The sequence below is a fragment of the Gopherus flavomarginatus genome, chromosome 20 (assembly GCF_025201925.1).
Source record: "Gopherus flavomarginatus isolate rGopFla2 chromosome 20, rGopFla2.mat.asm, whole genome shotgun sequence".
Classification (NCBI taxonomy): Eukaryota; Metazoa; Chordata; order Testudines; family Testudinidae; genus Gopherus; species Gopherus flavomarginatus.
Genome location: NC_066636.1, coordinates 3,826,391 through 3,968,522, shown reverse-complemented (window position 1 = coordinate 3,968,522; position 142,132 = coordinate 3,826,391). Strand labels below are relative to the sequence as shown.

At 49.3% G+C, this 142,132-nt stretch overlaps 6 protein-coding genes across 8 annotated transcripts in view; 2 read left to right on the top strand and 4 right to left on the bottom strand.

Annotated features, from left to right (window-relative positions):
• LOC127037953 (interferon-inducible GTPase 5-like) overlaps positions 1–6,440 on the top strand; it is an 8,879-nt gene extending 2,439 nt beyond the window's left edge. The window contains exons 3-4 of the mRNA XM_050930173.1: positions 1,631–1,741; positions 2,725–6,440. Of these exons, the coding sequence (XP_050786130.1) occupies positions 1,736–1,741; positions 2,725–3,990 (1,272 nt within the window). The 5' untranslated portion in view covers positions 1,631–1,735 and the 3' untranslated portion in view covers positions 3,991–6,440. The remainder of the gene's footprint in view (positions 1–1,630; positions 1,742–2,724) is intronic.
• Positions 1–8,424, bottom strand: part of LOC127037978 (tripartite motif-containing protein 15-like) — a 178,145-nt gene extending 169,721 nt beyond the window's left edge. For both annotated transcript variants that reach the window (XM_050930287.1, XM_050930290.1), the window contains exon 1: positions 8,413–8,424. The gene's annotated coding sequence lies outside the window, so the exon portion shown is untranslated. The remainder of the gene's footprint in view (positions 1–8,412) is intronic.
• The window catches only part of LOC127037954 (interferon-inducible GTPase 5-like), a 147,369-nt gene extending 92,582 nt beyond the window's left edge, over positions 1–54,787 (bottom strand). Inside the window, exon 1 of the mRNA XM_050930175.1 lies at positions 54,738–54,787. The gene's annotated coding sequence lies outside the window, so the exon portion shown is untranslated. The remainder of the gene's footprint in view (positions 1–54,737) is intronic.
• LOC127038369 (uncharacterized) lies at positions 16,821–48,656 on the bottom strand. Its single transcript, XM_050930946.1, is given in 3 exon segments — positions 16,821–19,897; positions 46,768–48,094; positions 48,457–48,656. Coding segments are annotated over 3 exon segments (2,790 nt in total). The 5' UTR covers positions 48,642–48,656; the 3' UTR covers positions 16,821–18,619.
• A 20,962-nt stretch (positions 54,788–75,749) lies between the features above and the next one.
• On the bottom strand, positions 75,750–111,515 carry LOC127038367 (uncharacterized). The gene is made up of 5 exons (XM_050930945.1): positions 111,393–111,515; positions 102,859–103,071; positions 90,328–90,447; positions 85,352–85,433; positions 75,750–77,112 (listed from the first exon to the last, which is right to left on the bottom strand). The coding sequence occupies exons 1-5, from the start codon at positions 111,513–111,515 to the stop codon at positions 76,682–76,684; spliced, it is 969 nt and encodes a 322-aa protein (XP_050786902.1). The 3' UTR covers positions 75,750–76,681.
• LOC127037946 (interferon-inducible GTPase 5-like) lies at positions 103,915–141,705 on the top strand. 2 transcript variants are annotated; one of them, XM_050930160.1, is made up of 4 exons: positions 103,915–104,244; positions 119,873–120,485; positions 125,934–125,974; positions 139,714–141,705. In XM_050930160.1, the coding sequence occupies exons 2-4, from the start codon at positions 119,913–119,915 to the stop codon at positions 140,891–140,893; spliced, it is 1,794 nt and encodes a 597-aa protein (XP_050786117.1). In that variant the 5' UTR covers positions 103,915–104,244; positions 119,873–119,912; the 3' UTR covers positions 140,894–141,705. The 2 variants fall into 2 exon arrangements, with proteins under 2 accessions (XP_050786117.1, XP_050786116.1); XM_050930159.1 differs by lacking the exons at positions 103,915–104,244; positions 119,873–120,485; positions 125,934–125,974 and adding an exon at positions 137,253–137,671.
• The last annotated feature ends 427 nt before the right edge of the window (positions 141,706–142,132 follow it).

The window sequence follows — 142,132 nt, the reverse complement described above, 5'->3', positions numbered from 1 at the left end:
ATTCTTGAGTGAAAGGTGCAAAGCTTAGAAGAAGCTAGAGCTAAGAGCTGCTGAAGCGAACTTAGAATTTAGTTAACTAACTTAAACTTAAACTTAAAACCTAATAAACAAAGTTAAGAATGAAAGCTTAGGGAAACCAAGCTTAGCCTAGTCCCCTTGGAACTCAGAAAGTTTAAGAAAAACAAGTACAGGCTTCTCTAGCAATGTGGGTCACCTCTTTTATAAGGCACAGATGCCTGGACCCTCCTTCTATGCCCCAACTTTATTTTTCACCCACAGAAACGTTAGGGTACACTTACTCCATAGGCTAGTATGTCTGTACGCATTGATGACATGTACATACATATTAATGACATTAGATCATACACAAGTGTTATTTTTGTTTTCCCAGTTATTTTATTTTTTTCCTTGCGGTGTACCTGTTAAGTTTGAGGGTACAGACTTGGAAACCCCCTATGCCATTCTACCGTTCTCTGTCAATCTGGGTGAAAGGTCTCAGACATATGTCTGGGTGTTGACTTGCTATCTGGGTGAAAGGTCTCAGACATGCTAACGTTGCCATAGCTCAACATACAGAATATGGCCAGTAGGTCCCTTGCATTACAGCCGTACTTACTTTGAAATAAATCTATAAACCTATTACAATAAACCAAATACTTAAACTATAAGAAAAGATATACAGATATATATGCAAGCAAGCAGGTAATCCTATAGCCAACAAGCTGCCGTAGGCGGCAGGTTATATATGTCTGCGGTGCTCAAGGACCAGCAATATTCAGGGCTGGGGCCCTGCTCCAGCAATATTTGGAGCTGGAACTCTCCCCTGGCCCTGCCTGGATAGGGCACTGGCCCCCGCGGGTCTCCCCCCGCCCCGCCACGTCCCTGCCTGGCAGAAAGCAGCGCGCTCCTGTCCCCTGCCTGCTTCTGCTGCCCGGATAGAACTGCTGTCTGCTGCCCCAGGGTCCTAGCGCCCGCCATCCACTACTGGCAAGGCAGGCTGCCCTTACCCTGCCCTTCTGCCCAACCCTGAGCCCTTCCAACGCCCCAAACCCCTTAGTCCCAGCCAAAGCACTCATCCCCCTGCACCCTGATCCTCAACCCCAGCCAGAGCCCTCATCCCCCCGCACCCTAATCCTCTGCCCCAGCCCTGAGCCCCCTCCTGCATCATGAATCCCTCACCCTCAGCCCCATAGCCCTCACCCCTGCACTCCCTCCTATCCCCAAACTCCCTCCCAGAGCATGCACCCCCTCCCAGAGCATGTACCACCTCCCTTTCCCACACACCCCTTCCCGCCCCCAAACTCCCTCCCAGAGCCTGCACCTCTCACCCCTTCCTACACCCCCACCCCAAGCTCAGAGCCTGCACCCAAACTCCATCCCAGAGCCTGCACCCCTCACTCCCTCCTGTACACCCACCCCCTTCCCCCAGCCCGGAGCCTGCACCCAGCACCCAAACTCCATCCCAAAGCCTGCACCCTGCATGCCTCCTGCACCCTAATCTCCAGCCCAGGACCTTTTGTGTGTGTTTGTCTGGATTTGCCTGAAACCAGACGGGGTCAGACTGTGACAGCATCAACAGCAGCAGCCGCTCCAGCTCGTCTAAACTAACTTTCCCTCTTTCCCCCCACAGGACAATTCATAGCATCTCTGACGCCATCCTACAGACCGGCAACCAGGGGGTTCTCCATAAATGACTCTCTACAGGCACAGGGAATGACTGAGGGAGATTGTGAAAATGAAAGTCCCACTTAATGCTTTTGTCTCTTGGGGCTATGGGGTTCACCTTTATTTACAGGGCTATTTGCATTAGGAGGAGAAATCGAAGACACAAGTCAGGTCTGGTCTTGGTGTGATTTTGTTTATTTACACAGAGCGCATACACAGTTGTGGTTTCTGAACACAGCAGAAAGAGTCACAGGCAGTTTCCCTGCTCCAAAATCCCCAGGCCTGCCCTCCAGTGGGTTCTGTGCCCAAGAAACTCTGTCCTTCTAAGAGATAGTCTACACTGCAGAGTTAGGTCAACCTAATTACATCATTCAGGGCTGTGAAAAATGTCACATCCTGTGTGATATGCTTACTCTGATCAAAGCCCCAGTGTAGACCCTGGTAGAACTAATGAGCCTGAGGCCCAGTGGGGGCTCTCCTATCATGCACACAGGGTCACAGGAAGGGAGGAATATGCCCCTGCCTTCTTCCAAGCACCTGATAGTCACCCAGTCCCCTCACCGCTCTGTCTCTCCTGGAAGCTCTAGGAAGAGACTCCTGCTCTAGATCAAAGGTGGGTAGAAGGGCTAGAGATTGTGTAGAGAGCAGAAGGCTTGAGGGGCCTGGGGTTCTTCCTCCCTTCCCTGTGGACTCACTGAGGTCTGCAGGGTGGGAGAAGCCCCAGCAGACCGATTGGGAGCCATTACCCATTCCAAGCACTTCATGGGAATCTTCTTTCTCTAAGGAAATTCTTTGCCTTCCTGTTGGAAAAATACTAATCCTTTCCTGGGATCTCATGCGTCACACATTGTGTGGGCCCTTCCATCCCCAGAAAAACAGAGGGGGTGTCTCTCCTGGCATTCCAGTGGGGCAGAATTAAAGTTATATGCTTGAGCTGAGTGAAAAGTGTCACCTTGACTCCACCTTTCCCACTTCCTGCCCAAACTCCCACTGGATCTTCACATGTGAGCTGTCTAAACTAACCGTATATGGAATATCTTATTGTGTCTTTGCAGGCAGGCTGAGCAGTGCACTGGAGCTGCCATGGCTGGGTTAGATGCTAACGAGCTTCCCAAGATACCTGAAGAGGATATGGAAGCACTGAAGGCTGCTGTTGGGGAAGGAAACCTCACTGAAGCAGCTGCTAAAGCGAAAGAGGCTCTGGAGATGGCTGATGAAATCCCTCTCAACATCGCTGTCACCGGGGAGTCAGGCTCTGGAAAATCGTCCTTTGTCAATGCCATCCGAGGCCTGGAGGATACAGATAAAGATGCTTCTGAGACGGGGGTGAATGAAATGACAATGGAGCCCACTGCTTACCCACATCCTACATACCCAAATGTAATCGTCTGGGATCTGCCAGGGATCGGGACCCCAAAGTTTAAATCAGACACGTACCTCAAGGACGTGAAGTTCAACCACTACGACTTTTTTATCATCATCTCCTGCACCCGCTTCACATCCCATGACATTCAACTTGCCCAGGAGATCCAGAGACAGGGGAAGAAGTTTTACTTTGTGCGCTCCAAGGTGGATGCGGATTTGACAAATGAAAAACGACACTATGACGAGGAGGGAATCCTGAAGCAAAGGGATGATCCCAAAAAAAGGCCATATCATTACAGTGAGAGTGTGATCCTCAATAACATCAGAGAGAAATCCATCAAAAGCCTGAAAACAGGAGGAGTGGCCTCCCCACAGGTTTTTCTTCTAAGTAGATGGGACTTAGGCAAATACGATTTTCCCAAATTGCAGGAAACGCTAGTGGATGAGCTCCCCAGTCACAAGAGACTCGCTCTTCTACGATCTCTGTCCAATGTTTCTAAAGAAACTTTGCAGAAGAAAAAAGAACAACTGAAAACACAGATATATCTGAAAAGTCTGGTGTCGTGCGGAGTCGCTGCTCTTCCTATCCCGGGTCTCTCCACTGTTTGTGATATCGCCATGCTGGTGACATCCCTGAAAGAGTACTGCAGGGACTTCGGTCTCAGTGAAAACGCTCTTGCTACACTTGCTAGACAGGCTAACAAGCCTATGGAAGAACTGAAGGCCGTTATAAAGTCCCCACTGAGTGAGGAAATAACAAAAGATCTTGCATTTAAGCTACTGACCAAGTACGCAACTGGGGCAGTGAAATATTCTACATATTTGTTTGGATTTGTACCTGTGGTAGGTTCTGTGGTATCTGCAGCAGGTTCTCTCTCTACCACATACTTCATGTTGAAGAATTTCCTGGATGATGTTGCTGCTGATGCTGTACGAGTTCTGGAGGTGACTATGAAGTGAGACGTTTCAAACTCAGAAAAACAGCACCAAAACACCCGCACCCCCTGAAAGGACGAAGCGTCAGCACGCGGCTGACAGGATCAAAGTAAAGACCCTGTCCCAGCTGGAGATCGCAGCTCAAAGCCGTGGGAAGTCTCATGAAAATGCTGCCTTTCTGCATCAGGTGTGAAACTTCACCATAACTGAGACCTGGTCCACACTACAGCGTTAAATCGATTTAAACAGAGTTAAATCGATTTAACACTGTATCTGTCCACACTACAAGGCACTTTAAATCGATTTTAAGGGCTCTTAAAATCGATTTCTGTACTCCTCCCCAACGAGAGGAGTAACCCTAAAATCGATATTACTATATCGATTTAGGGTTAGTGTGGACGGAAATCGAAGTTATTGGTCTCATTCTTTTACTGAGCTACCCAGAGTGCACTGCTCCAGAAATCGATGGTAGCCTAGGACCATGGACGCACACCACCGAATTAATGTGCCCTAGTGTGGACGAGTAAAATTGATTTTATAAAACCTGTTTTATAAAACCGATTTTAATAATTTTGATTTTATTCTGTAGTGTAGACGTGGCCTGAGCTCTGAGCTCTGTTTCCACTGAGATCTCCCACCCACCGTAACGTACTGAATTTAATTCAGCCATAAAAGGGGGGCGGGGGGATCCTGACTGACCCTGTTCGTTGTTTTTTCTTTATTTCACCAGGGAAAAAGGCCAAGTTGTGATTAAACTCCCCTGGGTCCCCAGTGTCTCATGCTCTCTGCAGGGAGCTCAGGGAATGGTTATTTCAGGCCCCAGCTGAGAGCAGGGCCATGGCAGAGCCCATCGAACTCTTCACTGGGAAATGACAGGGAGCGACACCAACAATGACTCGTTCTAGCCACAGATTTTCCACTTCTCATTTCCCGTTGCCTTGAAATTGCAGCCTTGGCAGGCGCCACGTTGGACATGTGGGTAAATTCACTCAAACACAATCGTAAAACCCCTAAATCCCGACATGACTTGGGTGATGACCCCCCGATGCCAACTCCTCCCTTATCAGTGCAGGGCCCAAGGCAAATGAAACAGGCTTTTGAGCACAGACGCTTTCGCACTTTCCCCCAGGCTGCCCCTGTCCAGGGAGGAGCTGCCTGTAACCTCCCACAGAGCCCCTGGACTGACCTCCTGCAAACGCCTCCTTCAGCCTCACCCCTGCCATGGACCCTCCGGATCCCTCGACAATGGCCCACAGCTGGAGCTCTGGAAGTGCTGTTCATTGTGTTATTTCAACCATCTACTGTTCCCTTGTGCTCCCCTTCTGCCTGGAGCACCCACCTGCTGGGTCTAGTCTTCGATTGTCGCTCTTGGGGGCAGGGCCCATTCTTTTGTTCTGTGTCTGTACAGCACCTAGCGCAACAGGGCCGCCTCCTGACAAGGGTCCTAGGTGTTACTCTGAGACAATAATAGATTAAGAAATGCTTAGACTGACATTGTAATTCTGTCTCTATGCTCATCGGTTTAACCAGCCCCTTAGGCAAAGGTAGATTTGTCCAGGGAAGCACCTGTGTCTGGCTGTGCTATTAATCCTGTGAATGGCCCTAGATTTAAATGGAGAAGGCTCAAGATGTGTCTGGCTGATAAACCCATATTGGATGCTTGACAATTACCTGGCTGATCGGCAGCTGTCACTCAGGGTACGTCTACACTACAGGATAAATTCGAATTAGCTTAAACCGATTTTATTAAACAGATATTATAAAGTCTATTGTGCGCGTCCACACTAGGCATATTAATTTGGTGGAGTGCGTCCATGGTCCGAGGCTAGCGTCGATTTCTGGAGCGGTGCACTGTGGGTAGCTACTGTAAAAGAATGAGGCCAATAACGTCGATTTGCGTCCACACTAACCCTAAATCGATATAGTAAAATAGATTTTAGTGTTACTCCTCTCGTTTTGTAGGACTACAGAAATCGATTTAAAGAGCCCTTTAAATCGAAATAAAGAGCAGTGTAATGTGGACGGGTGCAGCGTTAAATCGATTTAACGCTGTTAAAATCGGTTTAACAGTGTAGTGTGGACCAGGCCTTATACTCTGAGCTGTTCTCCCATTCACGGCTGGTGAGTTTGTGCGGAGAGAGGCTTTAGTGTTTAATGCTGAGTTTATTTACATCTATTGCTCTCCAATTTGCTGTTCTCAGTGGGAACCTATTCTGTAGTTTATTATAAGAGCCGATGATTAAACAATTCATTTGAGCAATTGGAGACTCCGATACATTGCAACTAGTTTGACTGTATGTATAGCCAGTGCCTCAGCCTCTGCTTTCCCTCAATAACCCATTGATTTGTAGCTTTTGTTTTCCTAATGATTAGCGGTCTGGTTCTGCAATCCTGTCACACCCCAGAATGGGCCCCTCTTGTCTTGTAGAAATGATTTAATGCTTCAATTATAATAAACTTGCATTTAATCTGGACTAAGAACCCATGTCTCTGAATTTCACCATTGCTAAAGGCCCAGGGATTAAGGGCATTGCTCTGAGTAGACAGGAGCTCTTCCGAGTGTCACTAATTGGGGGGTTTAACAAGGTGGGAGGAATGCATCCCTAGGGTGTTCGTGAGGAGAAGCAGCGAAACCCTGAAGCAGCAGCGTCACCAGCAACAAGGGTCGGTTCTTTACCTTAGGGGATTCTCTACAGTTCCTTAACTGTAACTCCAGCCCCCACCCAGTAATCTGGGAACCTGAACCCAGGCAAGGTTAGCTGCCGTGGTAGGGGGGGAGAGGGGGGAAGTCTCTCCAGGCAGGGTTAGCTGCTGTGGCGGGGGGGAGAGGGGGGACGTCTCCCCAGGCAGGGTTAGCTGCCGTGGCGGAGGGGGGAGGGGGGGAAGTCTCCCCAGGCAGGGTTAGCTGCTGTGGCAGTGGGGGAAGTCTCCCCAGACAGGGTTAGCTGCTGTGGGGGGAAAGGGGGAGTTTCCCTGAGTGGGGTTAGTTGCCGTGGGGAGATGGGGGGAGAGGGGTTAGCTGTCGCGATGGGGGGGTATCTGCTGCAGGGGGGCTCCCCGGGTGGGGGGCTGAGTTAGCTGCCGTGGGGGGCAGGGGTTAGCTGGGTGGGGGGTGCAAGGTGGAAGTTTCGCCTAGAGCGCGCGCGCGAAACTTTCTTGCACTGGCCCTGTAACGAGCTATTCCTGAGCCTTTCACCACAGACCTTTCTACATAGGAATTATCCCTGTCAGCCCTCTCTGGGCACAGCACTGCTCCCAGTGCAGCTACCGGGATTTGTGCCACAGATCTGAAAGGAGCAGGATTCCTCCGTTCACAAGGGGAAAAGTGCAGCACAGGGAAAATAAGCAACTTGCTCAAGATTGCACAGCAGCTATAGATATTGAGCTCACAATAGAAGCCAGGAGGCCTGGGTCTCAGGGCCGCAGCTCTAAATTCAGATTTTATTACTTAATGAAGCAGCAGTAACATGCAATGCACAATCACTGCTGTTCCACTTACAAACCACACTCTGTGCATTACCCTAATTAGCCAGCAGGAGTCACTGCTGTGCTAGTGAAGGAAACGTTACCCAGACTTGCCACCAGGTGCCACTATTGCACCACCAGAAATACCCACTGCCCCACCTCTTGGGGAAGGGCAGCCAATCAGAGCTGCTGCAGGTGATAGGCAGCTCTCTCCCCCTCCCCTCAGGGGACAGAGGAGTCTTTGGGTAGGGGAGGGGAAGCTGGGTGAAGACCCCCCCCAGAGCTGCAGGAGGAGCAGAAGTGGGACCTGGGGGGCAGAGCTGATGTAGGGCTGGGGGGGTGCAATTTATGGCTGGTCTGGGGGAGGGGCAGATGGGGGGCTGGGCAGGAGGGACAAATTAATTAATTATTATGTGGGGGTCTGGGGAGAAGCTAGAAGCTCTTTTATACTCAGCAGCCACAAGAGCCAGAATCACCTACGCTGTATTTGTGGGAGAGCTGGGCCCAGTGATCGTCTCTGACACACACACTGGGACAGGGGGAGTTCAGAAACCAGAACATCAAAGACCTCAGTGTCCTCCTTTCAAAAATATCTCATGATTTTTGGGCCAAACCTGTGTTTTTTGGAAAAAGTTTCTTGTTTTTTGGGTCTGACTTGCAATTTCTGAACATGGGGGGCTGGTATCCTGCTCCTAGCAGCTGGCATCCCCACACTATAGCTGTCACAGACTGGTCACAAGGATTTTTAGCGACACATGGATGGGATACAGAGCTGTGCCCTGTAAGCTGGTTCCTACGATGGGCGAGGAGCCACGGGCTGGGGGCAGGAATGGTTCAGCCCATCCTACTGACTGACTCCTTCCCATAATGCAGTGCTCTGCTCATGGGAATTACCCAAAAGCCCCAGCTCCCAGTGATGGTGCTGGGCTCTAAGAGATACATTTGTCCAGAGTCCCAGAATGCACTGGTTGTCTGGGGGACACTGTACTCCTGTGCCCGTGCTGCTGAGTGCAACCGTCCCTGCCTGAGTGTGCCTGTCATAGGATCATAGAATATCAGGGTTGGAAAAGACCTCAGGAGGTCACTAGTCCAACCCCCTGCTCAAAGCAGGATCAATTCCCAACTAAATCATCCCAGCCAGGGCTTTGTCAGGCCTGACCTTAAAAACCTCTAAGGATGGAGATTCCACCACCTCCCTAGGGAACCCAGTCCAGTGCTTCACCACCCTCCTAGTGAAAATGTTTTTCCTAATATTCAACCTAAACCTCCCTCACTGCAACTTGAGACCATTAGTCCTTGTTCTGTCATCTGGTACCACTGAGAACAGTCTAGATCCATCCTCTTTGGAACCCCCTTTAAGGTAGTTGAAAACAGCTATCAAATCCCCCCTCACTCTTCTCTTCTGCAAACTAAACAATCCCAGTTCCCTCAGTCTCTCCTCATAAGTCATGTGCTCCAGCCTCCTAATCATTTTTGTTCCCCTCTGCTGGACTCTTTCCAATTTTTCCGCATCCTTCTTGTAGTGTGGGGCCCAAAACTGGACACAGTACTCCAGATGAGGCCTCACCAATGTCAAATAGAGAAGAATGATCACATCCCTCGATCTGCTGGCAATGCCCCTATTTATACAGCCCAAAATGCCATTAGCCTTCTTGGCAACAAGGGCACACTGTTGACTCATATCCAGCTTCTCATCCACTGTAACCCCTAGGTCCTTTTCTGCAGAACTGCTGCCCAGCCATTCGGTCCCTAGTCTGTAGCAGTGAATGGGATTCTTCCATCCTAGGTGCAGGACTCTGCACTTGTCCTTGTTGAACATCATCAGGTTTCTTTTGGTCCAGTCCTCTAATTTGTCTAGGTCCCTCTGTATCCTGTCCCTAACCTCCAGTGTATCTACCACTCCTCCCAGTTTAGTGTCATCTGCAAACTTGCTGAGAGTGCAGTCCATGCCATCCTCTAGATCATTAATGAAGATTTGATCCAAGGAGGAATAGTGGAGTAGAAACCAGAGTAACGGATGATGCTGGTGGTAGAAAGTTTGTGCACGACGGGGGAAAGAATGTCACTGACGCCAAATGCCGAAAATTAAAAGGTTTGTACACTAATGCGAGGAGCCTAGGTAACAAGATGGAGGAACTGGAGTTACTCGTGCAGGAAGTGAAGCCGGATATTATAGGGATTACCGGAACCTGGTGGAATAGTACTCATGACTGGAGCACGGGTATTGAAGGCTATGTGCTGTTCAGAAAAGACAGGAAGAAAGGCAAAGGTGGGGGAGTAGCCTTGTACATCAATGATGAAATTAAATGTAGCGAAATAAGATGCGATGGAATGGATAAGACAGAGTCCGTCTGGGCAAAAACACGCTGGGTAAAAAAGCAACTAAAGCTTCCCCTGAGATAGTGCTTGGGGTGTGCTACAGACCGCCGGGATCGGATTGGGATATGGATAGAGACCTCTTTAATGTCTTTAATGAAGTAAACACAAAGGGGAAATGTGTGATTATGGGGGACTTCAACTTCCCGGATATAGACTGGAGGACGAGTACTTGCACGAATAATAGGGGTCAGATTTTTCTGGATGTGATAGCGGATGGATTTCTTCATCAAGTAGTTGAAGCACCTACAAGAGGGGATGCCATTTTAGACTTGGTGTTGGTGAGCAGTGAGGACCTCGTAGAAGAAATGGTGGTAGGGGACAACCTTGGTTCGAGTGATCATGAGCTGATTCAGTTCAAACTAGATGGAAGGATAAACAAATGTAGATCTGCGATTAGGGTTTTTGACTTCTCCAGGGCTAATTTTAAAGAGTTAAGGAAATTAGTTAGGGAAGTGGACTGGATGGAGGAATTAGTGGATTTAAATGTGGAGGAGGCCTGGAATTTCTTTAAGTCACAGCTGCGGAGACTGTCGGAAGCCTGCATCCCGAGAAAGGGGAAAAGAACCATGGGCAGGAGTTGTAGGCCAAACTGGATGAGCAAGCAACTCAGAGAGGGGATTAGACAAAAGCAGAAAGCTTACAGGGAGTGGAAGGAAGGCAGGATCAGTAAAGAAAGCTACCTTGCTGAGGTCAGAACATGTAGGGATAAAGTGAGGAAGGCTAAAAGCCGCATTGAACTGGACCTTGCAAAGGGAATCAAAACCAATAGTAAAAGGTTCTACAGCCACATAAATAAGAAGAAAACAAAGAAAGAAGAAGTGGGGCCGCTATACACTGAGGATGGAATGGAGGTTAAGGATAACCTAGGCATGGCCCAACATCTAAACAAGTACTTTGCCTCGGTTTTTAATAAGACTAGTGAGGAACCTTGCGATGATGGAGGGATGATAAACGGGAATGTGGATATGGAAGTGGATATTACTGCAACTGAGGTAGAGGCCGTACTTGAACAGCTCGATGGGACAAAGTCGGAGGGCCCGGACAATCTCCACCCGAGGATATTAAAGGAACTGGCGCGTGAAATTGCGAGCCCGTTAGTGAGAATTTTTAAGCAATCGATAAACTCGGGGGTTGTGCCGTATGACTGGAGGATTGCTAATGTAGTTCCTATTTTTAAGAAAGGGAATAAGAGTGATCCGGGTAATTATAGGCCTGTTAGCTTGACGTCTGTAGTATGTAAGGTCTTCGAAAAAATTTTAAGGGAGAAAGTAGTTAAGGACATAGAGGTCAATGGGAATTGTGACGAATTGCAACACGGATTTACTAAAGGTAGATCGTGCCAAACCAATCTGATCTCCTTCTTTGAGAAGGTGACGGATTACTTAGATAAAGGAAATGCGGTAGATATAATTTACCTAGATTTCAGTAAGGCGTTCGACACGGTTCCGCACACGGAGCTGTTAGTTAAATTGGAAAAGCTGGGAGTGAATATGAAAGTTGTAAGGTGGATAAGGAACTGGTTAAAGGGGAGACTCCAGAGGGTCGTATTGAAAGGTGAACTGTCGGACTGGAAGGAGGTCACCAGTGGAGTCCCTCAAGGATCGGTTTTGGGACCGATCTTATTTAACCTTTTTATTACTGACCTTGGCACAAAGAGCGGGAATGTGCTAATAAAGTTTGCGGATGACACGAAGCTGGGGGGTATTGCTAACACGGAGAAGGACAGGGATACTATTCAGGAAGATCTGAACCACCTTGTAAACTGGAGTAATAGAAATAGGATGAAATACAATAGTGAAAAGTGCAAGGTCATGCATTTAGGAATTAATAATAAGAATTTTGGATATACGTTGGGGGCACATCAGTTGGAAGCGACGGAGGAGGAGAAGGACCTTGGGGTACTGGTTGATAGCAGGATGACTATGAGTCGCCAATGTGATACGGCTGTTAAAAAAGCAAATGCGATTTTGGGATGCATCAGGCGGGGTATTTCCTGCAAGGATAAGGATGTGTTAGTACCGTTGTATACGGCGTTGGTGAGACCCCATCTGGAATACTGTGTGCAGTTCTGGTGTCCCATGTTCAAGAAGGATGAATTCAAACTGGAACAGGTTCAGAGACGGGCTACGAGGATGATCCGAGGAATGGAAAAACTGCCTTATGAAAGGAGACTCAAAGAGCTTGGCTTGTTTAGCCTGGCCAAAAGAAGGCTGAGGGGGGATATGCTCGCCCTATATAAATATATCAAGGGGGTTAACGTTAGGGAGGGAGAGGAATTATTTAAGTTTAGTACTAATGTAGCCACGAGGACGAATGGGTATAAACTGGATATTAGGAAGTTTAGACTTGAAATTAGACGAAGGTTTCTGACCATTAGGGGAGTGAAGTTCTGGAATAGCCTTCCGAGGGAAGTAGTAGGGGCAAAAGACTTTCCTGGCTTTAAGACAAAGCTTGATAAGTATATGGAGGGGATGTTATGATAGGATCGTTAATTTGGGCAATTGATCTTGAATTACCACCAGACAGGTCTGCTCAATGGTCTGCGGGGAGATGTTGCATGCGATGGGTACTGAGTTGCTGCAGAGAATTCCTTCTTGGGTGCTGGCTGGTGACTCTTGCCCACATGCTCAGGGTTTAGCTGATCGCCATATTTGGGGTCAGGAAGGAATTTTCCTCCAGGGCGGATTGGCAGGTGCCCTGGAGGTTTTTCGCCTTCCCCTGCAGCGTGGGGCACGGGTCGCTTGCTGGTGGTGTCTCTGCAGCTTGAGGTCTTCAAACCATTTTTGAGGATTTCAATAACTCGGTCCTGGGATAGGGGTTGTTATAAAATTGGATGGGTTGGGTTCTGTGGCCTGCCTTGTGCAGGAGGTCAGACTAGATGATCAGATTGGTCCCTTCTGACCTATGAGTCTATGAGTCTATGAGTCTATATTGAACAAAACCGGCCTCAGGACCGACCCTTGGGGCACTCCACTTGAAACCGGTTGCCAACTAAACATGGAGCCATCGAGCCATGGGATAGGGGAGGGATAGCTCAGTGGTTTGAGCATTGGTTTGCTAAACCCAGGGTTGTGAGTTCAATCCTTGAGGGGGGCCACTTTGGGATCTGGGGCAAAAATTGGTACTTGCTCCTGCTAGTGAAGGCAAGGGGCTGGATTCAATGACCCTTCAAGGTCCTTTCCAATTCTAGGAGATAGGTATATCTCCAATTATTATTACATTATGATCACTGCCCGTTGAGCCCGACAATGTAGCCAGCTTTCTATCCACCTTATAGTCTATTCATCCAGCCCATGTTGCTTTAACTTGCTGGCCAGCGTGCTGCTATGTGCTGCTGTGATTCTTGGACGTACCCTGGCTGGTCTATAGAATGAAATCTACAAGGAAGGGAGCATTGGAACAGCTTTAAATCTAAATTTGTTCATTTAGAAACATGACTATGAAAAACTCTCTTGGAACATAGCTTTTAGTTGGTATTATTATGCACCACAGGTTATCGTTATGCACTAGTTCATTATTTACATTTGACTATGTATAGCAGACAAAACAGGAACAAGAGTTCAGATGCAAAAACAATCTAAACATTTAATCTCTCTGCCTAAAGCGGTAGAAAAAATACTGAATTTGCTTTTATTCATTTATTATTAGTAATTTAAACAAGAGTCATATTGTGGTTGGGTCTCACTATATTTATCTGTCATATATACCTGCGCTGATGCTGGAGCACAAGGGTGAGGATTGCTACCCAGGTCCTGTTGTTCTACAAGCCCTCTGTGACAAAATTCAGGGAGAATCAATACACACCTATGACTAAGGCATTAGGGTCCATACAGCAATTCTAAGGGTCAGATTTCCAGTCATGTGCAGGGCACAGCAGCCCCCATCAGGAACAAAGAGGATTTCTCCATCCCCCCTGGGGAATTAAGGGAGCTGCTGGATGCTGGGTGGTTTGGAGAATCCGGTGAGAATCTTGCATCTTGTGAATATGGTGTGGCCACCCCAGTGGCTGAACGCCTTCCCTGCTGTGCACAGTGAAGCTGGGCTGAGTCCTCCCCTCTCAGAGCATCTAACCCAGCGAGGGACCAGTCTCAGCTCCTAGCTGGATGGACCAGCTAATTCCCTGCCTTCTGCCTCGGACAGGTCACACTCAGCAGCGGGGCCACAGAACTATAGTGTCCCTCTGACAACCAGTGCGTTCTCGGACTCTGGACGAATGTATCCCTGAGAGCCCAGCACCATCACTGGGAGCAGGGGCTTTTGGGTAATTCCCATGTGCAGAGCATTGCCTTGTCGGAAGGAGTCAGTCAGTAGGACGGGCTGAACCACGACTGCCCCAAAGCCGGTGACTCCTCGCCCATCCCGGGAACTAGCTTACAGGGCCCAGCATTGGGGGCGCTGGGCCTGCGCTGGAGACACCATCCCATGTGTCGCTACCAATCCTTGTGATCAGCCTGTGACAGCTGCAGTGTGGGGATGCCAGGTGCTGGGAGCAGGATACCAGCCCCCGATGTTCAGAAATTGTAAGTCAGACCCAAAAAAATCAAGAGACTTTTCCCAAAAAACACAGATTTGGCTCAAAAACAATGAGATGTTTTTGAAAAGATGATACTGCAGCTCTCTGGGGGTCTTTTCCCCTCTCCCCTACCCAAACACTCCTCTGCACCCTGAGGGGAGGGGGAGAGAGCTGCCTGTCTCCCGCAGCAGCTCTGATTGGCTGCCCTGCCCCAGGAGGTGGGGCAGTGAGTATTTCTGATGGTGCAACAATGACACCTGGTGGCCAATCTGGGTAACGTTTCCTTCATTAACACAGAAGTGGCACCCTATGGCTAATTAGGGTAATACACACAATGTATTTTGTAAGTGGAAAAGCAGTGACTGTGCATTGCATGTTACTGCTGCCTCATTAAGTTACAAAAGTTGAATTTAGAGCTGAGGTCCTGGGAGCCAGAACTCCTGGTTATTATTGTGAGCTGGATGTCTGTAATTGTGCAATCTTGAGCAAGTTGCTTATTTTCTCTGTGCTGCACGTTTCCCCCTGTGAAAGGGGGAATCCTGCTCCTTTGAGGTCTGTGGCACAAATCCCACTAGCTCCAATGGGAACAGCTCTGTGCCCAGAGAGGGATCACAGGGTTAATTCATATGTAGAAAACTGTATGGTGAAAGGCTCAGGAGAGAATAGTTCATTATTAGTCAGTAATTATGGGGCTGTGGGAGCAAGACAAACAGTTCATAAGACAGTGAGAAATCGTGTGTGAGGGGAGAGGGGACCTTAATTTTGTCTTCTGATTTAAGAACAAACCTGCGTACCTGACTCGGAGATTCTTCCCCTGAGACTCAGGCAGGTTTCTGTGATTCCCAAACCAGCCTGGACTCTCTTCAAGTTCTCATAGAATCATAGAATCTCAGGGTTGGAAGGAATCTCAGGAGGTATCTAGTCCAACCCCCTGCTCAAAGCAGGACCAATTCCCAGCTAAATCATCCCAGCCAGTCACTTTGTCAGGCCTGACCTTAAAAACCTCTAAGGAAGGAGATTCCACCATCTCCCTAGGTAACGCATTCCAGTGCTTCATCACCCTCCTAGGGAAAAAGACTTTCCTAATATCCAACCTAAACCTCCTCCACTGCAACTTGAGACCATTGCTCCTTGTTCTATCATCTGCTACCGCTGAGAAAAGTCTAGATCCATCCTCTTTGGAACCTCCTTTCAGGTAGTTCAAAGCAGCTATCAAGTCCCCCCCAGTCTGATCCTGACCTCATCCCCAGGGTATCCGAGCACTTTCCAGTCAGGTGTTATATGAGGTGACTGGCGTCTGTCATGTGTGATTCGGTGCCTCTCACCCTCGCTTTGCGCTGTGTGTGCAGTGGGTTTGTTCTGGGAGGTGTCACTGGCTGGCCGGCCCTTTAAGGCAAACCAAGCTCAGCCTGGCCTGTGAGCTAGCAGCGAGCCCCCCACTGGGGGTGACAGGGCAACTTACTGATAATTGGTGACCCCGGCTGGGTCGGGGCCAGGAAAAGACGATACAAGGGAGGGGGAACCCAGGTAGGGGCAGAGCCTGGAGAGAGGAGTGTGAGCCCTGGGCCCTGAAGTCCATCAGAGAGGGCAGGTACCGGAGGGAGCTCTCTGCTGGCATCTGCTGGAGGGCAGAGGGACTGAGTGAGGCCGTAGCTCATTTACATATCAACTGTGGGTGGCTTGGGGACACTGGGGTTAAATGTGATTAAGTTTCATTGTTGGGCTGCTACTCTGGAGAGTTCCCTGGTGGGAACCAGCTGGGCAAAGCCTGAACAGTGACTGGGCTCCGGGTCAACGTTCACCTAAAGACTCTGGTGCAGGCTACCTGTTCCAGCTGCTGAAATCACTGTAACAGCCCCAGAACCGCAAAGTGGTGGCGGCTTTAGGTTTAAGGTCCAATGGACGTGTCCCCGCACACGTTTAATCCCACTTCTGACATCATCCTAGCAGGACAGGGGGGTCAAGCCTCAAGGACCCTGATTCTCCTGCAGCCACAAACTGTGAGTGAGGGGCTGGGAGGCAAAACAAACTGAATCAGCCACTCGGGGGCCAATTGGTCTGGGCTGTGACAGATGCGCCCTGAGACAGTAGCTGGGGGAAGGTATTGAACTGTAAATGTCTGTCCCAGCTCACACCATCCTTCCTCTTTCCTCCGCCAGCAAAGTTCTTCTCTTTAACCCTCTGTTGACTGCTGTTGAGTGGGCACAGATTTGCCCAGCGAAGGTGCCCAGAGTGGATACGGGTTCCTAGGTTACTGGGTGGGGGCTCGAGTCACAATTAAGGAACTGCAGATAATCCCCTAAGGTAAAGACCCCATCCTTCTTGCTGGCGATGCTGCTGCTTCAGGGTTTTGTTTCTTTTCCTCACAAACACCCTATGACTGCATTCCTCCCCTCCTTATTACACTCCTCAATTAGTGATACTCGAGGGAAGAGCTCCTGTCTAGTCAGAGCAATGCCTTTAAGCAATGGTGAAATTCAGAGACACGGGCTCTTAGTCCAGATTAAATGCAAGTTTATTATAATTGAAATATTAAATCACTTCTACAAGACAAGAGAGGCCCATTCTGGGGGTGTGAAAGTATCGCAGAACCAGACCTCTAATCATTATGAAAAAAAAAGCTACAAATCAATGGGTTATTGAGGGAAAGCAGAGGCTGATGCACTGGCTATACATATGGCCAGACCAGCTGCAATGTATCGAAGTCTCCAATTGCTCAAATGAATTGTTCAATCATCGGCTCTTATAATAAACTACAGAATAGGCTCCCACTGAGAATGGCAAATCAAGGAGCAATAGATGTACATAAACTCAGCATCAAACACTAGAGCCTCTCTCCGCACAAACTCACCAGCTGTGAATGGGGGCACAGCCCAGAGCACAAGTGACAGCCACACTCAGCCAGGTAATTATCAAGCAGCCCATATGGGTTTATCAGCCAGACACATCTTGACCCTTCTCCATTTAAATCTAGGGCCACTCACAGGATTAATAGCACAGCCAGACCCAGGTGCTTCTCTGGACAAATCTACCTTTGCATAAGGGGCTGGTAAAACCTATGAGCATAGAGGCAGAATTACAAGGATCAGTCTAAGCATTTCTTAATCTATTATTGTCTCAGAGTAACATCTGTTGGGAGATGGCCCTGTTGCGCTAGGTGCTGTACAGACACAGAACAAAAGGATAGGCCCTGCCCCTGCCCCTGAGAGCGACAGTCTAAGACTAAATAGCAACAGAGAGTCCTGTGGCACCTTATAGACTAACAGACGTATCGGAGCATGAGTTTTCGTGGATGAATATCCACTTCATCAGGTGAGCGTTCTTGCATCTGACAAAGTGGATATTCGCCCACGAAAGCTCATGCTCCAATACGTCTGTTAGTCTACAAGGTGCCACAGGACTCTCTGTTGCTTTTTACAGATCCAGACTAACATGGCTACCCCTCTGATACTTGAATCTAAGACTAGACCAAGCAGGCAGGTGCTCCAGACAGATGGGGGAATACAAGGGAGCAGGGAGATGGTTGGGATAATGCAATGAGCAGCGCTCCCAGAGCTCCAGCTGCAGGCCATTGTCGAGGGATCCAGAGGGTCCATGGCGGGGGTGAGACTGAAGGAGGCGTTTGCAGGAGGTCAGTCAGGGGGCTCTGTGGGAGGTTACAGGCCGCTCCTCCCCAGACAGGGGCAGACTGGGGGAAAGTGTGAAAGCGTCTGTGCTCAAAAACCTGTTTTGTTGGCCTGGGGTCCTGCGGTGACGAGGAAGGAATTGGCACCAGGGAATCGTCACCCAAGCCAGGTCAGGATTTAGGGTTTTTACGATTGTGTCTGAGTGAATTTGCCCACATGCCCAACCCAGGCTGCAATTTCAGGGGAACGGGAACCAAGAAATGGAAAATCTGTGGCTAGAACAAGTCATCGTTGGTGTCGCTCCCTGTCATTTCCCAGTGAAGAGTTCGATGGGCTCTGCCATGGCCCTGCTCTCTGCTGGGGCCTGAAATAACCATTCCCTGAGGTCCCTGCGGAGAGCATGAGGCACTCGGGACCCTGTGGAGCTTTATCACAACTTGGCCTCTTTTGCTGGGGAAATGAAGACAAAGCAAAGAACAGGGTCAGTCAGGATCCCCCCTGTCCATTTTATGGCTGAATTAAATTCAATATGTCATGGTGGGTGAGATACCTCAGTGGAAATGGGGCTCAGAGCTCAGTTCTGGTGAAGTTTCCCACCTGATGCAGAAAGGCAGCAATTTTATGAGACTTTGAGCTCCGAGCTCCAGCCACGTGCTGATGTTTCTTCCTTTCAAGGGGTGCGGGTGTTTTTGTCCTTTTTCTCCAAGTTTGAAATGGCTTCGTCCATAACCACCTCCAGAACTCGTACAGCATCAGCAGCAACATCATCCAGGAAACTCTTCAACATTAAGTATGTGGTAGGGAGAGAAACTGCTGCAGCTGCCACAGAACCTACCACAGCACCTGCCACGGGTATAAATTTTAAAAACAATGTAGCATATTGCACTGCCCCAGCTGCGCACTTGGTTAGTATTTTAATTACAAGATCTTTTGTTATTTCCTCACACAGAGGGGACTTTATAACGGCCTTCAGCTCTGCAATGGGCTTGTTATTCTGTCTAGCAAGTGCAGCGAGAGCGTTTTCACTGAGACCGAAGTCCCTGCAGTACTCTTTCAGGGACGTCACCAGTATGGTAGCATCACAAGCAATGGAGAGACCCGGGAGAGGAATAGCAGCAACTGCGCATGATACCACACTTTTAAACCATATCTGTGTTTGCAGCTGTTGTTTTTTCTTCTCCAAGATTTCTTTAGAAGTATTGGACAGAGATCATAGAAGAGCGAGTCTCTTGTGACTGGGGAGCTCATCCACTAGCGTTTCCTGCAATTTGGGAAAATCGTACTTGCCTAAGTCCAATCTAGATACAAGAAAAACCCGTGGGGAGGCCCCCCCTCCTGTTTTCAGCCATTGGATGCAGTTCTCTCTGATGCCCTCGAGGATCGCACTCTCACTGTATTGAAGTGGCCTTTTCACAGAAGCATTGCTCTGCTTCAGTTTTCCCTCCGCGTCATAGTATCGGTTTTCATTTGTCAAATCCTGATCCACCTTGGAGCGCACAAAGTAAAACTTCTTCCCCAGTCTCTGGATCTCCTGGGTGAGTTGAATGTCGTGGGATGTGAAGCGGGTGCAGGAGATGATGATGAAAAAGTCGTAGCGGCTGAACTGCACCTGTTTGAGGTACGTGTCTGGTTCAAACTTTGGGGTCCCGATCCCTGGCAGATCCCAGATGGTTACATTTGGGTATGTAGGATGTGGGTAAGCAGTGGGCTCCATTGTCGTTTCATTCACCCCCGTCTCAGAAGCACCTTTATCTGTATCCTCCAGGCCCCGGATGGCATTGACAAAGGACGATTTTCCAGAGCCTGTCTTCCCCGTGACAGCGATGTTGACAGTGATTTTATCAGCCATCTCCAGAGCCTCTTTCGCATTAGCAGCTGCTTCATTGAGGTTTCCTTTCCCAACAGCAGCCTTCAGTGCTTTCATATCCTCTTCAGGTATCTTGGGAAGCTAGTTAGCATCTAATCCAGCCATGGCAGCTCCAGTGCACTGCTCAGCCTGCCTGCAAAGAGACAATGAGATATTCCATGTACGGTTAGTTTAGACAGCTCACATGTGAAGGTCCAGTGGGAGTTTGGGCAGGAAATGGGAAAGGTGGAGTTAAGGTGATACTTTTCACTCAGCTCAAGCACAAAACCTTAACTCTGCCCCCTTAGGAATGCCAGGAGAGATACCCCCTCTGTTTTTCTGGGGATGGAAGGGCCCACACAACATGTGACATGTGAGGAAAGGATTAGTATTTTCCCAACAGGAAGCCAAAGAATTTCCTTACAGAAAGAAGTAGTTTCCCACAAAGTGCTTGGGATGGGTAATGGCTCCCAATCAGCCTGCTGGGGCTTCTCCCACCTTGCAGATCTCAACGAGTCCAGAGGGAAGGGAGGAAGAACCTCAGACCCCTCAAGCCTTCTGTTCTCTACAAGAGCTCTAGCCCTTCATCCCACCTTGAATCTAGAGCAGGAGTCTCCTCCTAGAGCTTCCAGGAGAGCCAGAGTGTGTGGGAGAGGGGACTGGGTGACTATCAAGGGCTTGGACAAAGGCAGGGGCATTTTTCTCCCTTCCTGTGTGCATGAGAGGAGAACTCCCACTGGGCCTCAGGCTCATTAGTTCTACCAGTGTCTGCAATGGAGCTTCTGTCGGCTTAAGCATATCACACAGGATGTGAAATTTTTCACAGCCCTGAGCGATGTAATTAGGTCGACCTAATTCTGCAGTGTAGACCATCTCTTAGAGGAAGCAGAGGGACAGAGTTTCTTGGGCACAGAGCCCACTGAGGGCAGGCCTGGGGATTTTAGAGCGAGGAAACTGCCTGTGACTCTTTCTGCTGTGTTCAGAAACTACAACTGTGTGTGCGCTCTGTGCAAATAAACAAGATCACACCAAGACCAGACCTGACTTGTCTTTGATTTCTCCTCCTAATGCAACTAGCCCTGCAAATAATGGTGAACCCTATGGCCCCAAGGGACAAAAGCATTAAGTAGGACTTTCATTTTCACAATCTCCCTCAGTCATTCCCTGTGCCTGTAGAGAGTCATTTATGGAGAACCCCATGGTTGCCCAGTCTGTAGGATAGCGTCAGAGATGGTATGAATTGTCCTTTAGCAGGAAAGAGGGAAAGTTAGTTTAGACGAGCTGGAGCGGCTGCTGCTGTTGATGCTGTCACAGTCTGACCCCGCCGGGTTTAAGGCAAATCCAGACAAACACACACAAAAGGGGAGAGGAAAGAACAGCAAAGGGAGAAAATGCAGCTTCTGTCCCTGGGGCTGACTCTCACTTCCAGCCATGAGGCTGGAGAAACACAGGCCCAGCCCATGGTCTGACCAGCCTCTCCTGCACCTGGCAAACTCATGCTGGCACCTGGATGTTTAAGGCCTCGCTTTTAGCTGCACTATTGGTCACAGCCTCACAGCCCACGTTTTTATAAAACACTTTTATGCAAACTGTAACCCTAGGTGATATACAGCATTAAATAATATGAAACAGTAGACGAGAGACCTGAGACATTGTTGAAATCAGAGGGGCTATGATTAAGTCCTAATGCAGAGGGCCTTGGGGTGGAAAATGAAAAGGTACAGCCGAAGCGGAAGATGGTATGATTTAAGAGGGGTTTGGGGGTTGCTTTGCAACGGTCCATAGGGAGCCTATAACCCTCACGCACAAACACCAGGGCTGGGTGAGGTGGTTGGGCCTTTGTTAGAGGAACAGGCCGTTCATGTACCTTTTCTTGTTGTTGCTTTTGACAAACCCCACATCCCATGTGCTTACTAAACAGGTTTTGCTTCAGTCAATTCCCCTTTTAAACCTAGCTGTATTGTTTTTAATATTATTTAATAATATTAACAAGCTTTTTTTAACCTACACGGGTAGTCAATAGTTTTAATGCCTTTTTATTTACTTTTTTACCCTGGGCCTCCCAAACAGGCTTTGGCTTTGTCAATTTTTTTTAAACCTAGTTTTTAAGTATTTCTTTATAGTTTTTGGTTACGTGCTTACTAAACAGTTTTTGCTTCAGTTAATTATCCTTTTAAACTTAGTTTTTAATGTTCTTTTCTTAACCTACATTGATATTGACTAGTTTCAATGCCTTTTTATGCTGTGCTTACCAAACAGGTTTTGCCTTTCCCTTTATAGACCTAGCTTTCAATATTATTTAACTTTTTTCTTAATCCACCCTAATATTTAATACACTTTTTACGGTATTAAATACTTTTAATTGTATTTTTTAGCAAATTTCTTAACCTACACTGGTATTAAACAGTTTTAATATATTTTATCTACTTTTATTACACTGCCTTAGTACATTTTCTTTTAAACCCAGTTTTTAATGTTTTTTAAATGCCTTTTTTAGTACCCCTTTATAGTTTTTGGCCATGTGCTTACTAAACAGGTTTTGCCTTAGTAAATTTCCCCTTTTAAACCTAGTTTTTAATGTTTGTAATGCTTTTTGCTTAACCTATATTGGTATTCAATAGTTTCAATGCTCTTTTACCCTGGGCCTCCCAAACAGGTTTTGCCTCTCCCTTTTTCACCTAGTTGTCAATATTATTTAACTTTTTTCTTAAACTAGCCCTTCAAAAACAAATATTTCCTTTTTTAAAAAAGTTCTATCTTTCTATTCTTTCATAACCAGCCTCTTTTCTTCAATAACTTACCTCTCTTCTTTCAAATTTCCTTTTTTTCCTCTAAACCTTACTCAAACTTTCTTTTTTCCCGTTACACTCTTCTTTCAACCTTTTTCTCTTCATGTCACCAAGCACAAACATACACAACACTTCCCCTCGTCAAACACATATACACACACACACACATTTTTTCAAAATGGCCGACGGCGCCACACTTTGGCGCCAATGGAAACGGGGGGTGGGAAGGCGGGAGATAAGCCCTAAAAGGGGCGTGGAAACCTGTCAAAATTTGTATGGTGATGAATACTATCATAGACTCATAGACTCTAGGACTGGAAGGGACCTCGAGAGGTCATCGAGTCCAATCCCCTGCCCTCATGGCAGGACGAAATACTGTCTAGACCATCCCTAATAGACATTTATCTAACCTACTCTTAAATATCTCCAGAGATGGAGATTCCACAACCTCCCTAGGCAATTTATTCCAGTGTTTAACTACCCTGACAGTTAGGAACTTTTTCCTAATGTCCAACCTAAATCTCCCTTGCTGCAGTTTAAGCCCATTGCCTCTTGTTTTATCATTGGAGGCTAAGGTGAACAAGTTTTCTCCCTCCTCCTGATGACACCCTTTTAGATACCTGAAAACTGCTATCAGGTCCCCTCTCAGTCTTCTCTTTTCCAAACTAAACAAACCCAATTCCTTCAGCCTTCCTTCATAGGTCATGTTCTCAAGACCTTTAATCATTCTTGTTGCTCTTCTCTGGACCCTCTCCAATTTCTCCACATCTTTTTTGAAATGTGATGCCCAGAACTGGACACAATACTCCAGTTGAGGCCTAACCAGCGCAGAGTAAAGCGGAAGAATGACTTCTCGTGTCTTGTTTACAACACACCTGTTAATGCATCCCAGAATCATGTTTGCTTTTTTTGCAACAGTATCACACTGTTGACTCATATTTAGCTTGTGGTTCACTATGACCCCTAGATCTCTTTCTGCCATACTCCTTCCTAGACAGTCTCTTCCCATTCTGTATGTGTGAAACTGATTGTTCCTTCCTAAGTGGAGCACTTTGCATTTATCTTTATTGAACTTCATCCTGTTTACCTCAGACCATTTCTCCAATTTGTCCAGATCATTTTGAATTTTGACCCTGTCCTCCAAAGCAGTTGCAATCCCTCCCAGTTTGGTATCGTCCGCAAACTTAATAAGCGTGCCAACATCTAAATCGTTGATGAAGATATTGAACAGAACCGGTCCCAAAACAGACCCCTGCGGAACCCCACTTGTTATACCTTTCCAGCAGGATTGGGAGCCATTAACAACTACTCTCTGAGTACGGTTATCCAGCCAGTTATGCACCCACCTTATAGTAGCCCCATCTAAATTGTACTTTCCTAGTTTATCTATAAGAATATCATGCGAGACTGTATCAAATGCCTTACTAAAGTCTAGGTATATCACATCCACCGCTTCTCCCTTATCCACAAGGCTCGTTATCCTATCAAAGAACGCTATCAGATTAATTTGACACGATTTGTTCTTTACAAATCCATGCTGGCTATTCCCTATCACCTTACCACCTTCCAAGTGTTTGCAGATGATTTCTTTGATTACCTGCTCCATTATCTTCCCTGGCACAGAAGTTAAACTAACTGGTCTGTAGTTTCCTGGGTTGTTTTTATTTCCCTTTTTATAGATGGGCACTATATTTGCCCCCTTCCAGTCTTCTGGAATCTCCCCCATCTCCCATGATTTCCCAAAGATAATAGCTAGAGGCTCAGATACTTCTTCTATTAACTCCTTGAGTATTCTAGGATGCATTTCATCAGGCCCTGGTGACTTGCAGGCATCTAACTTTTCTAAGTGATTTTTTACTTGCTCTTTTCTTATTTTCTCTTCTAAACCTACCCTCTTCCCGTAAGCATTCACTATACTAGACATTCCTTCAGACTTCTCAGTGAAGACCGAAACAAAGAAGTCATTAAGCATCTCTGCCATTTCCAAGTCTCCCGTTACTGTTTCCCCCTCCTCATTGAGCAGTAGGCCTACCCTGTCCTTAGTCTTCCTCTTGCTTCTAATGTATTGATAAAAAGTCTTCTTGTTTCCCTTTATTCCCATAGCTAGTTTGAGTTCATTTTGTGCCTTTGCTTTTCTAATCTTGCCTCTGCATTCCTGTGTTATTTGCCTATATTCATCCTTCGTGATCTGCCCTAGTTTCCATTTTTTATATGACACCTTTTTATTTTGTAGGTCACGCAAGATCTCAAGGGTAAGCCAAGGTGGTCTTTTGCCACATTTTCTATCTTTCCTAACCATCGGAATAACTTGCTTTTGGGCCCTTAATAGCGTCCCTTTGAAAAACTGCCAACTTTCCTCAGTTGTTTTTCCCCTCAGTCTTAATTCCCATGGGACCTTGCCTATCAGCTCTCTGAGCTTACCAAAATCCACCTTCCTGAAATCCATTGTCTCTATTCTGCTGTACTCCCTTCTACCCTTCCTTAGAATTGCAAATTCTATGATTTCATGATCACTTTCACCCAAGCTTCCTTCTACTTTCAAATTCTCAACAAGTTCCTCCCTATTTGTTAAAATCAAGTCTAGAACAGCTTCCCCCCTAGTAGCTTTTTCAACTTTCTGAAATAAAAAGTTGTCTGCAATGCAGTCCAGGAACTTATTGGATAGTCTGTGCCTCGCGGTGTTATTTTCCCAACATATATCTGGATAGTGGAAGTCCCCCATCACCACCAAATCTTGGGCTTTGGAGGATTTTGTTAGTTGTTTGAAAAAAGCCTCATCCACCTCTTCCGCCTGATTAGGTGGCCTGTAGTAGACTCCCAGCACGACATCACCTGTGTTTTTTACCCCTTTTAGCCTAACCCAGAGACTCTCCACCCTTCCGTCTCCTATGTCCATCTCCACCTCAGTCCAAGTGTGTACATTTTTAATATATAAGGCAACACCTCCTCCCTTTTTCCCCTGTCTATCCTTCCTGAGCAAACTATACCCATCCACACCTACATTCCAGTCGTGTGTATTATCCCACCAAGTGTCAGTAAGGGAGGGGGAATTCGAGGTGTTGGGGCAGTAAAATCCCAAGCAAGCAGAATCTCTTACCTCCCCTCAGGCTGCTGGGCTGATCTCAGGTGGGGTTGATGGTCTCCGGGAAGGGGCAGCAATCTGTGGGCACAGCTCACCCCTGTCTCGCCCCAGTGTCTCAGCTGCTCTCTCACCGTCTGTGGGCTCCTCGCTCCCCCTCTTCCTGCCAGCCCCCCCCACCCCTTGCCAGGGCCTCCTCTGCCTGCCTTTGTCTGTGCCCCCGGCTCTCTCCTGTGGCCCTCGCTCCAGCGATGTCTCGAGCAAGGGAAAGTGAAAGCAGCAGCTGGCTGAGGCAGCATGGCAGGGCCTCACCCCGAGCAGGCTGTGGTGGGTAATAGGGGAGGGACAGAGCAGGGCCTAGATACGTGCCCCCCCTCAGCGTGTTTCCAGGTGGACACCCAGCCCTAAATGTCACCATGGAATCAGGAGGTGACAGTGTGGACATATAACACACACATACACCCCAGACCTGGCAGGGGACAGCAGCAAGACACACTCTCTGTCTCTCTCTCTCTCTCTCTCTCTCTCACACACACACACACACATACTCACACGCTAGTGCATGGCAGAGACAAACAGTGCAGAGACTAGACATGCTCAGGGCAGGGCCCAGCAACACAGTGCAGAGACCAGACACACTCGGGGCACAGCACGGACACAGTGCAGAGACCAGACACACTCGGGGCACGGCACGGACACACAGTGCAGAGACCAGACACGCTCGGGGCATGGCACGGACACACAGTGCAGAGACCAGACACGCTCGGGGCACGGCACGGACACACAGTGCAGAGACTAGATACACGGGGTCCACGGCACAGATTCACAGTGCACAGACCAGACACGCTTGGGGCAGGGCAAAGACACACGGCACAGAGACCAGACACACTCAGTGCCTGATACAGACACACAGTGCAGACCAGACACATTCGGTGCATGGCACAGACACATGGTGCAGTGATAAGACATGCTCAGGGAATGGCACAGACACACGGCACAGAGACCAGACATGCTCTGGGCATGGCACAGAAAAACAATGCACAGACCAGACACACCCGGTGCACTGCACAGAGCACACAGACTCAGGGCATGGCACAGACACAAGGAGGAGAGAGCAGAGGTGTTTGGAGCATGGTGCAGGCACATGATTCAGAGACTCGACATGCTTGGGGCATGGCACAGAAAGACAATGCACAGACCAGACACACTCGGTGCATTGCACAGATACAGTGCACAGGGCATACACACTCAGGGCATGGCACAGACACACAGTGCACAGACCAGACACACTCGGTGTATTGCACAGACACAGAGCACAGAGCACACACACTCGGGGCAGGGCACAGAGACACGGTGCACAGACCAGACACACTTGGTGTATTGCACAGACACAGTGCACAGGGCACACACACTCAGGGCATGGCACAGACATATGGAGGAGACACCAGAGATGTTCAGAGCATGGTGCAGGCACACGATACAGAGATGAGAAATGTTGGGCAGAGACACATAGTGTAGAGACCAGACTCGCTCAATGCAGGGCACAGACACACAGTTCATAAATCAGACGTGCTTGGGGTGCGGCACAGAAACACAATGCAGGGACTAAATATGCTCTGGGCATGACACAGACACACAGTGGAGAGACCGGACATGTTGGGTGCCTGGCACAGATCACAATGAAGAGAACAGACACACTCAGTGCATGGCACAGACACATCGTGCACAGACCAGACACACTTGGTGCGCAGCACAGACACCTGCTGTGCAGCAAAACAGGTTCCTGCTGTTACCAGCTCCTACTTGCTCCCTCGTGGAGACAGCTTCCAAGAGGATCCCAAGGAGCCAGAGGTTCGCAGGCCCAGGCAGTATTGCAGGCATGAAAGGAACCATGCTAAGCTGAATGACCAGCCAAGAACCAAAGCTGGATTCCTGTGTGAGTGACACAATTGTGAGGCATCGGTATTCACACCACAGCTCTGGCTGCAGCTGGGTTCTCCATAATTAACCAGATGTTCACCCCTGGAGAGAGAGAGAGAGAGAGAGAGAGAGAGAAAGAGACACACACACACACACACACACACACCCCTCTCTCCTGGGTCTGCCTCAACTGCGTTCCCCCTCCCATGTCTCTTTGTATCTTTGTGGTTTCCTGGCCCTGGCCTAGCTGGGGTCACAAAGTATCATTAAGTTGCCCTGTCACCCCCAGCTGGGGACTCGCTGCTAGCTCACAGGCCAGGCTGAGCTTGGCTTGCCCTAAAGGGCCGACAAGCCTGTGACACCTCCCACAACGAACCACCCCACTGCACACACAGTGCAAAGAGAGGGTGAGAGGCAGCGAATCACACGTTTGAGACGTCAGTCACCTCATATAACACCCAGCAGGAAAGTGAAGAGAGTCCAGGCTGGTCTGGGAATCCCAGAAACCTGCAGCCTGAGTCTCAGGGGAAGAATCTCCCAGTCACGTACTCAGGTTTGTTCTTAAATCATACGACAAAGTTAAGGTCCCCTCTCCCCTCACACAGGATGTCTCACTGTCTTGTGAACTATTTGTCTTGCTCCCACAGCCTCATAATTACTGCCCAATAACGAGCTATTCCTGAGCCTTTCACCACAGAGGTTTCTACATACGACTTAACCCCGTGATCCCTCTCTGGGCACAGCGCTGCTCCCATTGGAGCTGGTGGGATTTGTGCCACTGACCTCAAAGGCAGGTCAGGTTTGTAGAAATTCTGGTGGTGCCCAGAACCCGCCCCCCCAACTCTGGCCCCCCAAACTCCTCCCCTCACCTGCCTAAGGCTCTGGGAGGGAGTTTGGGTGGGGAAGGGGGTCTGAGGTGCAGGCTCTGGGATTGAGTTTGGGTGCTGGGTGCAGGCTCTGGGCTGGGGCAGGGGGTCGGTGTGCAGGGGATAGTGAGGGGTGCAAGCTCTGGGACAGAGTTTGGGTGCAGGTTTTGGGCTGGGGCTGGGGGCATAGAAGGGGGTGATGGGTGCAGGCTCTGGGAAGGAGTTTGGGGGGTGGGAGGAGATGCAGTCTCTGGAAGGGAGTTTGGGGGCAGGAGGGGGTATGTGGGAAGGAAGAGGGGGTGCACTCTCTGGGAGGGAGTTTGGGGATAGGAGGAGGTGCAGTGGTGAGGGCTGTGGGGCCAAGGGTGGGGGGTTCATGATGCAGGAGGGGGTTCAGGGCTGGGGCAGAGGATTTGGGTGCAGGGGGATAAGGCCTGGGTCTGAGGGGTTTGAGGTGTTGGAGAGTCTCAGGTCTAGGGTGGAAGGGCATGGTAAGGGCAGCCTGCACTGCCATTAGTGGATGGGGGGCACTGGAAGCATGGGGCAGCGCTACTCTGGCAGCATAAGCAGGCATGGGAGAGGCACCACATGCTGTTTTCTTTCGAACAGGGATGTGGCAGGGCGGGGGGAGACGCGGGGGGAGGAGTGGCAGACGGGAGCTGGGGCCTGCTCCAGGCAGGGCTAGGGTGGGGTGGGGAGACCCAGCTCCAAATATCGATGGAGCTGAGCCCCTGGCCCTGACTATTCCTGGAGCCCGGGCACCACAAAAGGATATAACTCGCCACCTAGGCTCAAAGGATCAGGATTCCCCCTTTCACAGGGGGAAAGTGACTTGCTCAAGATTGCACAACAGCTATAGACATCGAGCTCATAACAGCAACCAGGACTCCTGGCTCCCAGTGCCCAGCTCTACGTTCAGATTTTATTCCTTAGTGAAGCAGCAGCCACAGGCAATGCACAGTCCCTGCTGTTCCACTGACAAACCACACTCTGTGCACTACCCTAATTAGCCAGCAGGTGTCACTGCTGTGCTCACGAAGGAAACATTACCCAGACTGTCCACCAGGTGTCACTGTTGCACCATCAGAATTACCAGCTGCCCCACCTTCTGCGGAAGGGCAGCCAATCAGAGCTGCTGTAGGTGACAGGCAGCTCTCTCCCCCTCCCCTCAGGGGGCAGAGAGCTGTTTGGGTAGGGGAGGGGGAGAGAGGTGAAGACCCCCCCCCAGAGCTGCAGGAGGAGCAGCAGTGGGACTTGGGGGGCAGAGCTGATGTAGGGCTGGGGGGGGTGCAATTTATGGCTGGTCTGGGGGAGGGGCAGATATGGGGCTGGGCAGGGGGCACAAATGTAATTAATTATAATGTGGGGGTCTGGGGAGAAGCGAGAAGCTCCTTTCTACCCAGCAGCCAAGAGAGCCAGAGTCACCTGCTCTGTACGTCTGGGAGAGCCGGGCACAGTTATTGTCTCTGACGCACACAATGGGGGCAGGGGGAGTTCAGAAACCAAAACACCAAAACCCTCAGTATCAACTTTTCAAAAATATCTCATGATTTTGGGCCAAACTTGTGGGGTTTTGGGAAAAAATCTCATGATTTTCTGGGTCTGACTTGCAGTTTCTGAACGTTGGGGGCTGGTATCCTGCTCCCAGCACCTGGCAACCCCACACTGCAGCTGTCACAGGCTGGTCACGAGGATTGGTAGCGACACATGGGATGGTGTCTCCAGCGCAGGCCCAGCGCCCCCAATGCCGGGCCCTGTAAGCTGGTTCCCGGGATGGGCGAGGAGCCACCGGCTTTGGGGCAGTCATGGTTCAGCCCATCCTACTGACTGACTCCTTTCCATAATGCAGTGCTCTGCGCATGGGAATTACCCAAAAGCCCCTGCTCCCAGATGGTGCTGGGCTCTCAGGGATACATTTGTCCAGAGTCCCAGAACGCACTGGTTGTCGGGGGGACACTGTACTTCTGTGCCCCCGCTGCTGAGTGCGACCTGTCCCCGGCACACAGCAGGGAACGAGCTGGTCCATCCAGCTAGGAGCTGAGACTGGTCCCTCCCTAGGGGAGAGGGGAGGACTCAGCCCAGCTTCACCGTGCACAGCAGGTAACGCATTCGGCCACTGGGGCGGCCACACCATGCTCACGAGACACACGAATCTCACTGGATTCTCCAAACCACCCACATCCAGCAGCTCCACTAGTTCCCCAGCAGCTCATTGTTCCTGACGGGGGGCTCCTGTGCGCTGCACCCGTCTGGAAATCTGACCCTTGGAACTGACCCTGCCCCAGTTCACACCATCCCGCAGCGCGTCAGCCTTGGAGCAGCAGTGACACCTGGTGGCCAATCCGGGTAATGCACAGAGTGTGTCCTTTCCCCCACCCCTCCCTACCATGGGAGCAGCAGTGACACCTCGCAGCTAGCTGGGGGGGATGCACAGAGCGTATTTCCATGGAGTAGCAGTGACTGGTGGGAATATATCCTCCAGGTTTCCTGCTGTCCAGACGCCCCGAACCACCTCTCTCCTAAAGCCAGCAGGAAAAGGGCTCTTCTCCTACAGCCCTCACAGGATCCCCAAGGACGGGAGATATGAATGAGGACAAGGGGCTGCAGGGGTTTCTCCCTTAGGGGGTCTTGGCCCATCTGGGAACTGTTCCCGGAGAAGGCTCATGGGGCAGAGCCCAACTTCTCTGGGCTGAGCTGACGCTGCGTCTGCAGAGGAAAGGAGAGGAAAGGTTTCCACACGTGAGAGTGACTTGCTCCATGGGTTTCCTTTGCCTCAGTTTCTTATCTTGTGGTGTGAAAGTCTGACAAACAAATGTCCCTTTAACATGCTACTCCCCTCCCCCATACTGTCCTTTGTGAGAAAAGACTTTAAACAGTAGAAAAGGGCAAATTAAACATACAGCCCAGCCCAGCCCAGCGCCATACCCCATTCCTCCCCCTCTCCCATTCTGCACTGGGTCCTGGCATCCAAACCCACTGCTTAGTGAGTTCCGTGACCCCCTGAATCAGGACAGGTGAAGCGCAGTTCTGCTGCCCTTTGCTCACACAATAAGGGTAACAACATTTCATGCCCCCTGCATTGATGTGATTCGTAACCCAACACCTGCCAAAGTTGATCACTTGGGCACCCAGCTCTGTCTGCTGGATACTAGGTGGAGCGGGTGTGTTCATGTAAATACAGTCTGGTCCTGAAGCGGTTTCCCCCTCCCCCTCTCCCCCCAGCTCATCACTGGCTGTCAGGGGAGAGTTCATGCAAACCTTGCTTACAATCCTAAGGATGGTAGGAGAGAAAACAGCAGAATAAAAACAGTGGACAGCAAGAAGGCAAACTTAAGCAAACTCAGAGACTTGGCAGGTAGGATCACGTGGGAAGCAAGTCTGAGGGGGAAAAGAGCTGGCAGGTTTTTTAAGAGTCATTGTTAAGGGCACAAGAGCAATTGTGTAGGAGAGATGGGAAGTCGGATAAGAGACCCCCGGTCTTAACTAGATTTTCAATGACCTCGTAGGATCAAAGAAAAAAATAATTAAAGAATGAGCGTTAGCTTAAGTTTGGTTAAGAACAAAATATGTGGGTGTTGTGATGAAAAGCCCCGAGTAGCTAGTGGGAGGAAGGGCTTGAAAATCATGAGTTCTGAGGCCTAAAGGAATGAAGTCCGGTTCAAAGACTAAGTAAAGAAATACATGGACGTTTCTAAGAAGAAGGTCTCTGACGGACAGGGGTGACTGCAGGTGTTTTTCAATAAGAAAAAAAGAATCTCTCTGAAAAGAAGCCAACACGGACCCCTCACCCACATATCACTGTCCTCTGTGTGAACCCAGGTGCAGCAGGGAGGCGGGGACGAGGTCAGGAGGAAAGGCGCCGGGAAGAAAGGAAGTTGTAAATCTTCTCTGGATTAAGACTGGAAATAAGGGCGAATGATCTCAGACTGATCGTTAGCTGGAGTCAGTAATTGGCAATGACATCCCTTGTTTGTTAAAAGGTATAAAAAGTAAACTCTCAACGAGGTCATTGCTAATATCTGCCTGATCACGCTGGAGCTGAAAAACTGGGGTCGAAGCAACCTTTGGCGTAGCCACATTAGTAAGTATCCGGATCAAATGTTTAAAAATATTTTGTTACTGTTTGGATGTAGTAAGTTGCTTATTATTTAGGATCTGGGGGTCCTAGTGGATCACAAACACTGTTGCAGAAATAGGGAACATCATTCTGGGGTGTATTAGCAAAAGTGTTGGATGCAAGACACAAGATGTAATTCTTCCATGCTATTCAGCACTGAAAAATCCTCAGCTGGGATTATTGGGTCCAGTTCTGGGCACCTCACTTCAGGAAAAATGTGGACTAATTGGAGAAAGTCCAGAGGAAAGCAACCAAAATGATTAAAGGTCTAGAAAACACAAGCTTCAAAAAGATTGAAAAAAATGAGTTGTTTAGTCTGGAGAAGAGAAGACTGATGGGGGACATAACAGTCTCCACCTACAGAAAAGGTTGTTATAAAGAGGAGGGTGATAAATTGTTCTCCTGAGCCACAGAACCCACGACAAGAAATAATGGCCTTAAATTTCAGCAAGGGAGATTTAGACTAGGCATTGGGAAACGCTTCCTAACTGCAAGGCTAGTTCAGTACCGGAATAAAATACCCAGGCAGCTTGTGGAATCTCTGTCTGGAGAAGAACCAAGTTGAACTCACAGCAGAAATGGCCTGTCTCCTTCAGCACCTCACTTCCTGAAAGCCAAGAAAAAGAATTCTGAGTCGGCCACTTGGGAATCCTCACTCCTGGTGACATTCAGGACCCCTCAGTTAGCCACCTTTAACTCTCTGTCTCGCTCTTTCTTTTCCAGAGTTATAGTTTGTGCCCTTGTTTTGATGAAGTTTGTTGTAAAATAGCTGTTAAATAGAACAAGTTACAATTCCTAAACACTGTACATCCCCCGTAGTTAATGGCTGCACACTGCCTGTCCAGTTCTAGGTGTATACAGAATAACATAAGACTACATGTGAAAGCCTCTAGAACTGCATGCAGCCTGTCATAAAAATATAGGCGTTCTTGTTAGGTGGTTAGGAGTGTTTACCAGTTTACCAGATTCTAGTATACCAGCTAATATTTACCAGTTTACCAGCTAATATAACTGGTGTGAGTATTGGTTAAAAGGGGTAACTGCAACAGATCCACTGAGAAGGGGACCTTGGGGGATTGGCATGTGAGTAAATTTTCTTATGCAATGGTGCACCATCTTGTTACACAGGAGGGCCACGTAAACCGAAGCACAACCTTGCGTGAGCCAAACAGATTCTACATACTTTAATAAGATTTGAAGTCACCTGTATTGATTGATATTTTTAGGTCAGCTTATTTCGTATATATTTAGCTAGAAACAGCCTATGTAGAACATTGTCTATTTACACACTTGTGTAAAGTAAAATGATGGAAACATGATGCTAAAAGGCCATTGAATTGGCCCTTAGTATATTGTGCTGAAGCAGGCTCTGGGCCCTATGAAATGCTCTGGTGGGCCCTGTACAGCCCAGGAGCCATAGGTTGGGCACCCTTCTGCATGAGCCTGGAATTGTTTTGCATTGTTGAGTCAAGTACAACTGGAGAATTTTACTAATGGGCTTGAGTGCGGTTCCTTCTGCTTTAAGGGGCTTGGTCAAAATTCCAAACAAAGTGAAAGGATAATTGTTGAATAGGAATTTTGCTGCTTTCTGCTATGGATGTGTTATGTGATTCTTAAAACCTGGATGGTTCCGTTTTTCCAGTTTCTCTCAGTCCAATCATAAACCAGTGCTACTGTGCATTCTTTTATGTTATATACTCTTGGCTGCTGTTGATAAGGGTAGCCAATAAAAGTGTAAAATCAAATCTGAGTCCTTTCCTTTCATTAAGAGGTCAATATCCAAAGACCCCTAAGGCAGGTGATTTGGGTAATCAGCTGAGCAATTAACTTAACCAAGCTTTTATTTGATACCTTTTGACCAGCACACTGAGAGCTTGACCCTCGCCTATAAAGGACTCATCATTAAGGGGTATGGGTTCCAAACACTAAAAGCATGTGGGAAGTAAGATTGCTTGCCTGCTTGTGCTTGGTTTTTTGTCTGGTGTCTAAAGACAGAGGTATTTTTGAATATCTTAGGATTGTTGTTAGTACTGAAGTCTCTCATCTTAAACTTATGCCATTAGATTTCACCTACAGTATATTTTGGTGCTGAAAGGTAAAAGGTTGCTCTGTGTGTGCTGTTATGGAGTGAGGTAACAAAGGCTGGTTATAGAGAGGGTGCATGTGCCACAAAAGTTGTGCCCCTTCCACCCCAGCTCTGGTCCCAGAGTCCAGAATTTGCATAAACTCACCCTCTGACCTGTGACTAACAAGCTTGCCCTGCTAACTCTTCCAGCAAAACAGGCCAAAGAAAGTGTATGCCAGTGCTGTACTGCAGCCCCAGTGCTATTTTCGGTTCCTTCCCACAGATCTTTCACTCCACACCAGTCCAGTTCCTTGCTGTTACTTGTCCAACCACTGCATGCATGTGCTAGACTGGACCCTGAGCTGATTCCTGACTTTTGTGCTTTTTTTAATGATTGATTTGCCCTTAGAGCTTGGGATGCATTCGCGGGCAGTAAAGTTACTGGAACAGTTTGTTAACATGTCTGGGGATGGAGTGGAAATCCTCCAGGGACATCTCCATGAAGTGCACCTGGAGGTACTCCAAAAGCCTTTGCAGAAGATTTCTGTTGCTTACAAGAAATCCCTCCTTACACGTAGCAAGCGGGGGGAGGGAAGGAATGATAGCGCTGAGCTTTCTCGCGTTTGGCTAGCAGGAATCTTCCCAGCTACTAGCCATGCGGTGAGGGGGAAGGGTGGTGATTAGCAGTGATCTTCCATGTTACCAGTCACGCGGTGGGGGGAGGAGGGTAAAGCGATCATCCTAGAGAATTGGATGGGGGTGGGGGTGGCTTCTGCGAAAAGAAGTGAAGGCTGCAGAAGCCAAAAGACAATGGCTTACCATGGCCATTCTGCATTCTGATGCCCGGATCTGCGTCTGTGAGATCTGTAACACCAAAGCCCAGGCACTCAAAGTTAAGATGCAAAATGCGACCTTGTAGTGAAATCACATGTGCTGTGTAAGGTGAATAGTGTTGTTCACTGTGAAAGAGTATAACCATTGTTCTGTAAAATGTATCTTTTTAAATCTCCCTATTTTCCCCCACTCATGCAGCTGCACATTTTTAAAGCCTCCCTACTCCATCCCGAAGGCTAGCTCAGATAAGGCGGAGGAAGAAGACATGAGACGAAATGTTCTCGGAAATCATGGAAGTAACCCGCAATGAAAGAGCTCATCTGAATGAGTGGAAGGGTGTGGTGTCAAATTACAGGAAAGATGCCAGTGAATGTGAGGACAGGAGGAACGAATGTGAGGACAGGAGGGACAAACGTGAGCAGAGGTGGCGCCAGGAAGATCAGAGGTGTAGGCAAGAAGATCAGCGGTGGCGGGATGAAACACTGGGGCTGCTGCGTGATCAAACTGACATCCTCTGACGTCTGGTGGAGCTTCAGGAAGAGCAGCGGGGTCACAGAGTGCCGTTGCAGCCCCTGTGTAACCACCCTTACCACTCACCATGTTCCATATCTTCCTCACCCAGACGTGTAAGAACGCGTGGGGGAAGGCTTCGTGCACCCGCCCACTCCACCCCCGTGGACAGCCCAACCAAAAGGCTGTCATTACATTGAAATGTTTTTAGTGGCCTTTTCCTTCCCTCCTTTCCTCCTCCCAAACCACACCCAAGACACCTTGTCAGTTCTCTCCCTCTATTTATAATGACTTTTTAATAAAGAATACATGATTTTTAAACGATAGTGACTTTATTTCCTTAAGCAAGCTGTAATCGAAGGGTGGGTTGCTTACAGGGAATGAGTCAATCAAGGGAGTGGGGTTCATCAAGGGGAAACAAACACAGCAGTCACACCGTACCCTGGCCCATGATGAAACTTGTTTTCAAGGCTTCTCTGATGTGCACCGCTTCCCGGTGAGCTCTTCTAATCGCCCTGGTGTCTGGCTGCGCGTAATCAGCGGCCAGGTGATTTGCCTCAGCCTCCCATCCCGCCAGAAAGATCTCCCCCTTACTCTCACAGAGATTGTGGAGCACACAGCAAGCAGCATAACAAAGGGGACATTGGTTTGGCTGAGGTCTGAGCGAGTCAGTAATGTGCGCCAGCGCGCCTTTAAACGGCCAAATGCACATTCTACCACCATTCTGCACTTGCTCAGCCTGTAGTTGAACAGCTCCTGACCACTGTCCAGGCTGCCTGTGTATGGCTTCATGAGCCATGGCATCAAGGGGTAGGCTGGGTCCCCCAGGGTAACTACAGGCATTTCAACATCCCCAACTGTCATTTTCTGGTCTGGGAAGTAAGTCCCTTGCTGCAGCCGTTTAAACAGAACAGTGCTTCTGAAGACGCGAGCGTCATGAACCCTTCCTGGCCATCCCACGAGGATGTTGGTGAAACGTCCCTTGTGATCCACCAGAGCTTGCAGCACCATTGTAAAATACCCCTTGCGGTTTATGTACTGGGTGCCCTGGTGCTCCGGTGCCAAGATAGGGATATGGGTTCCATCTATCGCCCCCCCACACAGTTAGGGAATCCCATTGCAGCAAAGCCATCCACTATGACCTGCACGTTTCCCAGAGTCACAACCTTTTGTAGCAGCAGCTTAGTGATTTCTTTGGCTACTTGCATCACAGCAGCCCCCACAGTAGATTTTCCCACTCCAAATTGATTCCTGACTGACCGGTAGCTGTCTGGCGTTGCAAGCTTCCAGAGGGCTATCGCCACTCGCTTCTCCACTGTGAAGGCTGCTCTCATCTTGGTATTATGGTGTTTCAGGCCAGGGGAAAGCAAGTCACAAAGTTCCATGAAAGTGCTCTTACGCATGCGAAAGTTTCGCAGCCACTGCGAATCGTCCCACACCTGCAAAACTATGGGGTCCCATCAGTCTGTGCTTGTTTCCCGGGCCCAAAATCGGCTTTCAATGGCTAGAACCTGCCCCATTACCAGCAGGATTTCCAAAGCGCAGGGGCTCGTGGTGTGAGAGAATTCTGTGTCCATGTCCTCATCACTCTCATTGCCGCTCTGCCGTAGCCGCCGCCTCCTCCTCGCCTGGCTTTGCAGTTCATGGTTCACTATAGACTGTATGAGTATGCGCAAGGTGTTTACAATGTTCACGATCATGGTGTTGATCTGAGTGGGGTCCATGCTTGCTGTGCTATGGCGTCTGCACAGTTCACCCAGGAAAAAAGGCGCGAAACAGTTGTCTGCTGCTTTCACTTAGGGAGGGGTGAGGCTGTACCCAGAACCACCCGCGACAATGATTTTTGCCCCATCAGGCACTGGGCTCTCAACCCAGAATTCCAAGGGGCGGGGGAGACTGCGGGAACTGTAGGATAGCTACGGAATAGCTACCCACAGTGCAACGCTCCAGAAATCGATGCTAGCCTCGGACCATGGACACACACCGCCGAATTAATGTGGTTAGTGTGGCAGCATGCACTCGACTTTATACAATCTGTTTTATAAAACCGATTGATGTTAAATCGGAATAATCCCGTAGTGTAGACATACCCTCAGAGACCCCTTCAGCCAGTTCCTTGAGTATTCTAGGATGTATTTCATCAGGCCCTGCTGATTGAAGACATCAAACTTGTCTAAGTCATTCTTAACTTGTTCTTTTCCTATTTGAGTCTCAGCCCCTGCCCCTGCCCCATTTACACTGGGGTTCTTTCTGGGGGGCGAGGGGGCTGGAACAATTTGTATAGTGCAGGCACTGACAGCCATTAAACCAAACTGCAAACCCTGGATATAATGGAATCCACTTCAAGCCAGGGGGTGCAGCAGCAGCCCCAGCACCCGTAGTTCCAGCCCCTCTGGTTCTCTCTGTTAGTCATTTGATCACTGCTAACTTTTCTGGTGAAAACTGAAACAAAAAAGACATTTAACATTTCGGCTGCGGCTGTTTCCTGTGATTGTCTTTCCCTCCTCGTTGAGTAATGGGCCTAGCCTGTCCCTGGCCTTCCTCTTCCTTTTCATGTATTTGTAAAAGGTTTTCTTGTTCCCTTTTCTGTCCCTAGCTAGTTTAATCCATTTCTACATCTTTGCCTTTCTCATTTTGTCCCTACATGTTTGTGTTGGTTTTTTATATTCATCCTTTGTAGTTTGACCACTTTTCATAGGACTTTTGCATTTCAGGTCTTTTGGAATTATTAGTGATATTTGAATTTATTAATATGGGGAACTATCAAACACTCATTGAACCATAAATTCCAAAGGCCAAATGGCATTTACACAATTGTTCAAAATATGCCTAAAAAGCCTAAATAATAAGCAACTTACTACATCCAAACAGTGACAAAACATTTATAAACATTTGATCCAGATACTTACTAATGGCTAAGCCAAAGGTTGCTTCGACCCCAGTTTTTCAGCTCCAGTGTGGTCAGGTAGATATTAGTAATGAGCCTGTTGAGAGTTTACTTTTTATACCCTTTAACAAACAAGGGATGTCATTGCCAATTACTGACTCCAGCTAACAATCAGTCTGAGATCATTCGCCCTTATTTCCAGTCTTAATCCAGAGAAGATTTACAACTTCCTTTCTTCCCAGTCCCTTTCCTCCTGATCTCGTCCTCTCCTCCCCACTGACCAGCACCTTTTTCCTTGCATCTGGGTTCACATAAGACAGGGGTGGTCAGCCTGTGGTTCCGGAGCCACACGTGGCTCTTTAGAAGTTCATATGTGGCGCCTTGTATAGGCACTAACACCAGGGCTGGAGCTACAGGTGCCAACTTTCCAATGTGCCAGGGGGAGCCTCACTGCTCAACCCCTGGCTCTGTCACAGGCTCTGCCCCCACTCCACCCCTTCCTATCCCCTCCCCTGAGCGTGCCATGTCCTCACTCCTCCCCTCCACCGCAGAGCCTCCTGCAGGTCATGAACCAGCTGATCCGGAGGTGCAGGAAGGGAGGGGGAGGCACTGATCGGTGGGGCTGCTGGTGGGCTGGAGGCGCTGGGAGCAGGCAGGGAAACTGATGGGAGGCCGCTGACATACAACTGTGGCTCTTTGGCAATGTACATTGGTAAATTCTGGCTCCTTCTCCGGCTCAGGCTGGCCACCCCTGACATAGGAGATGACGGTACGTGGGGTGGGGGGTGGAGGGGGTCCATGTTGGCTTCTTTTCAGAGAGATTCTTTTTTTTTCTAATTGAAAAACATCTGCAGTCACTTACTCTTTGACCTAGACTTCATTCCTTTAGGCCTCAGAACTCATTATTTTCAAGCCCTTCCTCCCACTAGCTACTCGTGGCCTTTCATCACAACACCCACATATTGTGTTCTTAACCAAACTTGAGCTAACGCTCATTCTCTAATTAAATGTTTTTTGTGTTGCTCCTGTGAGGTCATTGTAAATCTGGTTAAGCGGGGGCGGGGGGTCTCTTACCCGACTTCCCATGTCTCCTACACATTTGTATAGTTTGCTCTTGTGCCCTTAATAATGACTCTTGAAAAACCTGCCATCTCTTTTCCCCCTCAGACTTCTTCCTCACAGGATCCTACCCACCAATGCTCTGAGTTTGCTGAAGTTTGCCTTCTTGCTGTCCGTTGTATATTCTGCTGTTTTCTCTCCTACTCGTCCTTAGAATTTGTTAATTAGCTTCCTCAGCTCTCATCCTCTAGTGCCCCTCCTCTACTTGCACTACATTGATGACATCTTCATCATATGGACCCACGGAAAGGAGGCCCTTGAGGAATTCCACCAGGATTTCAACAATTTCCACCCCACCATCAATCTCAGCCGGGACCAGTCCACACAGGAGATCCACTTCCTGGACACTACAGTGCAAATAAGTGATGGTCACATAAACACCACCCTATACCGGCAACCTACTGACCACTATACTTACCTACATGCCTCCAGCTTCCATGCAGAACACACCACATGATCCATTGTCTACAGCCAAGCTCTAAGATACAACCGCATTTGCTCCAATCCCTCAGACAGAGACCTACAAGATCTTTATCAAGCATTCTTACAACTACAAAACCCACCTGGGGAAGTGAGGAAACAGATTGACAGAGCAAGACAGGTACCCAGAAGTCACCTACTACAGGACAGACCCAACAGGGAAAATAACAGAACATCACTGGCCATCATGTACAGCCCCCAGCTAAAACCTCTCCAGCGCCTCATCAATGATCTACAACCTATCCTGGAAAACGATCCCTCACTCTCACAGAGTGGGAGCAGAGCCGTAACTAGGTATTTTTGTGCCTGAGGCAAGAATATAAATTGCACCCTCCCCCAGGGCTGGTTCTTCAGCAGCAATTTGGCGGTGGGTCCCTCAGTCCCTCTCAGAGGGAAGGGCCTGCCACCGAATTGCCACCAAAGAATGAAGTGGTGGCGGCAGAGCCTGTGATTTTGGGGGGTCAACTCATGATTTTTGACTGCTTGGGCTGGTAATGTTGCTTACAAGATGATCTTTGCTTCCAGTCCAATTCCAATCCAGAGAGGGACTCACAGGTTAAGAGAGAAGGAAGGTGCTGGATATCAGCAGTGGTCACTAGGAATTAGCAAGTGTCCTGAGAATGCTGGGAGTTCAGGGCAGGATCAGGGGTGGCAGGTTTGTAGAAATTTTGGTGGTGCCCAGAACCCGCCTCCAACCAAACTCCACCCCCTCCCCACCTGCCCAAGGCTCTGGGAGGGAGTTTGGGTGAGGGAGGAGGTCTGGGGTGCAGGCCCTAGGCTGGGGCAGGGGATTGGGGTGCAGCCTCTGGGAGGGAGTTTGGGGATGGGAGGGGTGTGGAGGGATGGGGTGCAGGGGTGAGGGCTGTGGGCTGTGGCTGCAGATGAGCAGTTTGGTGTGTGGGAAGGGCTCAGGGAGAGAGTAGGGGTGAGGGCTCTGTCTGGGGCTGGAGATGAGGGGTTTGGGGTGCTGGAGGGATTCAGGGCTGGAGCAGAGGGTCAGGGTGTGGGGGGATGAGTGCTCTGGCTGGGACTGGGGATGAGGTGTTTGGGGTGTTGGAGGGGATCAGGGATCAGACAGAGGGTCAGGGTGTAGGGGGATGAGGGTTCTGTCTGGGGCTGGAGATGAGGGGTTTGGAGTGTGGGAGGGGCTCAGGGTGAGAGTAGGAGTGTTGGGGGTGAGGGGTCTGGCTGGGATTGGGGATGAGGTGTTTTGGGTGTTGGAGGAGCTCAGGGATCAGACAGAGGGTCAGGGTGTGGGGGGATAAGGGCTCTGTCGGGGGCTGGAGATGAGGGGTTTGGGGTGTGGGAGGGGCTCAGGGCTGGGGCAGAGAGTTGGGGTGTGGGGGTGAGGGCTCTGGCTGGGACTGGGGATAAGGTGTTTCGGTTGGTGGAGGGGCTCAGGGCTCAGGCAGTGGGTTGAGGATGCAGAGGGCTGAAAGCTCTGCCTGGGGCTGTGGGCTCTGGGGAGGGGCAGGGCTGGGGATGAGTTTGGAGTGCAGGCAGGCTTCTCTGGGACAGGGGCCAGAGAGGAGGACTCCCCACAGCCCTTTCCCTGCCAGCAGCAGCGAGCTCTGGAGGAGCAGCCCCCCTTTTCCCGCTCTCCCAGCAGCACAGACCCCCACCACTGTCACTGCATGTGCTCCTAGGGCCCCACTCAGGTCCAGGAATCTCCCTCGCCTCTCCCGTGCTGGTTGCTGGGGGGTGCTGCATACGCCTCCTCCCCTGCTGTTGCCCTGACTGTAGCCTCACTGGGGATGGGGGATGGGGCTGCCTCCTTGCCCAGCATGGGGCAGGAGTGGTGACTGCGACGAGGGGGAAGGGCCTGTGCTGCTGGAGGGTCCCATTGGAAAAAGAAAGGATCTGAGGGGGAAGGGCAGGTTCAGAGTCAGTCTGCCCTGGCAATCGAGAAAGGGGGCACTAGGATCCTGCGGCAGCAGTTGCTGCAGGGAGGCAGCATGGAGCTGCTCTGCTCCGGGGCTCAAGAATGGTGAGGCGAGCACGGGGGGGTGGCAGGTGGGTCCAAAGGGGAGTTCACCTGGGTTATAAATATTTCCGTGCCAGCAGCTTTTTTTTTTCCTCTCCACCACTTTCTGCACCCCCACCCCAGCCTTTGTGTGCCTGAGGAAGTGCCTCACTCGCCACGCCCTTGTTACGACACTGAACCACATCAGCCAAACCATCAAGGACTCATTCCCCTGCACATCTACCAAGGTGATATATGCCATCATGTGCCAGCAATGCCCCTCTGCCTGCACATTGGTCAAACCAGACAGTCTCTACGCAAAAGGATAAATGGACACAAATCGGACATCAGGAACAGTAACACACAAAAGCCAGTAGGAGAACACTTCAATCTCCCCGGGCACTCAATAACAGATTTAAAAGTAGCCGTCCTTCAACAAAAGATCTTCAAAAACAGACTTCAAAGAGAAACTGCAGAACTTCAATTCATTTGCAAACTTAGCACCATTCATTTTGGCTTGAACAGGGACTGGGAGTGGGTGGCTCATTACAGAAGCAACTTTGCCTCTCCTGGAATTGACACCTCATCTACTGTTGGGAGTGGACCACACCCATCCTGATCAAAGTGGCGCTGTCAACACTGGTTCTCCACTTGTGAGGTAACTTCCTTCTCTTCATGTGTCAGTATATAATGCCTGCAGCTGTAACTTTCACTCCATGCATCTGAAGAAGTGGGTTTTTATGCAGGAAAGCTAGCGTCCAAATAAATCTGTTAGTCTTTAAGGTGCCACCAAACTCCTTGTTTTTGTGGATACAGACGAACAGGGCTACTCCCTGATACTTGATGGAGCAACAGTGACACCTGGTGGACAGTCTGGGTAATGTTTCCTTCAATAGCACAGCAGTGACACCCGCTGGCTAATTAGGGTAATGCACAGAGTGTGGTTTGTAAGTGGAGCAGCAGGGACTGTGCATTGCGTGTGGCTGCGGCTTCATTAAGTAATAAAATCTGAATTTAGAGCTGGGCACTGGCAGCCAGGACTCCTGGTTTCTATTATGAGCTTCATGTCTATAGTTGTGCAATCTTGAGCGAGTCATTTATTTTCTCTGTGTTGCACATTTCCCTCTGTGAAATGGAGATCCTCTCCTTTGATATCTGTGTCACAAATCCCACCAGCTCCAATGGGAGCAGCGCTGTGCCCAGAGAGGGATCACGGGGTTAATTCATATGTAGAAAGCTCTGTAGTGAAAGGCTCAGGAGTGACTAGTTCATTATTAGGCAGTAATTATGGGGCTGTGAGAGCAAAACAAACAGTTCATAAGACAGTGAGAAATCGTGTGTGAGCAGAGACGGAACCTTGATTTAACAAGAAACCTGAGTACGTGACTGGGAGATTTTTCCCCTGAGACTCAGGCAGGTTTCTGTGATTCCCAGACCAGCCTGGATTTGCTTCAAGGTCTGACCCTGACCTCATCCCCAGGGGATCCGAGCACTTTCCGGTCAGGTGTTAAATGAGGTGACTGACGTCTCACATGTGTGATTCGGTGCCTCTCACTCTCTCTTTGCACTGTGTGTGCAGTGGAGTGGTTCATTGTGGGAGGTGTCACAGACTGGCCGGCTCTTTAAGACAAGACAAGCTCAGCCTGGCCTGTGAGGTAGCAGCGAGCCCCCTCCATTCCCCCCGCACTGGGAGTGACAGGGCAACTTACTGATAATTGGTGACCGCAGCTGGGTCGGGGCCAGGAAAAGACGATACAAGGGAGAGGGAACCCAGGTAGGGGCAGAGCCAGAAGAGAGGGTGAGATTCTGTGGCCTGCCTTGTGCAGGAGGTCAGACTAGATGATCATAATGGTCCATTCTGACCTGAAAGTCTATGAGCACTGGGCCCTGAACTCCATCAGAGAGGGCAGGTACCGGAGGGAGCTCTCTGCTGGCATCTGCTGGAGGGCGGTTTGGGGACATGGGAGTTAAATGCAGGTACGTTCTGTAGTTGGGCTGATACTCTGGAGAGTTCCCTGGTGGGAACCAGCTGGGCAAAGCCTGAGCAGTGACTGGGCTCCGGGTCTACGTTCACCTAAAGACTCTGGTGCAGGCTACCTGTCCCAGCTGCTGAAATAATTGTAACAGCCCCAGAATGGCTGAGTGGTGGCAGCATTAGGTTTAAGATCCAATGGACGTGTCCACGCACAGGTTTAAACCCACTTCTGACATCGTCATAACAGGATGGGGGTCAAGCCCCAGGGACCCTGATTCTCCTGCAGCCACAAACTGTGAGTGAGGGGCTGGGAGGCAGAACAAACTGCATCAGCCACTCTGGGGCCAACTGGTCTGGGCTGTGACAGATGCGCCCTGAGATGGTAGATGGGGGAAGGTGTTGAACTGTAAATGTTTGTCCCAGCTCACACCATCCTTCCTCTTCCCTCCGCCAACAAAATTCTTCTGTTTAACCCACTGTTGACTGTGCTGGCGAGTGGGTGCAGATTTGCCCAGCAAAGGTGCCCAGAGCAGATACAGGTTCCTAGGTTACTGGGTGGGGGCTCGAGTCACAGATAAGGAACTGCAGAGAATCCCCTAAGGTAAAGACCTGACCCTTCTTGCTGGCCCTACAGATGCATTCCTCCCCCCCTCGTTAAACCCCCAATTAGTAACACTCGTAGGGAAGAGCTCCTGTCTACTCAGAGCAATGCCCTCAAATGATGGGCCTTTAGCAATGGTGAAATTCAGAGACTCGGGCTCTTAGTCCAGATTAAATGCAAGTTTATTTTAATTGAAATATTAAATCATTTCTACAAGACAAGAGGGACCTGTTCTGGGGTGTGACAGAACCAGACCGCTAATCATTATGAAAACAAAAGCAACAAATCAATGGGTTATTGAGGGAAGGCAGAGGCTGAGGCACTGGCTATACATATGGCCAGACCAGCTGCAATGTATCCGAGTCTCCAATGGCTCAAATGAATTGTTCAATCATCGGCTCTTATAATAAACTACAGAATAGGCTCCCACTGAGAACAGCAAATCGGGGAGCAAATGATGTACATAAACTCAGCATCAAACACTAGTGCCTCTCTCCGCACAAACTCACCAGCCGTGAATGGGGACACAGCCCAGAGTACAAGTGACAGCCACACTCAGCCAGGTAATTGTCAAGCATCCAATTTGGGTTTATCAGCCAGACACATCTTGAGCCTTCTCCATTTAAATCTAGGGCCATTCACAGGATTAATAGCACAGCCAGACACAGGTGCTTCCCTGGACAAATCTACCTTTGCCTAAGGGGCTGGTTAAACCTATGAGCATAGAGACTGAATTACAATGATCAGTTTAAGCATTTTGAACCTATTCTTGTCTCACAGGAGAACCTAGGACCCCTGTCAGGAGATGGCCTTGTTGTGCTAGGTACTGTACAGACACGGAACAAAAGGATGGACCCTAGCCCTGAGAGCGACAATCGAAGACTAGACCCAGCAGGCGGGTGCTCCAGACAGACAGGGAAGCACAACGGAGCAGGGAGATAGTTGGGATAACACAATGAACAATGCTCCCAGAGCTCCAGCTGCGGGCCATTGTCGAGGGATTTGGAGGGTCCATGGCCAGGGTGAGGCTGAAGGAGGCGTTTGCAGGAGGTCAGTCCGAGGGCTCTGTGGGAGGTTACAGGCCGCTCCTCCCTGGACAGGGGCAGCCTGGGGGAAAGTGCGAAAGCGTCTGTGCTCAAAAGCCTGTTTCATTTGCCTTGGGCCCTGCACTGATGAGGGAGGAGTTGGCACCAGGGGTTGTCACCCAAGTCATGTCAGGATTTTGGGGTTTTACGATTGTGTTTGAGTGAATTTACTCACATGCCCAATATGGTGCCTGCCCAGGCTGCAATTTCAGGGAAATGGGAACAAGAAATGGAAAATCTGTGGCTAGAACGAGTCATTGTTGGTGTCGCTCCCTGTCATTTCCCAGTGAAGAGTTCGATGGGCTCTGCCATGGCCCTGCTCTCAGCTGGGGCCTGAAATAACCATTCCCTGAGCTCCCTGCAGAGAGCGTGAGGCACTGGGGACCCTGTGGAGCTTTATCACAACTTGGCCTCTTTTGCTGGGGAAATGAAGACAAAGCAAAGAACAGGGTCAGTCAGGATTCCCCCCCCCTTTTATGGCTGAATTAAATTCAATATATCATGGTGGGTGGGAGACCTCAGTGGAAACAGAGCTCAGAGCTCAGTTATGGTGAAGTTTCACACTGAATGCGGAAAGGCAGCAATTTCATAAGACTTCCCACAGCTTTGAGCTCCAAGCTCCAGCCAGGACAGGGTCTTTACTTTGATCCTTTCAGTCACGAGCTGATGTTTCTTACTTTCAGGGGGTGCAGATGTTTTTGTGCTTTCTCTCTAAGTTTGAAACTTCTCCCTCCATAACCACCTCCAGAACTCGTGCAACGTCAGCAGCAACATCATCCAGGAAATTCTGCAGCATGATCTTTGTGGTAGGGAGAGCAACTGCTGCAGCTGCCGCAGAACCTATCACAGCACCTACCACAGGTATAAATTTTAAAAAAAGTGTAGTATATTGCACTGCCCCAGTTGCGAACTTGGTCAGTATCTCAATTACAAGATCTTTTGTTATTTCCTCACGCAGTGGGGACTTTATAACGGCCTTCAGCTCTGCAATGGGCTTGTTAGCCTGTCTAGCTAGTGCAGCGAGAGAGTTTTCATCAAGGCCAAAATCCCTGCAGTACTCTTTCAGGGACGTCACCAGCATGGCAACATCACAAACAATGGAGAGACCTGGGATAGGAATAGCAGCGACTCCACATGACACCAGACTTTTCAACCATATCTGCGTTTGCAGTTGTTTTTTTTTCTTCTCCAAAGTTTCTTTAACAATGTTGGACAGGGATTGTAGACAAGCATGTCTCTTGTGACTGGGGAGCTCATCCATTAGCACTTTCTGCAATTTGGGAAAATCGTACTTGCCCAAGTCCCATTTAGATATAAGAAAAACTTGTGTGGAGGCCACCCCTGCTTCTTTCAGGCCTTTGATGCACTTCTCTCTGATGGCCTTGAGGATCGCACTCTCGCTGTAGTGATGTGGCCTGTTTGTGGGAGCATTACTCCACTTCAGGGTTCCCTCCTTGTCACCATTTTGTTTTTTATTTGTCAAATCCAGATCCACCTTGGAGTGCACAAAGTAAAACTTCTTCCCCAGTCTCTGGATCTCCTGGGCGAGGCTAATGTCGTTGCATGTCAAGCAGGGGCTGGAGATGATGATGAAAAAGTCGTAGTGGCTGAACTTCACCTGCTTGAGGTACGTGTCTGATTTAAACGCTGGGGTCCCGATCCCTGGCAGATCCCAGACTATTATATCTGGGTATCTAGGATGTGGGTAAGCAATGCGCTTCATTGTCGTTTCAGTTATCCCTATTACAGCAGAACCATTATCTGTATCCCCTAAGCCCCGGATGGCGTTGACAAAGGACGATTTTCCAGAGCCCGCCTCCCCCGTGACAGCAATGTTGAGAGGGATTTTATCAACCCTCTCCAGAGCCTTTTTCGCTTTAGCAGCTGCTTCGGTGAGGTTTCCTTTCCAAACAGCAGCCTTCAGTCCTTCCATATCCTCTTCAGGTATCTTGGGAAGCTCTTCAGCGTCTGCTCCTGCTGTTGCAACTGCAGTGCACTGCTCAGCCTGCCTGGGAAGAAAACAATGAGATATTCCTTGGACGGTTAGTTTAGACAGTAGATAGACGTCAGCTCACATGCGATGGTGCAGTGGGAGTTTGGGCAAGAATAGGGGGAGGCAGAATTAAGGTGACACTTTCCCCTCACCACAAGGACATAACCTTAACTCTGCCCCCATAGGAATGCCAGAAGAGATAGCTCTCTGCTTTCCTGGGGACAGAAGGGCCCAGACAATGTGTGACACATGAGATCCCAGGAAAGGATTAGTATTTTCTCAACAAGACATCAAAGAATTCCCTTAGAGAAAGAAGTTTCGCATGAAGTGCTTGGAATGGGTAATGGCTCCCAATCGGTCTGCTGGGGCTTCTCTCACCTTGCAGATATCAGCAAGTCGACAGGGAAGGGAGCAATAACCCCAGACCCCTCAAGCCTGCTGCTCTCCACACCACCTCTGATATAGAGCAGGAGTCTCTTCCTAGAGCTTCCAGAAGAGAGACACAGGGTGTGTGTGTGAGGAGACTGGGCCACAATAAGGGTCTTGAAAGAAAGAAAGGGCATTTTCCTCCCTTCCTGTGACCCTTGGAATACCCCCTGCCCTCGTGTCAGTCTCATTAGCTCTTCTGTCGACCTGGCTGTGTCCACACTGGGATTTTGGTCGGCTTGATTACATCGCACAGGATGTAATTAGGTCGACCTAACTCTAGTGTAGACCAGCCCTTAGAGGAAGCAGAGAGACAGAGCTTCATGGGCACAGAGCGCACTGGAGGAGCAGCTGTGGAGATTTCAGATCAAGGAAATTGCCTGCGGCTGTTTGTTTCTGCTGTGTTCAGCAAATCAGGACAGTATGTGCGCTCTGTGTAACTAGACAAGATCACACCTAGCCCAGACCTGTCTTGTACCTTTGATTTCTCCTCCCAGTGCAAACAGCCCTGCAAATCCTGGTGAACCACTTGGCCTAAAGGGGCAAAAGCATGAATGGGGCTTTCATTTTAACGATCTCCCTTATTCCATCAATGGCTATTAGCCAGGATGGGCAGGGATGGTGTCCTTAGCCTCTGTTTGCCAGAAGCTGGGAATGGGCGACAGGGGATGGATCACTTGATGATTATCTGTTCTGTTCACTCCCTCTCGGGCACCTGGCACTGGCCACTGTCGGCATACAGGACACTGGGCTAGATGGACCTTTGGTCTGACCCAGTCTGGCCATTTTTATATTCTTATGTTCTTATGTGGCTGCAGGGAAACCCGTGCTTGCCGGTCTGTAGGATGGCGTCAGAGATGCTATGAATTGTCCTGTGGGGGGAAAGAGGGAAAGTTAGTTTAGACGAGCTGGAGCGGCTGCTGCTGTTGATGTTGTCACAGTCTGACCCCGTCTGGTTTCAGGTAAATCCAGACAAACACACACAAAAGGGGAGAAGAAAGAGCAGCAAAGGGAGAAAATGCAGCTTTTGTCTCTGGGGCTGATTCTCACTTGCAGCCTCATGACTGGAGAAACACAGGCCCAGCCCGTGGTTTGACCAGCCTCTCCCACAGCTGGCAAACTCATGCTGGCATCTGGCTGTTTAAGGTCTAGCTTTTAGCTGCCTTATTGGTCACAGGCACACAGCCCACATGCAAAGGGTAGAATTGTTTTGGCCAGTGAAGCTGAATTCTTAGCAGACAGAGGCAAATGGACAGCGGAAGTGTAACCCTTCTGCCCCTCTGAGTTGGCAGCAACAAGGGTCGAATTCAGTATCCAGGGTTCTGTTTCAATAACACAATGCAAAACCGGCTCAAGCCCCCACCCAGTGACCTGGGACACTTACATACCACACCCCCCTGGGCGCCTCTAGGAGGCAATACTTCCCCTCTCGCAAGCACGGAGTCTGAGTGTAGCAAAATCCTTTTAATAAAGGAAGGAAACAATGCAGCATCCCACTGGAGAAACACCACAAACAGGATTATAAGACAAACCATAAACAAAACCCACCTCCAAGTACGTTTGGCAATGTCCTTTCCCCCTTAGGGTCTTAAGCCCAATCACCCCAAAGTCCAACAACCCAAAAGTCTCTGGTCAGTGCCACCCCAGAGTTCAAAAGTTTATCTGCAGAGTTTTACCCCCCCCTCCCCAAGACTGGGTGGAAATGGGGGGAGGGAGTCCACACCGGATGTTAAGGGGCACCCTACGTGGGCCACAGCCAGCTGCTCCACCTCTCCGTGGAGTTCTGCTGCAGCCTTCACCACGACCAGCTCCACTCCACCAGCTGTGCCGCTCCTCCAACCGACCCGTGAGCCACTCCAGCCGTCCCCACAAACCGCTCCACTCCACTCACTGTTCCATGGGCTGCTCCAACATGCTGCAAACTGCTCCACTCTGCCAGCTGCTTAGCAATAGATCTTGAGGCTCCCTCACTAGTTAACACAGCCCTCAGTGATCTCAGCTCAGCTCTTTGTGGGAGCCCTGGTGCTGGTGCACCATTGGCCCAACATGAATTCAGCTCAGCAGTCTCTAGATAGACTCCTAATGGAATCAAAATTAGCTCTACTCTTCAACAGTGAAGAGAGAAGGGTGTGCAATTTGTGTTCCAGACCCTCAAAACAGAATCCATCTCATCAGATGCACACACTGCTTCCCCAACCTCTCTCCATTCACTGGGAATTGGAACACATGTCCCTTGTCTAGCAAGTGTCACTTAATTTATATTGAGACATCTCTGTCATAAAGCAGTCTGGTAGTTCCTCATTCACATAATCAGGTGGCAACACTTTATTTATCCTGCCCCAATAACAGAGAAATTGGGGATCCCAGAGCTGTCAAAATAACCATCCCAGGCTGCCTTGGGCTATGAGGGCGTGCCCATGCAAATAATCTCTCTGAAATTCTTTCCACACTTCCCATCATTCACCACCAGATGTCAGGGTAGAGCTCATCCTGACTCTGCTTACAGAAGCATGAAAGCGAGAGGCAGGGGTGCCAGAACAAGGGGTACCAGCAGGCCATGGCCCCATTAGATTTAAAAATGGAAGAGTTTTGCCCTCTCACTTTTTAACAGCTGTTAAAGTTCAGCGACGGTGGGAGGAGGCAAAGAGGAGCGAGTGGGGGCATGGTATTGGGGGGAAAGAAGCAGCGCAGGAGTGGGACCTCCAGGGAAGAGGCAGAGCGAGGGCAGGGGCTCAGGGAGAAGGGGTGAGGGTGGGATGTTGGGGGAAAGGGCAGTGTATGGGGAGGGGTTTTGGGGGTAGGGACAGCATGGGGGTGACGGGCCATGGTTTGGGCGTTGGTGCCCTCCCCCCCACTTTTAGGGACCTTTGGTCACCCCTGGCAAAAAGGAGAAGTTACATGGAGAAGGAGAATAGTCAGGAGGTCAGCAGGAATCCATCTCTCATCCCAGGTGGTGTTTAGCAGATTCAGCTGGAGCTGGTGGTGTCATGTGGCTCCCTCTCTGACCTGCTCTAGTCAGCATGTCTCTGAGGATGAGGAGAACAAGGCCCAGTGGTGTCACGATGGACCCTGGGGTCCCAGGAGACAGTGGGGGTGGCAGCCTTGCTGTTGAGGCTTGTTTCTCTCAGTCCCCCCATCCCAATGCTCCTATTTAGTGACCCCCAGATACACAATATCGGGGTGGGGGGATGGGTCTAGTCCCATTGACGTTAATCACTCAAAGGCGCTCTGGGGATTTGAACTGTGGAAGGTTCCTCCCATTTCTGGACTCTCTCAGCTCATTGTCGTGCCAGCCTGTGACTTCACCGGAGCCCGGCCGAGCCCATAGCCTGAGCCCAGCTCTTTTCCCTCCCTCAGTCCCATCTGCCCATCTGTTGGTCTCCTGCTTTGCTCACTTTGCAAACCGTTTGTGAGACAGGCTAAGCTGGACTTTTGCAACCTTGGACGCACCACACTGTGCCATGGGGGCCAGCACTGATGGCTGGGGAACAGTGCCCCCTACTGAGCACAGTGACCCTTAGCGCCATACTGGGGCATTCGGGCCAGCACAGACTGTGAGGGGAAAGCACCTTCAGTATAAATCCCACCCCACCCCTTGCAGCACCGCACTGCCCGTCGAGCTCCCTGCCCCGCTACTGGTAGCACAGCGCCCCGTGCTGAGCCTCCCACTCCTATATTTTGCAGCAAGGTTTATTACCCACTACAGAAATGCCACTGAAGACCGTCAACGACTGAAGGCTGAAGTGTCGCTGGGTGAGTGTAACAACTGAAAAGGCGATCCCGATATTTTGGAGTTATCATCTGGTCACCCTAAGCACGGTGCTTTCTGCTGAATCTCACTAATGCTCTCTCTGCAGAACAACCCATAACGAGCCCCTGTCCCATACCTGCAGCAGGGCAGCCTTTAATCATAGTTGTAGCTACCACAGCTGAGATTTCTCTCCCTGGCCCTGTTAACAGCTACACACTGGGAACGTTTCACAGCAGGACCATTAACACTGAAGGATAAAATGATGTCACAGAGATCATGGATTCCAGGACTTTCAGAGACCTCTGGGGCATTTTACGCTTCAGCCCTGGGATGTGGAGGGGCTGGAACTGTCAGATGGCAGGGGCCCCAGAGCTCTGAGCTGCTGCAGGTGGTTTGTGTGGGGACGGCCTGGAGGCAACTGGCCAGTGACTTAGGGCCCTGAGGCACCACAGGCCCTGGAGCTGTCAGCTGCCATGTGCAGGTACTGGACCCTCACCTCCCCTACAGGGAGATCGGGCTCCCTTTCCCCCCAACCCTGTGGCTCAATCTTCAGTCAGCCCCCCATCAACCCCTCCCCTATTATTTTTGGTTATTGCCCGTGATCTGTCCGTGACTTTTACTAAAATTAACCGTGACAAAAACTTAACCATATCCCCACCACACTGTAACACAATGTACAGGAGAGGGGAGGGGCCCTGAGGAATCACATGGGAACTGTATGGCCTAATGGAGAGACCCCTGTACTGGGATTATTCCTAGATCTGCCACTGGTCTTTGGGTGACCTTGGGCGAGTCAGTTCCCCTCCCCGTGCCTCAGTTTCCCACCTGTATAATGGGGATAATGATGTAAAGCTGTTTGAAATGTCCTGATGTAAAGCACCATGGAACACTCTGGTGTTCTGATAATTACCTAGACACAGTAGCATGGCACCTGCAAACCTAGGCGGGGACGACAGCTGTGTAAATGGCCACGAACTCTCACCGACAACCATTTCTCTTTCGGTTTAAAACACTAGGAAGTTAAACAGCAAAAACTGCACTGAAGCAGAGTTCAGGTTGCCCAGTGAGAGCTCCTGCCCTTCCAGAGCCGTGAGTTCAGCAGAACTCCAAATTCTGAAAAGCAGGAAATAGAGTTAGGGCAAAGGCCCACATCACCTTAGCTCTGCCCCCTTCGAGCGATGCCCCCTGTGCTCAGAACATGCCCACGCCCACTCTGCCTGGTCAGTGTTATTCACTGGCGCTCCCTGCACTTGTCCTAGGCTCAGACACTGAGCCTGCTCCCCGACAGAACACCACCTGTAACATTCAAACCACGTCATCCCCTTTTCCAGCCCCGTCACCCTAGCACCCAGGGTAGCACCTAGACGTGTCCTTTCCCCTGCTCATCACTAATCACACAGCCTGCGCTCATCTCCCACCTCGCTGCTGACAGTCCCTGTGCCCTGCTACTGACCCAACCTGCTCAATTCTGTATAGAAACGGTGCAGACTGGAAGCTCCAGGGGCCATGGGCAGCTCATTCCTTTGATCACACACCTGGGGAATCAGACCCAGATCTCCTCAGATCATAGTCACAGTTCTCCTAATCGGCTCCAGCTTATTCTTCCTCCATTCAGGACACCTACACCTCACACAGTGACTGCAGCTGGAGTTCACACAGACAAGTCCCAGTGGCTATTGGTAGCACCGGGGAGTGGGGGAGGTGGGGTGAGGCAAAGCTAAGATAAAGCATTTACCTTAACGCTGCATTTCATGGTCTTCAGACATTTGAGTTTTGCTGAACTTGACATTCTGGAAGGGCCCAAGGTGTCACTGGGCACCTTTTCTCTGTGTTAAGGAAGGTTTTTGCTGCTTAATCTATCCCTGCCCACCTCCCTGCAGCACAGCGCCCCCTCCTGACCTTCTTCTGAGCCCTGCCTCCCTGCAGCACAGCACCTGTACTGAGCCCCCTGCCCCACAGCAGGCCCCCCAGACTGAGCCTCCTGCCCAGTTCCTTGCAGAACAGCACTCCCTCCTGAGCCCTCACCCCACTCCATGCAGCACGATGCCCGTAACTGATGCCCATCATCCTACTCCCTGCAGCACAACTCCCCTAATTAACATGCCAGTGGCTACCTGCAGTCCAGTGCTCCCAGCTGAGCATCCTGCCATGTTCCCTGGGGCATTGCACCCCTTGTGAGACCAACAACCTCTCCTTGGGGCACAGTGCCCCCTACTGAGATTGTACCCCCCAACTCCCAGAAACACAACACTGCCTAAATAGCCCCTGACTTGCTCCTTGCAGCACAGTGCCCCCGACTAACCTATGGAAGGCATGTCCCCACCCCATTACAGCCTCATCCCCTCCTGGTTGCACCTATGAATTAATGAGCCACAATCCAGAAAAAAATCTCTCACCGTTAGTCCTGAAACACTTCAGTTCCTCTCAGTTTTACTGATGTAGAACGGATGGGCCAGTCTCCTGCTGTGATATCTTGACACACAGACACAGACACGTCTCCTCCTTATATACTGTACTGAGATGAGACACTGATCTGATTAATATCAAAAGTGAAGGTAACAAGTCTCAGATCAGCTGCAAAGCTCCCCCCACCCCCACAGGACAGACTGCCTAAGCTGGGCTGTTTGCTTCCTCTTCAGAGACGTTAGCAGTGTAATTGCCACAGTTATGTTACCATTTATTTATTCGTAAGCTAAATGCAATACAGATAAACCATATTAAAAACAACAACGACACCTACACACATGATAACAAGCTCATCAGAGATCCCCCAACTCCAACAAGAACTGAGCTCTGGCGGGGAGCAGCCCTTCAACTCCGACCCATGGGTTTCTCTGGGGACACAAATTCCTAACAGCTTTTGCTCGGAATAAGCACTGAGTCTTATGAGCCTCAGCAGGCCCAGTCCTTGCAGCCCTTCCCTAAGCATTGGGGAACTCTTGGACCAGAGGTTCTGTCCATTTGCTGGATCAGAAAGAAGGCCCAGAGTCAGTGAAAACTCAGGTTATTTATCCCAAAATTATTTTTTTGTCTTTTGGTCCCTGGAGAATCCAGTTTCAGCCAATGAATCCCAACTTCTGCAGGTGGTGGTGCGGCTCTGGAGATGTTACAGCCTGACTGACTTTGCCAAAACACCCTCACTGTTCTCAGGAACTGTAGTTACCCCAGGGCTGGCATTTCCATATTATCGACCTAGGCGGTCGCGTAGGGCACCAGGATTTGGGAGGGCGGCCGCCCTGGGCGACAATTCAGCGGAAAGGGATCCTTCTGAGCATTGGGTCTTTGGCGGCAATTCTGTGGCGGGTCTTCCACTCGCTCCAGGACCTTCCGCCGAAGTGCCCCAAAGACCGGGAGTGCGGAAGGACCCCCCGCCTAAGGCACCAAAAACAGGTCGAGGGAGGAGCTGGGGGAAAGATGATGGAGATGGAGATATGTCAGCAGGTCACAGAACAGGCCATCCAAATACCCTGAGAGAACCTGCTTCAGTACAGAAATAAAACACCCCTAGTGGTCATCTACCACCTTGCACTGGAACCCATATGTGGTATCATCAAACAATTATGACCCACACTCCATGGGCACCTCATCCTGAAAGATATCTTACCTGAACCCCCACTTCCAGCCTTCAAACAAACCCCCAGCCTCTCCAAGTTCAAAATCAGGTGTAAGCTTCCCACAGACCACTAGCTAGGCCACTTGGTTCCATGGGTGCAGGATCACCCAGTGTTTGACAGTTTTGCCATCTGTACATTGGTGATATAGATCAGACTGACGTGGGCACTGTGAGGCTAGATTGATTTTTCTGTGTGAAGCACAGTGGTGTACAGTGGAGAGGCTAAAAGAGGGAGTTTGCCTGGGAAGAGCCCATTGAGGCTTTTGTCTTACTGGCTTTTCTGAGTCATTACTGCAACAGCTGAGGAAGCTCTTAGAAGGAAGATGATATGGATGGTGAGCATTACCCGAAATTGGGTCAGCTAGGAAGCTTAGGGAGGACTAATGACTCACTAGAGTTTGACAAAAAGCAGCACGTTTGTTATACTGATAGCTAAGCTCCAAAGAAAGAGTAGGGGGGTCACATTCACACTCGCATACTCACGCTCCCAGGATCGGCACTGCACTGGAGATGTCAGGATACTTCAAGGTAAGTGTCCCACAGCGCTGCAGCGGACGACGCGATGAAGGTAAGTCTTCCCGAGGCACCATGGACTGCAACGCGGCGAACCACTGACTGGGTGGTCCAGGTGAAGGGCCTTCACGGGAGGTACAACCTTGTGAGTGCTCTCCTGAGCACATGGCCCCTTCCCCTTTTAAGGACCCACTCCTCATGGCCTGCGACTAGAGATGACTTTGCTGCATCTGGTTGGTCACACTCCACCTCAGGCAGTGTCCATGCAGTGTCCATTCATTGGGTGTGTGAGTGCTGCCTAATCAGAGTCCCAGATACCTCATCTACCTGGAAGCTCTTCTGATCTTCCAGCTGTTCAACCAGCCCATTCATCACACAAGCATTCCAGGAGGGAAGGGTGGGCACAAGTAGGGAGGGGTGGGCACAAGTCATGTTCTTGTCCATCCTCCCTGTGGAAGGAAAAGGCCTGGGTAGAGACTGTCGAATAGTGGAAGTCAACGAATGGCTAGGCAAGTGGTGTCAGAGAGAAGGTTTTGGATTCTTCGACCATGGGATGGTGTTCCAAGATGGAGAAGTGCTAGGCAGAGACGGGATCCACCTAACGAAGAGAGGGGAAAGCATCTTCACAAGCAGGCTGGCTAACCTAGTGAGGAGGGCTTTAAACTAGGTTCACCAGAGGAAGGAGACCAGACCCCTGAGGTAAGTGGGGAAATGGGATACTGGGAGGAAGAATGAGCAGGAGAGAGCAAGAGGGGAGGACTCCTGCCTCATATTGAGAAAGCGGGACAATCAGTGAATTATCTTAAGTGCCTATACACAAATACAAGAAGCATGGGAAACAAGCCTGGAGAACTGGAAGTCCTGGCACAGTCAAGGAATTATGATGTGATTGGAATAACAGAGACTTGGTGGGATAACTCCCATGGCTGGAATACTGTCATGGATGGATATAAACTGTTCAGAAAGGACAGCAGGGCAGAAAAGGTGGGAGAGTTCTGGATTAAGTTTAGAAGGTGATGTCATGGTGCGAGTCTGCTATAGACCACCAGACCAGGTGGATAAAGTGGATGAGGCTTTCTTCAGGCAACTAACAGAAGTTATTAGGTCACAGGTCCTGGTTCTCATGGGGGACTTCAGTAACTCCAATATCTGCAGGGAGAGCAATACAGCAGTGCACAGACAATCCAGGAAGTTTTTGGACTGTGTTAGGGACAATTTCCTGGTGCAAGTGCTGGATGAACCAACTAGGGGGAGAGCTCTTCTTGACCTGCTGCTCACAAACAGAAAAGAGTTAGTAGGAGAAGCAAAAGTGGATGGGAACCTGAGAGGAAGTGACCACGAGATGGTCAAGTTCAGGATCCTGACACAAGGAAGAAAGGAGAGCAGCAGAATACGGACCCTGGACTTCAGAAAAGCAGACTTTGACTCCCCCAGGAAACTGATGGGTAGGATCCCCTGGGATGCTAATATGAAGGGGAAAGGAGTCCAGGAGAGCTGGCTGTATTTTAAAGAATCCTTATTGAAGGCACAGGAACAAACCATCCCAATGTGCAGAAAGAATAGTAAATATGGCAGGAGACCAGCTTGGCTTAACAGTGAAATCCTTGCTGATCTTAAATGCAAAAAAGAAGCTTACAAGAAGTGGAAACTTGGACAAATGACCAGGGAGGAGTATAAAAATATTGCTCAGGCTGCAGGAGTGAAATCAGGAAGGACAAATCACAATTAGAGTTGCAACTAACAAGGGATGTTACGAATAACAAGAAGAGTTTCTACAGGTATGTTAGCAATAAGAAGGTCAGGGAAAATGTGGGCCCCTTACTGAATGAGGGAGGCAACCTATTGACTGAGGATGTGGAAAAAGCTAATGTACTCAATGATTTTTTTGCCTCTGTCTTCACAAACAAGGTCAGCTCCCAGACTACTACACTGGGCAGCACAGTGTGGGGAGGACATGAAAGAAGTATGGAGAAAGAAGTGGTTCGGGACTATTTAGAAAAGCTGGATGAGCACAAGTCCATCAGGCCAGATGAACTGCATCCAAGGGAGCTAAAGGAGTTAGTGGATGTGATTGCAGAGCCATTGGCCATTATCTTTGAAAACTCATGGTGATTGGGAGTGGTCCCAGATGACTGGAAAATGGCTAATGTAGTGCCCATTTTTTAAAAAGAGAAGAAGGAGGATCCGGGGAACTACAGCCAGTCAGCTTCACCTCAGTCCCTGGAAAAATCATGGAGCAGGTCCTCAAGAAATCAATTCTGAAGCACTTAGAGGAGAACAAAGTGATCAGGAACAGTCAGCATGGATTCACCAAGGGCAAGTCATGCCTGACTAACCTAATTGCCTTCTATGAGGAGATAACTGGCTCTGTGGATGAGTGGAAAGCGGTGGACGTTTTATTCCTTGACTTTAGCAAAGCTTTTGATACGGTCTCCCACAGTATTCTTGCCAGCAAGTTAAAGACGTATTGGCTGGATGAACAGACTATAAGGTGGATAGAAAACTGGCTAGATTGTTGAGCTCAATGGGTAATGATCAATGTCTCCATGTCTAGTTAGCAGTTGGTATCAAGCGGAGTGCCCCAAGGGTCGGTCCTGGGGACAATTTTGTTCAATATCTTCATTAATGATCTGGAGGATGGTGTGGATTGTACCTTCAGCAAGTTTGCAGATGACACTAAACTGAGAGGAGAGGTAGATACACTGGAGGGTAGGGACAGGATACAGAAGGACCTAGAAAAATTAAAGGATTGGGCCAAAAGAAATCTGATGAGGTTCAACAAAGACAAATGCAGTGTTCTGCACTTAGGATGGAAGAATCCCATGCACTGCTACAAACTAGGGACCTAGTGGCTAGGTAGCAGTTCTGCAGAAAAGGACCTAGGGGTTACAGTGGATGAGAAGCTGGATATGAGTCAACAGTGTGCCCTTGTTGCCAAGAAGGCTAACAGCATTTTGGGTTGTATAAGTAGGGGCATTGCCAGCAGATCAAGAGACGTGATCATTTCCCTCTATGCGGCATTGGTGAGGCCTTATCTGGAGTACTGTGTCCAGTTTTTGGCTCCACACTACAAGAAGGATGTGGAAAAATTGCAAAGAGTCCAGCGGCGGGCAACAGAACTGATTAAGGGGCTGGAGCACATGACTTATGAGGCGAGGCTGAGGGAACTGGGATTGTTTAGTCTGCAGAAGAGAAAAATAAGGGCGGATTTGATAGCTGCTTTTAACTACCTGAAAGGGGGGTTCCAAAGAGGAAGGAGCTCGGCTGCTCTCAGTGGTGGCAGATGACAGAACAAGGAGTAATTGTCTCAAGGTGCAGAGTGGGAAGTTTTGGTTGGATATTACGAAACACTGTTTTCCTAGGAGGGTGGTGAAGCACTGGAATGGGTTCCCTAGGGAGGTGGTGGAATCTCCTTCCTTAGAGGATTTTAAGGCCCAGCTTGACAAAGCCCTGGCTGGAATGTCTTAGCTGGTGTTGGTCCTGCTTTGAACAAAGGGTTGGACTAGATGACCTCCCGAGGCCCTTCCATCCCAGATATTCTATCATTCTATGATATAAGAGGCCCTTGTAAGAAACATTTCACTTGTGCATCTGTGACAATGGAAAACTCATTGGAGGGGTTTGTAATGGAGCAAGGTTCCAAGCCCTCCTCCTGGGGTTGAACTGCCTCTGATGCTCTATCTGTGGTTTTGGGCAGCTCCACACTGGACATTAATTCTTCTGCCTCAATTGCTTCATCTGTGAACATGTGGTCAATAATAAATGCCTACTTCCCAGAAGGCTGCAAGACTCAAACAGCTAACGTTAAGGATCTGCTTTGACAATCAAAGTGCTACATACGTACTAACCATGATTGTTTTTATGGGAGAGGTGAATATGTTTTAGTGCAGTAACCTCTGCATTTCAGGTTTCACTTCTCCATTCTCCAGACCTTTGTCCCTTGTGTTAGATGTTTATAACACTAAAGATACATTCATTTTTGATTTTCGGGTAATCTACAGATAGAGAATTGTCTGTTCTGCCTATCTGAAGATTCAATGTTAAGCACTGCTATTTATCAGGGCACAATGTCCTCTGACTGGCAGGATACACAGGGACATTAGTGACTGGTAGTGCAGGTTCAAAATGTAGACAAAATATGAAAGTGAACATTTCTGAAAGCCTCCCTCACCAACAACCTTTCCAGACAAATTATACTTGCATTTACCAAACCTTATAGCATAGATCAGGCCACAGTGTCACAGATAAATGCAAGGTAGAACACATTGTTAATCATAAGTAGTTGGTACATATTCTAAGACCTGGTCTACAGTACGCGATTATATCGGAATTAGCCGTGTTATATCAAATTAAAACTAAATCCATTCACATAACCAACCACGTTTTGTCAACTTAAAGGGCTCTTAAAACCGATTTCTGTACTCCATCTCTGCAAGTGGAGTAGTGCTAAAATCAACATCGCTGTTCCGAAATTGAGGTACTGTGGACGCAATTCGATGGTATTGGCCTCCGGGAGCTATCCCAGAATGCTCCATTGTGACCACTCTGGACAACACTTTCAACTCAGGTGCACTAGCCAGGTAATCAGGAAAAGCCCTGGGAACTTTTAAATTTCATTTCATTTCCTGTTTGGCCAGCGTAGCAAGCTCATCAGCACAGGTGAGTGCGCAGAGCCCACCATCATACGTGACCATGTAGAGTCCACCAGCACAGGTGACCATGCAGCCCCGGATTTGCAAACAAGCTCCTGCATGGACTGAATGGCTGTATGGGGAATCTCATTGCTGTATAGGGAGAAGAATCTGTTCGGGCAGAATTCTGTTAAAAAAAAATGGAACGTAAACATATATGCGAAAATCTCCAGGGGCATGACGGAAAGATGCTACTCCAGGGATACACAGCAGTACCATGTAAAAATCAAGAAGCTCAGGCAAACCTACCAAAAAACTAAGGAGGCAAATAATCGCTCTGGGTCACAACCCCATATGTGCCTCTTCTACGATGAGCTGCATGCAATTCCGGGGGTGGGGGAATGCCACCACTACCTTACCAGTGTCTGTGGAACCTGCAAGGGGGGACTCTCACAGAGAAGGGAGGATGATATTTTGGAGGAGAAGGAGGAGGACAGTGCACAGGCACCAAGTGGTGAATCGGTTCTCCCTGGCAGCCAGGAACTGTTCATCACCCTGGAGCCAATTTCCTCCATACCCTCCCAAGGCGTGCTCCCGGACTGTGACACCAGAGAAGGCACTTCTAGTGAATGTACCTTTGTAAATATGATACAGGGTTTAAAACAAAGTATGTTTAATGATTCATTTGCCCTGAAGACTTGGGATGCATTCATGTCCAGTACAGTTACCAGAAAAGTCTGTTAACATGTCTGGGAATGGAACAGGAATCCTCCAGGGACATCTCCATGAAGCTCTCCTGGAGGTACTCTGAAAGCCTTTGCAGAAGGTTTCTGGGTAGGGCTGCCTTATTCCATCCTTCATAGTAGGACACTTTACCCTGCCAGGCCAGTAGCACGTAGTGTGGAATCATTGCAGAACAGAGCATAGCAGCAAAAGCTCCTGGGTTTTGGGGACATTCAAGCTACATTCATTCTTTATCTCTCTGTGTTTGCATCACGAGAGTGATATCACTGATATCATTCATAGACACCTGGTTGAAATAGGAGAATTTGTTTAAGGGGACAATCAGAGGTGTTCATTTACGTTGGACTGTTCACGTTTGGCTGAGCCCTGATCAGAGCCACACGGTGGGAGTGGGGGAAAACTCATCCACACTGGCTGTTCACGTTTGGTTTAAAGGGCTCATCCATGATCAGAGACTGATCAGAGCCACGCAGTAGGGGATGGGGGGAACCTGTTCATGCTGAACTGTTGGTGTTTGGCCTAAAGGGAGCAAGGTGTGTGTGTGTGAAGCAATCATCCCAGAGAGACTGCAGACCATCCTTTTAAATGGCCAGCTCACCAGGCATACCTTGGTATGGGAAAGGAGGGCACCGCCGTTCAAAAGCATTGTAATGAATAAGGAAGAAGCAGAACCCTGTGAAGGCACCAAGCACCTGATGGTTGAGGGGAGGAGAGGGAAGGAGATTTGAGGCCCAGGATCAGGACCCAAGCCCATGTGTCCACCTCTGGCTTGTTGGCTCTGGGCCACAGCCCAGCCCCTCACCCACATTCCCTGCCATTCCCCTGCGCTGGACCCACAGCTTGAAGTCTTGGGATTCCCCAGCCTGGCCCCAGGTCCTCTATATGCTGGCTGGCGTCACCCTGGGGTAAATCAGGAGTAATGCATGGGGGCTGATTCCCTTCTCCCTCACCTGGGGATAAATCATTTCTGTAGCTCTTCTCAGAACCCTCCCCAATTGTCCAATGTCCTGTTTGATGTGTGGCTCCCCCTCAGATTTGGGCGCAGTCTCCAGTCATGGTCTCCCCCATGCTGTATCCAGAGGGGACCCCATCTCCCAGTTCCTACTCTCTAATCCCCTGCTTCTCCATCCCAGTGCCGCACTCCTCCTCTCACCCAGAGAGCTCCAGCCCAGTGGGTTCCACCAGGATCTCTGGGTCCTTCCCAAATCGTTGCTTTCCAGGATACAGCCCCCACCATGTAAATCCTACCCACATCAGTTGTGTCTCTCTCTTAGCCAATGCACTGGGGGCTCATGGTGGGTTGATTCTTCTTCAAAATCTAGTGATTTGTCCCAGGTCACAAGAGGAGTTGGTGGCAGATTCGAAACCAGATCTCCTGGATCTCTGAACACGAGGCTGGCCATCATCAAAGAGTCTGTAGCAAATTAAGGATGTTAGCAATTTACATTCATGGGCAGTGCTATGGCCAGTGGGATATGCCACCCCATAGAATGCACAACCATTGGGAGATGCCAACTCTCAGAGTGCTTGGCCGTTGGGGGAGACACCATTGCTCTCTGATGCTCCTTTCATCAACCATGGGTGCCAAGAGGTGTTGATTTGGCACCAACCATTGGGGATCCGCCAAGCAACACGTCTAAGCCTCGCTCCTGTACCTGACGTGACCCCCACACGACAGGAATGGTGCCGGGTGAAATGAGGACAACCCGCCAATAGCAGGTAGTTAGGCTGGGGAAGGAAGGACACTTTCTGTGGCCCAGAAACCCTGCTCCCCAGCTGGGAGAGGGTTTAATGCTAGAGAGCGTTGGGAGAAGGACGAGGCGGGGAAGGATCGATCTGGATGCACCATTAACATGGGTGGAGATTGGGGGAGAGCATGGCGGCCCCAGCCCCCCAAACTGGATACAACCCAGAGGCGAGGTGTGGGGAGGCACCTAGATTTCTCCCTTGCAGTTGGTCCTGCTTCCTCCCCACGGAGGAACGTTGCGGGGGGGGAAGGGGTGACGCCAAGAGCTCTGTCTTGGGCTGTGTACAGGGAGGGCAGCAGAGCAGTGACCCGCGGCATAGCTGCACTTTGTATGGAACCATCTTCTGTTGCTGTGAGAGAGAGAAGCTTTCACGTGGCTGTTGGATGGACTCTAGGCTAAACAACTCCAAATGCTGGTCCCTCACCTGTGCTGCCATGCACAAATTAAGGGCTGCCAGAGTTTTGTTTGGTGACTGAGAGCCAGCCCCACTTCCTGACTATCCCCCATTTCTGGGAAAGGGGAAGCTCAGCCTGTTGCTTTCGGTTTCCATCAGAGTTAGGTGAAAATGCAGGCTCCAGACTGGCTCCTGAGACAGCCACAAGCTCCCTGTAAATCAGACGGGACTGTCTGAGAGATGAAAGATGCTCCTTTGCCTGCACCTTGTAAACTCAGGTCTTGTCTACAATAGAGTTTTGTCAACAAAAATATTATCGACGACCAAAAAGCATTATACCAACATCGGTAGTGCATGTTCACACTACGCTGCGTGTGCTGACAGAGCTAGGGTCGGATTAACTTTTTGTGGGCCCGCTGACAAACGTACTGTGGTTGTGATTGGCCCCTTCCAAGTGTGGGCCCAGAGTGACTGCACCACTGACGTGATACTGCTGGGATGGGGATGAAAACGTTTAGTGTATCATCAGCTCCCAATCTGAGTTTCCTGACCTGCTGTGTGCCATGGAAAGAAACAACACCAGATTAATTCTGGCATTCACGGAACAACTGAGCATGGTGGACCATCACTTTTAGGCTCATGAAACAACCACTCAGTGGTGGGATCACGTCGTTATGCGGGTCTGGGATGACAAGCAGTGACTGCAGAACTTTTGGATGAGGAAAATCACATTCACGGGACTGTGTGCTGAGCTCGCCCCAGCCTTCTGGCACAGGGACAGCCAAGTAAGAGCTGCTCTGTCAGTGGAGAAGCACGTGGTGATACCCTTGTGGAAGCTGGTGATTCCAGACTGCTGCCGCTCATTGAGGAAGTCCACCGCAGGGGCTGCATTAAAACAAGTATGAAGAGCCCCCATACAGTCCCCACTGGTCTGTGGAAGGGAAGAAAAAGAGGACATAGTTACATAACCACAACCTGAACTACCACCCCCTTCCTTTATCCGAGGGTGCCTTCGATCCCAGGACCGTATCTGCCCAGCGCGGAATTGCAGGCCAGCCCCAAAGCTCCTCCAGTGTCTGTTACCTCCCTAAGATATCCTGTCCCTATGGGCATGGCCTTTGTTCCACTCCCCTTTTATCAAAGAGGGTGGGCTCCTCAGCCAGCCCCTATCCCTCTAGGTCCCCTAAAATCTCAACTGAGGTTGACCCCTGTACCAGGAATGGGCCCTTATTCTTCCCTGTCCTTTTATCCAAAAGAACAGTTATCTCTGGGGGAGATAGTGCAAACGGGACTCCTCCACCCACATTACCCTACCTGTTTCACCACAAACCCCACCAGCTCCTGACTACTAAATGGTCCATTGAACTTACCAAGGTCCATGGCAAACAGCAGCGATCAGCCACTGGTCTATCTCTGGATCCTGTTTGTGATGGCCAATGTTGGGTTATGCCTTCGGACACAACAGACGGACACACAATTCGGGTATCCTATGTCTTCCGACACGGGCAAGAGACACATAGGAACACACGGAGACTGCAGTCTTTGGTTACAATTGTGCATTTATTGTAGCAGAAGCTCCACTACACCCTGCAGAAGCACAGCTGTACCACACTCATTCCCTCCCCCACATCCCGGGTAGGGTGCCCCGCTGTTCTATTGTGTTTCCCCTTTATTGTAATCTTCTGCTCTCCCCCACCCTAGGTGGGCAGTCCTGGTCTTGGCCTTACCCCAGTAATGGCCCTCTAATTACCCTACTAAATCCCCTGTCCTGTTTATATTTATCCCTGCCATGATCTTTGTCACCTTACAAGGAGCTGTTTTTTGAGCACTTGGCTGTTTTTATCACTGAACACCTGTAGGCCTATGGGTTTGAGGGTTTTCCACCTGCGTCATGGATCGTCTCTGCCAGCACTTTACCAGACAGACTCGATGAAGCCTGGAGACAACTCCCCACATTAAGTGGTGGGACCTGAAGATGTGGCATCCAGCAGGGCAGGCAGTGGAGAGGAGCGGTGAGTGAGTGCCTGGACAGCTGAGCGAGAAAGATGCCTCTTTACGCCAGCCCCAGAGTGGACGGTGAACTCTGCAGATGCCCCTCTGAACTCTGGGGCTGCACTGGCCAAGGACAGCAACTGTGAGTGGGGTGCAGAGAAGGGACGGGCAGGTTAAAGGGACTTTTGGTTGCTGGACTTAAGCACCAGAGGGAAAAGGACACTGGCCCAACCCACTTGGGGGTGGGTCTTTTGCTCATGGGTTGTGTGCATGAACTCTGTTTGTGGTGTTTTTCCAAACGAATGCCAAGTTACTTCCCCCTTTTTATTAACAGTTTTTTTTCCTATACTCAGACTCATTTTTTGCGAGAGGGGAAGTGTTGCCTCTTAGAAGTGCCTGGTGGGCTGGGGGGTGGGGTATGTAATTGTCCCAGGTCACTGGGTGGGGGCTCGAGCCAGTTTTGCATTGTGTTATTGAAACAGATTCCCTAGATACTGAACCCGCCCCTGTCGCTGCCAACTGTGACTGGGTTACACCTATCCACAGCTGCAGATTGAATCATTCTGTCCTCAGCGATTGCAGGTCCACTTCTCTTCTCCCCAGGGCAGCCTGGTAACCCCTTCCTCAGCCCTCTGCCAAGTAGAGCATAGACCCAAAATCCCGCACTCTCTGCCCCCACCCCCTGCCTAGTGCACAAAGAGAAACATGGGAAATTGGTCCCTTTCCAATCTGTCTCGGCTTTGGAAGACCTGAGGAGATCAGGCTTTGGGCAGATTCTCAGCCATAGAATCGTAGGACTGGAGGGACCTCGAGAGATCATCTAGTCCAGTCCCCTGCACTCATGGCAGGACTAAGTATTATCTAGACCATCCCTGGCAAGAATTTGTTTAACCTTGAAAACCTCCAGTGATGGCGATTCCACAGCCTCCCTGGGCAATTTATTCCAGTGATTAACCACCCCGACAGGAAGGTTTTCCTAAGGTTCATTCGAAACCACCCTTGCTGCAATTTAAGCCCATTGCTTCTTGTCCTGTCCTCAGAGGCTAAGAACAATTTTTCTCCCTCCTCCTTGTAACAACCTTTTATGCACTTGAGAACTGTTACCCTGTCCCCTCTCAGCCTTCTCTTCTGCAGACTGAACAATCCCAGTGTTTTCAATCTTCCCTCATACGGCATGTTTTCTAGAACTTGAATCATTTTTCTTGCTCTTCTCTGGACTTGCTCCAGTTTCTCCACATCTTTCCTGAAATGTGGGGCCCAGAACTGGTCAAAATATCCAGCTGAGGCCTAATCAGTGTGGAGTAGAGGGGAAGAATTACTTCTCATGTCTTGCCGACAACACTCCTGCTAACACATCCCAGAATGAGGTTTGCTTGTTTTGCAACACTGTGGACTCATCTTTAGCTTGTGATCCACTAGGACCCCCAGATCCCTTTCGCAGTACTTCTTCCTAGGCAGTCATTTCCCATTTCACCTGTGTGCAACTGATTGTTCCTTCCCAAGTGCAGTACTTTGCATTGGTCTACATTGAATTTCATCCTATTTAACTCAGACCATTTCTCCAGTTTGTCCAGATCATTTTGAATTTTAATTCTATCTTTCAAAGTGCTTGCAACCCTACCAGCTGGGTATCACACAGAGAGTACACAAGCTTTATAGGTGTATTCTCTGTGCAATTATCTAAACCATTGTGGAAGCTATTGAACACAGGGTACAGAACCACGCTGTGTTGTCATTGGCACCAATGCAGAAAGGGTCTAGAATGCTGATGTGCTGTCTCAGCAGAGCTGTCCACCCGTTTTGCAGTGGTGTGAATGAGTTTGCAAGGTGCTGGCAATGGAGAATCTTTCATCCTTCAGATGGTCCCGTCTAATTTACAAGGAGCTTGTGATGATCTTAGGGGCCAGTTTGGAGCCTGCATTTCCACGTGATGGAAAGTGAAAGCAACAGACTGAGCTGCCCCTTTCTTAGAAATGAGAGAAAGGCAGGAAGCCACCCTGGCTCTCAGTCAGTAAACAAAACTCTGGCAGAACTTAATTCTTGCACGGAAACACAGGGGAGGGTGTGGCATTTGGAGCTGTTTAGCCTGGCATCCATCCAACAGCTGCACCAAAGCTTATCTTCCTCCGCAACAGAAGATGGATCCATACAAGATATTACTGTGATGAGGTTGTCTCGGAGTGTGGGGGAGTGAGGGCCCTGCACCCCCACCTCCCTGCGATTCACCATGACTCTCAGCCAGCCAGTAAAGCAGAAGGTTTATTTATACGACAGGAACACAGTCCAAAACAGGTCTTGCAGGCACAGACAACTGGATCCTCCCCAATTAGGTCCATCTTGGGGTCCTAGGAGACCCACAGCCCCCTTGGGGAGTCAGAGCCCTGTCTGTCCTTCCCTCCATTCCCCAGCCAGCTCCCATCCTCCAATGCAGATCATCTTCTCAGGCCAACACCCGCCACTCAGCACTCACAGACCACAGTAAGAACAGTCCCAGTTCGTCACAGAGGTCCCTGGGGTGCAACATGACGTGTGGGGCTGCCGAGCCTCTTTTTCCCACCAGCCTAGGCTGCCGCTCACATTGTGCTGCTGATGTCAAGCTACACCACTCTGATAGGCCCTGCACTCACACAGCTATCCACAGGCAGGGAAAGACCCCATTGAGTTCCATGGACGCTTCTCCCAGCCGCTCATGAACCAACAATAGAGACGTTCCAGCAACTCCCCCTTCCCACCCACCCCTCTGCAGCTTCCCAGCCTTGCACTGCACACTGTGCCGTCTTGTCCTGCTCAGAAGCCTGGCGGGTGTGAGCTCATCACCGAGTTCACCACTTCTACAGAGGAAAGCGGACGTGCGCAGCCCTTTTTGACCTGAGCAGATTTTCCAAGCACTTCAACCAAACACACTGGTTTAGGTAAAATATAGAAGAGATTTATTATCACACAAAGATAGATTTTAAATGATTATAAGTGGCAAGGGTAGACATCAGAGCTGGTTACTTAAGAAACAGTTTACATTGGACAAACTTAACAGGATTTGAATCGAGCAGTGTCTCTCCCTGACAGATGATACAAAAAGGTCACAGATCCTCAGTACGTAGGCTGGGACTCTCCTCCAGCTTGGGACCACCTCCTCCAGTTCAAAATCTTTGTCCACCAAACGTGTTTCCAGGTGTAGAATAATGTGGGGAGTGAGGCCAAGTGATGATGTCACTTCCCCTCTTTATAATTTCTTCCAGCTTGCTGAAACGATCTATGCTGCAACATGGAGGTCAGTCAGTCCCCATTGGTCAAGCAGTCTCCATTGCTTACCTGATCTCTCTGAGAAGTCTCCATTGCATACAGTCGCTGGGACAGTGGAGTCTTTCCTTGGTGGGTGTTGATGAGCCATGAACCACTGTCTGGCTACTCCATTGTCGTACCTGAAAGGTTGGTTGTGGGTGTTCCCAAGCTCAAAGTGTATTTCAGTAACACACCCAGCAGTACTTCCTAACTTCACATACAATGATAGCACATACCATCCCACAGGATATTAATATTCAACAGAGCAAGAGTTTTAAAAATGATACCTCACAAGGCAGACTGAGTACAAAACCTATCATAATGATATGTCAGTGGTGAATAAGGAGGTTCCAGGGCACTGCTTTGAGGTACACCTGTCATTAACAAAAATCCCCTTTGGACTTCACTGTGTGTCTGTGCAAGACCCAGCAAGGACCTTGATCTAAGTCAGGGGTCAGCAACCTTTCAGATATGCGGTGCTGAGTCTTCATTTATTCACTCCGATTTAAGGTTTCGTGTGCCAGTCATACATTTTAATGTTTGTAGAAGGTCTCTTTCTAAAATTCTATAATATATTACCAAACTATTGTTGTATGTAAAGTAAATAAGGTTTGTAAAATGTTTAAGAAGCTTCATTTAAAATGCAGAGCCCCCCAGACCAGTGGCCAGGACCCGGGCAGTGTGAGTGCCACTGAAAATCAGCTTGTGTGCCGCCTTCGGCACTCGTGCCAGAGGTTGCCTACCCCGGATCTAAGTCAAGGTCTGTGCAAAGATTAGCTGTGACAGGTGCTGAGTAGAAAAACTGCTTAGCCAACCCTCTGTCACTCCAGCTCCAATGACGGGAGGTGAATTGGAGCTGGGTAGACCACCTGGCCCTGACTGGGGAAGTTTGAACAGCTGCTGCCTCATCAGGCTGGGGCTGGCTCAGAATCCCAGGGGAAGGGAGCCAGGGGGAGCTAGAAAGAGGAAAGCTGCACTAGAGGAAAGGCAGGGAGGGGAAGCAGAGAGAGATAGCTTGGCTCCTCTCTCCTGCTGATGGACTGCAAGAAGGGGACTACTTGTGTGGTGGAAAGGTGGTGGGAGCCCAGCCTGTAAATACAAGCACCAGGTCTCTGTGTGACATTCTCAGCCCGGTGGGGCAGGAGCCAAGGGGGGCCCTGCAGCGACACTGTTACACTAGCATGATGGGCTTGGGTCCCTGATCTCAGTCGGCACAGCCCTGGTGCAAATAATAGTAAAGTTGTACTCTAGGAGGGTTTGGAAGCATCTGGCGGTTAAACCCCAACCGGAGACTAAATTCTTAAATTGCTCCTGTCAGATTTCTGTTTTATTCCTGAGCTGCAGCCTGAGCGTCTGCTGCTGAGTTTAGACACTGACGTGCTTTTTGAGGCTGAGCTTAGGGTTGACCAGGTGTCTGGGAATCGCTGACACTGCTCAGACTAACCTGGTAGGGGCAGACTGTAGTCGCATTGTTTTGGGATCTGATAGTGGTTGGTTCATATGATGTTGTGAACCAATTTGTTGCTACAGATTTGCTGTGTATTCTGCAGTCAGGAACCAGCGTGCGTTCTATCTCCCTGCTCCGTGTACTCATTGCCCAGGGTTTTATTATTCTGACTCTTGCAGACACACTTTAATAAACTGATGTGACCTGGCACTTTGTGCATCTGATCTTTATTGCTCTTCGAAAAACACAGATTAAGGGGCATCAGTTGCACCCCGGCAGGTTGAGTATTTCTGCTTTGGGAAGGGAGCAGATATTCAACTGGACACCAGGAATATCCAGAGTTGTCATAATTAATCATTGCAAAAATGCGGTAAGGGACATTGAACCTCATGCTGAAGGGCTTAAACTGCTCTTAATGATGGTGCGGGGAGCAAGGCATACTATGGAGAGAGGTTCTCCCACATCTGCTACTGTGAGGTTATTACATCTTCCGATGGATCTCCAGTGCTGGCCACTGGCAGAGGCAGGATACTGATGTAGATGGACCTGAGCTCTGACCCCATCTGGCAATGGCTACATTGCAGTGATGAATTTCGGGACCGGATAACTGTATTTGTTAGACCTTCAGGCCATGGCTTGGGATCTAACCTTCCTCCAGACTGCCGGTCCTGCCCAGTGCCCAGCTAACACTTTGGCACACACAGCACATGGGCACAGATCTGTGTTACCCAGAAAGTGTTAACAGCTCCCTCCCCTGCCCCCAGCCTATGAGCTGCTCCCTTTTCTCTCATTTCATAAAATAGACAGCTGTGACACTAGGTAACAACTGCAGAGAATACAAATGCATTCAAAGACTGAAGCAAAATTACTAAATAAAAACCTTATGTGATTTTATGGGTAGAGTTTTCTGGAGACCCCTTTTGTTGAATTGTCTGAGTGACCTAACACATGGGGGAGGCAGGCAGAGGTAAAATATAGTGAGAAAGGGGGTTTCCCTGCTTTTGCATTTGTTTTTTCACCTGGGAAAATGTGACAAAAGAAAATGAGTTTATGAGTGAGCCAAGGTGGGTGAGGTAATGTCGTTAATTGGACCAGCTTCTGTTGGGGAGAGAGATAAGCCTTTGAGCTGCTGATTGAAGAATGGTGAGCAGCTCCAGGAGGTGTTCCTTTGTCTGTGTTTCCTTGCAAGAGAAGGGCTGCCAGAGTTTTGCTTGCTGACTGAGAGCCAGCCCCGCTTCCTGGCTTTCTCCCATTTCTGGGAAAGGGGCCCATCAGCCTGTTGCTTTCGGTTTCCATCAGAGTCAGATGAAAATACATGCCCTAAAATGGCTCTTGGGACTGTCAGAAGCTCCCTGTAAATCAGACGGGGCTGTCTGAGCCATTTAAGATTCTCCATTGCCTGCACCTTGCAAACTCAGGCCTTGTCTACAGTGGATTTTGTTGACAAAAATATTATCGACAACCAAAAAGCATTATAATCACATCGGTAGTGCATGTTCACACTACGCTGTGTGTGCTAACAGAGCACATCCGTGCTTGGTGCTTTAACGTCAACAGTGAGAGCAGTGCACTGTGGGTAGCTATCCCCAGGTCTAGGTTGGATAATACGAAACACTATTTCCCTAGGAGGGTGGTGAAGCACTGGAATGGGTTATCTAGGGAGGTGCTGGAATCTCCTTCCTTAGAGGTTTTTAAGGCCCGGCTTGACAAAGCCCTGGCTGGGATGGTTTAGTTGGAGTTGGTCCTGCTTTGAGCAGGGGGTTGGACTAGATACCTCCTGAGGTCTCTTCCAACCCTGATATTCTATGATTCTATGATTAAAATGCCAGTAGGCCGGTCCTGACCTCTTTGAGCTGAGAGAGGCCGTCACGGTCACCAGATGATGATCCGAGAACATGCCCGGCCAAATGCTGGAGTTGTCAGCCCGTGACAGATGGAAGCATGGTCAATAAATTTGGTCCAACTGGGAGTGGTGCAACCGATCGTCCTCCACCCAGACACAGGTAAAGGTGCTATCATCATCTGGGTGGTGGTCGTGCCAGATGTCCACCAGGGAGTGATGGTCCATGATCTCCCTGAGGATGCCCGCATTAGCGTAGCAGCTCTTGACTCCTGAGTGGTCCCGGTCTTCAAGGGGGGTGTTGAAGTCCCCACCCAGGACCAGGCACTTGTGCAGATCCAGAGTGCCGAGGAAGGCCAATGCCTACTGATAAAACACACTCATTCTGGAACTGTGTTCAGGGCATAGACATTGACTAGATTCAACGCCAGCCCCTCCGCAAAGGCCAGGACATGCAGCAGATTGCCCAGCATGACCTCGGCAACCCCCAGCACCTCGGGCCGTAGCTTGGGGGAGAACAGGGTGGCCACTCCAGTCTAATGGGCGCTGAGGTGGCTGAAAAAAACTCCATCCCCCCACTCCAGCCGCCAACTAGCCTTGACAGCTGGAGCCGTGTGGGTCTCCTGCAGAAGGAGCACAGAGTACCCCCCTCGAAGGAAGGAGAGCACCTGGCACCTGCGGAGACCCACCCTACAGCCCCAAGTGTTTAATGTACAAAGATGATAACTTTCATAGAGGGCTGGGGTGGATCCTCACAGGCCAGCAAGGAGTCGCAGAATTTGCAGGCCTGCTGGTAGGCCGCGATGTCCTGCCTCCTGGTCCCTCGTCTCTCCTCCAGAAGGGCCTTCATGGCCCAGAGGCTGTGATGGAAGTCCCCCAGAACTGGAAGGCGAGCTGCACCTTGCCCTTTGAGCCATGGGTGTCCTCCAAGAAGCTGCGCAGCTCGTCCCTCTGCGCAGCGGGAGGTGCGGTAACAAGCCCGCTGCCATTCTCCCGCTGGGCCCCTGAGAAGACCTCGCAGCCCATCTGGAGACTGGCAAACACAGGGCTGTCCCCATCCCCAGCACAGGAGAGTTTGGTGTAGGGAATAGTTCAGCCCCCACAGTGTCGAGAAGGAGAGACACGAAAACCGCCCTCTGAGGGTTGTCCATGGGCAGTGGAAATGAGGCAATCTCAGGGGTGGCAGCAGCATGGGAAGTGGAGGGGAGAGGGGCGGTTGATGCAATGGGGGCAGGAGTGGGGCCGAGAGTGGGATCAGGGGCAGGAGCAGGGACTAGGGCTCGGGGAGGCGAAGGTGAAGGAGCAGGAGTGTGATCAGGGCAGGGATAGTGACGGGAGTGGAGACAGAGGCAGATTCATGGTGCGGCACTTCTTGACCGGGGTTTGGGGCTGAGGGGACTCTTCTGGGGGGACTCCTCGAGGGGGGCGGTGCCGCCCCATCCTCTGCTATGGTCACAATGGCCGGCACCTCCTGTGTGGCAGCATCAACCCCCCTCAGTATTTTTCAGGGGGCCTCCTCTCCCTCCTCGTCGGAGGGGAGGAATCGAGCCTGTGACTTGTTGGCGCTGGGCTTCCCTCGGATGAGCACTCAGCCCTCCGAGGTGGAGCTGGAGGGCCGGTTGGCAGGGGCAGGGCCAGGGCCAGGGGGTGAGGGTGATGGTTCTGGGTGTCGGGGTTATCTTTATCTCAGACTTTTCAGGTTCTTTGTATGACCGCAAGAGACAGTCAACACAGCAAAATCAAAAAAACAAGTTCTTTATTGATGCATGCACACAAGCAACAAAGAACAAGCCCGTTCTCCGCACAGAACCAACCCCCCCCCTTTACTTCAATGCAGTACAAATTTATATAAGCAAGTTTACTTCACAGTTAAAGCGTTTAATTGCTTGCAGTTAATTAACGGCACCTGGTGAAGCATTTGATTACAAAATTCATGGCCTTGAGCAGTTCCTGGTGCACAAGCAGCTTCCTTATCAATACTGAGAACTTTTTTATCGGCACTTCCCAAGCTTGAGTGCAAGGGTGGGGGGTTATCCACCCAGATCCTGCTTGTTGACTTCATTCACCCACCTTCTGAGCCCCCCTTGTTCATGCATCAAGCGTGTGATCACCTGCTCAGCATATCTTGTGGGCCTTAGGGCCCATTTTAAAGCATCCTATCTATCAATCCCCCCTTTGTCCCTAGAGGACCCGAAGAGAGGACTCTTGGGACACATATCCATTTATATATTGAGGGTTTGCTACCTGGTAGGGCCTTTTAACCTTGGGGGCTTTCATTTCATGAGCAAAGCGAATAAAGGCATTATTTTCATATCCCCTAGTTAATCCAACCACCAAAGAAGAAAAATAACAAACAACACACAAGTAAGTCCACCGACTCCCCAAGCGACTATCTGTGGCCGTCCCTTAGGGAATGGGCACAAATCTACTTCTTCTTGAGTTTTAGCCTCAGGTCGCCCAAAGGGGTAGCAATCCATGTGTCCTGGGCACGGTGGTCGTCTGCTTCTGGCTCACCCGGGTCACGGTGGGGTGAACTTGCATGGTTCCCTCAAAGTCCGAAGCTGTCTGCTTCTGGGGAACCCTTTACCAGGTCAGGCTGCCTAGCAAGGCTCTGTTTGACTCTGGTATGATGAATCCATGTGGGAAGTTCCTTGACCCGAACAGCAGTAGGGCTCACCAAGATCGTCTCGAACGGTCCTAGCCACTGGGGTTGAAGTGGAGTCTCTCAGTGAGCTTTGATCCACACCGGGTCACCTGGCGAAATAGAACAAACAGCTTCCCCCAGTGTTAAAGACTGAGACTGTGCTGAGTACTGTTGTAATGCAGTTAAATGCTGCTGCAAAGCTTTTACATAAGCTTCTGTTTCACAAGTCAGATCAGTGTCACTAGGCATTGACACCAGAGAAGTAATGGAAGGTGGTACATGTCCAAAAAGTATCTCAAAGGTGCTAGCTTAGTCCTAGAATTTGGGGTAGTCTGGACAATACACAAAACCAAAAGAAGGACTTTAGTCCATTTCATCTTCATACGCTCCACCTGGCCTGAGCTCTGAGGGTGCCAGGGAGCTATTGCAATCTGGAAGCTGGCAACTCCAGACAGCTACCGATTGGTCGTCAACCAGTTTGGAGTGGGAAAGTCGACTGTTGGAATAGTGTTGATGCAAGTTTGCAGGGCCATTAATCGCATCCTGCTAAGAAGAACCGTGACTCTGGGGAACGTGCAGGACATTGTGGATGGCTTTGCACAAATGGGTTTCCCTAACTGTGGAGGGGCGATAGATGGGACGCATATTCCTATTCTGGCACCACCCCCCTGGCATCCGAGTACATTAATCGGAAAGGGTATTTCTCTATGGTTCTCCAGGCACTTGTGGATCACAGTGGGCGTTTCATTGACATTTACACAGGCTGGCCTGGAAAGGTGCATGATGCACGCATCTTTCGGAACAGTGGCCTGTTCAAGAAGCTGCAGGCTGGGACTTTTTTCCCAGACCGCAAGATCACAGTAGGGGATGTCGAAATGCCCATTGTGATCCTTGGAGACCCCGCTTACCCGTTAATGCCTTGGCTCATGAAACCGTATACAGGAAAGCTTGACAGGAGCAAGGACCAGTTCAACTACAGGCTGAGCCGGTGCAGAGTAACTGCGGAGTGTGCTTTCGGCCATTTAAAGGGATGCTGGAGGTGTCTTTATGGGAAGCTAGACTTGGGGGAAAGCAGCATCCCTGTTGTTATATCCGCGTGCTGTACCCTCCATAATATTTGTGAAGGGAAGGGTGAAACATTCAGTGAGGAATGGACCTCCGAGGTTCAATGCCTGGATGCTGAATTTGCACAGCCAGAGAGCAGGGCTACTAGATAGGCCCAACACAGGGCTACAAGGATCAGGGATGCCTTAAGGGAGCAATTTGAGGCTGAAAGCCAACAGTAATGTTTGGTGCCTTGCACGGGAGTGAAGTGCAGTGGTTACAATGATTTGCAGTGCTTGTTTTTTCCTTGAGGTACAGTATCTTTCACTTTCTGCAATAATAAAAACTGTTTAAAAAGCCAAGAAATCATTTATTGAAAAGACAGTAAGTAAAAGGACAGGGGGGTTGGGTAGTGAACTGTACAGTCAGAGATTTGAATATGTCCTGCCTGGAGTACTGTGCAATGCCTGCTGCACTTCAGGATGAAAATGTTGCATGGCGATGGGGGTTGAGTGCAGGGGGTAAGGGTCGTAGTTCTCAGGGCTGGTAAGTGAACGTACAGGTGTTGGGGGCAGCTGGTGGTGGTAAGAACCTGGATGCTGGAGAAGGGGGTTTTGAGCTGACATTGGGGCACAAGGGAGAGAGCTTTGGGATGGTGGAGGGGGCAGCACGGTAGTGCTCTGCCTGCATGGCTACGAGTGACTGCATACACTCCGTTTGGCCTGCCAGGAGGCTCATCAGCTGCTTTGTGCTTTTCTTCTTAGCCAATTCCTTTCTCCTGCTTTCTGTTTCCCTCCACTGCTGAATTTTTTCTCTCCAGTCCTGCAGCCTCTTACTCTCTCCGGCAGATTGATTCATAACTGCTTTCATCAAATCCTCTTTGCTTTTTTTTGGTTTCCTCCTCAGGTTCTGTAGCTTTTCAGCAGTCTGTGATAGGGATGGTGGATTACTGGTACTATTCAAGGACACTTAGAAAAGAAAACAGAAATAGAAACATTTATTACAGAGGCTGCATTGTTTATAATCACAGTGAAGGAGTTTTTAGTCTCATTTGTAGCATCCTTTACACATAGCAAACATAGCACAGAGAGGCCACAGCAGAGAAGACATGGTGAGTAATGGGGAATGAGTGATTAATGAAGCCATCTCGCTGCCGCGGCTCACCTGGGAAGGGCAACTGCTTGGGTCAGGGCTGCACCAGGTTTCTGTGCATTGGGGAAGGCAGAGAACAGCTGGGGGGAAACTGCACTGAACACTACCCCTATCTTTTCCACAGGATTTTATCCTGCCAGATATCTCGCTGCTGCGGGTTACCTGGGAAGAGCGGGAGGGTCTTCTCCAGCAATGCAGATTCTGCCCTGGCCCCTATGCAGCTTGCCTGTGTGCCCCTCGCGGCACAGTGGCGCAGTCACGTTAGCCTGACTGGGACAAGGACCACGGTGGCTTTCCCTATAAACTTGCGCAAGCGTATTGCCCACGCTCTGGCTGAAACTTTTGAAGGGATTACAGAGGCCGATTACCGCGATATGATAGACCACATCAATGGGCTATTCCACATCTAGGCATGCATGCATGCAGCCATAACCCCCCCCCTCCTCTCCCAAAACATTTCCATCCTGAAGATAAAAACTGCTTACCGGGAACCACTCCTCTGCTTGTCCTTCACCAACAAGTTCCAGCTGCTGCGACTGGCTACCTTCCTCCTGGCTTGAGAAGAGCTCCTGGCTGCATGCCTCCTGGGACTCCGGGGTGTCTCCCACCACCCCAGTACCCTCATTCTCGGTTTTCTCCCCCCCCTCCACCTTCCCCTCCTCTCCCTGCTCCGAACTGTCCATCGTGGTCCTCGGATTTGCAGTCGGGTCACCCCCAAGTATGGCATCCAGCTCCTTGTAAAAACGGCAGGTCATGAGGGCAGCACCTGAGCGGCGGTTTCCCTCACAGGCTTTGAAATAGGCACTCCACAGCTCCTTTACTTTAACCCTGCACTGCAACGCGTCCTGTTCATGGCCCCTTTCCACCATGGACTTTGATATCTGCCCATAGGTATCGTAATTCCTACGGCTGGAGCGCAGCTGTGACTGCACAGCTTCCTCACCCCAAATACTGATGAGGTCCAGCAGCTCGCCATTGCTCCATGCTGGGGCTCGTTTGGCGCGTGGAGGCATGGTCACTGATTGATTGATTGATTGATTACACTCCACACCTGGCTAAGCAAACAGGAAGGGGATTTTTAAAATTCCCAGGGCATTTAAAGGGCGGGTCACCTGAGCCCAGGGCAGTGGAGTGCGAAATGATGAGCAGAGTGGCTGAAAAGGTATTCTGGGATACCTCCTAATACCCTGGAGGCCAATAACAGCGCTTTTGCTGGCCACACTTGACGAGCAGCGCTGCATCACCAGCGCTGGAATCATTACACCCCAAGCAGACCAGGTGTACAGCCAGCACTGCAGCCAGGGAGTTGCAGCGCTGGCCATGCCTTGCAAGTATGGACACAGAGTAAGTTGCAGCACTGTAAACACACCACCAGCGCTGCAACTCTCCAGTGTAGCCATGGCCTTAGACAGCCTGGATGGCCTTGAGCTACAGGGTCTAATTGTCCTGACAAATAAGCAACAGGTCGAGGACAGCCTCCAAATGATTGTGTTAACACTCCAGATGCCCCTCCTTTAGATCCATGTACATACAAGTCAATGGGTTTGTTATAATTAGGGAGTCCTAGAACGGGAGCCTGAATAATGGACTCCTTGAGTGCTCTGAAGGCTCTAAACTGCTCAGCATTTGGATGTAAAGGCTTCTCTGCCCCTTCTTTAGTTAGCTCATGTAACGGCTTCAATAATTCACCTACAGCCACTATCCATGAACGACAAATCCAATCATTCCAATACAGCCTCTCATTCCTCGTTTTGTTGTGGGAAAAGGAATATCTAAAATTGCTTTTACCCGCTGGGGGTCTATGCAACAAATTCCAGGTCCTAAAGTACACCCCAAATACTTCACCTCTTGTCTTCCCCATTGCAGTTTTGTGGGGCTGACCTTGTGTCCCTTTGTTGCCAACTGATTAAGTAGATAGATGGAATCAATTTCATTATCTTCCTGTGTTTCTGATGCCACTAAGATATCATCAACACAAGTTACCAAGGTAGAGCCTCGGGGTAACTGGACATCTTTTAAATCTTCGGCTAAAATTCTAGCAAACACCCTTGGTGCCTCCACATACCCTTGGGGCATTCTAGTCAACGTAAGTTGCCCTGGGGGTGGAATTTCCTGTTCCTCCCCCCTTTGCCTGGCTGTACCTGGTATTCCCCAGGTGAATGCAAAAAGGTACTGTTTATCTGGGGCAATCAGTACAGAAAAGAAGGCATTTGCCAAATCCAGGCAAGTAAACCATTCTGCTTCTGGTGGCACCATTGCCAGTATGATGCTAGGGTTTGGCACTACAGGGTGTTCTGGGATCACATATTGATTAATCAGTCTCAGGTCCTGAACCATTTGATACACCAGTTTTCCATCTGGCCCAGGCTGAGGCTTCTTAATAGCCAGAATAGGGGTATTGCAAGGAAGACGCATGGCACCAGGATTCCCTTTTCCTTCAAATCCTGTAGGAGAGGCCCTAGCCCCTGAACGGCTTCAGGTTTCAGAGGGTATTGTCTCTGGGCGGGAGGAGCCTGATCACTCTTTACTGTCGGACATAAAAAGGGAGCTGATTTTACTAGTACCACTGCATGTTTTCCTCCCCACACTATAGGGTTAACTTCATTTTGCACTTGCACAAGGAGATCTTTACTGAACTCTTGAACCTCCAGACCTGCCAACAAATAGGCCTTTTCTAATGGGAACCTTGGACTGATGTCATCCGGATTACAAAATATTGGAGCATGCAATTTACACAGCAAATCTCCCCCAAGCAAGTTTACTGGCCCTTCATAAGCAAAATGGAATGCTGAATATTTAAAGGGCCTAAAGTGGCCATGCAATCGCTGGTCATAAAACATCGTTCTGTCTCTCCAGTAACTCCTACCACACATTTTTCAATGTTTCCTTTTGGGGCCGCTCCCTCAGGAATAACTGAATGAGTAGCACCAGTATCCACTAACAGTTCAAAAGTCTCGTTCCCTATTTTAAGGGGAATCACAGGGAATCGGGCATCACATTTAAATTGCACAAGTCCAGCCTCATAAATCTCAGGACTCCAGGGGAGCGGCGCCTCCCTTCAGTCGCTGTCCTCTGCGAACTGCCCTGCTGCCTCTGGCTTATACTCCTTCTTAGGGCGCACTAGCCACTTTTTCTTCCAGTGTCCTTCTGCACCACAATAATGACAACCACTTCCTCTAACTCCTTCTCCACGTCCTCTGCCTCTCGCTGCTCCTCCTCTTCCCCTTCCATTCCATCCACCTCTGTTCCATCCGCGACCTCTTCCCCTTCCCCCGGTCATTGCTGTTGCTATCTGTGACACTTCCTCCTTTATATCCTTCTGTTTTTCCTTCCTTTTCTCTTTTTCTTTCTTCTCCTCTCTCCCATTAAACACTCTAGTAGCAATGCTAACTACCTCAGGCAAACTTTTCCCTTGCATACCATCTGGATGCTTTCTAAATCTCTTAGCAATATCCTCCACACATTGTGACATGAAAACCATTTTAACCATCTTCTTTCCATGATCAGTTTCAGGATCCAAATTCCCATGCTTTCTAACTTCACAAATCAGTCGAGCACAAAAGTCAGAGGGGTGCTTGTCTGGACGCTGAACACAAGCAGTCACCTTGCTCCAATTTGGAGTAGCCTCTCCTGCTTCTCTAATGCCACTCAAAACAGCTTTCAAAAATCCATCCAGCTGTACCTTGTCAGCTGGAGTGTTGGGATCTCAATTAGGGTCAGTAACTGGCCAAGGAATGTCCAGATGACCTGCAGATTTTTCTTTTACTTTTTGTCTTTCATCTTCTGTCATGAGAGTATCTAATAATTGGTTAAAATCTGCCCAGGTGGGCACATGAGTGGAAAAGATTGTACGGAACATTCTTTCCACTGCCTCAGGATTGTCCCGTAGGCGAGGCATAGTACGTTGCCAATTAAGCAAATCTGAAGTTGCAAATGGAGTATGGTAAAAACCATCTGATGTCCCCCAGCGACCAGTGGAATCGGATAAGTTCTTAACAGGGCTTGGATTGTCAGGTCTGTCTCAGAGGCATTGTCCCCCATGGATTCAGATTCCTTCTGAATTTGACGAAGACTGGCTGAAGACTGGGCAAGGACGGTGAGACTGACTGATGTCTCTAAAGATGAGGGAACATTACTCTGAGCTCCCCCTTTATTCTCCTCTGTCCCTGAACTGTCCCTAGCCTGCTCTTGAATCCTTGCACTCCGCCAGACAGGGGGGAGAACAGGAACAAAATCGTCCTCCTCCCGGTGTGACTCTGGGGCATATGGTGGGGGATTTTTATAAGAGTGCTCTATACAAACAGCTTCAATAGCCACTTGTCCCTCCATGGGTTTATAATTATACCACACAAACAAATAATCCATTTGTCCCAGCCTAAGATCAACCAAAATATCCCTTAAGGAGTTCATCTTATCTGTGGAAAATGTTCCACCCTCCGAACAGTCTCTGGTCGGGGACAAATGAAAGGTAAATGACAGCCATCGGATCCGACACAAATCTCTCATTTTAGCCTTGGACAATCTGGCCATCCCGGATATATCCTTCCACTCTCCCAGAATGAGAGATAAGGGGGCGTCCCCGGGCACTTACTGCCACCTTGTCCCATTTTCCTGTACCGAGCACTCACTTACCTAATTCTCCGGACTCCTGCTCAAAGGGCAGGTGGACGTTGCTGGATTTAAATGGGCTCAGGCTGGTTCATGAGATGATGCCTTATCGCCAGCGTGAGATCTGACTCCTAGACAAGGCTCCTCTCAATCGAAGGATGCACGCTGCGTTGCGTTCGTAGATGGACCCCCTCGCCGGAGAGTCAGAGGGCTCCCATCTGGGGTGCCAAATCTGTTGGGGTTATTTCTATCCCAGACTTTTCAGGTTCATTGTCTGACCGCAAGAGAGACAGGCAACCCAGCAAAGTCCAAAACCAAGTTCTTTATTGATGCATGCACACAAGCAACAAAGAACAAGCCCGTTCTCCACACAGAACCAGAATCAGCCCCCTCTTTCTTCAATACAGCACAAATTTATATAAGCAAGTTTACATCACAGTTAAAGCATTTAATTGCCTGTGGTTAATTAACAGCACCTGGTGAAGCCCCCCCTTGTTCATGCATCAAGCATGTGATCACCTGCTCAGCCTATCTTGTGGGCCTTCGGGCCCACTCTAAAGCATCCTATCTATCACAGCTCAGGTGGTAACTAGGGGATTCTTCATGATGGCTCCTCTCCCCTCTCTGTTCTGTTCCGCCCCTTTATATATCTTTTGTATAAAGCGGGAATCCTTTGTCCCTCTGTGGGTTCCCACTCCTCCTTCTCAATGGAAAAGCACCAGGTTAAAGATGGATTCCAGTTCAGGTGATGTGATCACATGTCACTGTAAGACTTCACTGCTCACTTGCCAGCACACAGGTATACAGGAAAACTTACAGGTAAAATGGAGCCATCTACAGACAATTGTCCTGGTTAATGGGAGTCATCAAGATTTCAAATCACCATTAATGGCCCACACTTTGCATGACAATAGGCCCTCAGAATTATATTTCATATTTCTAGTTTCAGATACAAGAGTGATACATTTACACAAATAGGATGACCACACTCAGTAGATTATAAGCTTTGTCATGATACCTTACAAGAGACCTTTTGCATGAAGTATATCCCAGTTACATTATATTCACACTTATTAGCATATTTTTATAAAACCATATAGACTGCAATGTCACAGCATGTGAGTTTGTTACCTGCACTGCAATTGCTGTGGGCCCCAAGAGAGCCATGCTGCGAACTGGAGGCAGTGTGCCATTGGGGTGGAACCCGGGGAGAGGGTGTGTTGAACTGAAGGGAGAGTCTCAGGTTACATTGATGCTGGAATAAAAGCCCCTGGAATGGCAGTGTCTGGTCTGACTCAGACTGAGGGGCTAAAAATTGCCATGTAGACATCTGGGTTCAGGCTGGAGTCCGGGCCCTGGGACTGTTCCCCCAGGCTGAGTCCTACTATCTGGGCTCCAGCCTAAGCCTGCACATCTACGCTGTTAGTTTGCAGTCCGGCAGGCCAGCCATGGGTGTTTAATTGCAATACAGACATACTCTGAAGGGCTGCATTGCACCCAAGTGCCGGCGGCTGGTTCCAGCTCTCAGTAAGGCTGCACCCGGAGATGGTCCCTATGGTACCCAAGTCTGGGGCAGCAGCTGGATGCCATTCAAGCTCTGCCTAACCTTAGTCCCCTGTACTCACAGCACAGACAGGGCGTTGGTATGGATCAGTGATGATGCGGGATGGAAGTGATCCGAGAAGATCATTTCGGAAACTCCTAAGTCAGTATTTCTCAAACTGAGGGTCCTGACCCAGAAGGGGGTGCGAGGCTATTGTAGGGGTGTCATAAACAGATAGTTAAGGGTTAATGTCTCTTTTACCTGTAAAGGGTTAACAAACAGGGACCCAAACACCTGACCAGAGGACCAATCAGGAAACAAGATACTTTCAAATCTAGGTGGAGGGAAGCCTTTGTTTGTGGGTTTTGGTTTTGTGTGTTGTTCTCTCTGGGTCCTGGACGGGACTAGAGGTGCAACCAGGTTTCTGCCAATCTCCCTGCTACAGTCTCTTACCTATTCACAATAGTGAGTAAGTACAAAGGCGGTTATAGTCTTTTAACTTGTTTTTCTTTATTTGCAGATGTGTACTTGCTGGAAGTAGCTTAAATTGTGTTTCTGCTGGAGAAAGCTTCTTTCTATTGTCTATAAGCTATAAAAACCCTGTATATTTACCATCTTGATTACAGAGACAATTTTTATGTTTTTCCTTCTTTATTAAAGTTTTCCTTTTTTTTTTTTAATCTAATTGATTTTTTTTTGGTTATCTTTTGTAAGACTCCAGGGAAAGGAGTCTGCACTCACCAGGGAATTGGTGGGAGAAAGGAAAGGGAGGAGGGAAGAAAAACCTGCTCTCTGCTTTTATCTCTGTATCTCTCTCCGGGGAAGAAGGGAGGGGGAAGGTAACATTCCTCTCGGGGTGGTGATTCAAGAAGTTGAATCACTGTGGTCTCCTAGTGTACCCAGGGCTGGAAAGAGCTGGGAGGAGGTAAAGAGGTGGGAGGGAATGGTTTATTCCCCTTTGTTGTGAGACTCAAGGAATCTGGGTCTTGGGGGTCCCCAGGGAAGGGTTTGGGGGGACCAGAGGGTATCAGGCCCTGGAATTCCTGATTGGTGGCAGCGCTACAGAATCTAAGCTGGTAATTAAGCTTAGAGGACTTTAGGCTAGTACCCATATCCTGGACGCTAAGGTCCAGAGTTGGGAATTATACTATGACAAGGGGGGTCATGAGATCTAGGAGTACCATATTTTGAGGACACTGCTGGGGGTGAGGTGCAGGTCTCCAGACTCCCAGCTCTGAAGGCAGTGCTGCTGCCAGCAGCCGGGCAGGAGCAAGGCCGGCAACACCTTACAACTCGGACGGGACGAGATTTCACTTTTTTTACAGCTCAGCAGCAAGAAGCACAAAGTAGGGAAGTAGGAGGACAGTTTGCACACCAGGTAAGAGAGAGGAGGACAGAGCTGAAGCCAATGAAGGCTCCTACCAGCACATCAAGAGAGCAGGTAGGCACTATGGGTGGAGTGCACCAGCGCGATGCCCACTGGGATTTCAGCGCCATTGATGTAGGGATGGCGATTAGAGGCTTCACTCAGTTCTCTATGATCAATGATTACTAACACATTTTGGGGGGTCATCACAGCCTGAAATATTTTCAAAGGGGGCCCAGCCCAGCCATAAAAGTTTGAGACCTCCCTGTTGGTGACGAAAAAAGGCCGAAGCAAAAGGACTCAAACCCAGAGTCATGTTCTGCATCGAAACCAAATGGGTCGAAATTGACATGTACCTGCAAAACATTTAGAGTCTGTGTGTATCTCCCAACCAGCCCGGTCTGGCCCTCCGCAACCAGCTCAGACTGGAGGAGGGGCGGCTCTCCACAGCCAGCTCAGATGAGGGGGATCCCAGCTGCTGCTCACGTGCTGGCTGTGACCCAGACATTGTGACCCAGATGGGGAAGAGAGCTCTCACCTGTAGCTCCTTGGTGCGTCTGCTGTCCTGGCAGGGTGAAGGAGAGTACAATGCCAGCTCGCTGCCTCTCCTTATAAAGCTCCTGTTAGGCAAGAAAGAGAAAGTTGATACAAGCCAATCCATGTGGTAGCAATTCCCCTGGGCAGGGCCAGCTGCGCATGCTCGCAGCAGGGCCCCAGCCGAACTCGCTGGCTTGTGGATTGATTAGATCCTGGATCTTTCAGCCCCTCGTGATTGAGGAGAAAATCAGGACTTGGAAACCAGCCAGACTCGATTTCCTTGAAGGAACTGGAATCCAGGAGTCCGCCCCACCAACCCAGCACCCCCATCCCATCCCCCACGGCCCCTGAATCCCTTCAGAAATCCGGTTCTTGTCTCCACCAGTTGCCCCACCAGTGGGTGGTGCAGCCAAGGGACAGCGCTGAGCTCTCCCAGTCTGGCCAGTGGGCTTTGCAGTGGCTGGCAGTTGTGCTCCTGGGGCTATTGTTGCAGCATCCTCAGCTGCAGGTGGCAGAGGGGTAAGGTCAGGGCGGGGAAGGTTGTCCCTAGCCCCTTGCTCCCAGCAAAGGTTGGCCTGCAGGGCAGGAAAGGAGGCAAGTGGGGCTTTTGCTGCCACCCTGGTTATTCTGGACAGCGGCCAACACCCCTGTGAGGGGAATTAGCATCTTCCTTACCCTGGAATATGCCTATTCCTCGCATCCCCCTGCTCCGGCCAAGCACCACGCCCAGAAAGGGAGATCAGGGAGGGAGAGCAAATGGCAAACAGGACATCAGGAAACTGGGAGGGGTCAGAGAAGAGTGATGTGGGCTGGAAAACCTGCTTGAGAGCCGGAGACTGAAGGAGCTCCGTAGAGTGAGTTTCTCCCAGAGAAGGTTCAGAGGGGACTAGATTTCTGTCTATCAATATGTCTGTGGGGAGGAGATTTTGGGGAGCGAGCAGAGGCTGTTTAACCTGTTAGGATATAGATATTCAGGCCTGTCTGCAAAGACCTATACTATAAGAATTTAAGTGTATTCTTATCATTTAACTAGTTATAGAGGTATAAAAGAAAGAATCAAAAATCACTGTCTCTGTAATGGCCTTCTCTTACTGGGACAGGTTAAAGCCTTCAGCTAAGATGTAGTTAGGCAGCCATAAGCTGGGAAGTGTATGGTCACATCCTCACATTCCAAACTAGCCACATTGAAATAAGGTGCTATTGGGCTGTTAGGAGTACAATCCTGTCCTGATATTCCTCTCACCTCCAGAGAAAGAGAAGAGCCTAGAAGATGTAAAAGGAAACTTAGTTTGATAGCATCTGGTCTGGCAAGAACTCACTTCTCAATAGACACAGCTGGAAAACCCTTGTGTCTGTATGGATGTAGTTGTGAAATCCTCACTTCTGTATTGTTTTGTATGTTTATTTGCATGGTCTCTGTCTGGTTCTGTAATTGTTTCTGTCTGCTGTATAATTAATTTTGTTGGGTGTAACCCAATGAAGGTGCTGGAATATAATTGGTTAAATAACCATGTTACAATATGTTAGGATTGGTTAATTAAATTTCAGTAAAATGATGGGTTAAGGAATAGCTGAGCAGAACTCAGGTTTTACTATATAGTCTGCAGTCAATCAGGAGTAAAGGGGTAGGGGGGAAATGGGAACAGGGACTGGGGGTGGGGGAATTAAAATCATGTCTTGCTAAAGGGGAAAATGGGAACAGGGGGTGGGAACAGGGACACAGGGAAGGCTCTGTGGTGTCAGAGCTGGGAAGGGGGACACTAAGGAAGGAAATTGGAATCGTGCTTGCTGGAAGTTCGCCTCAATAAACATCGAATTGTTTGCGCCTTTGAACTTCGGGTATTGTTGCTCTCTGTTCATGCGAGAAGGACCAGGGAAGTGAGAGGGTGAAGGAATAAGCCCCCTAACATAACCCAGCAGACAAGAGCAGAGAGAGAGCCGACAGCTGGGGGATGACGTCAGACAAATTCAAACTGGAAATGAGGGGCAGATTTTCCCCTGAGAGGGGAGTTAACCCTGGGAATGACTACCTCAGCGACAGGGCAGAGTCTCCAGCTCTCGGAGTCTTTCCATTGGGACTGGGCATCTCTCAAAAACTCTGCTCTAGCTTCGAACATGAGTTTTGGGCTTTACGACACTTTGTAACTCAAAGTAGCACCGTAGAGCCCCCCTATTCACCACTGTCATATAATGTTGATATTGTCGTCGTGCCTCACTCTCGAGTGGGGAGGGATGCCACTCCACCTCACTACAGGCAGACAATACTCAGTCTATGTGGAGGCTCTGGCACTCTGGGCAAGACAGAGCCACAAACAGTCTTGAGCCCACAGTCTTCTGGCTGGCCTAAGCCAACAACACAGCACAGGCCTTTGAGGGTGTTCAGCCATCACCGCAGGGGTGAAGTCAGTGGCAGAGGGGTAGGGGAACCCAGGGCCACCCTTCTCTACCAGGTCCCAGCCCAAAATCCTAATAGCTTCAGCACTGAGCTCCAGGGCTCTCCTTTTATATTTCCTGTCCCGCCCCAGGACTGAGGAAGGTGGAGCAGATTTAGCTCTGCCCACCAGGGAGAATGTAGCTGTCCCTTGCTCTATAGTTCAGAGAGAGGCCATGCCGCCTCACTACAGGTATGTTGTGTACAAAGTCTGCTTTGTGAGGTATCATTTTAAAAGGCTTGATCTGTTGAACATTAATACCCTGTTGGATTGTATATGCTAGCATTGTATGGGGAGTTATGAAATATTGCTATGTGTGTGTTACTGAAGTATGTTGTGAGGTTGGGAACACCCACAACCAGCCTCTTAGTGGCAAGAGAAGGAGTAGCCATCAATAGCTAGACTGTCATTAATGGCTCATCAACACCCAATACACTAGCCAAGAGACTCCTTGAAAAAGGCATGAACGCAATGGAAACTGCTTGACCAATGGGGATTCCCTGACCCCCATATCACAGCAAGGCTCTTTCTAGCATCTTGGAGAAGGTATAAAAGAGGGAGAGTGACATCATCACTTGTCACCCTTCGCTTTCTCCTCCCCCTACTCCCCTACTCTCAACACCTGGAAGATTGTCTGGCTAAGACAAAGACTTGGAACAAGGGAGATTAGTCCCAGGCTTGAAAACAGTCCCAGTCCGTGTACTGAGGAACTGTCACCTGCTTGTACCATCTGCCGGGGTGAGACACTCATGGATTCAACTCTTACTTACACTAAAAGTTTAGGATTTCGAATGGATGTTCTACCTTTTATTTGCTTAAGGTAACACTCTCTGACCTTTGTACCTACCATTTATAATCACTTAAAATTGACCTTTCCACCGTTAATAAACCTGTTTTGTGTTTTACCTCAATCAGTGTGTTTTCATTTAAGTGCCTGGGAAATCTCAGCTCAATTTACAAAGGCTGGTGTGTGTCCAGTCCATTCTGAGGTAGTAGTGAACTACTTAAAGAGCCTGCACTACCCAAGGGGGCCTTGAGCAGTGTAAGATGGTACAGTTCTGGGGTGTAGGGCTGGAGCCTACCAAGTGTTAGTTCATGGGTGGCTTGGAGACCATTCATGTAACACAGCTGGGCGTGTCCCAGCCTGGGGATGGCTGGAAGTGCAGCCCCTGTCAGAGATTTGGAGTTTGACATCAGCATCACAGTGTGAGAGGCAGCCCAGACTGGTGCGTTTGCAGGGCTCAGTGGCTCCATACTGCAGATTGCACCCCCAGGAACCTATCACAGGCTTGAAATCTACAAAGAGGTGGAGTTAAGGGTACTCTAGCTCAACTCCCAAATCAGAGATGAAGGGAGTCAGAGAGAGGCAAAAGAGACTTCCCTACAGTCACGCAGTGATCAGGGAAGTTCTGACTCCCAGCCTCTCTGCTCTAAGCACTTGACCCCACTCCCCTTCCTGAGTGGATGATGGAACCCAGGAGTCCTGACTCTGAGTCTGCCCCCTTTCACCTCTTTCCCTGCACTGTCCAGTTCTGTGATGGGAGAAGCCTGGAGCCTCCCTCCAGGGAGGTTGGATGCACTCGGAGTTGCGCTGGTGGAAGCAATTCCCCTGGACAAGTCCAGCTGCAGGCGCTTGCAGGCAGGGACTGCCTGGGGCTTTCTGGACTTGGAAACCAGCCAGACTCAATTTCCTTGAAACCACGTAGGGAACCGGAAACCAGGAGGCCCCCTGTTCCACCTTCCCCCTCCATTTCCCCCCTCCTTTGTTGGCTGTCTTAGTGGTACTCAACATTTCCATCTTCCAGCAGCCCCCTGCTAGCTGGTAGATCCTACTCACCCCCTGTTACAAACATCAGCATGGCAGTTTTTGCGGGGTTCATGGGCACGCTAAGCCAGTGGTTCTCAACCTTTCCCAACTGCTGTACCTCTTTAAGGAGTCTGAATCCCCATCCCCACTGTCTGGTGCTAAACCATGTAACTTAGCTTCAGGGGGTGTTATAAACAGATAGCTAAGGGTTAACGTCTCTTTCACCTGGAAAGAAGTAATCTGAACACCTGACCAGAGGACCAATCAGGAAACAAGACTTTTTCAGATCTGGGTGGAGGGTTTTTTTGTGTGTGAGTCCTTTGTTCTGGGGTCTTCTGTTTGCCTGTCTCTCAGCTATGAGAAGTGATTTCTGTTTCCTGCTTTCTAATCTTCTGTTTCCAAGTTGTAAGTACAATATAGTAATGCAGTAAGGTTTCTATTGTTTTTCTTTTTGTATTTACATGTCTATAGTTGCTGGAGTGCTTTGAATTGTGTTCTTTTTGAATAAGGCTGTTTATTTAATATTTTTTTAAGCATGACCCTGTATTGGACACCTTAATACAGAGAGACCATTTTTATGTACTTTTTCTTTCTTTTTATATAAAGCTTTCTTTTAAGACCTGTTGGAGTTTTTCTTTAGTTGGGAACTCCAGGGAATTGAGTCTGCAGCTCACCAGAGAATTGGTGGGAGGAAGAAGTCAGAGGGAAATCTGTGTGTGTTAGATTTACTAGCCTGACTTTGCATACCCTCTGGGTGAAGAGGGAAGTGCTTGTGTTTCCAGGACTGGAAACGGGGGAGGGTGGAATCTCTCTGTTTAGATTCACGGAGCTTGCGTCTGTGTGTCTCTCCAGGAACACCTGGAGGGGGGAAGGGAAAAGGTTTATTTCCCTTTGTTGTGAGACTCAAGGGATTTGGGTCTTGGGGTTCCCAGGGAAGGTTTTTGGGGGGACCAGAGTGCCCCAAAACACTCTAATTTTTTGGGTGGTGGCAGCTTTACCAGGTCCAAGCTGGTAATTAAGCTTGGAGGTTTTCATGCTAACCCCCATATTTTGGACGCTAAGGTCCAAATCTGGGACTAGGTTTTGACAGGGGGCCCCCTGTGGCATGGGGCCCTGGGCAATTGCCCTGCCTACCATCCCCTAACGCCTGCCCTACACTTGTGACACCTCTTGGGGTTGCAACCCCCAGGTTGAGAAACACTGATCTAGATGAGTTGATGTGCCCCCTGGAAGACCTCTGTGCAAGCTCAGGGGTATGCATGTCCCTGGTTGAGAGCCACGGCACTAAGCAACAGCTGGATCACAGTAGCAGCCACTTGAAGGCCAAGGCAATGTCCACTGGCACCGCACTCATGCTGCCCACTGCTGGGCTCTGGGTCTGCCAATTGTCCCTTCCTAGATAGCAAGGCTCAGCTCTCCTATCCAGGCAAGAGTCTCTGCTCTGGCGCGTGGAGAACAGCAGGGGACCTGCAGCATCACAGCCAAGGGATCCTCTCCGGAGAGGCCAGGCTGCTGCCCGCAGAGCTGAACCGACCTCTGCCCAGGCGAACGGCTCCTCAGCTTCCCACAGGCCCAGCGAGCAGGTAACTGGCCCCGTCGGACGGGGCGGAGGAGGGACAGATGGGAGCAGGGGTCGTGCGGTGAGAGCCCACCGGATCGCAGGGCGAACTGGGCTCCTCCAGGAACGGGGGTTTCCTGCAGCCCCCAGCAAGGTGCTAGTCTAGGGACAAAGAATATCAGTCACCCACAGGCTGGGGCGGGGGGAGCTGCCCCGTCTGTAACCAATGGGGGGTGTCGGGGGGGAGTTCTGCTTTCCAGAGGGGGACCCTGGCGAGCTGCAGCTCTGGGAAGGACCCAGGTGTCCTATGGAACCAGCTGCCTATGAACCCCCAACAGGGGATGCTGTGGCTAAGCGGGTGAGAGCGACCTGGGCTGGGGAAACTGGTGAATAGTCAGTAGGAGCTGGGAAGTGGGATCCTCTCCAGATAGTGGGGATACCCTGACTGGAGACTGCGCCCAGCTCTGCCGCCCCAAGCAAAAAAATATTGGCTGCCTCTGACCCCAGCCCTGGGCTCTCGCCCCAACACCAGTGCCCTCCCCCACCCGCACCCCCTGCCTCCCCAGCCCTGGGCTTCCCCCTCAAATGTGACCTCCTCGTTCACCACAGCAATCCCCGTTTACACTTGCAGTGGGGATCAAACCATTTCTCTTATTTTTATTTCATTTTAGTATAAATCTCAACACCCCCCCCCCGCAACCCCAGCTTTAGTGCTGCAAATGCACATGGAAGGCAGAGGGACTAACCCTCAAACCTTGTACCCCGAAAGGGATGGGGATCTAGTAAAGAGGGGTCAGGCAGGGGAGCGGGTGTGGGGGTGCTTGGGGCTCTACACTGGCAAAGAAGCAGGGTGTGAGGTACTCACTGAGGAGGGTGGAGGAGAAGGGGTATCAGGAGGGTTGAGGGAGAAGAGGTGCAGGGGAAGGGGGAGGTACGGGAGGACAGGGCGGGGGGAGGGTACAAGGGGAGAGATGCAGGTGAAGGGAGAGTACAAGGGGAAGGGGTGCGGCGAAGGAGCGATAAGTGGAGGGGCTGCGAGCGGGATGGGGGGTGCAAGGGCTGAGAGGGGCAGGCGCTGACAGCTGCTTCCCCAGCCCGGTACAGGCAGAGCCGAGAGGACAGACACTGACCCCCCAGCCCCCAGGTGCCCGAGCTGCAGGGGTCCCCCGGCAGGGCAGTATCCCCCGCTGCCCCGCTCGGAGCCGGGCTCTGCCTCTCCCCGCCCAGGGCAGGCAGCACGGGGCTGAGACGGTAGGTGTGCGGCGGGCTGGGTCCAGGGGCAGGAGGGGGCAGCTCCCTGGCAGCTGGGGCTGCCCAGCCACTCACCCCGTCGGCCCTGGAAGCCGGGAGCCGCGCCCCCTGCCCAGCCCGGCGGCGCCCTGCACAGCCCAGTCAGGTGGGGAAATGTCACGCTGCCCTGGGGAGACTCAGAGCACCAGCGGCAGCAGGACACTCCCTGCATCCCGGGCCCCAGTTCCCTCCTTCCCCGGCTCCTCACACGCAGGCTGGACTGCAGCTCAGGCTGCCCTGCCGCTGGAGAGCCGGCGCATCGTCCCCCGGAGCTGAGCCCCTCTCGCCACCGCAGCCCGGGCTCAGCTCCGGGGATGACAGGAATAAGGAAAAATGCTTTATTCCGCAGAAAAAGGAGAGCCTGTACCTTGGTACAAAAGACTCTGTCTTACACAAATTTCACAAACCTTTTATACACATTCAGACAAAGACCCTTGCGTGTTAATACTTGATTGGTAAGTGTAAAGTCTCATGTTTCCCTTATCTAAGTAGAAATCACTGGTTAGGAGCAGGATCTTCCTGCCTTGAGGCAGAGGAAAAGAGATAGTGCAAAAATGCAAGCTACTGTGTCCATGAGCAGCACTTACTCCCACCCCCCCACCTACTGCCCACTTGTAATCTATTAAGGAGGGTCAGCCAGCTCTCACAGCCTGAAAGCCTCAGCTGACAGGGAACGTGTCGGTTCAGGGCCGGCTCTCGGCTTTTTGCGCTCCAAGCAAAAAAACAAAACAAAAACAAAAGGGAGGGGAGCCTTGGAAAATGGCGCCCCAAACCCATGCTTGGAGCGCTGGTGCCTAGACCTGGCCCTGGGAGAAGCTGAAAAATGAAACTATTCCCAGGTGCCCCTTGAAGCCAGAACAAAGCTGCCCAGCTGAGACCCGCTCCAGGCCTGGGATTTTGTGCAAATTACTTCATGGGCTAATTTGCAGACAGCCAGAAACTGCAGTGTCTGACCACAGCTGGGTCCGCGGGCAGCAGAGGGGAAGGAGCAGGTCATGCACCTGCCGAGAACTGGGCACCTCCACAGCTGGGGCAGGAGGTGGCCGGGTAGGCTGGGGATGCTGCTGCGCTCCTGGGGTAGATGGATCCAGGGGGTGTGACGGGGACCTCAAGGTACAACCTGGACTGTGGCATCACTGAGCCTTCCAAAAGCACCAGCCTGAACTGCCTCTCCAGCCTCCGGCAGGCCCTGCACTTACATAGCATCCCCAGGCTGGGACACACTCAGTGGGGTCATGTCAATGGGCCCCAGCCACTCCTGACCCACCAATAGGGAGGCTCCTGCCAATTGCCCCCACTCCAGCCCTGTAGCCCAGTAACACACCCCCCGCACTGCTCAGAAGCCTGGCCAGTGTCAGCTCATTACTCCCACTGCATCCTGGGAACGTGGACCTGAACCAGCCTTTGCGACCTGAGCTGAGCTCTCCCAGGCACTTCAACCAAAACGCAGTTTTAGGTAATGTTGATTACCGATTACTCTCGCCCCTCGCTCCACCGATATGGTCACAAGGTGCCCGTTATCTACCGGGTAATGAGCGTTGGGATAGGGCGGAGGTTCGATCACTGGATGCCCTCGGGAGGGGTGACAAGTGCCCCGAAGGTAGCAATGGGGATAACGCAAACAATCAGTCGTGGGGTTAAAATTGAGGGTTTATTGAATGGGTTACAGGTGAGGATGAGGAACAACTTAATACTAGTTACAACTTGGGCTTACAATATAATACCAGAACAAATAATAAAAATACTGCAATTACAAACAAAAGCTGACCCTGGTACCGCTCTAGGTCCCAGTAGTTATTTAGGTCCTTCCAAGGGTTAGTAAGGGTGCTATTGGTGCTATTATTAAGCATAAATGCAATTACTCGTCTAAATAAAACAAAATGCAATAAGACAACTAAAGCTTGCCGTGAGACTCCGGCTTACAACACGATTACAGACTCAGTTAGCTAGCAAAAATAGCAGAAGTAACAAAATCAGCAGTCAAGCATACTCACACACACAAACCACAAAAGTTTCATCATCACCAGCAGATGGGTAGGCTTCTTAGAACACGCAGCCAAGGGAGTCCTCTAGTTGATCAGGCTTGGTTTCGGGTACAGCTTTCTGCGTCTCTTCCTGCCATCTTTTGGACGGTGGGCAATTTATAAGGGTAATGACGTGTCCAATTTTTTGGCCAGGTTTCTCCTAATTAGGAGATTTACAGGTGCCTCGTTACCACCCTCAGGAAGGGGGGGTTTCCTGGAAATGGCTGACCACAAAATTTGCCTAGCCCCAACGGTAACTTTCGGAAATGTTTCTCGCTTGAGAGTACGTGCAGGCTCGTTTCCTGAACATGGAGGTGTGAAAGTAGAATGAATTATATTGTGAAAATAGAAAGGATTAAAGAAATGCTGTCTGTACCTTTAAGAAAAACTGTTGGAATGCTGCAATCCAGGTGTCAGGAATACAGACATTCACATAGAACAATTGCACCATTTAAGGGCAATTGGTGAAGTATTAGCCTCAGATCCATAAAGAGTTAGTAAGGAAGTAGGATATGCATGCTGTGCCCCAGGTGAATTTTACAGTTTTGCTTTCTTTGTTCCTTTGTCTGATTCCCGCTCTTTTATCTGTATAAATAAGACTGTTTTGGCCTTGCATGGCCGCTCACATATTCTGAATGTTATTGGCAGAGCGCTGTGCTAATAAAACAGAGTGGTCTGACAAATTGTGAGTCCTGATTCTAACTTTGACAATTTGGAGGTTCCACTGAGATGGCAACCGTCTTCACTGGGGCTGTGTGATTCCTGACTGTTTTTGTGGGATGACCGTGGCAGCCGGCACCTGGGCATTTGGCCCAAGCGGTCCCCCACTAGAGCGGAAAGGCGCACAGCCACAGTGAGGTCTACGCCATCGAACCTGTTGGTTCCCACTCTGTTCTGGTAGGGATCCCGGGATCTGACATCAGGAATCTGGTCAGGTAATTATTTCTGTGTTTTGTCCGGACTGAGGACTGTCCTGTCTCTGTGTCTATCTGTCCTCTTGTGGAGTGTCTGAGTCTGGGTGCCGTCTCTGTCTGGGGATCGGCCGACCAAGGGGTTCCTGTCCCCGCGGTCTGAGAAAGTGAAATCTGCACAATTGCAGCCGCACCACACCTTGGGTAAAACCCTTAGTGTGAAAGCAAGGGCAATTGAGGCAGTAGCCTGTGGGCTCCTTTTATGTGTTGCAGCAGGCATCGCTCTGACGAACCTGAATTTCCTTCTTGTGTAATTGGTGTGTGAAAGTCCTCCTGTACTGGTAACCAGACGTCTAAGTCGGGACAGTTCCCTAAATGAACGCCGGCTCATTTTATGTATTTAGGATGGGTCCAGACTCCTGTAAAAAGGGTCAAGACTCCTGTAAATTTCTGGGAAAATGGTCTAGGCTAACTCAGGGGGATCCCAAAACTCAGTGGCCACTGTTAAAATCTTGGAACAAAGACTGAGTGGACGTCTTAAAGGACAAACTCGGCCAACCTAAAACTAAATTGGCTAAAGGAGAGGTTAATTGTTTCATGCCGTGGTGGGAAGAGGCAAATTGTAGGTGAACAAAATCAAAACTGGCCTCTCTCACTTATTCAAATAATAAGTTAAAAGCTTTATTAAAAGCCTCCTCTCCCACCACTAGACCGAGCGCTCCCCTTTACCCCGTTCTCCAAACCCCGGATCGATCCAACCCCCTTCATACTCCCATCTCATTGTAAAAAGGACAAAAAGTCCCTTGTTCTGTTCCCCTTTGTTGTCTGCCTCAGAAACTGATTCTTTATAGTGTCCCACTACCAATTCAGCAAGGTTGGGGGCGGGGGGGGGAGCTCCTCAACTAGCCCCCACCCTTCCTGGTCCCTTTCCTTGAACATTTCTTTCAAAATTGTAAAATGACCACAATATCATTCACAAACGGTTCATTGAAAAAAGCAGGATCGGGCCCAGACAAGCAGGCAAGCAACAGAAAAAAAACAGGTTAAAAGCCCTAAGGAAATAGTGTCAGGAGTAAAAAAAAGTAGTAAGTGCAGGCATGAACCCCTGGAACAATACTTAAAAGGGTAAAATCTAAGGTAATAAAGGTGTCATTTTGGAACATAAACAAGTAATTTAAGAAAAGAGAGTGAAAAGTTAACTCTACAGAGGCTGGAGAGAATTAAGCAGTTAAACTTTGTGAAAATGTTAAAAAGGACCATGTTAAAGAGAGAGAATTCTTGGTTTCTTTGCAGACATTCTGAAAGGAAAATGGGCCCTTTTCCAGAAGAGTGCCTGTAAATAATCCTTATATATATACAGCTATTCAAAAACAAAGCAGTGTAAAAAAAAATGTTAAGGAAAAGAAAATGTGTATGTATCTATTTGTCTGTGTATGTAAAGTTCTAAGAATCTAAACCAACACATCTGGTTTGTAAAACTACTGTTTTGTAGGTGTAAAATAAATTGATTTTGTTTTTGTTTTTAATGCCACTAAAAATTCATTTGACTCTTTGATTCAAAGTTGCAAAACTGACAGACCTTTTTGCAAGACACAGGTAATTAGTGTTGTTTGGCTTTGGGATTTAGCATTTAACCCTTAAGGGGTAACTTGATTCTTTACAAAAATTAAAATGTTTTTAAATAAAGACCAAGTCATGGCTGCAATAGGGCAGTCAGAATCAGGAAAATAGGTAAAGATTCTGGAGTCTTTTTGTTTGTTTGGTTTGTTTTTTTTGTAACAATAGCAGATAAGAGCTGTAATGACAGAATAAGAAGTTAACAGTGACCCTCTGAAGCAACAGCAGAGGTGAGGTGCACAAAACAAAAAGAAGCAATGTTAAAAACACTGAGCCTTAAAATGACTATGTGTAATCAGACTGTCACTTTAATAAAAGTACATGAAAACTCTGTAAAAACAAAACAAAGTTATACCTTACGTAAAAATTAATATGGCTAATATTTTTAAAAAGTTATAGTATAGAAAAAATGTGCATTTTCCGTAGGACATGTGCAGCGTATATTGTAAAAAGGAAGCTAAAAAAAAAATGCAAATGAAACATGCTGCTGAATTAAAATCCTATTAGGGCTCCAAAAAGAGCCGCAATGGGCTGTGTTTTCTTTTTCAGATCCCTGTGTGTTAAAACAGAGTCTCTAAGCTCTGCTGATGGCTTTAAATCCAAAAGCCTAGCCTGTGTTGATGCAAATTACCTAACTGATAAAAAAAGGTAAAAACTGCCAGCACAAACAAAGCTGCAAATAAAGAACATACCTGGTCAGCAAACAAACTGCCTACATAAAAGGCATGGTATAACAAGATACCTTTAATAAATTTAATGCTAATGTTACTGTTAATATTAAACATTAAAATAACTTTAATGTTAGTGAGTACCCCTGTAACAACTTGTAGTGTGTATAATTTTTGGAAAAATCCTTTAAAGTAATATGGTACTGATGCTTCTCAGCTATTACCTGTAAATAAACTTAAAGCTTAACACAGCAGGAAAAACATTACAAACTTGATCTGCTATATAAGAGGCAAAACTTGGGGTACACCACCTCATAAATTTAATAACTAAACAGTAAAATAATTTTTGCATAACCCTTAAAATGTAAAAGCCATTAAAACCTGGCCTGCCTATTAAAAAAAAAATAACACACAGGAAAATATGGGGGTAATTCCTCTGTTTTGCCTGCAGTCAGGAAGGGTATTTGTAAAAAAATAAAATCTTTAAGCAATAATCAATGCCACCCCAAAAGGGGTAAAAAACTGTTCTTTTTGTCTTTCAGATAATCCAAAGTACTGTATAATGAACTATGTGTATGTGTTAATTCTTGGAAAAAAGTGTTTAAAAAGTGTTAGCAACCCACCAGAAGACAAATGAAAATGTAATGTAAGTACTGTGTTTACCAATAATCACATTTACTATTTGCCACAACAACAACAAAAGAGTCTCCGCTTACTGTAAGCACTGATTTAGCTCAGTTCTCTATCAACCTTGGCATTAAATGGCAAACAGTTACCAATCATCTGTTAAAAGGTAAAAAGGTAACATGGCTCCTAAAAAAATAAAAACAAAAATGTGGAAAACTGAACTATTCATATTATACACGCAAATGGGAACATGTTAAAAATTGCCACTGCATAAAAGCATAACAGCTTACCATTGGTATAACATTTTCTAAATGGTCTCCCACAACTACTGGCATACTAATATTACTACCCTAATTGTTTTTGGTTTTACATTGTATGTGTTTAATTGAAATGTTTAAAATGTGCTGGTGGATAAAACAAATGTATGTAAAGCTAAAGCCACAGGCCCAAATCACCTCCCAGTATTTTCTATTACGTGGACTAAATAAGAAGTGACACTGGCGATTAATAATCTTATTGTCAAAAGGGGGATATGTAGGAGCAGGATTTTATAATATCCCATAAGAATTAAAGTATAATTTGATTTCATCCTGCTAGTCACTATTTTTAAATAGCAGAAAGAAATGACCCCCTGGGACTATAGGATTCTGTTTTCCCATATGCATTACAAATTGGGCCCTCTCTAACTCTTTGTTTTAAGATTTAGGTAGTAAGAGACAGGATTCTCTATTGTGTCTGTGTTAAGTAAATTAGAGAAACATTGAAGGCCTGGGTCTCAATGTAAATTGTCTTAGTTATCAATTGTAAAACTTAGCAAGGTTTAATTTGCAATGTTTTTTTTGTTCAATATAAAATACTACTGTTTGTATTCTCAAATCTATTTGTGTAAATGAGGAATGTATGCATCAGGAAAAGATAAGGTGTGAAGGCCATTGTTACAGCCAGAGTCAAGGGACGGCTGTTAAACTGTCTGGCATCTCAGAGTGGATACATGCTTTGCAGTGTAAGAATGCACAGACCCCAGTGAACCAATCACCACCTCAGGACCATGCAAAGTCAATTTTTTTGACTCCAGAAGAAGACGTAGAGGAACAGCCTGCAATACCTTACAATCTACGCTCTCGTAAGGGTTGCCAAAAGCAGATGACTACATAAAGCAAGGCCCAAGAAGAAGCAGTAGTGAGCTGAGCGCCTGCTGCCTGGTGGACATAAAACTGTGAGTGCAGTTCCCTCAGTTGAGGTTGTCAGAACCAGAAGGGCCTTGCCTCCAACATGCAGCTCTGGTAGCGCCTGTTCCTCGGCTGCTGGTATCTTAAGGTCTGGGGTGCACACAATGACAATTTTTTTATCCAGCAGCAAGTGTGGATAGCTCAGACCCTTATTATTTCTAAATGCTGGGTCTGCAGCCACATCCCAGCCCACTCACAAACTGGTGTTCCTGTCCTGGCTATCCCACTCAATTCCCCAGACCTCACTGGAGAACCTTGTCTGTTTAACACAATATGGAACAGTAATGACACCTGGGAAGAGGCTATTGGCAGTTCCTTTACCCCACTTGGGGGAGCAATACACCAGGCAAAAAGGCTCCTAAGTAGTTAAATAATGGCAAATAAAACCAGAGAAAGTTTAAGAGCCCTGGCCAAGGAAACAGAGGCGATTGGACAGGTGGCCCTCCAGAACCGTCAGGCATTGGACATAGTGCTCGCGGCCAAAGGAGGGACCTGTGCTCTCACTGGAAAACAATGTTGTATGTTTATACAATACCAATAAGGTAATAGATCGCTATAGCCACTTAGAACAAATCGCATATCTTCCTCATGAAGAGCTGAGTTCTTTATGGAAGTGGCTAAGTAACCTGTTCAATTTCTCTGGCATAGGAAACTGGTTGTTTCAGGGAGCCCTAACTATCCTGTTTAAAATCTTAGTGATTTTTGTATGCTTTCAGTTAATCTGTTGTATCCAGAATTGTGTTACCCAGATGGCTGCCCCAAAACGGAGTGCTAATATGATTTCGAATATCGCTGATGAACGAAGAGATAAGGAACGGTTAATTTGTGGAACCCAGTAATTGTTGGTCATGGCGTGAGCTTGACCAAAAGGAGGGATTGTGAAAGTAGAATGAATTATATTGTGAAAATAGAAAGGATTAAAGAAATGCTGTCTGTACCTTTAAGCAAAATTGTTGGAATGCTGCAATCCAGGTGTCAGGAATACAGACATTCACATAGAACAATTGCACCGTTTAAGGGCAATTGGTGAAGTATTAGCCTCAGATCCATAAAGAGTTAGTAAGGAAGTAGGATATGCATGCTGTGCCCCTGGTGAATTTTACAGTTTTGCTTTCTTTGTTCCTTTGTCTGATTCCCGCTCTTTTATCTGTATAAATAAGACTGTTTTGGCCTTGCATGGCCGCTCACATATTCTGAATGTTATTGGCAGAGCGCTGTGCTAATAAAACAGAGTGGTCTGACAAATTGTGAGTCCTGATTCTAACTTTGACAGAGGCCAGGGCAAAAGTTGCTTCGGTCTGTGACACTAACAGGTAAAATACAAAACAGATTTTACATCTTCTGCTAATGCCCCAAGGGGACACTCGACACAGAGACCTGAGGCCAACTATCGCTGTTGCTCTAGTGGAGCTGGTTGGTTCTCTGCTCTAACCATTAGACTGTGCTCCCCTTCCAGAGCTGGGGATGGAACCTAGGGGCCCTGACTCTGAGTCGCTGCTTTTCACCTCTCTCCCTGCACTGGCCAGTTCTGAACTGCAAGAAGCCCGGAGACTCCCTCCATGGCAGGAGGATGGACTCTGAGTTGCGCTGGTGGAAGCAATTCCCCTGGGCAGGGCCAGCTGCGGGCGCTTGCAGCCAGGGTCCGGCCGGGCTCGCTGGCTCATAGATTGATTAGATCCTGGATCTTTCTACCTCTAGTGACTGAGAAGAAAAACAGGACTTGGAAACCAGTGAGACTGAATTTCCTTGAAACCATGTGGGAAACTGGAAGCTGAAGGCATGAAGCCAGTAGCATCCACTTTAAGGGCCATGTGACATCTGCTGGCACCGCCCTCCGGGTCTGCCAGTGAGATCTTGGGGAGGCTGACTGGGAAAGTAAAAGCATAGACCAGCCTCCTATAAAGGTGAGAGTCCCTGCTCTGGTGCGCACAGAGCCTCACAGCAAAGGGATCCTCTCCGGAGAGCCCAGGCTGCTGCCCGTGGAGCGGAGCTGAGCTGAGCTGAGCTCTGCCCAGGCAAACGGCTCCTCAGCTTCCCACAGGCCCAGCGAGCAGGTAACTCGCCCCGTCGCACGGGGCAGAGGAGGCACAAATGGGAGCAAGGGTCGTGCAGTGAGAGCCCCCCAGATCCCCGGGCGAACTGGGCTCCTCCAGGTTTCCTGCAGCCCCCGGCAAGGTGCCAATCTAGGGACAAAGAATATCAATCACCCACAGGCTGGGGGGGGGGAAGCTGCAGCGTCTGTAACCAATGGGGGGAGGGGAGTTCTGCTTTCCAGAGGGGGACCCTGGCGAGCTGCAGCTCTGAGAAGGTCCCAGGTGTCCTGTGGAACCAGCTGCCTGTGAGCCCGCCCGTGCCCCCCCCCGGGATGCTGTGGCTAAGTGGGCGAGCGCAACCCTGGGCTGGGGAGACTGGTGAATAGCGAGTAGGAGCCGGGAGATGGGATCCCCTCCGGATAGCGGGCAGACCCTGACTGGAGACTGCGCCCAGCTCTGGGGAGGAGGCGAAAAATGAAACTATTCCCAGGTGCCCCTTGAAGCCAGAACAAAGCTGCCCAGCTGTGACCATCTCCAAGCCTGGCATTTTGTGCAAATTACTTCATGGGCTAATTTGCAGACAGCCAGAAACTGCAGCGTCTGACCCACAGCTGGGTCCCCGGGCAGCAGAGGGGAGGGAGCAGGTCATGCAGCTGCTGAGAACTGGGCAGCGCTACGGCTGGGGCAGGAGGTGGCCAGGTAGATGGGGGATACTGCCGCACCTCTGAGGTGGATGGATTCGGGGGTGTTGGAAGCTGTTGGGGGTGCAAGAGGTTGGGTGCTGGGACAGAGATCGGGGGAATGTGGGGAGGTAACGTGTGGGAGGAGAAGTGGGGGTGTCTGGGGCAGTAGCTTGGACACTGCTGGGGGAAGAGGGAACTCTGGCAATTTAGGGTCTGTTGGGGAGTGGGCAGTGATGAGCTGCCAAAATATTAGCAACAGGTTCCCTCCTCACTACATGAGGGAGTCGTGCCCCCCCAGGGGGTCATGCCCCATCCAACCCCCCATGTTCCTTGACACCCTCCCCAGGACCCCTGACCCATCCCCCTGCTTCCCTGTCCCCTGACTGCCCCTTGCCACCTCATCCAACCCCTCCTTTCATTCTTGATGGCCCTCCAGGACCCCTGCCCCATCCAACCACCCCTTCTCTCTGTCCCTGACTGCCCCCACCACCTCATCCAACCCCTGCTCCTTCCTGACTGCCCCCTGGGACTCTTGCCCCCATTCAATCCCTCTGTTCCCTGCCCTCTGACCACCCTGACCCCTATCCATCCCCCACAACCCACCGAACACCCCCTCCCTGCCCCCTTACCACACTGTGTGGGACCGGGACCAGGTCCGCTCCGCCGGGACCGCGACCAGTGCCGCGGGTCCCTAGCTGGGCCAGGTCGGAGCCGCTCGACCGGAACCAGCCCGAGCAGGGGGTGCTTGGCTGGGACTGGACTGGGGCGCTCGACCGGGGCCAGGGGGAGCCGCTCAAGTGGAGCCGGACTGGGCCCCCTCCGCCCGGCTTACTTGTCTGCTCCTTGATTCAGGCTTCCCGTGAACATTTGACTCGCAGGAAGCAGGGGAGGGGGAGGAGAAGGAGGGTGGAGCGTTCGGGGGAGAGAGGGAGGTGAGCTGGGGCCGGGCCGGGTGCAGTGATTTCCCTACACTCCCCCTGAATTTCCCCAGCCCCCCCCCCCCCGTTTTGTGAGCTAGTTACATACCAATTCAGTGACTGTTTGGAAATCTGAATTTAAACTGAAACATTAATACACACTTTAAAAGCTTATACAGTGTATTGTAAAATATGTGAATCTGAAAAAGTATAATAGATTTGAAAAGTATGAACATAGACTAGCTTCCTTGCTTCCTTATACAGCTGTCGTTTTTTATGATGTCAGTGCATTCATTTCAGTGATGTTGGCCAACCTAATCATTTCAAATGATGATTTGTAAGCAAAGTCTAAATGAGCTCTCCCTGACAGCTAGTGATGAGCTGGGGCTGTGGCGAAAGGCTTCAGGGCCAGATTATATTTACATTCACACCTAATCTACCTAGGTATCCAGCAAACAGATCTGTGTTGTCCAAGTGATAGATTTTGGCTGGGGCTGGGTTACAAAGCACTTGAATGTGGGGGGTAATGGGGGATGAAATGTTGTTTTTGTTGTATGAGTAAAGGGCAGTAGAACTGTACTTAGCCTGTGATGATTTGAAGGCATCAAGAGAGAGGGTGGGGACCTGTCCCTCTCCACTGTTTAAAGACAGAGCTGATTAGGCTCCATAGAGAGTCTTTTGTTCTGTTAAGTGACCACTGCAGCTGAAATCACTGACAATCAGGTCTAAGTGCTTAGTCCTGTTGTAGGGACAGTGTTCCTGTGGGACAGTGTTTTTGTGGAAGAGACAGCCCACACTGTGCTAGCAGCGAGCGAGGTTCCCCCACTGAGAGCTCAGCTGAAATCACTGAGAGCTGGTGGAACCTCAAGAGACCAACTCACAGAGGTCACCGTGGCAGGTGGCAGCAGAAGGTGACTGCGCAGGGCTATTGGCAACAGAGCGGTGGAGTGAACAGTGGCACAACGAACAGACGTGGCCAGAGTGAACAGTGAGCAGCTGGAGGAACAAGCCAGATGCCTTCTTGCCCCCCACCTGGAAGGTGTACTCACGTGAAAGCACCTCTGAACTCTGAGTCTCCACTGACCAAGGACAACACCGGTGAGTGGAGTGCGGTGGAAGGAAAAGTGAGGGGCATGTTAAATAAAAATTTGTTTGTTGAACTATATTTTAGTCACTTTGCTCCAGAATGCTAGATTTGTGACTGGGAATGGAAACTTATATAAATATGTTTCTTAGTAGGCCAAGATTTTTAAAATGCATTATTTGTCAAGGTTGTTATCTCACATTGTTGCTATCTTGAGAGGTCATTATACTGGGGAGTTTCTGTACTAAACATTTTTATTATTATAATTAATTTTTACACAAGAATGGTATACTGGGTCAGACCAATGGTCCATATAGCCCAGTACCTTGTCTTACAACAGTGGTCAAGGCCAGGTGCTTCAGAGGGAAAAGACGGTTACTCACCTTTGTAACTGTTGTTCTTCGAGATGTGTTGCTCATATCCATTCCAGTTAGGTGTGCGCGCGCACCACGTGCACGTTCTTCGGAAGATTTTTACCCTAGCAACACTCGGTGGGTCAGCTGGGCGCCCCCTGGAGTGGGGCCGCTATGGCACCGGATATATACCCCCGCCGACCCAGCCACCCTTCAGTTCCTTCTTGTCGGCTACTCCGACAGTGGGGAAGGAGGGCAGGTTTGGAATGGATTTGAGCAACACATCTCGAAGAACAACAGTTACAAAGGTGAGTAACCCTCTTTTCTTCTTCGAGTGCTTGCTCATATCCATTCCAGTTAGGTGATTCCCAAGCCTTACCTAGGCGGTGGGGTCGGAGCGAGACGTTGCAGAATGTAAGACCGCTGAGCCAAAGGCGGCATCATCTCTGGACTGCTGGACCAATGCGTAGTGTGATACAAAGGTGTGGATGGAAGACCAGGTAGCCGCGCGACATATTTCCTGGATGGGAACATGGGCCAGGAAAGCGGCAGATGAGGCTTGAGCCCGAGTAGAATGGGCAGTAAGATGGCCAGTTGGAACATGAGCCAAGTCATAGCATGTCCTGATACAGGATGTCACCCAAGATTAAATCTGTTGGGAAGAGACTGGCATGCCCTTCATGCGCTCAGCCACAGCTACAAATAGCTGAGGCGAATGTCGGAAGGGTTAGGTTCTCTCGATATAAAAGGCGAGAGTCCTGCGGACATCCAGAGTATGCAGCTGTTGTTCCCGACGCGATGAGTGCAGCTTCGGGAAAAAGACTGGTAGAAAGATGTCCTGATTAATGTGGAAGGCAGAGACCACCGTAGGGAGGAATGCCAGGTGCAGTCACAGCTGTATCTTGTCCTTGTGGAATACCGTATATGGGGGATCCACAATCAAAGCTCGAAGTTCCGAGACTCACCTAGCCGAGGTGATAGCGACGAGGAAGGCTGTCTTCCAGGACAGGTACAGCAGCGAGCATGTGGCTAAAGGCTCAAAGGGGGGACCCATGAGCCTAGCTAATACAAGGTTTAGATCCCAGGTAGGGGTTGAGCGCTTGACCTGAGGGTAGAGCCGCTCCAAGCCTTTGAGAAACGTGGAAACTATGGGGTAAGAAAAGATTGAACTGCCAGTTTCCCCAAGGTGGAAGGTGGAAATAGCTGCAAGATGCACCTTTATAGAGGAGATCGCCAGGCCTGCTCCTTGAGGGACCATAAATAGTCCAAGATAATGGGGACTGATACACTTTCGGGGATAAAGTCCTACTCTCTGGCCCCTGTCCGAGAGCAGACTGTCTGCACCCCAAATTCATCCCCAGCCCTGCCCCACCCCAGAGCCCACACCCCCAGCCAGAGCTTACAGCCCTCCGCACCCTCAACCCTCTGCCCCAGCCCTGAGCCCCTCCACCACCCGAAACACCTTATCCCCAGTCCCAGGCAGAGCACTCACCCTCACACCCCAACTCTCTGCCCCAGCCCTGAGCCCCTCCCACACCCCAAGCCCCTCATCTCCAGCCCCTGACAGAGCCCTCATCCCCCCACACTCTGACTCTCTGTCTGATCCCTGAGCCCCTCCAACACCCCAAACACCTCATCCCCAATCTCAGCCAGACCCCTCACCCCCAACACTCCTACTCTCACCCTGAGCCCCTCCCACACCTCAAACCCCTCATCCCCAGCCCCCGACAGAACCCTCATCCCCCTACACCCTGAGCCTCTGCCCGAGCCCTGATCCCTTCCAACACCCCAAGCTCCTCATCCCCAGTCCCAGCCAGAGCCCTCATCCCCCCACACCCTGACCCTCTGCTCCAGCCCTGAATCCCTCCAGCACCCCAAACCCCTCATCTCCAGCCCCAGACAGAGCCCTCACCCCTACTCTCACCCTGAGCCCTTCCCACACACCAAGGTCCTCATCTGCAGCCACAGCCCACAGCCCTCACCCCTGCACCCCATCCCTCCACACTCCTCCCATCCCCAAACTCCCTCCCAGAGGCTGCACCCCAATCCCCTGCCCCAGACTAGGGCCTGCACCCCAGACCTCCTCCCTCACCCAAACTCCCTCCCAGAGCCTTGGGCAGGTGGGGAGGGGGTGGAGTTTGGGTGGAGGTGGGTTCTGGGCACCACCAAAATTTCTACAAACCTGCCACCCCTGATCCTGCCCTGCAGACCTGAACTCCCAGCATTCTCAGGACACATGCTAATTCCTAGTGACCACTGCTGATATCCAGCACCTCCCTTCTCTCTTAACCTCTGAGTCCCTCTCTGGATTGGAATTGGACTGGAACCAAAGATCATCTTGTAAGCAACATTACCAGCCCAAGCAGTCAAAAATCATGAGTTGACCTCCCAAAATCACTGGCTTTGCCGCCGCCGCTTCATTCTTTGGTGGCAATTCGGTGGCAGGCCCTTCCCTCTGAGAGGGACTGAGGGACCCACTGCCAAATTGCTGCTGAAGAACCAGCCCTGGGGGAGGGCGCAATTTATATTCTTGCCTCGGGCATAAAAATGCCTAGTTACGGCTCTGCTCCCACTCTGTGAGAGTGAGGGATTGTTTTCCAGGATAGGTTATAGATCATTGATGATGTGCTGGAGAGGTTTTAGCTGGGGGCTGTACATGATGGCCAGTGATGTTCTGTTATTTTCCTTGTTGGGTCTGTCCTGTAGTAGGTGACTTCTGGGTGCCTGTCTTGCTCTGTCAATCTGTTTCCTCACTTCTTCAGGTGGGTATTGTAGTTGTAAGAATGCTTGATAAAGATCTTGTAGGTCTCTGTCTGAGGGATTGGAGCAAATGCGGTTGTATCTTAGGGCTTGGCTGTAGACAATGGATCGTGTGATGTGTTCTGCATGGAAGCTGGAGGCATGTAGGTAAGTATAGCGGTCAGTCAGGTTGCCGGTATAGGGTGGTGTTTATGTGACCATCACTTATTTGCACTGTAGTGTCCAGGAAGTGGATCTCCTGTGTGGACTGGTCCAGGCTGAGGTTGATGGTGGGGTGGAAATTGTTGAAATCCTGGTGGAATTCCTCAAGGGCCTCCTTTCCGTGGGTCCATATGATGAAGATGTCATCAATGTAGTGCAAGTAGAGGAGGGGCACTAGGGGATGACAGCTAAGGAAGCTAATTAACAAATTCTAAGGATGAGTAGGAGAGAAAACAGCAGAATATACAATGGACAGCAAGAAGGCAAACTTCAGCAAACTCAGAGCATTGGTGGGTAGGATCCTGTGGGAGCAAGTCTGAGGGGGGAAAGAGTTGGCAGGTTTTTTAAGAGTCATTATTAAGGGCACAAGAGCAAACTATACAAATGTGTAGGAGAGATGGGAAGTCGGGTAAGAGACCCCCCCTCACTGGCTTAACCAGATTTTCAATGACCTCAAAGGAGCAACACAAAAAACATTTAATTAGAGAATGAGCGTTAGCTCAAGTTTGGTTAAGAACACAATATGTGGGTGTTGTGATGAAAGGCCCTGACTAGCTAATGGGAGCAAGGGCTTGAAAATAATGAGTTCTGAGGCCTAAAGGAATGAAGTCTGGGTCAAAGAGTAAGTGACTGCAGATGTTTTTCAATAAGAAAAAAAAAAGAATCTCTCTGAAAAGAAGCCAACATGGACCCCCTCCACCCCCCACCCCACGTACCATTATCTCCTATGTCAGGGGTGGCCAGCCTGAGCCGGAGAAGGAGCCAGAATTTTCCAATGTACATTGCCAAAGAGCCACAGTTGTATGTCAGCGGCCTCCCATCAGTTTCCCTGCCCGCACCCAGCACCTCCAGCCCACCAGCAGCCCCACCGATCAGTGGCTCCCCCGCCCTCCCCGCACCTCCGGATCAGCTGGTTCATGACCTGCAGGAGGCTCTGCGGTGGAAGGGAGGAGTGAGGGCATGGCACGCTCAGGGGAGGGGATAGGAAGGGGTGGAGTGGGGGCAGAGCCTGTGACAGAGCCAGGGGTTGAGCAGTGAGGCTCCCCCGGCACATTGGAAAGTTGGCACCTGTAGCTCCAGCGCTGGTGTTGGTGCCTATACAAGGCGCCACATATGAACTTCTTAAGAGCCACACGTGGCTCCGGAACCACAGGTTGGCGACCCCTGTCTTATGTGAACCCAGATGCAAGGAAAAAGGTGCTGGTCAGTGAGGAGGAGAGGATGAGATCAGGAGGAAAGGCTCTGGGAAGAAAAGAATTTGTAAATCTTCTCTGGATTAAGACTGGAAATAAGGGCGAATGATCTCAGACTGGTCGTTAGCTGGAGTCAGTAATTGGCAATGACATCCCTTGTTTGTTAAAGGGTATAAAAAGTAAACTCTCAAAGGGGTCATTGCTAATACCTGCCTGACCACGCTGGAGCTGAAAAACTGGGGTCGAAGCAACCTTTGGCTTAGCCATTAGTAAGTATCTGGATCAAATGTTTATAAATGTTTTGTTACAGTTTGGATGTAGTAAGTTGCTTATTATTTAGGCTTTTTAGGCATATTTTGAACAATTGTGTAAATACCATTTGGCCTTTGGATTTAATAAAGGAATTTATGGTTCAATGAGTGTTTGATAGTTCCCCATATTAATAAATTCAAATATCACTAATAATTCCAAAAGACCTGAAATGCAAAAGTCCTATGAAAAGTGGTCAAACTACAAAGGATGAATATAAAAAACCAACACAAACATGTAGGGACAAAATGAGAAAGGCCAAGACGTAGAAATGGATTAAACTAGCTAGGGACAGAAAAGGGAACAAGAAAACCTTTTACAAATACATGAAAAGGAAGAGGAAGGCCGGGGACAGGCTAGGCCCATTACTCAACGAGGAGGGAAAGACAATCACAGGAAACAGCCGAAGCAGAAATGTTAAATGTCTTTTTTGTTTCAGTTTTCACCAGAAAAGTTAGCAGTGATCAAATGACTAACAGAGAGAACCAGAGGGGCTGGAACTACGGGTGCTGGGGCTACTGCTGCACCCACTGGCTTGAAGTGGATTCCATTATATCCAGGGTTTGCAGTTTGGTTTAATGGCTGTCAGCGCCTGCACTATACAAATTGTTCCAGCCCCCTCGCCCCCCAGAAAGAACCCCAGTGTAAATGGGGCAGGGGCTGACGCTCAAATAGGAAAAGAACAAGTTAAGAATGACTTAGACAAGTTTGATGTCTTCACATCAGCAGCGCCTGATGAAATACATCCTAGAATACTCAAGGAACTGGCTGAAGGGGTCTCTGAGCCATTAGCGATTATCTCTGAGAACTTGTGTAGGATGGGAAAGATCAGCAACACTCGCACACACAGGCTCTTAATGCTCTTTATGCTTCACGCCGCTATCAAAGGGAAAACTGCCATTCCCTTAGCTCTAGTGTCGCTGCCATTCCACTCTCATTGCCTAGCGCTGGGAAGGGGCTGCGGCGAGAGGTTATGGGGCTGCGGTGAGAGGTTATGGGGCTGCAGCGAGTGATTAAGGAGGCTACGTTTATTATGGCTGCTCAGCATTGCGGTTCCTGTGTCAGCTGCACGAGGAGGAAGGAAGCTCCCGATCCCGCAGACCTGGGTGTTATTCACAAGGAGCCCAAAGGCTCGGTTCGGTGGCAAAGGTGCTCGGGCAGGTTCACTGTCCACAAAGCACAGCACTAGTGCCCTGTCCAGTGGGTCACAGGGATACTAACACGTGTGCCCATCACAGGGTAAAGGCTCAGTCAGGGCACAAGAATAATGTCCCCTCAGCCAATACAAAGATGCCCCTCATAGGACTTCTTTTATATATGGATACAAACAAGTTACGTATCATACTCCAGATGTTGTTAATTACCACCCTGCTCCTTGTACCTGCTACTTCAAACAAAACCTCCTCACCCATTGTCTTGTCATCCAATCCTTATCTTACAAGGGGCCAATGCATTCTTGTACCCAGAGCCGGCCTTAGGATTTATGGGGCCCAGCGCAGTATTATTCAACTGGTGCCCCTGTGTCTGACTTGCTCTTAGCAGCACAAACACAAGCTCACAGTATTGGAAAACTTGCCACATGCACTTTATTAAAAACAGTTTCATTGTGCCTCCTTTGCCCCTAACTCCTGCACTTCCCTCCCACCTGCGCCCCCAACTCCAGGCCTGCACTGCCATTGTGCCCCACCACACAGCCCCCCTGCCCAGTACCCCCACCCCCCTAATATCCAGCAACCCCCATGACCAGTGGCCCCTCACCCAGAGATCTCCACCACAGATCCCTTTGCTCAGCAATCTCCCACCCACAGACACCCTCCCACTGCCCAGTGCCCCTCTCACAGACCCCCAACTGCCCAGCATCCCATATTCCTGAGGGAATTCAGCAACAAAACATTGCACAATATTTTACAATTCTGCAAAAATTTGCAAATTTGGTCAGTAAATAAATGTGGAGGCTCCAGCATGACAGTGGCAAGCAGAAGTGGGAGCTCACTCTGCAGCCTTCCCCCTCCCCGTATAGGGACTCGGCAGTGAGATACCTGAGTGTGCAGGTCAAAAGGCCACAGGGAAGCCTTTTACATGAGGGCTGGGATGTCAGCCATTATCCAAAATCCATTTGAATGACAAAAAAGAACTAGCTGATACCAATGGCTGAGTCCAGCCCTCATCCAGGCCCTTGCCTGCCACCGCTCTGGACCATCAACTCCCTAAAGGCCTTTCATTCTCCCTGAAATAGAGCATTTCCCTCTCATCCTGACAAGTGAAGAGGTGCTTGGGATATGCAGTTCAATAAGAAAAGCAATTAGATTCAGGCATCAGGCTTTTTTTCTGCCCTGATTTACACACCTGAGTAGTAATACACTCAATAGCATTCATCACCATGCAATTTTGACAGGTTTCCACGCTCCTTTTCGGGCTTATGTCCCGCCTTCCCACCCTGTTTCCGTCGGCGTCGAAGTGTGGCGCCATCGGCCATTTTGAAAAAATGTATGTGTGTATGTGTTTGACTAAGGGAAGTGTTGTGTATGTTTGTGCTTGGATACATGGAGAGAAAAAGGTTGAAAGAAAAGTGTGAGAGAGTGTAAAGATGAAAAAAGAAAGTTTGAATAAGGTTTAGAGAAAAGAGGAAAGAAAAGTTATTGGATGTGATTGAGTAAGGAACAAGGAACTCCATAAAAACAGGTTTTACATAGTTATTTTAGGCTGGCATTTTATTTTACAGCACTGCGTGTATGGGTCTTTAGATGATGTGAATTGTAAAATTAAAGAAACTAGCAGCAGTATGCGTATGGAGAGTGTGTTAAATATCATCATCACGCTGGGATACGCGCTGTAGTGCCTCTGTTTAACCCAGGAACATTTAGCTCTAGGGGTAAAACTGGTGAACAAAGTGACAGAGGCCGAGAACCCTGTCATAAACAGATAGCTAAGGGTTAATGTCTCTTTCACCTGAAGCACCTGACCAGAGGACCAATCAGGAAACCGGATTTTTTCAACTCTGGGTGGAGGGAAGTTTGTGTCTGAGTCTTTGTTTTCTGTCTGCCTGCTTTCTCTGAGCTTTGGAGAAGTAGTTTCTGCTTTCTAGTCTTCTGTTTCTAAGTGTAAGGACAAAGAGATCAGATAGTAAGTTATATGGTTTCTTTTCTTTGGTATTTGCATGAATATAAGTGCTGGAGTGCTTTGATTTGTATTCTTTTTGAATAAGGCTGTTTATTCAATATTCTTTTAAGCAATCGACCCTGTATTTTGTCACCTTAATACAGAGAGACCATTTGTATGTATTTTTTCTTTCTTTTTTATATAAAGCTTTCTTTTAAGACCTGTTGGAGTTTTCTTTACTGGGAAATTTCAGGGAAATTGAGTCTGTACTCACCAGGGAATTGGTGGGAGGAAGAAATCAGGGGGAGATCTATGTGTGTGTTGGATTTGCTAGCCTGATTTTGCATTCCCTCTGGGTGAAGAGGAAAGTGCTTTTGGTTTCCAGGACTGGGAACGGAAAGGGGGAGTCACTCTGTTTGGATTCACAGAGCTTGTGCCTGTGTATCTCTCCAGGAGCACCTGGAGGGGGGAAAGGAAAAAGGATTATTTCCCTTTGTTGTGAGACTCAAGGGATTTGGGTCTTGGGGTCCCCAGGGAAGGTTTTCAGGGGGACCAGAGTGCCCCAAAACACTCTAATTTTTTGGGTGGTGGCAGCAAGTACCAGGTCCAAGCTGGTAACTAAGCTTGGAGGTTTTCATGCTAACTCCCATATTTTGGACGCTAAGGTCCAAATCTGGGACTACAGTTATGATAAACCCAAATAGCGTTTTAGATGAAATCATCAAACCGACAGATAAATGTTTAATGCAAAATGTTGAACATCTTCTTCGTTCAGCAAATTACAAAATCTTGCTAAGAAAAAACACTAACAGTTAGAGCATGTTTTTATGGACTTCCTTGCTACAATGTATCTTTTAGCTTGTTTTTGTTAATATTTCTGATAGGCCGTAAGATGGGGGGGAGATAATACCTCATAAAGTGGAAAAATTCTTTCAAATAATAAAGGTTTGCCCATGCTAAAGCATAACAGCTTACACAGACAGGCTGCCTACAAAACCATTTCACTAAAAGAGTTATCAACATGCCCCCTAAAACTCAGGGCAGCTTTCTTACCCCCATGGCCTGATCTTTGTGGCTCTGGCTTTCTTAAAAAAAATGTTTGTCCTTGGTTTAGATTTTAAAAAACAGTTAAAAAACGAAGAAAAAAAGGGAGAAGGGTGGGAGGAGAAAAGTTTGTGTGTGTGTGTGTGTAGTGCGGGGGTTGAGGAAGGCTCCATCTCTCTGGTAAAAAACGGCTAACTTTTTTACATAATCTATTTTTTCTCGTGTTTTTTGTATAAATCCAAACTTTAAAAAGCAATCTTGGGGGGGGGGGGTTATGAAAACACATATGTAAACTCCCCTTAATTGCCAGTTTTCATATTCTTACCCTGTTGTTGTTTTGGTACTTTAAAAACACTATTTTTAAAAGAACAGGCTAGTATCTTAAGCTTTTTTAGTTCACAAAACTTCTACAAAATATCGCTAAGAGGGGCCTTGTTTTGTTACAGCTCAGACAATACTGCTTTTCCATAATAAACTTTATAAAAACATAATGCTTCAAATATATGGTGAGGAAAATAAACTTCTCTCTAATCCACTGGATTACAAAATAAGGGGGATATAAACGAGCTGTTACTTAAAACTTGGGGTTTTCACTCTGGCGTGTTTTCTGCATGCTCTCTTTTTTTAATTAAAACATGCATGCAAAAATGTTAAATAAAGGGCTCTGTCTTCATATTTGCTTTGCTGCAAAAGCCTGCTGTCCTTACTAAAAAAAAAATGACCAGTGCTAACCTAAACTTAGGGGAAAAACTTTTATAAACAGGCTTTCTGTGTTTTTAAGCCTGGGTTGTTTCTGCAGACTTACATGTTATTGAAACACCTATGCCTAAGGGACTAAATGAAGGTTATGGATCTTCAGGTAGGCTTGTCTTTTCAAGTGTTTATTCCTTTCTAAATCTTTCACCTCTCTTTGTTAAAAAGTGAGAAAAGAAACAAACTTCTCTCTAATCCAATGGTTAACAAAATAAGGAGTATATAAACCATCTGTTACTAAAAACCTGGGGCGCTTCTGCCTGCTTTTTTACATTTTAATGAAACACTTATGCCAAGGGGGCTAAATAAAAAAAAGTGTCTTTAGGTGGCCTGTTTTTCAAAGGGATCTTCTTCTTTTCTAATCCACTACCTTCCAAAGGCTGTTTCAAGTGGTTCTCACTAAAAACCTTGGGGGGAAACTTTTTCTTAGTAACGGTTTTGCGGGTTTAGATCTGGGGTGCTTCTGCATGCTCTTTTTTATTGAAACACCCCTACAAATAAAGGAATGTGTCTTCAGGTAGGTTTGTTATTTCATGTGTTTATTTAATACGTTAAAAAGAGGGGGTTTAAGACATTCTTTCAAAAAACACATTTTAAAATGGTTTATAGTATGTGTTGTTCAGCTTTTGTTACAGGGTCCTGGTTGTTTAGGTTAGAGCAGAGCAGGGCTTTGCTGCAGCTTCACAGTTTTTACTGAAAAATAACCAGTGCTAGTCTAAAACCTAGGGGGTGGGGCAACTTTTTTTGTCACTATACATTACTTTTATAACCCTAGACTGTTTCTGCCTGCTCTTTTTTTTATTAAAACACCTATACCAAAGAACTGTGTCTTCATTTAGGCATGTCTTTTCAAGTGTTTATTTCTTTCCAAGACTTTTACCTCTCTTTGTTAAAAAGTGGGAGAAGAAGCAATTTCTTTTCCTCTAATCCAGTGGTTTACAAAATAAGAGGAATATAAACTGTCTGTTACTAAAAACCTGGGGTTTAAGCCTAGGGTGCTTCTGCCTGCTCTTTTTTATTACAACACATACAGAAAGGATGTGTTTAAGGTTTGTCTTTTCAAGTCATTATCCCTTTGCAAAACTGAGTGTAACTTTAACGTGTATAAGCAGAGTCAGGATGAGCTCTACCCTGACATCTGGTGGTGAATTATGGGGAGTGTGGAAAGGAATTTTAGGTATTTGCATTGGCACACCCACCCCATCTAGCATAGCCCAGGGCAGCCTGGGATGGTTATTTTGACAGCTCTGGGATTTCCAATTTCTTTGTTATTGGGGCAGGAGGAATAAAGTGTTGCCACCCTGATTATGTGAATGAGGAACTATGAGACTGCTTTATGACAGAGAAGTCTCAATATCAATTGAGTAGCACTTGCTAGACAAGGGACATGGGTGCCAAAACTTATTGAAATAAGAGAGGTTGGGGACTGGCGTGTGTACCTGATGGTATGGGCCCCTTTTGAGGGCCTGGAACACCAATTGCAGCACCTCCTCTCTCCACTGTTGAAGAGTAGAGCTAATTTTGATTCCATTAGGAGTCCATCTAGCGGCTGCTGAGCTTAATGCGTGTTGGGCCAATGGTGCACCAGCACTGGGGCTCCCCTACTACAAGCTGAAATCACTAAAAGAGCTAAGCTTACTGAGCTGCGATCACTGAGTTCTGGGTTAACTAGTGGGGGAGCCTGAAGACCTATCGCTAAGCGGCTGGCAGAGCGGAGCAGTTTGCAGCATGTTGGAGCAGCCCACGGAACAAAGAGCAGAGTGGTTTGCAGGGATGGCTGGAGGAGCGGCACAGCTGGTGGAGTGGAGCTGGTCGTGATGAAGGCTGCAGCAGAACTCCATGGAGAGGTGGAGCAGTTGGCCCTGGCCATGTAAGGTGCCCCTTAACACCCTGTGTGGGCCTGCCCCCCTATTTCCACCAAGGCTTGGGGGATAAAACTCTGCAGATAAACTTTTGAACTCTGGGATGGTATTGACCAGAGACTTTTGGGTTGTTGGACTTTGGGGTGACTGGACTTAAGACCCTAAGGGGGAAAGGACATTGCCAAACATACTTGGAGGTAAGTTTTTGCTTATGGTTTGTGTTATAATCCTGTTTGTGGTGTTTCTCCAATGTGAAGCTGCATAGTTTCCCTCCTTTATTAAAAAGATTTTGCTACACTCAGACTCCATGCTTGCGAGAGGGGAAGTATTGCCTCCTAGAGGCGCCCGGGGGTGGTGATGTGTAAGTGTCCCAGGTCACTGGGTGGGGGCTCGAGTTGGTTATGCATTGTGTTATTGTTATTGTTTTTAAAGGCTTTTTTCTTAACCTACATTGGTATTAAGTATCAGAGGGGAAGCCGTGTTAGTCTGGATCTGTAAAAGCAGCAAAGAATCCTGTGGCACCTTATAGACTAACAGACGTTTTGGAGCATGAGCTTTCGTGGGTGAATACCCACTTCCTCAGATGCATCTGAGGAAGTAGGTATTCACCTACGAAAGCTCATGCTCCAAAACGTCTGTTAGTCTATAAGGTGCCACAGGATTCTTTGCTGCTTTTACATTGGTATTGAATAGTTTAAATGCATTTTTATCCTGTGCTTACCAAACAGGCTTTGCCTTAGTCAATTCCCTTTTTAAACCTAGTTTTTAATGTTTTTAAATGTTTTTTCTTAACCCACCCTAATATTTAGTACACCTTTTACATTTATCTCAAAATTTTCTGTTCTTAGCCTACCAAACTAAGCCTTTACCATCATCTCTCCTTACTCAAACTCACTAAAAATCTCTCTTCTTTCAAACTAACTAACCCTTTAAAAACAAAAATCTTTCTATTCTTTCATAACCTGCCTTTACCAGGCTCTTTTCTTCTATAAATTACCTCTCTTCTTTCAGATTTCCTTTTTTTCCTCTAAACCTTACTCAAACTCTCTTATTTCCTCTTTACACTCTCTCACACTTTTCTTTCAACCTTTTTCTCTCCATGTACCCAAGCACAAACATACACAACACTTCCCCTAGTCAAACACGTACACACACACACATTTTTTCAAAATGGCTGATGGCGCCATACTTTGACGCCGACGGAAAAGGGGTGGGAAGGCGGAGCATAAACCCAAAAAGGGGCGTGGAAATCTGTCAAAATTGCATGATGATGAATACTATTGAATGTATTACTACTCAGGTGTGTAAATCAGGGCAGAAAAAAAGCTTGATGCCTGAATCTAATTCCTTTTCTTATTGAACTGCACATCCCAAGCACCTCTTCACTTGTCAGGATGAGAGGGAAATGCTCTATTTTAGGGAGAACGAAAGGCCTTTAGGGAGTTGATGGCCCAGAGATTTTGGGTTATGGCTGACATCTCAGCCTTCATGTAAAACACTTCCCTGTGGCCTTTTGACGTGCACACCGCGGTATCTCTCTGCCAAGTCCCTATCCAGGGAGGGGGAAGTCTGCAGGGTGAGCTCCCACCTCGGCTTGCCACTGCCATGCTGGAGCCTCTACATTTATTTACTGACCAAATTTGCAAATTTTTGCAGAATTTTATATTATTGTGCACAGAAATTAATGTTTTGGTGCTGAATTCCCTCAGGAATATGGGATGCTGGGCAGTTGGGGGTCTGTGAAAGGGGCACTGGGTAGTGGGGGGGTGTCTGTGGGTGGGAGATTGCTGAGCAAAGGGATCTGTGGTGGAGATTTCTGGGTGAGGGGCCACTGGGCATTGGGGTTGCTGGGCATAAATTTTCTGTTCTTTAATAGCCTACCAAACTAAGCCTTTACCATCATCTCTCCTTACTCAAACTCACTAAAAACCTCTCTTCTTTCAAACTAACTAACCCTTTAAACATAAAAATAAATCTATTCTTTCATAACCTGCTTTTACCAGCCTCTATTCTTCAATAACTTACCTCTCTGCTTTCAAATTTCCTTTTTTTTCTCTACACCTTACTCAAACTTTCTTTTCTCATCTTTATACTCTTCTTTCAACCTTTTTCTCTCCATTTACCCAAGCACAAACATACACAATACTTCCCCTAGTCAAACACGTACACACACACATTTTTTCAAAATGGCTGTCGGCGCCATACTTTGGCGCCAACGGAAATGGGATGGGAAGGCGGGACATAAGCCTAAAAGGGGCGTGGAAACCTGTCAAAATTGCATGGTGATGAATACTAATAAGTGTATTACTACTACTCCCCCATCCTCACAGCTCAGGGAGGGGTGCTGGGATCTGGGAGGTCTGTGTAGTAGGGTCTTCTGTGAATCCCTTTTTAGGCTCCTGACTCTCGCCAGGCATTGCATGAGCCTGGGCAGCTGACTGGGGCTGTGAATTCACAGGGTGGCAGATCACATCAAAGTTAGGTGCTGCAATGGTGAGCCTTGCAATGCCTAACTTCCCCCTTGTGAATCCTGCCCTTTGTGCACATTCTTTGCAAATAATCAGGATTGCAACAAAGAAATACATGATTCCTACATCAAGTTCTCCTGCTAATGGAAACAGCCAGCAAGATCCCAAATATTGGCAAAACTGCTTGGGACAAATGGGGTAGGAAGTGCATACTGGCTATCCACATTAACTGTGGAGTTACAAACAACATCTCCTTCAGGCAGAGTAACCGGTGTTCTGACGTTTACTCTGGGGGAGTGGTGACAATGCCACCATTATGGTAGTAGCAAGTTTTGTTTCTTTTGACAGGACGATTAAACTTTGATTTTAAAGAAATGTTGTAAAAGTGATAAGAAACAGAGACATTAAACTTACAAAGTGTTGGAACTTTTTGTGGAGGTTGGGTGCAGAGCAACTTCATATGAACAGAAAAAAACTTTTTAGAATGTTAACTGATTGAGGGGATTCCTTTACTGAAAAATAAACTTCTGGGGTCTGATTTTTGGTTCACACATGCTCTACATTAGATAATGAGGCCAAGAATGATTAGAGCTAGGTCTCACTTTTACTTAATTTTTTAATAAAATAACTTATCAATGAATGGCAGCTAAAGCTGGTAGGTTTTGTTTGTTTGTTTGTTTTTTACCAAAAAATGGGTTTCATTTTTCTTTTCTTGAGTCACAGTTCAGGCTGTGTTTTGTGCATTGTGGTCTTTTTTCAGAGATGGTATTGATGTATCAATATACATAATGGGATGTAAGTTTAATAGCATATGCTCTGTTCCGCACAGATCATGGACTATTATCTGTGTTATTTCCTGTGTTTGGGGGTTTTGTGCTCTGTCTGGGGGCCACCTGAACTTCCAGCAAAGTTTCTGGCTGGATTAATATCATGATAATGTGCAATGAAAAGCATTTTAGGCCTTTACTACACATTTTTAAGATCCCTATGACATATTTAAATGTTCAGAGGCTGATCTTTTCCACTACATCTGGTTTTTCACCCCCTCAGGAAATTAAGAATAGTACATGATTACCAAATAAAAGCAATAATCTACCTTCTGTACATGTCTCTGTGGAGTCTTTCAAAGCCATTGCTGTAGGGTGATATGATATTTGCTGTGAAGCACCATTTCACTGGAGATCTTTGGTAGATCATTTCCCTGCAGCTCAACTGGGGTGGAGGGAAAAGATCCAGGCATGAGTCGGCAGGTTCACTGCAGTTCATCAGCTCAGCATGCTAGGGACAAGCTGCAATGTGTGTATGGGAATGTTTTGAAAATACAGTGTACTGAGCAGGTAGTTTGGAACTGAACTTTGGCTGTTGATTTTCGCCTCTTTAATTTAATCAAGCATCCCAGAGCATCTGCTATTCCTAAAGGTTGGGTGTTTGCTTCTAGGAAAATCAGCCTGTGTTAAACTTTATTACAACCTCATATGGTTAAAACTGATGTCAAAATGAACCTTTTCCCCAACCAGAGGCAGGTCCTGAAGGAAAGGGGTTGATCTGATTTATCCTGATAAAAATAAATCACTGGAATTTTTCTTTTCCTTTTTCTAAGATCTGTGGTAAGAGCAACTGAGCCACCACCAAAGGCTGCCATGGCTGGTAGACTCTCCAGAGCAGAAATTGAAGAACTGAAGGCCATTGTTGTGAATGGAAACCTCACGGCAGCAGCTGCTAAACTTCAGGAGAAGCTGGAATCATTAGAAAACACCCCACTGGACATCGCCATCACAGGAGAGTCAGGTGCAGGGAAATCATCCCTCGTCAATGCCATCCGGGGCCTGCATGATGATGATGAAGGAGCTGCTAAGACTGGGGTGAAACAAACAACAATGAAGCAAAAGGCTTATCCACACCCCAGATTCCCAAATGTGACAATATGGGACCTGCCAGGAATTGGGACACCCAACTTTCAGGCAGACAATTACCTTAATCAGGTACAATTCAACAACTACGACTTCTTCATTATCGTCACTGCTACGCGCTTCACTTCCTACCACACCACCCTGGCCCGTGCCATTCACAGGCTGGGGAAGAGGTTTTACTACGTGCGCTGCAAAGTGGATATTGACTTGAAGGCTGAACAAAGGAAAAGGAATTTCAACAGGGAGAGAACCCTGCAGGAGATCAGGGAGGACTGCGTAGAGAAGCTGAGAGAAGCAGGCGAGGCCTCCCAGCGGGTTTTCCTCCTCTCCAACTGGGAATTGGACAACTATGATTTCCAACTCCTGCAGAAGACCCTGGAGAATGAGCTGGATGATCAGAAGAGACACGTTTTCATCCTGGCCATGCCCAACATCTCAGCAAAGATCCTGGAGAATAAAAAGGCTGAACTGCAGAAGAATATTTGGGAAGTGGCCCTGTTGTCATGTGCTATTGGTGTTCTTCCTGTTCCAGGCCTCTCTCTCATCTGTGATGTAGCCATCTTGGTTTTTCACATGAAGCGTTACTGCCTGGCCTTTGGCTTGGATGAAGAGTCTCTCACTAGACTGGCTGAGCAGGTTGACAAGCCTGTTGCAGAGCTGAAATCTGCTATCAGAAACTCTGCACTGGCCTCAGCCATAAAAAAAGAGTTTGTACTGTCTCTGCTTTCCAGATCTGCATGTGGAGCACTGATGGTGGTGGAACTTATTCTGGATTTTGTACCAAGCCTTGGCTCCCTAGCAGGGGGAGGGATTTCTTTTGTGACCACATACTATATGCTGCAGAGATTTCTGAATGACGCTGCAGAAGATGCTCAGAAAGTTCTGACCAAGGCTCTTGAACCCAGAGCTGAAGAGTCCATATAACAGCACCAAGACCGCCTATGCATGCCCATAGAAAACCAGACACACCTGGCCCAGCCCTGTTAGAATCTCTAGATATGGGTGAGCCCAGCAAAAACAAACTAACACCTTAAACCAACAAACAGCAGTGAGACCGACCAAATCAGATCAGACAGGATTCTGGTGAATCAAAAGCTTGTCCCTTCCACCAACACTATGTCAGGTTAGATGGTTTCTTTTCAGGCAAAACTAACTGGAATGGAGCTGGTCTCTAAACCAGTCTATGAATCCAGGAGAAATGTTCTGAGAAGAAGACGATGCTCCAGTATCTCTGCTTGGCTCGCTTCCCCTGGCCTCATGTGAAACAGAGTCTGTAAGAAACTCCTGTGAAGTCTGGTACAACTGCGCCTTCTGGGCTGGATCCATGAAAAGGAGTTAGGTGTCGTTTTAACCCTCCAAGTCCAGCATGGGGCACCTGGGCATTCAGAAAAACGCCGCTCAGCTGCTACCTGACTCTGTAGGTGCCTAGAGTGCCTCGACAGCTACATTTCCACCAGTAAAGCCGCAAGGTGCCTACGTTTCTGCCAGTGAGCAGGGGCTCAGCTGCATGACACCAGGGAACCAGCCTCACACCAACACCCCAGAAGGTTCCATTCCCTTGTCTGTCTGACCTGCAGGGCCTGATCCAGGAGTGTTCTCAGGACACACCTAACCCCACACAAAATGGATGGAGGGGGAGGTGGTTGTCAGAATCCAGGACCCGCAGCAGAGCAAGTCTCATGGTAACATAATGAGCACGGTCAGCCTGTAGCAGGATGCGTAAATGGCTACACAACATGATTGGCTGGAAGAGTCAACAGAGCAGCTCTTGAGTCCAGCAACAGCAGCAGGTCAGCAGCTGCTCAGTGCATTCACCCGCGGCTGAGATAGCTCCTGCTCATTCCAAGCCTTGCTCCTGCCTTGGATTCAGCCTTGCCTCACGCCAGGTAACCTGGTTCTGACCCTCGGCTCCAATTCCTGACTCCAGCTGTGACCCTGGGCTCTGGCACCTGCCCTCTGACTCCTGCCCTGAGCCTGAGCTCGGATTCCTGGCTACTGATGCCTGCTCCAACCACTGGGCCTGATTCTGCTCTGCTAGGTCCGGCCACCCATCTTCCAGTCACAGACAGTGGCGGTGCCTCTCTAACAGTTTAGTGCTTCAAGCACTCTCCTGGGGTGGGAAAATCCAAGCTGAAATCCTTTCTCACATGGAATTGACGCTGTACTAGATGGCTTAAAATACTTTGATGAAATGACATTAAATTGAGAAGAAAAGTCAGCTAGAAGTTGGTAATGTTTTCGGCAAAACACTGTGAACATTATGCCAGGATTTGCCGAGGGGTGATCCTGTTAGGGAAATAAAGGGGTTGCATTCGTATTGACTTTTTTAATTAGCGATAAAATTAGGAAGTAAGATAATATTTGCCATCAAGCATGCTCATGTTACCACAAATAAGTGAAATACCCCTGAGGTGGGAGAGGCAGGAAGTAAAAGGGGACGAAACTGAAAAATGTCTGATAAGAACAGTTAGTCACAATTAAATAATCAGAAATGTAGCTGCTGGACCAATGAGGCACAGGCCACGCACAGCCACACACAGAGATCCTGCCACAATTGTAAAATAAGGAGACCAGGATGTCGGTTTATCGAGCTGTCCCAGCCTGCCGGAGAACAACAGTTCAAGTCACTCCATGGTCCTGCAAAGTGGATTGTTCCAACATGTTTAAAGAGCATCAAAGAATGTGGCGAGACTTTGTGTAAAACTCCATTTGAAATTAAACTGGACATTTCAGCAGCCAGCAAAGTGCCGAGGGCAAACTGCAGCTTGGCCAACATAGGATGCAGTAGTGATCAAAGTGCATTGCAAGAAGGGCCCTTGGAAAGCAATCTGTGAAAGGAGGTTACTGAGCAGAGCTGAGCAGCAGGTGTTCACTGGCTGTCCCGAGATGGCCGTACTCCTGGCTATGGCCTAACTTGTCCTACACAACCTGCTGTCACACCAGGAGTTTTGCACAAAAGAGACTGGAATTTTCAAGACCTCCATGTAAGAACTCACAAGATATACCTGAGGCTGGGTGGCGAGAAGGACACGAGTCTCATTTTGGTTGGACATTTCCAGTCTTCATCACAAGCATGGGTCACCGTTTGATTGGTCCATGCCAGCTTCTCCCAGAGAAAGAACCAAGCTGAACTCACAGCAGAAAGGGGATAAAATGGCCTGTCTCCTTCACTTCACCTCACTTCCTGAAAGCCAAAAAAGAACAAGACTGGAATTTTGAATCGGCCACTTGGGAATCCTCACTCCTGGTGACATTAAGGACCCCTCATTTAGGCACCTTTAACTCTCTCTCTCTCTTTTCCAGAGTTATAGTTTGTGCCCTTGTTTTGATAAAGTTTGTTGTAAAACAGCTTTTAAATAGAACAAGTTACAATTCCTAAATACTGTACATCCCCCGTAGTTAACGGCTGCAGACTGCCTGTCCAGTTCTAGGTGTATACAGACATAACATAAGACTTTGTGTGAAAGCCTCTTGAACTGCATGCAGCCTGTCATAAAAATATAGATGTTCCTGTTAGGTGGTTAGGGGTGTTTATCAGATCCTGAATATAACTGGTGCGAGGATTGGTTAAAAGGGGTAACTACAACAGACCCATTGGGAAGGAGACTATGGTGGGTTGGCATGTGAGGAATTGCTCACGTTGTTTTATGCATTAGCCTAGAATTGTTTTCAGATGTTGAGTCAAGCAACAGTGGAGATTTTAACTAGTGGGCTTGAATGTTTTCCTTCTGCTTTAAGGGACTCAGTCAAAATTCCAAGCAGTCACCTTCACAGGATAATTATTGAACGGGGATTTTAGCTGTATACAGACAGAAAAATAAGACTACGTGTGAAAGTCTCCTGAACTACATGCAGCCTGTCATAAAAATATGGGAGTTCTTGTTAGGTGGTTAGGGGTGTTTAGCAGTTTACCAGATTCTAAGCTAATATAACTGGCGTGAGTATTGGTTAAAAGGGGTAACTGCAACAGATCCACTGGGAAGGGGACCTTGGGGGATTGGCATGTGAGTAAATTTTCTTATGCAATGGTGCACCACCTTGTTACACAGGAGGGCCACATAAACCTAAGCACAACCTTGTGTGAGCCAAACAGATTCTACATACTTTAATAAGATTTAAAGTCACCTGTATTGATTGATATTTTTAGGTCAGCTTATTTTGTATGCATTTAGCTAGAAACAGCCTATGTACAGCATTGTCTATTTACACACTTGTGTAAACTAAAATGACGGAAACATGATGCTAAAAGGCCATTGAATTGGCCCTTAGTATATTGTGCTGAAGCAGGCTCTGGGCCCTATGAAATGCTCTGGTGGGCCCTGTATAGCTCAGGAGCCATAGGTTGGGCACCCTTCTGCATGAGCCTGGAATTGTTTTGCATTGTTGAGTCAAGTACAACTGGAGAATTTTACTAATGGGCTTGAGTGCGGTTCCTTCTGCTTTAAGGGGTTTGGTCAAAATTCCAAACAAAGTGAAAGGATAATTGTTGAATAGGAATTTCGCTGCTTTCTGCAATGGATGTGTTATGTGATTCTTAAAACCTGGATGGTTCCGTTTTTCCCATTTCTCTCAGTCCAATCATAAACCAGTGCTACTGTGCATTCTTTTATATTATATGCTCTTGGCTGCTGTTGATAAGGGTAGCCAATAAAAGTGTAAATCAAATCTGAGTCCTTTCCTTTCATTAAGAGGTGAATATCCAAAGACCCCTAAGGCAGGTGATTTGGGTAATCAGCTGAGCAATTAACTTAACCAATGTTTTATTTGATACCTTCCTTTCTTACGTGTTCCAGGACACCCTCTGTGCATTACCCTGACTGGCCACCAGGTGCCAGCACAATAGGGTGCTGAGCCCAGCCTGGGGCCAGGAAATGTTACCTCATTAGCAATAATTAGTGATCAAGGGGCAGGGGGTGTATCCCACACGCTGAGGCTGAGAAGGGCAGAGTCTGCTGGGCATTCCTGCACCGGCTCTGCACTTACAGACCTGCCCTGTCTCCCTGCACAGACTCCCTCCCTCAGACAGCCCATGGGGCAGCCTGGGCTGAGCTGGGGTTTGTGCAAAGCCACCCGGTGCTGACTGACCCCTGGGCCGAGCAGACGTGGTGACTGGGCTGTGGAGGCCCTGATGAGCTGCAGGGGCAGCCAAAAACAGAGCCAGCTCCTCTCCCATCCTGGCCAGAGCCCACTGGGGTAATACATCGGGGTTCCCAGACCCAGCCACGGCTGGGCATCCTCCCCTCCCTGTCTCTCCAGGGCGAACCACGTCCACCTCTGGAACAACCCAGCCACCCCCTCAGCCCCTGACAAACAGCCAAGCTGCCCCCTCCTCCCTCCAGTGGGTCAAATCTCCTGTCCCATTCCTCCCCTCCCTCTCCCTGCCTTATCCAGACACGTGCTAGCTCAGCGCCATGCCAAGGGTCCTTGTACCCTGCCCTAGTTGCTGAGCCAGGCGAGTTAGTGATGGGCGCAGGCACAGCCATGCTGTGAGCTACCTGTCCCCCTTCCTGGGTGAACATCTCTCCCAGGGATGTTATTTCTGTCACGCAGAATTTACATTGATTCCTTTAGCTCTAGCCCTGCAGCTCTGGCTGCTTGGAGCCACTGGTCAGGCTCTTCTGCTGCTGTTCCCCACATCCAAGTGCCACCTGTGTAACCTTACAACACACTCTAGCAGAGGTGGGCAAACTACGGCCCCCGGGACTGTCCTGTCCGGACGCTGAGTTCCCGGCTGGGGAGGCTCACCCCCAGCCCCTCTCCTGCAGTGACCCCTCTCCTGCAGCCATGCCGCCGTGCGGGCAGTGCTTTGGGCAGCAGGGTTGTGCGCTCCTGCAGGGCAGCACGGCAGCGTGTTTAGGTCTGGCCAGGCGGCGCAGCTGCCAGACATGCTGCTCTGAGTGGCATGGTAAGGGCGTGGGGGATCCCGGGGGCAGTCAGGGGGCGGTTGGATGGGGCGGAGGTTCGAGGAGGATGGTCAGGGGATGGGGAATGGGGAGTTGGATAGGTAGGGGAGTCCTGGGAGGCCTGTCAGGGGGTAGGGGTGTGGATAGGGGTCGGGGCAGTCAGGGAGCAGGGGGGTTGAATAGGGGGTGGGGTCCCAGGGGTTTGGATAAGGGGCGAGGGGTCCCAGGAAGGGTCAGTTAGGGGTCAAGGAGCGGTGGGGTTGGATGGGTCAGTAGATTCTGAGAGGGCTGTCAGGGGGCAGGAAGTGGGAGGGGGCAGCTAGGGGGTGGGGGGCCAGGCTGTTTGGGGAGGTACAGCCTTCCCTACCCGGTGCTCCGTACAGTTTCACAACCCCAGTGTGGCCCTTGAGCCAAAAAGTTTGCCCACCCCTGCACTATAGCATGTGCTCCAGTGAAACACCTGCGGTGCTGAGCACCACACAAGCAGCAGGCTGCAGAAACAGGGTGTGTGGGATTTGTGCTCCATTTTCCTGAGGGCACCTGCCAGACCCCTGCTGGTGCACCCAGCCTGGAATAATATCTGGTATGAGCCATGCTACCCAGCATTCCTCCCCTTGGAAGTCAGGGGAAATGTTCCCCTATTACCTACTGAATTTTGGGGTCTGTATCAGGTGAAGGGTCCCCTCTTCCTTTTCACTGCCCAACGGCTGCACCCACTCCGCTGGTTCTTCGGCCAGCTCTGTGGTTCCCAGAGCACCAGGCCCATCCAGCTGCTGTTTATTAGGGGGAGGGGAACGTTCCTAGGGGTGTGAATTGCAGGGTTTTTAGGCTCTATCAGCTCTATTCTGTGCTCTGCTGAGAGTGTCCCAGACCTGAGGGATGGCATTAGATTCCTCCTCAATTGTCGTAGCCTCTCCCCTTCCAGCGAGCGCACCCTCTTGTCGAGACCAAGGGCTTTGTCCTACATCAAGGATGGGCAAACTTTTTGGATCGAGGGCCACATCTGGGTATGGGAATTGTATGGTGGGCCATGAATGCTCATGAAATTGGGTGTTGGGGTGAGGGAGGGCTCCAGCTGGGGGTGCGGGCTCTGGGGAGGGGATAGGGATGAGGGTTTGGGGGTTCAGAAGGGTGCTCTGGGCTGGGACCAAGGGGTTTGGAGGGTGGGAGGGGGATCAGGGCTGAGGCAGGGGTTTGGGGTACAGGAGGGAGTCGGGGGTGCAGGCTTCGAGTGGCACTTACTTCAAGCAGCTCCTAGAAACAGCAGCATGTCCCTGCTCCAGGCCCAGCTCCTACGTGGAGGATCGGCCAGGCGGCTCTGTGTGCTGCCCTGTCTGCAGATGCCGTCCTTGCAGCTCCCACTGGCTGCAGTTCCTGGACAATGGGAGTTGTGGGGAGTGGCACTTGGTTGGGGGCAGTGGGTGGAGCCCCTGGCTGCCCCTACACATAGGAGCCAGAGGGGGGATTTGCCGCTGCTTCTGGGATCCATGCAGAATAGAGCAAGACCCCCGGCTGGAGCAGGGCAAGCCCCAAACCCCACTTCTTAGCAGGAGATCAAGCACCAGATTAAAACTTCTGGAGGCTGGATGTGGCCCCTGGGCCCTAGTTTGCCCATCTCTGTCCTACATGCTCCTGTGCTCCTTTCCCAGGGTGATCTGAGATATCTGTAAGGGCAGAGTGCTAGTCTGTGTGTCATTGGCAAGCTGGGGCATCATTCAAATAGGGCACAGTAAGATTGTGTTGCACAGGTGGTGTGGATCTTAGCTCTTTACTTCCTGGATTTCAGAGGTCAAAATTTAGCCGCTCTCCGCATTCTGGAAGGGCAGAGGGTAGCTCTGGGGAACTTTAACTTGGTGCTAACAAAGATTTGGGGCTGTGGAATTTCCTTTTTTAGCATCCCCACATTTCGCACCCCAGCTCTCTCCATCCACTGCCTCTGGCTCCTTGGCAATGACGCTGGGCCACAGAACACACTGGCTTCACTGCCCTGATGTAAGTGTCTTATAATGTAGTTTTTAATTCTTTAATGATCTGTTGAGATTTACAATCCTACACCACCTGCAAACAAGCTTGAAATTTACTCCCTGCTCATTCCGATGGAGAGTCATTATCTTCATGTACAGAGAAGGCCCAGAGTTAAAGCAGATCCCCACACTGACTAGCATGTCAAAGGTTAGGGTTAGAGCAGAAGACGATTCAACCAGAAGCTCAGAAAAAAGATATGAATAAGTCTCTATAACAATTACTGTCCTGTTAGTCACATATTTGGAAGCCACATTAAATATTATTTAACAAGATCCGTTACTAATGATGTCTTGTAACACAGTGTAACAGGGGTCAGGATTGGTGGTTACCATGTTGTATGAAGCAGCAGGACTCCTGGGTTCTATCTGTGACTCTGCCCCGACTTCCTGCATGACCTGCGCCTCCAAAGGCCTCTGTTCCTTTGCACAGAAAACAAGTATGACCAGAAACAGATGAGTGTCCTGAGGCCTCCTCAGAAAGGCAGGTTTCAAAGCCCGTCACAAAGGCCTGGTCCACACTACACAGTTAAATCAATTTAAACAGCGCTAAATCGATTTAACTCTGTACCCGTCCACACTACAAGGTACTTTAAATCGATTTTAAGGGTTCTTAAAATCGATTTCTGTACTCCTCCCCAACGGGAGGAGTAACCCTAAAATCGATATTACTATATCGATTTAGGGTTAGTGTGGATGGAAATCGAAGTTATTGGTCTCATTCCTTTAATGTAGCTACCCAGAGTACACCGCTCCGGAAATTGATGGTAGCCTAGGACCATGGATGCACACCACCGAATTAATGTGCCCTAGTGTGGACGCATAAAATCGATTTTATAATATCGGTTTTATAAAACCGGTTTTAGTAATTTCGATTTTATGCTGTAGTGTAGACATAGCCAAACACTCCTGGATGTGCTATACCTACAGAGTGCTGTCTTATTTCAATATCAATCGATTGTTACTGGAATTGGATGCCACAGGGTTGGTTTGTTTTTAATAATATTTATTTTTCTAACAACATGTCAAAGTCTCTCATGTCCATCCCAACACTATATCATAACGTTACCACAGATTTTAGGGCTATTTGATTTACTTTAAAAAGTAGCTTTTAGTTTCCTATATTTATGAATTGTTTTTATATATGTGTGGGTATGATCCTTAACAGGTGTAAGCGGGCATGGCTCCATGGACTGCCCTGATGCGCTGGGCCTTAAATTTTTCTCTGAAAAAGGCTCTTCTCCCTTCCCTGTTTGGTGTGTGGGCTACACTTTAAAAATGATTCCAGTATGAGAGGAAACATTTCCTCAGGGAAAAATTCTCTCAGCATTTTAGTTTACACAAGTGTGTAAATAGACAATGTTCTACATAGGCTGTTTCTAGCTAAATACATACGAAATAAGCTGACCTAAAAATAGCAATCAATACAGGTGACTTTAAATCTTCTTAAACTATGTAGAGTATGTTTGGCTCACACAAGGTTGTGCTTAGGTTTATGTGGCCCTCCTGTGTAACAAGGTGGTGCACCATTGCATAAGAAAATTTACTCACATGCCAATCCCCCAAGGTCCCCTTCCCAGTGGATCTGTTGCAGTTACCCCTTTTAACCAATACTCACACCAGTTATATTAGCTGGTAAACTGGTAAATATTAGCTGGTATATTAGAATCTGGTAAACTGGTAAACACTCCTAACCACCTAACAAGAACGCCTGTATTTTTATGACAGGCTGCATGCAGTTCAAGAGGCTTTCACACGTAGTCTTATTTTTATGTCTGTATACACCTAGAACTGGACAGGCAGTGTGCAGCCATTAACTACGGGGGATGTACAGTGTTTAGGAATTGTAACTTGTTCTATTTAACAGCTATTTTACAACAAACTTTATCAAAACAAGGGCACAAACCATAACTCTGGAAAAGAGAGAGCGAGACAGAGAGTTAAAGGTGGCTAACTGAGGGGTCCTGAATGTCACCAGGAGTGAGGATTCCCAAGTGACTGACTCAGAATTCTTTTTCTTGGCTTTCAGGAAGTGAGGTGCTGAAGGAGACAGGCCATTTCTGCTGTGAGTTCAACTTGGTTCTTCTCCAGACAGAGATTCCACAGCCTGCCTGGGTATTTTATTCCGGTACTGAACTAGCCTTGCAGTTAGGAAGCATTTCCCAATGCCTAATCTAAATCTCCCTTGCTGAAATTTAAGGCCATTATTTCTTGTCGTGGGTTCTGTGGCTCAGGAGAACAATTTATCACCCTCCTCTTTATAACAACCTTTTCTGTAGGTGGAGACTGTTATGTCCCCCATCAGTCTTCTCTTCTCCAGACTAAACAAGTCATTTTTTTCAGTCTTTTTGAAGCTCGTGTTTTCTAGACCTTTAATCAGTTTGGTTGCTCTCCTGTGGACTTTCTCCAATTAGTCCACATTTTTCCTGAAGTGAGGTGCCCAGAACTGGACCCAATAATCCCAACTGAGGATTTTTCAGTGCTGAATAGAATGGAAGAATTACATCTCGTGTCTTGCATCCAACACTTTTGCTAATACACCCCAGAATGATGTTCCCTATTTCTGCAACAGTGTTTGTGATCCACTAGGACCCCCAGATCCTAAATAATAAGCAACTTACTATATCCAAACAGTAACAAAATATTTTTAAACATTTGATCCGGATACTTACTAATGGGCTAAGCCAAAGGTTGCTTCGACCCCAGTTTTTCAGCTCCAGCGTGGTCAGGCAGATATTAGCAATGACCTCGTTGAGAGTTTACTTTTTATACCTTTTAACAAACAAGGGATGTCATTGCCAATTACTGACTCCAGCTAACGATCAGTCTGAGATCATTCACCCTTATTTCCAGTCTTAATCCAGAGAAGATTTACAACTTCCTTTCTTCCCAGCGCCTTTCCTCCTGATCTCGTCCCCGCCTCCCTGCTGCACCTGGGTTCACACAGGAGACAGTGGTATGTGGTGGGGAGTCCGTGTTGGCTTCTTTTCAGAGAGATTATTTTTTTCTTATTGAAAAACACTTGCAGTCACCCCTGTCCGTCAGAGACCTTCTTTCTTAGAAACGTCCATGTATTTCTTTACTTAGTCTTTGAACCGGACTTCATTCCTTTAGGCCTCAGAACTCATGATTTTCAAGCCCTTCCTCCCACTAGCTACTCGGGGCCTTTCATCACAACACCCACATATTTTGTTCTTAACCAAACTTAAGCTAACGCTCATTCTTTAATTAATTTTTTTTCTTTGATCCTACGAGGTCATTGAAAATCTAGTTAAGACCGGGGGTCTCTTATCCGACTTCCCATCTCTCCTACACAATTGCTCTTGTGCCCTTAACAATGACTCTTAAAAAACTAGCCAGCTCTTTTCCCCCTCAGACTTGCTTCCCAAATGATCCTACCTGCCAAGTCTCTGAGTTTGCTGAAGTTTGCCTTCTTGCCATCCATTGTTTTTATTCCGCTGTTTTCTCTCCTACCGTCCTTAGGATTGTAAGCAAGGTTTGCATGAACTCTCCCCTGACAGCCAGTGATGAGCTGGGGGGGGAGGGGCATGGGGAAACCGCTTCAGGACCAGACTGTATTTACATGAACACACCCGCTCCACCTAGTATCCAGCAGACAGAGCTGGGTGCCCGAGTGATCAGCTTTGGCAGGTGTTGGGTTACAAATCACATCAGTGCAGGGGGCATGAAATGTTGTTACCCTTATTGTGTGAGCAAAGGGCAGCAGAACTGCGCTTCACCTGTCCTGATTCAGGGGGTCACAGAACTCACTAAGCAGTGGGTTTGGCTGCCAGGACCCAGTGCAGAATGGGAGAGGGGGAGGAATGGGGTATGGCGCTGGGCTGGGCTGGGCTGTATGATTATTTTGCCCTTTTCTACTGTTTAAAGTCTTTTCTCACAAAGGACAGTATGGCAGAGGGGAGTAGCATATTAAAAGGACATTAGTTTGTCAGACTTTCACACCACAAGATAAGAAACTGAGGCAAAGGAAACCCATGGAGGAGGTCACTTTCACGTGTGGAAACCTTTCCTCTGCAGACGCAGCGTCAGCTCAGCCCAGAGAAGTTGGGCTCTGCCCCATAAGCCTTCTCCAGGAACAGTTCCCAGATGGGCCAAGACCCCCTAAGGGACAAACCCCTGCAGCCCCTTGTCCTCATTCACATCTCCCGTCCTTGGGGATCCTGTGAGGGCTGTAGGAGAAGAGCCCTGTTCCTGCTGGCTTTAGGAGAGAGGTGGTTCGGGGTGTCTGGACAGCAGGAAACCTGGAGGACATATTCCCACCAGTCACTGCTGCTCCATGGAAATATGCTTTGTGCATCCCCCCCAGCTAGCTGCGAGGTGTCACTGCTGCTCCCATGGTAGGCAGGGGTGGGGGAAAAGGACACACTCTGTGCATTACCCGGATTGGCCACCAGGTGTCACTGCTGCTCCAAGGCTGACAAGCTGCGGGATGGTGTGAACTGGGGCAGCGTCAGTTCCAAGGGTCAGATTTCCAGACGGGTGCAGCGCACAGGAGCCCCCCGTCAGGAACAATGAGCTGCTGGGGAACTAGTGGAGCTGCTGGATGTGGGTGGTTTGGAGAATCCAGTGAGATTCGTGTGTCTCGTGAGCATGGTGTGGCCGCCCCAGTGGCCGAATGTGTTACCTGCTGTGCACGGTGAAGCTGGGCAGAGTCCTCCCCTCTCCCCTAGGGAGGGACCAGTCTCAGCTCCTAACTGGATGGACCAGCTCGTTCCCTGCCGTGTGCCTGGGACAGGTCGCACTCAGCAGCGGGGGCACAGAAGTACAGTGTCCCCCCGACAACCAGTGCGTTCTGGGACTCTGGACGAATGTATCCCTGAGAGCCCAGCAGCATCTGGGAGCAGGGGCTTTTGGGTAATTCCCATGCGCAGAGCACTGCATTATGGAAAGGAGTCAGTCAGTAGGACGGGCTGAACCATGACTGCCCCAAAGCCGGTGGCTCCTCGCCCATCCCGGGAACCAGCTTACAGGGCCCGGCATTGAGGCTGCTGGGCCTGCGCTGGAGACACCATCCCATGTGTCGCTACCAATCCTCGTGACCAGCCTGTGACAGCTGCAGTGTGGGGATGCCAGGTGCTGGGAGCAGGATACCAGCCCCCTGTGTTCAGAAATTGCAAATCAGACCCAAAAAATCATGAGATTTGTTTTCCCCAAAAACCCACAAGTTTGGCCCAAAATCATGAGATATTTTTGAAAAGTTGATACTGAGGGTTTTGGTGTTTTGGTTTCTGAACTCCCCCTGCCCCATTGTGTGCATCAGAGACAATGACTGTGCCCGGCTCTCCCAGACGTACAGAGCAGGTGACTCTGGCTCTCTTGGCTGCTGGGTAGAAAGGAGCTTCTAGTTTCTCCCCAGACCCCCACATTATAATTAATTACTTTTGTGCCCCCTGCCCAGCCCCACATCTGCCCCTCCCCCAGACCAGCCATAAATTGCACCCCCCCAGCCCTACATCAGCTCTGCCCCCCAAGTCCCACTGCTGCTCCTCCTGCAGCTCTGGGGGGGGTCTTCACCTCTCTCCCCCTCCCCTACTCAAACAGTTCTCTGCCCCCTGAGGGGAGGGGGAGAGAGCTGCCTGTCACCTGCAGCAGCTCTGATTGGCTGCCCTTCCGCAGAAGGTGGGGCAGCTGGTAATTCTGATGGTGCAACAGTGTCACCTGGTGGACAGTCTGGGTAATGTTTCCTTCGTTAGCACAGCAGTGACACCTGCTGGCTAATTAGGGTAGTGCACAGAGTGTGGTTTGTCAGTGGAACAGCAGGGACTGTGCATTGCCTGTGGCTGCTGCTTCACTAAGGAATAAAATCTGAACGTAGAGCTGGGCACTGGGAGCCAGGAGTCCTGGTTGCTGTTATGAGCTCGATGTCTATAGCTGTTGTGCAATCTTGAGCAAGTCACTTTCCCCCTGTGAAAGGGGGAATCCTGATCCTTTGAGCCTAGGTGGCGAGTTATATCCTTTTGTGGTGCCCGGGCTCCAGGAATAGTCAGGGCCAGGGGCTCAGCTCCATCGATATTTGGAGCTGGGTCTCCCCACCCCACCCTAGCCCTGCCTGGAGCAGGCCTCGGCCCCCGCCTGCCACTTCTCCCCCCCGCATCTCCCCCCGCCCTGCCACATCCCTGTTCGAAAGAAAGCAGCATGTAGTGCCTCTCCCATGCCTGCTTGTGCTGCCAGAGTAGCGCTGCCCCAGGGTCCCAGTGCCCCCCACCCACTAATGGCAGTGCAGGCTGCCCTTACCATGCCCTTCCCCCCTAGACCTGAGACTTTCCAACACCTCAAACCCCTCAGACCCAGCCCTTATCCCCCTGCACCCTAATCCTCTGCCCCAGCCCTGAACCCCCTCCTGCATCATGAACCCCCCACCCTCAGCCCCACAGCCCTCACTACTGCACCTCCTCCTATCCCCAAATTCCCTCCCAGAGAGTGCACCCCCTCTTCCTTCCCACATACCCTCTCCTGCCCCCAAACTCCCTTCCAGAGACTGCACCTCCTCCCACCCCCCAAACTCCTTCCCAGAGCCTGCACCCCTCACCCCCTTCTATGCCCCCAGCCCCAGCCCAGAACCTGCACCCAAACTCTGTCCCAGAGCTTGCACCCCTCACTATCCCCTGCACACCGACCCCCTGCCCCAGCCCAGAGCCTGCACTCAGCATCCAAACTCAATCCCAGAGCCTGCACCTCAGACCCCCTTCCCCACCCAAACTCCCTCCCAGAGCCTTAGGCAGGTGAGGGGAGGAGTTTGGGGCGCAGAGTTGGGGGGGCGGGTTCTGGGCACCACCAAAATTTCGACAAACCTGACCTGCCTTTGAGGTCAGTGGCACAAATCCCACCAGCTCCAATGGGAGCAGCGCTGTGCCCAGAGAGGGATCACGGGGTTAAGTCATATGTAGAAACCTCTGTGGTGAAAGGCTCAGGAATAGCTCGTTATTGGGCAGTAATTATGGGGCTGTGGGAGCAAGACAAATAGTTCACAAGACAGTGAGAAATCCTGTGTGAGGGGAGAGGGGACCTTAACTTTGTCGTATGATTTAAGAACAAACCTGAGTACGTGACTGGGGGATTCTTCCCCTGAGACTCAGGCTGCAGGTTTCTGTGATTCCCAGACCAGCCTGGACTCTCTTCACTTTCCTGCTGGGTGTTATATGAGGTGACTGACGTCTCACACGTGTGATTCGCTGCCTCTCACCCTCTCTTTGCACTGTGTGTGCAGTGGGGTGGTTCGTTGTGGGAGGTGTCACAGGCTTGTCGGCCCTTTAAGGCAAGCCAAGCTCAGCCTGGCCTGTGAGCTAGCAGCGAGTCCCCAGCTGGGGGTGACAGGGCAACTTAATGATACTTTGTGACCCCAGCTGGGCCAGGGCCAGGAAACCACAAAGATACAAAGAGACATGGGAGGGGGAACGCAGTTGAGGCAGACCCAGGAGAGAGGGGTGTGTGTGTGTGTGTGTGTGTGTGTCTCTCTCTCTCTCTCTCTCTCCAGGGGTGAACATCTGGTTAATTATGGAGAACCCAGCTGCAGCCAGAGCTGTGGTGTGAATACCGATGCCCCACAATTGTGTCACTCACACAGGAATCCAGCTTTGGTTCTTGGCTGGTCATTCAGCTTAGCATGGTTCCTTTCATGCCTGCGATACTGCCTGGGCCTGCGAACCTCTCGCTCCTTGGGATCCTCTTGGAAGCTGTCTCCACGGGGGAGCAAGTAGGAGCTGGCAACAGCAGGAACCTGTTTTGCTGCGCAGCGGGTGTCTGTGCTGTGCACTGAGTGTGTCTGGTCTGTGCACGATGTGTCTGTGCCATGCACTGAGTGTGTCTGTTCTCTTCATTGTGATCTGTGCCAGGCACCCAACATGTCCGGTCTCTTCACTGTGTGTCTGTGTCACGCCCAGAGCATATTTAGTCTCTGCATTGTGTGTCTGTGCCGTACCCCAAGCATGTCTGATCTGTGAACTGTGTGTCTGTGCCCTGCATTGAGCGAGTCTGGTCTCTACACTATGTGTTTCTGCCCAACATTTCTCATCTCTGTATCGTGTGCCTGCACCATGCTCTGAACATCTCTGGTGTCTCCTCCATATGTCTGTGCCATGCCCTGAGTGTGTGTGCTCTGTGCACTGTGCCTGTGCCATGCACCAAGTGTGTCTGGTCTCTGCACTGTGTGTCTGTGCCATGCCCTGAGTGTGTATGCCCTGTGCACTGTATCTGTGCAATGCACCGAGTGTGTCTGGTCTGTGCATTGTCTTTCTGTGCCATGCCCCAAGCATGTCGAGTCTCTGTATTGTGTGCCTGCACCATGCTCCAAACATCTCTGGTCTCTCCTCCTTGTGTCTGTGCCATGCCCTGAGTCCGTGTGCTCTGTGCTCTGTGCACTGTATCTGTGCAGTGCACCGAGTGTGTCTGGTCTGTGCATTGTTTTTCTGTGCCATGCCCAGAGCATGTCTGGTCTCTGTGCCGTGTGTCTGTGCCATGCACCGAGTGTGTCTGCTCTCTGCACCGTGTGTCCATGCCAGGCAACGAGTGTGTCTGGTCACTGCGCCATGTGTCTGTGCCCTGCCCTGAGCATGTCTGGTCTGCACTGTGTGTCTGTATCAGGCACCGAGTGTGTCTGGTTACTGCGCCGTGTGTCTGTGCCCTGCCCCAAGCGTGTCTGCTCTGTGCACTGTGAATCTGTGCCGTGGACCCCGTGTATCTAGTCTCTGCACTGTGTATCCGTGCCGTGCCCCGAGTGTGTCTGGTCTCTGCACTGTGTATCCGTGCCGTGCCCCGAGTGTGTCTGGTCTCTGCACTGTGTATCCGTGCTGTGCACCGAGTGTGTCTGGTCTCTGCACTGTGTGTCCGTGCCGTGCCCCGAGTGTGTCTGGTCTCTGCACTGTGTATCCGTGCCGTGCCCCGAGTGTGTCTGGTCTCTGCACTGTGTGTCCGTGCCGTGCCCCGAGTGTGTCTGGTCTCTGCACTGTGTGTCTGTGCCGTGCCCCGAGTGTGTCTGGTCTTTGCACTGTGTGTCTGTGCCGTGCCCCGAGTGTGTCTGGTCTCTGCACTGTGTTGCTGGGCCCTGCCCTGAGCATGTCTAGTCTCTGCACTGTTTGTCTCTGCCATGCACTAGCGTGTGAGTATGTGTGTGTGCGTGAGAGAGAGAGAGAGAGAGACAGAGAGTGAGTCTTGCTGCTGTCCCCTGCCAGGTCTGGGGTGTATGTGTGTGTTATATGTCCACACTGTCACCTCCTGATTCCATGGTGACATTTAGGGCTGGGTGTCCGCCTGGAAACACGCTGAGGGGGGGCACGTATCTAGGCCCTGCTCTGTCCCTCCCCTATTACCCACCACAGCCTGCTCGTGCTCGGGGTGAGGCCCTGCCCTGCTTCCTCAGCCAGCTGCTGCTTTCACTTTCCCTTGCTCGAGACAGAGCTGGAGCGAGGGCCACAGGAGAGAGCCGGGGGCACAGACAAAGGCAGGCAGAGGAGGCCCTGGCAAGGGGTGGGGGGGCTGGCAGGAAGAGGGGGAGCGAGGAGCCCACAGACGGTGAGAGAGCAGCTGAGACACTGCGGGCGAGACAGGGGTGAGCTGTGCCCACAGATTGCTGCCCCTTCCCAGAGACCATCAACCCCACTTGAGATCAGCCCAGCCTGGGGGGAGGTAAGAGATTCCCCTTGCTTGGGATTTTACTGCCCCTACACCTCCAATTCCCCCCTCCCTTAGTGATCAGCTGCAGTGCTGCCAATTCAGCTGTTTTCCAACCCCCCTGTACATTGGCACGTCCGCTCTCCTGTCAGTCCCTGGGGAACACGCGGCCTCTGAGCCTCCTTCCCTCCCCCACTGGTGCTGCTGTGTTAGGGGCAGGTGCTAGGCCGCCCTGCAGAGGAACTCGTGTTGGGGAAGGTGTCTGGCCTGTGGCCAGTGGGCGGGTGGATCAGATGGGCCCCAGGGCAGTCACCTTCCAGCTCTGCAATCCATGAATCTGCATTTTTCATCTGCAAAAGTTGCAGCTGAAAAACCTGTGCCCAGCTCTGGTTCCTCAGACTCTCCCTTGGCTTCAGTTGAAATAGCCGGGCTCCAATTCCTCTGTTCCTGTGCGCGGAGCTAGGATGGGGTCCAAGAAAGCCGTGCGCTCCCCCTCTTCCTGCCAGGCCTTTGGGGCGAGTGAGACCCTGCAGCTCCTCTGAGCTAGAGAGCAGCCAAGGGAGAAGGCTGGGTCTGTGCATGGCTCTGCCTGTTCACAGACGATACATCAGTGGTCCCCAACGCGGTGTCCACAGGCACTGTGGTGCCCCCAGGTGCATGGGGTCCACCGGGGCATTTATGTGTGCCCGCCTAGTGCCCAGCAGGGGAGAGAAGCCGCGGCCCCCCGCCTGCCGGGGACAGAGAACCCCGGGGCTGCAGGCTGTGGGCGCGGGTGTTCTCTGTCCGCAGCAGGCGCAGAGCCCACCTAGTGCCCAGCAGGGGAGAGAAGCTGCGGCCCTGCGCCTGCCGGGAACAGAGAACCCCGGGGCTGCAGGCTGTGGGCGCGAGTGTTCTCTGTCCCCGGCATGGGGCCCACGTAGTGCCCAGCAGGGGAGAGAAGCCGCGGCCCTGCGCCTGCCGGGGACAGAGAACCCCGGGGCTGCAGGCTGTGGGCGCTGGTGTTCTCTGTCCCCGGCGCGGGGCCCACCTAGTGCCCAGCAGGGGAGAGAAGCCAGGGCCCCGCGCCTGCTGGGGACAGAGTGCTGTGGGCGCCAGTGTTGTCTGTTCTCGTGGCCTCTCTCAGGCTTCTCTCTGCACTGCTCAGAACTGCTGCCAAAAAAACCAGCTCTCTGTCTCTGCAGAATGGACTGAATGTTTATGATATTTATTTTGTAAAGACGCCTTAATTTTTCTTTCAGATAGATAAAAAAAAGAGTAAATTCACATGGTAAGGTGAAAGAGTAATTGCCGAATAATTTAATTAATACCTTTTACATGTAAAATTACCTTTATTATCTTATGGATTCATATATTATGTACAATTAAATAGGATGTTTTTCACATTATTTAATGTACAAATACAAAATAAGCCTTGAAAAATTGTTGGCGCCTGCCACACTCTTCTGAAAACATGAATGAGCTACTGGCCACAAAAAGGTTGGGGACCACTGCGATGGATTGTCCCCGTCAGCAGCAGTGCGCTGGGCTGGCTTGAAAATGTCCCTGCTTATTTCTGAGAGTTCATGGGAGCGGAGATCTTGTGAAAATTCTCACCTGTGGGTCTGCGAAGTGCTCAGAATAATGGAGGCCCTGATCTCAGCCAGGGTCTGTGGAGCACCTGACATAATGGGGGCCTTGATATCGGTCGGGGTATGTGCAGCGCCTGGCACAATGGGGTCCCGATCTTGGTCAGGGTTTCTACGCACTATACTACAAATAATAAATAATAGTTAAAACCAAAGAACTTCCGTTTTTTCCACACTGCCTCTGCCTCATTCAGTGCATGGGTCGGATACACAAAGGGGCAGAGTTAAGGTTACATGGGCCACCATAAATGTGCTTTTTCCTAACTTTTGAGGGCTTGACACAGCGCTGTCAGTGCAGGATTTTCCAGGGGAAGCCTTGACTAGGAGCTGAAATGTTTCTTCTTCTCTGCCGCAGACTCAGCACCATGGCTCTTGATGGGTTCAGAACCGCTATCCGTCATGGGAACCTGACAGAAGCGATTTCTATTGTGCAGCAGAGAACACCACAGTGGTTTAACAGCCACACCCTCAGCATTGCTGTTACGGGGGAATCAGGCTCCGGGAAGTCCTCCCTCATCAACGCCATGTTGGGGCGACATGCTGGTGATGAAGGCGCCGCTGAAACCGGGATGCTCGATACCATGATGGAGCCGATGGCTTATCCAGATCCCTTCCTTCCAGGCATCACATTCTGGGACATGCCAGGGATGGGGACAGCCTATTTCCCTCTAAACACCTACTGTGAGCAGCTCAATTTGAGCCGATTCGATTTCTTCATCATTGTCGGCTCCCAGCGCTTCCGCTCCGAACACGCCAGGCTGGTCTGTGAGATCCAGAGAATGGGCAAGAGGTTCTACTTTGTGCGCTCCAAAGCCGACATGGACCTGGACGCTTCCAGGAGGCAGCGTCCCTCCAGCTACAACGAGGAGAGGATCCTGGAGCAGATCAGGGAGGACTGCAGGGGAGGCATAGCAGCTGAAGGAGTGGACCACCCAAAAGTTTTTGTCGTGTCCAGCTGGGAACCCAACCGCTACGATTTTCCCCTCCTGCGGCAAACTTTGCAGACGGAGCTGCTGCACCTGAAGAGAGACGCCTTCCTGCTTAGCCTGACTGCTGTCGCCTCGCCCATCATCAACGAGAAAAAAGCCACCCTGAAGGGGGAGATTTGGAAAACAGCCCTTTTCTCATGTCTTCTCGCTGTCATTCCTATCCCAGGCCTCGCTTTCTTGTGTACCTTCTTCAGCTTCAAGAAACACCTCTTCCAATACTACAGCAGCTTCGGAGTGGACGACAGGGCCCTTTCTGCTCTCGCCCGGCAGGTTGGGAATCCCGTGTGGGAGCTGACAGCTGTGATGACGTCCTTGGGAACGACCCCCATGACAGCTCTGAAGCTGTTGGCGGATTCGGTGGGGGCTGCCGTGATGGTAGCGGAATATTCGTGGAAGCGCCTCCCGGTATTTGGTGCCATGGTGTCTGGAGGGGTGGCGCTGGTTACCACGTACTTCATGCTGCGGAAGTGTTTGGCCTCTGTAGCTGACGACACCCAGCGGGTTCTGAGCAAAGCTCTGGAAGCAGAAAGGGAAAAAGCCATCTAGGATTTGGTGTTGCGTTGGCTGAGCCTGCTGCTGTCTAGAAGATACAGCCTTGGACTTCAGGCAGGGAAGATTCATGCTTCCCCATCCAGGAGTTGCATGTGTAGGCCAAAAACCTAGTGGGAAGAAATTGCCTCAAGTAAAATTTTGCTTATTTTGCCTTATTCTCCATTTTGCCAGCTTTGAATTAGTACAAAGAAATTGTTCTGAGTTTATTTTTTGCTGATTGTGTTAACATTTGTTCTTAGAAGGATCGAAGTTTTATGGCCGTAAGTTCTGTTTGGTGTGAGTGAAGAATGGATGGTAATTAACTGAGAAAGGACAACTGGGCCGGATGGTCAAGAAGGGAGTTGGAGTTAGGGTGACCAGACAGCAAGTGTGAAAAATCAGGACAGGGGGTGGGGGGTAGTAGGAGCCTATATAAGAAAAAGACTCAAAAATCGGGACTGTCCCTGTAAAATTGGGACATCTGGTCACCCTAAGTTGAGGAGTCGATAGACACCAACTTTACAATCAATCACTCGGATGGCAGATTGACGACCCTAAAACAAAGGCAGACGCCCCAAGGATGAGAAAAGGAGTTGAGCCACAGGGACAAGATAAGAAACAGCTGCGGATCCTTCCAGTAACAACTCAAAATAATGCTAATTAAGAGCAACCTTGAATACCTTGTGATTGACAGCCCCGGTGTGACACAGCAAGTTCCATAGACTTGTCTGGGAACTTATCACTCCAAAAGACGGGTGTATTGCCATGGGACTTTGGGTTCGTTCTGCATCAACATCGGAGCTTCGAACACATTTGACCAGCTCCCCTCCCTTGTGTGCAGGTTCAGCAGGCCACAAGAACTGACCGAGGAACGCTAAGGACTAGTAAGTGTGTGTGTGTGTGTGTGTGTGTGTGTGTGTGTGTGTGTGTGTGTGTGTGTGAATGGAAGCACATGCTGATTTTAATACTTAAATTGTACTCTCAATAAACGCGGCGTGTTGCCTTATCCCCTTTAAAAGATTCCGTGTGAATCCTATAAGCATAACACATGTTCAGACCCCATAAACCATCTGGGGCGTCGTTGCACACCAGTGAAAGTGCCCATAATGAAGAAGACAGGCTCGGCGACAGCTCAATACTCCTGAGGTTTTACCTCACAAGGAATGAAGCAGCTTCCTTCTGGACATTCATACAACAAAAATAAAATTATATTAATCAGGTTCTATCAACCTCAGTCCCGCTGGGCTCCTCCAT

Excerpts from the sequence above, each read along its gene's own strand:
- LOC127038367 (XM_050930945.1), bottom strand. The coding sequence starts at position 111,515 with ATGGCGCCACACTTCGACGCCGACGGAAACAGGGTGGGAAGGCGGGAC. Across the intron at positions 85,434-90,327 it reads TCACCCAGAGGGTATGCAAA|GAGCTTTATAAGGAGAGGCA; the intron begins GTCAGGCTAGTA and ends CTTGCCTAACAG. Across the intron at positions 77,113-85,351 it reads GACGCACCAAGGAGCTACAG|TGTCCTTGAATAGTACCAGT; the intron begins GTGAGAGCTCTC and ends TTCTTTTCTAAG.
- LOC127037946 (XM_050930160.1), top strand. The coding sequence starts at position 119,913 with ATGGCTGGTAGACTCTCCAGAGCAGAAATTGAAGAACTGAAGGCCATT. Across the intron at positions 120,486-125,933 it reads AGCTGAGAGAAGCAGGCGAG|CCCCTCTCCTGCAGTGACCC; the intron begins GCCTCCCAGCGG and ends GCTCACCCCCAG. Across the intron at positions 125,975-139,713 it reads TCTCCTGCAGCCATGCCGCC|ACTCAGCACCATGGCTCTTG; the intron begins GTGCGGGCAGTG and ends TCTCTGCCGCAG.